We start from the raw sequence: 125,069 nt of genomic DNA, 5'->3' as shown, positions 1-125,069 counted from the left end.
GAAAGAAAGAAAGAAAGAAAGAAAGAAAGAAAGAAAGAAAGAAAGAAGGAAGACTGTCTGAGGATGCACTCTGGAGTGATATATTCCCTCCTGGAGTCTGCTTTGCTTGTTTATAGCAGTTCCAAACTCTCTGGAGGAAGAGGAATTTGGTGCTTTTTAGAGCTTTATGTGGTTTCTGGCTAAGGCCAGTTCTCCCCAGCTTTTGCAAATATTGTCTTCATTACCTATTCTGTGGGTTACAAGTAAACTGACCCAAAGACAGATGTATAGCATTTTAAGGGGGAGTCCCTGAGATGAAGAACTGACTCAAATTTCTTGTCCCCCAGTTTATATTGGGTGATCCAGGCAGAGTTTAGTGATTTCCAGGTTGGGATTTCCAAGCTCTGCCCCCTGAACAGCTAGGCAGAACAAAGTAATTCAAGCCAAAAGGGGAGAAAATCTTGTGCAAGCTTTGCCTATAGTATTTAAAAACAAAACAAAACAACAACTCAGCAACATAACTCTCATGGCCTGTCACCTACTCTTAAATAGGTTCTTAACTTTAAAACCTACAAAAATAAAGAATATCCCCCTTGAAGGCAGGCCCCATTTTTCATCCCATCCCTGGTGCTGAAGATAATCTTTACATATAGTGGGGACTTGGTTAAGGCCTCCTGGATTGGATCTAGTGCTTTCTACAAAAGCACTGACAATCATGAACTATAAAAGAGCAGATTTATTTGGATGTTGAAGAAATCTAGCCAAAGCCTTGGGGATAATGAGCACAGTGAATCAGTATGGTTAACACAAGCCTTTCAGATATTATCTGACTACTGTAGTCAGAGATTCCTCTTTAAGTTAGGAAATCCCAATGAGAGCTTAGTGTTTAGGGCAGTATGCTTTTTATTTAGCTGATTAAAATAGCTCTTGGGGAAGAAATAGTTTGTAGAATGAGGTTAAAAAGTCTAAAATAAACTGTCTGCCTTCTGATTGGGGGGTCTTGAACAAATTACAGCATATTCATGTAATCAAACATTTTTTTTATCCTAAGGAATGACGAATATGGAAAATTAAAAGAAATGTGGGAAAATTCATATGATGTGATGCAGGGTGAAGCAAGCAAAATGAAAAGAAAAATGGATGCAATGACTATAGAAGTGAATAAACAATGGAAAAAAATTCAGTTTTCAAAAATGGATAATGTTGGTTTTGGAAAAGCCTATACCCTTTCTTTCTTTTCACAGAGGCTAAACTAAGTGTAGGGTTGTAAGTACTATTAGTTACAAACCCTTTTATGCAGCTCTGCTTGACTGATGGGGGAATATACATTGCTAGAGATTTCATTGTGAAACACTTTGTATGATGTGTCAAAACAAAAAAAATATATTTTTTAATAAAGGGAGGAAGCTAAAAGAGATCTAAATGCCCCACTGCTAGTGACATCTCCAGCCCATTGAAAAGGGAAATTGTCCTGAAAGGACATTTGTCCCACATAAAATGTCCCTTATTACCTACCCCCAATGTTAGTCTTCTCAAATACCACCCATTATTCAAAATCTAAGTGCCGCCCCTTCATGAAGTTCTCCTAGGTCCAAATCAATAAGTATTTATGAAAATGATAAGCCAAGCATTATATTAGATGTTGAAGGATACTAAGATAGAAATGAAGAGGTCGTTCCTTTAGATGTTTGACAGTACTTTTTTAACCTCTGTGTGGTCTAATATTCTCAATTTTAGCTATAATTGTTTGTCTATACTTTCTTGCCTACTAGATTGAAAGTATCTTAAGGACAGAGATAGCCTTATGTCTTTGGATCAATCACAGCTCTTAGTACAATGCTACACAGTAGAATATTAAAAATTTATTGAATACTAATTTCAGAAAATGATGATACAAGTGACTATTGACTAGGAAATTAAAGTGCACTGTGAGAAATTTTGTCTTTGGCCTGTAGTGAAGGCCATCCCATAGAGCTGATGGGGAGGGATCTCTGCCTGCACTCTATCCCTTTTCAGTGGGCTGTGAATGCTGTGGGCCCTTGCTAAACAACACATGACTTATGGTAGGTGTCAGGGAAACAGTCATGCATGTTCCATAGAAGACTCCCATGGAAGGGTCACACATGGAGATATGATGTTATTTTAATTAGAAGTTAGAGCAAAAGACTTCCTTTAGGAAACATGCACAATTGACCTCACACATCAATTTTAGCTTTTGGAATGCTGGAGTGTGAACAGCTTGAGCTGTATGTTCTCTCTCCAGTTCAACAGAAAACATTTTTTTCCCATGAACTTAAAACACCAAAAAAGGGGAATTTTCATGGATTCTGAGAATTGTATATGAAACTACAAATCTCCATTTTATACATTTTTTAAAAAAAGTTTCGTTCCACATTACTTTCAAAACTGTCTTGTTTGTACTTCCTTTGGAACCCTTCTGTGCATTTAAAAATGTTTCAGTGGATCTTTTTTTGCATCACTATTGCTAAATATGATAATTTGCTCATTGAATTTGATGTATTTCTGTGCCGAATTGCTTAACCTTCCTCTGTTCACAAGAGATTCATCTAGTACCTACTCCATCCCTTACTTTATATATGTGTACTCTTCTCATGTACCCCAATTATGAGAAATAGCAAGCTTCACCCTTTCTTCCTCATTTCTGTTCTAGAACATTCCTTTTTCCTTCCCTTTTCTGCTCTCTTTAAACTACAAGAATAGAACCTATCCACCTATTGGTACTTATTTTTCTTAACTTCTTCAATACCCTATGAAAATGTTAAGATATGGGGCGGGGTATTTCTTTTTCCTCTATTAGAATGTTAGCACTACACCATCATATAGCTCTTTCCAATTGCTCAAATTTACCCAAGTTTCTCTCGACTTGTGTTTATATTTCAAAGTTTCTATTCAGCTCTTGTCTTTTCATTAGGAATGTTTGCTAATTCTCTGTTCTATTATAGGTCTATTTTTCCACCTGTAGGATTATACTCAATCTCACAAGGCAAATTAATCTCAGTTGTAAACCTGTATCTTTTGCCTTCTGGAATATTGTTTCAAAATTTTCTGTTTATAGTAGAAATGACCACGGTTTTGTGTGGTGCTGATTGTGGTTTTATTTGAACTGCAACAAGTTGACAGAAAAGTAGACTCAAAAATCACCTAGTTTGGGTCCTGCCTTTTCACAGACACATTTTGGATGAGTGACCCTGGGCAAATCATCTAACCTTTTAGGGCCCCAGACACTTCTCCAAGCCTGTAAATTTCAGAGCAGGTATCGACTTGCTTTGGCAAAGGAAGTTTCCTCACCTGGAGTCCTTTGTATCAATGAAGTTACAGGTCTGGTCTCACTATTGTTTGGTCCACCAAAGGACTTATTGGCAAGCTAAAGGGAATCCTTCAACATTGACTATACATTTAAATTTATACAACAAATTTCATGTATTTTGTACATGAAGGATTAATGAAAATGTCACAAAGTATTTTGAAAGTCTCCATTATATCAATGGGGTAGAAAAATGTAGGATATTTAATGAGATCTTCTGGAGCACAAATAATCATGCAAGATGGAATCATGGCAACCAGTCTTACCTACAAATGTTTATTAAGCAAATAAAAGGCAAATATCAGGGGTTGGTTTTGCCAATTTTATTGAACCAATAAAATTCCTACTAATAACAATGAAAGAAATTTCAGCAAGTATAAATGTGATACAGTTTAACAAACCCCATTGTTCCGTACCTATAAATAGAATTTCAAAATGTCATAAAAAGTGCAGATTTATGAATTGTTGTTAACATGTTAATACACAATTCCTTTATTTAAAATGTTGTTTGTCTCGACTCTCACTAACAGTTCCTTCTGCATCTGGTCAAATAATATTACCATTCTCCCCCAAAGAAATTCAGACTAAAAGCACTAGAATATTATACTCCAACTGATCTGTTCATGTCAGTTTATAGTCAGTTACAAAAACAGCAACATAAGAAAAAAAAAACAACTAGTAATGCAAAAAGCTCTCATGGTTCCCCTAAGAAAATGTCTTAACCGCTGACTCATGTAGTGGGCACAGGTTTTGTAAAGGCATATCATTAACTACTACATTAGACTTTATATATGTATAGCTGGGCTTGTTTTTAGCAAGGGCAACTTGAAAGTGACTGTTCATCAAGTTTGCTACTTTTGGAATTAAAACTATAAATAAGACTGATGTTTGTCACTGTACGTGTGAATCCTAAATTGCCTCAATGGTCTATCTGTTCAAAGCTTCTTCTAATTTGAAACCTTATGTAGTACACTACGGCAGTCTGCAAGATCACACCATCTGCCTTACATTAGCCCAAAGTCACGTGCTTCATAAAAACAAATTTAAACATTACAGTAACAAAGCACAGGACTACAAAGGCAAAACATCACAGCTTCTGATTACATCGGATAAAAAGTACCAAGGAACACAAAAGATAATTTGTATTAATACTGATGAATTAAAGAATATAAGATAATAGACGTTCACAGCATGCTACATCTATTGCTCACAACTTCTGGATAAAACCATGTCTAAAACCAAAAGTCAAGAAGGTGGCAATCTGATTTGGATTTGCATATCAGCTACAAAGTCTTAATATATACATTCATTACTGTAGCTGGTCCAGCAAAATCAGCAACAAAAGGAATTTCAAGTTCAAATCCTATCATAAGCTACAGGATACATCCAGTTCTACCATGATCAGGAAAAGTATTATCAGGTTTTTAAGAGGTTAATCCAAGTATAGAGGCAACAGCCCAGGTTTACAAGACTTGTTTCTTTGCCTTGTATAGACTGTGTGTGGATTGACTGTCCTATTAGCATAAGGAAAATTCCTAACCACCATGTAGTTTGCTTTCTGTGACTGTCCTATTTTGGGTAGCATAGGGAATAAGGAAATGCGAAACAACAGAAAGCAGAGGGGGGCAGGAGGGAAAATCACATTTTTCTCTTGTGACCACAAAACAAAATGATTTTGTACTGAACAGAAGTCCAGCCTATTTTCATTCGAGAACATCACTAAACATTTAACTTACACAATTGACAGAACCAGTGAAATTCAGCAAAGAAGTTGTTTCTCAACATTACAAAAGAATATTGTTCACTTAGCTGTCCAAATGTCATTCCTTCTCCATCCTACCTCCTACTTCTCCCTGACTGTGGCATCTTAACCAAATGGAGAACATAGCCTAATTAATCTGACATGCAATTATAAGTTTATGAAGAAGCCTTATTCAGGAAAGGATCTCTAGCCAGCTTTGATAGCAAGCTTCCTAACATGTGCAGGAAAGCCTGTCAGGCTTCACATGTAATACTTCCTGTTAGGAATATAGAAAATAGATCTTTCTCTTTAAAAGTAGTGCTTATATATGCTCTGCTGTGCATTCACCTTCAAGAAATCAAGTTGACAAGTACAAGAAACTCCGTTTGAGTAAAATTTCAGAACTAAAACCATCCTCATCAGATTTTTCAAATGCTCAAAGTGTCCTACGAGCTGTAAAATAGTTATTTGTTCTAAAGGCCATTTTATAGTCTGTCCTATTTCCAGGATTTCCACAGGCACTGAAAAGGAATCAAAACCCCAACAATACGGGCTCTTTTTGTTTGTTTTCTTCAATCTGTACTTCATGGTGGGACATCCATAATAGGTTTAAAATATCTTATGACCTGCTTTAATAAAAATAAGCTCCTTAGTCCCTGTTAAAACTTTTTCCCTAAACAGGCCAGCAATTTGTTCCTGGCCTCTTGAAGTCTGCGCTTAGTGTAGTGCTGGGCGCATAATAAATGTCTGATTGACTTATTTGACTTTTGTGGAAGTGAGGTCTTCCTTAATGATAATGAATAACAAATATCCATAGATTACCACAGGATCATGTCTTATCTATACTACAAAAAGTTGGTTGTTGTTCATCTGCAAGTGAGACGTAGTCATATAAGATAAACTCTAAGTTCCTTGAGGGCAGAGACTGTTTTGTTTCACTATATCCCCTCATGCCTATAGCATAACACATCTGGTGCTTGATAAATGCTTGCTTATTAAATGTCCATGCACTCCCCAGATTACCTCATTTAGGAATTTTACACACAAATGTCTAGTCTATACTGCAGCAGGACTCTTTTCAGAAGCCCTAATTGCAAGAATCTTTGTTGATGACACTTCCTGAAGACACCTGAAGCCCTAGCTGGAGAATAAACATTTCACAGAGCACTACGTTCTTGCTACACAACACATTTTCACATAGAAAAATGGTATAATCTTTTTTTGGAGGAGAGGAGAGGAAAGAAGAAAGGAGAGGAGGAGAGAAGGGGAAAGGATGGGAGGGGAGGGAGACTATGAATTCCCAGGATAGCTCAAACAAGTCCATTTAACACAATATGTAGCTGATTTCATGTGTATATTTTACATCATGGGTTAAGCAATCTTTCGTGAAATAGCCTGAGATCTTAAGCACCATAATTCTATGAGAAAAAGTGTTTTCTGTTCCACACAATCAAGTTAATAAATTAATTTTTGGAACAATATACTCTTTTAAGATGGGGATTTCTCGAACCTCCAAAAGATAACATAGTAAACTGGATGAATGGGGGGAAAATTTAACTTCCTATTCTAATGACATGTAAATATCAGTGTTTTTGCCCTACTGTTGACCCCAGGAAGGATGGTGACTTCAAATTCCTTCAAAATTCTGCACTGTTGAAATATTTCAAGTTCTGTGTTATATATGAATAAGATTCCTACTTCAGTAGAAGATAAAAATCTTTTTAAAAAATATACAACCTGAAATTTTGTACTCCTGAATAATTGGTTACCTCTTTAAAAAGTAAATCCACAAAAATGCTGGACACTCATGGTTAATACTCTCTTCAGAGATGAGGTAGAGGAGAAGAGAAATATTGGCAGGTTGGGATCTGTAGGGTCAGGATACATTACTGAAGTGTCCAGAAAAGTTTAGTCTGGTGCTTCCTAAGACAAAGTATGGTGTCTGGGACAAAGTCTGGGTGGTGGGACAAATCTGAAGACAGAAGATATCTGGGTGGCTAAGGGATTTTAAGAAGTTTAATAGAACAAAGTCATTTTCTGGAAGGATGAAGGCAGGAAGGAGCTGATGGCTCTAAGCAGATGGCTGGTGATGGTTTGGGGACTAGATAGGCCGGGGGAAGCAGGTGAAAGGCTGAGGCACTTGGAAGAAGATAAAGCAGGCAGGAAAGTTTAAGATTATATGCATGTAGGAGTTCCCACACTGCAAATTTTATTTCTGTCTTGCATGCACTCTATTGAGAACAGACATACACTAAGAATTATATTCCAAATGTTCCCTGAAACATTTCCAAGTCCAGGCGATTCTGGATAGAATTCTTTTCTCACATGGTTCTACTACAGTGCTTCCATGTCCATAACCTGTTTCATTCTCTGTCTTAGTTTCAACTGAGCACACTCTGCTAAGTAAGCCAAATGAATACTAAAATGAGCTCCACATCTAACAGTCACTCACATTCTGTTGACTGAGATGAATATATTCACATTACAGTACTGTTTAGGGGAGAGACTGCTAAATTTGAATCCCAGATTCCACAAGGGAAAGAGAATAGAGAAGATTCTGACCATAGAAATTACACAATTTAAAACTTAATCTGAAGAGGAACCATGTGTTTTTTTTCTTGATTAGTTTTTGTGGCTTAAACTATATCTATAAAAGTACTCTATATAATTTACATTATTTTCCTGTTGCATACTTTTTACTCTTGCAAGACCATATCATTTGCATAAGAAATTTAAAGGTCCTATTTGATAGAGAGGAGTTTTAAGGTCTTGCTTTTCCAGAGAAATAATGATTTACAATTTTTTTAAACAAAATAAGCTCATTTTACCACCAGAGTGCAAAATCACTTCTATAACATGCACTGAATTTAATCTTTTTTTCCTATTGATTTGTCTTTAAAGCTTTAATAAAAAGTTACTATTTTATGTGCATGCAAACTGCCTCAAAATGGTGACCGACTATATTGTTTTCAATTATGTTCATTAATCCTTTTATTTTACTGAGGCAGATAAAGAGAAGATTTTGTCAGAGAAAAATCACCTATGGTATGAAAGAAAAAGGTGGCTGTGGGACAATGCTAATTGGCTTTTTAATACATTTCAAATGTTAACTCTTGTAGGAAACAATTTTTCAAAATTAAACAAGGGGATATAACTAAGCCTAAGCTACAACCTTATGTTGTTCAATTATGCTTTGGCATTCTAAAGATACAATGAAAGGCAAATGGTTTTCCCCCAAGATTCTACCTTAATTGTCTGTGAAACTTATCAAGTATCACAAGGCGTGGCCGTGATCCTTTTGGGGGTGATCGCTATGATCTTAATTCAAAGAAGTGCAGTTAACAAGTAGTTCTCTCTCAAAGGCATCATCCCTCCCTCTAATTATTTTATGAGTTAATTCAAGGTTTATCTGATTGGAAGATTCTCTTGTATCTGCCTAGTTCCTTCATCTAAGCACTCTGTCTGCTTATCAGCTGAGGGTCTTGACTTCAAGACTTTACTGGGGGCAACTGGGATAGCTCAGCATATGCTTCAAGGGACTATTAAAATGAATTTTCCGAACATAAACAACAAAATTCAAGGATTCACATTCACACAAGTATTTTTTTTTAACTTACATTTGCACATTTAAGTTTGGCACAATGTGAGCCCAAGGTGTAGGTAAGCATATGGTATAATCATAACTTTACACCTATTCTGAACAAATGTCTATTTTAAAAATATTACATTTGAGTATAAAAGCTATACTATAAATCATTATATAGTAAATTCAATACTCTGAAAAAATACCACCCTGGAAAACCGCATCAGAATTTCGAGTTTGCAATAATATTCAGAAAGGTAACAGCAAACTCGTAATATGGCATTCACCACTTGGAATGCTGTGCATGTTGTATTAAAGAAGGTGCTTTGGCACCTTCAGAAATCAATTTCTCTAGGCTGATTCACTTTGAGGTTCACAATGAAATAATTTTATTTTCTATTAACAATTCCATGTCTACTTTCCCCATTACTGACAAGATGAATGCCGAGCTCAAAGGAAACTCTGCCAGATAAGAGATCGAGTAAAGGCACTAATGTTTCCATATTCCAAACTCTGGATACTTCAGTTTCAGGAAAGAAAACTATCATTAGGTGGTTATATTAGTTACCTAAACCTTGTTTCACACCTTATTTTCTAAAAGCTCCTCTGATGATCTGTGAGAACTCCTCCCTTCATGTCTTTGAAGTAAAATTTGTTATACTACAGTACAGTTTATCTGCAACAAAAGTGGGGCTACCAACTGAAGGAACTTCAGTTCAAAAAATATCATGAGTACTAGGTCTCCTCGACTTGAAGCATCTACATCGCTAAGTCAAACTGACATTTGTGTGGCCGCCGTCTGCCTCTTGCCATTCTCCTGAATAACTTAGTTGTTAATTGTGTATGTGTGTATATATTTATATATGTGATAATGAATAAAGTCAAAATATAGCCTATGTAATAAAAAAAACACAGAAGAGATTCTGGTATGCAGTTCTTTGAATAATCTCTTTAAATAAACCACCCTGTCTTCATAAAAATTTATGAATTTTCCTCACAAGGAGGATTTCAAGCAAAAGTCTGCAATCCCCAAATGCAGATTTTCCATTACATTTACAATCATTTTTTCATTTTCTTGTCTGGAACTAAAAAACAAAACAAAACAGTCTAATGTCTTGTCACAGCAAAGGGAGGATGAAATGAAAGGGGGAAAACAGATTTTAGTAAATTACGGATCCATGATTATTGTGTGGAAAAAAAAATGAGTCCTACTTAAAGATGACCAAAATGAAAGTCTCAGATGAAGTCTTCATGGATGATCTGGGTTTTCATATACTTTCCATGAAAAACTGAAAATTCTTTTAGAAAGTTTGTATGTGTAAAAAAAATCAAGTCACCTTTAACCTAAAAACACATAAGCAGTGTGGTTGTGTCCTACTGGATAGGTGTAAGCATCTCTTTAGGCACTTCACTGGTTCATCAACACAACACAAAGTAAAGCTATAAACACAGAAATTTTGTGCTCTCTGAAGATAGTCTAGTCAAGCAAAAAAAAAAACCCAAATGCTAAAAGATGACTTTTTTGGCAGCTAACTTCCCCCCACTTGGATATTCTCCGTTGTCTAAAGAGCTTTTTCTGGGGAAGGGGATGCTTTGGCATTTAAAGAGCAGATTGTTCAACTCCAGTAAGGTAAAACAGAAAAGTTAAGCCTTGTGCAATAAAGAAATTTGACTTGGAATTTCTTTATGGCTATACTTAGAAGGACACTTTTGCAGTGACATAATAGGGGGAAAGTTGGTGGTTTTAATTAAAAAAAAACATATTGCACTTTCTTTTTTTTTTGTTCACTCACATTAATGCATAGAAACACAATTTTTACCTTTGAATAAACTGTTCAACTTATTAAATGAATGAAAATTATGGGAAATAATTCCTAAAGACCTAACAGGAAAAATATATTAGCCTTCCTTTGCTTTTCACAGTAGAGAAAAGCAATATGAGAAAGGAAAAATGTGCAAAGAAAAACTTTTTGGTCAGTCTTGTGTGTATGAAAGTGTCCAGGTGCCCACTAAGTGCACAGAAGACTGAGGGTCACTGTCAGTGAAAGAAAGGATTGTGCATAATTCCACTTTAATATGTACATCTGAAATGGAGAACTAAAACTTCTGTTGCACAAAAGAAAGGAAAATGGCTGAATTTGGCATTTCAGTAGCATGCTAGAGAATTCATCATGATTCATTTCACATTAAACTGTGGACAATGGTTGCATCACATTTCACGATATCATTAATAGCTGTAGAAAAACCAGTGCCTGACAAATACTCTCCTGGAGACAAAGGAGCGCCCAGCGAGCAGCAGCTTGGCTCCCCAGCGCATGCTTTTCCTCTGCCAGCCTTAGGACACAGCATTAGGATCTGAGAATGGCCAGATGGGGACATTCCTAGCTGGATTCATTCCAATAACCTGAACAATGATGGCTTCAACAGAACATAAGCGCTTCTCCTCTACTTGAAGAAAACAAACAAGAACACAACACACACACACACACACACACACACCTCAAAGCACTGAAGTTAAGCTTTAACAAAGCAGGTTCATGATTTGTAACCATTATATAAAAAAAATTCAACTAGAAATGATGTAAAGTAGTGCTCCTCAGTGTTATGTTTGCTATCATTAGTAATGTTAAGCATCAAGAAAAATAAAACACATCATTGCACATGACAGCCGCAAAACAAAAAAACACGGCTAAACTTGGACACTAGAGAATTGAATCATTTTTTGATGCTACATCACAAGCAGCTTCTGGTGCGTATCTTCTGTGAAAAGGTCTTTCACACCTCCATGACGTGGCGCTTTCTCTGCAATGATGATTCAGGTCAAGTGACGAGTTATAGCGCGAAGAGCGTACAGAAGTTCAGCTTGCATGCGGGCTTCCATTAAGAGCAGATTTACATGAACCTGAAGGGGAAAACACATTTTTTGGGTTTTTTTTTTCTGTTAATAGTATGGCAAACAATTCTGCATTTATTTTACATAAATCTGGTTTTTAATTATTAATAGAAAGAGGTTTCCTAAACATATAAAAACAACTATCTGTACATTTTCCAATCTTCAGTGAAACCAGGACATTTGTAGAAAGATAGACTTCTCTCAAGAGTCACATTAGCCTTGTCTAAATAGAGTGAAACATAAAAGGTTCATTCAAAAAAATTCAAATGAATGATTGCTGGATTCCAAAAGGTTATTACTCATAGTAACATGAACCTACAGCCAACTTGAGTTAAGAACAACAAACTAAACAATAAAACTCAATTAAAGGTATCTCTGAGTTACTAGGGGTTTAATTATTTGGTTCTCATTAGTCAGAGAAAGAACAGAATTTATTTTCACTTGAGTAGAGCTTTCTCTATGTTGCTGTTTATCAGCCCCTAAACATTTGAGAATCTGGGTTGGGCCAATTTAAGCAAGAGCTGCTGGTTACAGATAACTTTGTCTACCAGCAAATGGGCCATAATATTTACATACACAATGTGATACTTCTAATTTTACATAATTAATTTACATAAAGTACATTTTTCCACAATTAGCTTTCACACTAAACCATATAATTTCCTATTTTGCTCTTGTACTGAGTTGCAGGAACATGCCTTTTCTTTTCTTTCAGACTGTGCACTTCCATTTGTTCTTAGAAATGCCAGATTTCTTGCTACATGCCACTTCTTTCTCTGAGAAGTCACGTAAGGTATTTATCTAAGCTGCTAAAGAGCATCTAGGACTTTCTTTAGAGATACACAGCTCCCTCTAGTCATGGTACATGCAAGAATTCTTATAGAGGGTTTTACTAAGTGCTTAAGCCTTTTATAGATGTTGTCACATATTACCATGACAGTTATTTTGAAATGTCTTAAAGTGCTAAGCAAATACAAGGTTTCAAGTAACTAAAATTAATCTATTTCTTTTAAAATATTTTTATATTAATGCTTATTTATTCTGACTGGTCTTCTTAATCACTAAAATCAATGAACTGTAATTGTATTCAAATCATTTCTTTCTTAGCTTACAGGATGTTTCTCTAAGAGGTGATGCTCTAATTTAAAAACACATTTAGCCCAGAGAAAAGGCTACTAGGCAAAGGAATAAAGTAGAAAATGTTAGATCAAGCTAGCAGTACCGAGTATGATCACAGAGAAATGCTCATAAGTGGCACTGCTTCTTAATTTTTCTGGCTTATTTCAAGTCTCAGCTCAAAACTCACTTTCTCAAGAAGACCTTTTCTGGTCTTCCTAGCTTTTCCTCTACAGACTGCCTTCCAATTATTCTGTATATTTCTTGTATGTATCTAGTAACTTACATGTTTCTCTCCATTAGAATATAAGTCCTCTGAGGTCAGGAACTGTTTTTCTCTGTAGCCAAAGTACTCAGAATAGAACTTGGAACATAATAAATACTTAACATAAATGTTCAGTGACTAACTGTGCTTGGACAATATTACTGATATTTTGGTATCAATTAAATTGTTCTATTTATAGCCAAATGATCTCTTTCACTAATGTATAATTTAAAAGTATAATGGAAATCAATGATAAAATGATTCCTTTTATCAATTATTTCTTTCAGGACCATATTTAATGCATTTTATCTATGGTGTATGATGAACTTAGCCAAAAGTAACTGTATAATCAAAAGTGATTTACCTCAGATCCATTGTACTTTTTTTAGTGGCAAGAGTTAATGAAACACCTAAAGTGGGACAAAATATCTCACTAGCTTTAATTTTTAGTTAGAAATGTGTTGGTTTCTTTAAATGTATTTAAGTGCATTTCAGGGAAAATTTGCAAAAGCAATTGTTATTCTACCTTTCATGCACCCACATGTGGAAGAAAATGTGACCAAGAAGCTAAATAGTGAATCAGGTGCAAGTGAAATTTAGTGGTCAATAAATAAACTTACAAAACTTTGCCCTGAAAATGTGTAGAGTTTTGTCTATTTGGGGGGTGGGGGTGGGAGAGGAAAAGGCAAGGCAATTGGAGTTAAATGACTTGCCCAAAGTCACGCAGCTAATAAGTGTTAAGTGTCTGAGGCCGCATTGGAACTCAGGTCCTCCTTACTCCAGGGCTGGTGCTCTATTCTACCTAGCTGCCCCTATTTTTTTTCTTTAAAAAAAAAAAAGATAAATCAGAGGCAAGAGAAAGTTGTTAGAATGGAGGGGAAGAACACAGAGGTGAAAGGGAATGAGTCAACCTCATTCTCATTGTATTTGGCTTAAGGAGGGAATAACATACACACTCAATTGGGTATTTTACCCTACAGGAAAGTAGGGGGGAAGGGGAAAAGAGGAAGAATGATAGAAGGGAGGGCACACTGGGGGAGAGGGTAGTTAGAAGCAAACACTTTTGAAAAGGGACAGGGTCAAAGGAGAAAATAGAATTAATGGGGGGTGGGATAAGATGGAGGGAATTATAGTTAGTCTTTCACAATATGACTACTATAGAAATATTTTGCATAACTGCACATGTATAACTTATATTGAATTGCTTGACTTCTCAACGGGGGTAGGTGAGGAGGGAAGAAGGGAGAGAATCTGGAACTTAAAATTTTAAAAACAAATGTTAAAAAATTGTTTTTATATGCAACCAGGAAATAAGATATACAGGTGTATAGAAATCCATCTTGCCCTACAAGAAAGTAAGGGGTAAGGGGGTAAAGAGGAGATGGTGGGGACAAAAGGGAGGGCAGACTGGGGGAAGGGGTAATCAGTATGTTTGCCATCTTGGGGTGGGGGAGTAGAGGAGAGATGGGGAGGAAATTTGGAACTCAAAATCTTGTGGAAATGAATGTTGAAAAGTTAAATAAATAAATAAAAGTTCTATGATTTATAGAAATTTTTTTTAAAAGAGAATTAAATCCACTTCCTTTACTGAAATGGCAACCTCCTACTACCATGTTCACATGCCAGCTTTTGATGTTTTTCCAATCTTGTATGGTACCCAGATAAATTAGTCACTTAATCCTCCTGAGCCTCAGTTTTCTTATTTGTAAAATAGGTTGACTAGATGGCCTTTGAGGTTCCTTCTAACTCTAGACCAAGAATCTTTTTTTTTTTTTTTTTGCTTTTTGGAGGAATTGGGGTTAAGTCACTTGCCCAGGGTCACAAGCTAGTTTTGTGTTAAGTGTATGAGGCCGCATTTGAACTCAGGTCCTCCTGACTCCAGGGCTGGTGCTCTATTCACTGTGCCACCTAGCCACCCCAAGACTGGGAATCTTAAGACCTGGCATGGTAGACTTTCTTACAGAAGGCTTACCTTTTCTGAGTGTTTGAACTGACGCCAATAACTATCATACATGCGCTTGGTAGTCCTCTCAGGATAGCAGGTCACTGTCTTAATGTAAACCTTCAGGCTTCGTTCAAGTAACTGATTAACTTCTCCATAATCATAATCATCATACCTAAGCATTCATAAAGAGTTGGATTAGTTCATCTCTAAGATTCTCTCCAGAGATAACATTACAATTTACTTTTTCTCATTTCTACATTTTACTCTGATTTTTTAGTTAGAAATCTTCTAGAATTTAGAATTTACTTTAGAAATCTGGGATTATTATAGAAAATAGAGTCCAAAAACTTGAATTCTAGTTCCATTCTCAAAAATTTTTGGAAAAGTTAAGAAAAGTTACAGCATGATTTATGGAGTGTCAACATGTTATATCTATCGGTTTCTGATTGGAATGAACTAACTACATTTCTCCATAAACTGCTTCAAAACCCAGCTTAGAAATCATATTGTCCAGAAGTTTCTCTGATCAGTAGTGTCTAACACTCATTGGAACATTGCTTTACAGTCCCTTTAGCATTTGGTACTAAATTAATTTGTCCCTATGGATGGAGTCTATCCATAGTCTATGAACTCTGAAGGTAGGGGATACTTCTACCTCTTCTATAGCCTCCCAAATAGAACATAGTTGACAACATTCAATAAGCATTGTTTGTCCCTAATTCAGTCATTCTTTCAGGAATTTTTTCCAAATTTATCCATTCTCTTCAAACAGAACAAAAATCGCTGATCCATCTTCTCCCCAAGTCATACTTAAGTATCTCCTTTACACATATTCGCATTAAAATACATTTGACATAGAAAACATACTCAACATTTTCAGCATTAAGTTGTTTTTGTCAGGAACCTATAAGCAATATTTTTTGACAGAAATTTACTCTTTATATCCAAGTAGTAAGTCACATGATTGCAAAACTAATTTCAAGTGCATTTACCAGAATTCACCCACCTGATTCCAAACATACAATGAACATAGTTAAATAAAGCTCGTCGTAGCATGGTTGTATCCACATCCTCATGCGTGGCCATAGTGTTGTAAGTGAGATTATAGACCATCCTAAACTTTTCATCAAGAAGATGACCAATATCAGAGTAAAGCCTGTTAACCAGGGAGAATCCATGATTTTCCCAGGTATAGTCCTAAAAGAATTAAAAGTTCAGATTGAAAATTTATGTCATCTTATTTTTTCTGTTTCTCCACAAATAGCAATAATTTACTCAGTTTCTTAAAACAAATAAGCAAGATAACTTGAAATTTTACTAAGAATTGACTTTCACAATTAGAATATTTTCTGATTCATCAAGATCATCCAATAAGTTCCCTGGGTTAGCTTTAGTCCCAAATTGTGTTCTCCAGGATTTCCTTAACTAGATCAGTGGCATTGTAATAGTCTTTTTTCTTTCTCTCCTTCCCACTACCCTAGGATTCAGTTATTTAAAGTGCCTTTCTATTGTACACATGAGCAACATTATTTGTTTTTGATGATCATAAAGACACTGAAGACTTTGTATTTTATTTTTTAGCCTTTTGGAGGGCAATTGGGGTTACGTAACTTGCCCAAGGTTACATGGCTAGTTGTGTGTGTGTGTGTGTGTGTGTGTTAAGTGTCTGAGGCTGGATCCAAACCAAGGTCCTCCTGACTCTGGGGCTGGCGCTTTACTCACTGCGCCACCTAGCTGCCTCCAAGAATTTGCATTTTCAGCTTATTGGCACTATCTCATTTATGCTTTATCTATGAAGGTATAAGCAAGCAAAAGGTCAAAAAGGTTCACATTCCATTAGGCTCCTGGCAAAGGAAATAATGAGTCAAACGCTGTCCTTTGTTAGCAGAAACCAGCCTAATGCCCAAGACTATACTAAAGCAAACAAGGGATGGGCCTTATACTAAATGCTTAATTGTATCTCTTACATAGTTGGTACTTAAAAAATTCTTGTTGAATAGGAATGTTTGTTGAATTTGCTTAATTCCTCTATATTTCAACTTATTTTCCAACATTAATTCAAATAGTTAAAACCACAGTATTATGATTTGCTCTAGAGAAATCACATACCTGAGCTCGGAATGTTGGCAAATGCTCTTCTCCTCGTCTAGCAAAGTCTTTGTACCCAAAACCAGGGTCTTCAATATATCTGGAGACATCAGATGTTGAAACTATGTCATCATCAAAGGCTGAGGACAATAATAACATTGAGTATTAAAAGAACTGTAAGTAGACAAGACCTGGACTCCATTTTCCACACTTCAACCTTTTAATGTCATTTCTGAAATTGAGCTCCTGATCTCATAGGAAACATCTACTGTTAGAGTTTCTGGGTTCAATTTCCCTGATAAATACCAACAATATTTAATAACCATGTATCTAGGTCAAATACTTTAACTCAATTAAAAAATTGAAATAATAAAGGTTACAGGCAAACCTACTGGTTTTTACTGATAGGGAAAAGAAGGGAATCATCTTTTAAGGGAAAATACATTCATTTATAAGGCACACAGGTTTCAGTTATACTTATTCTTCTTGGCCACAGAACAGCCAAAGTTCCACTGAGTCAAGTTTCTAAGAAGCTGGATAGCTACTTTGTCAGGGTATTTGAGAGAGCTCTTATTCTTCAGGTAGAACTTGGATTAGATGACCTCTGAGGATGTTCTAATTTATACATTCTTTGTGCTAGTTTAAGTAATGAAAGACCATCTTTAGAGCAGTAAAAGCAAAGGTTCACTAAAAGTATTCTGCATATGATACAGAAGTGTTCATGTAAAGTAACATTTAATAATTTCTTTTCCAATAAAAAACTCATATGGTATAGATGTTTATGAGATGTGGAGCCCCCATACCCTCCAAAAAACCTCAAAGAGAGCTAGGGAAATACAATAAAAATTTAACACATGATTTTAAAACATTAAGCTGTACCAGCAGACATGATGATGTTTATAAATTGAGTATGTTGAAATGCTTTACATACAGTAATTTTAAGCTAACATAGTTTTTAATCTAGCATCACATTTGCTTAGTTCTCCAAATCATTGTAATTAATTGGTTCCTTACTATAACCATTAAAAGGAAAGGCTTTTAGGATTTTTCCTCACTTCTAAATAGACCAGGAAATGAAAGTAGACTGCTCTAATCAAAAGAAAACTTGGGGGTGGGGTAGGAAGAGGAGAGTCCTTTTGGGAACAAGTAATATTTTTCTTGATTGAACAGATTTATGGCCTATTGTGAATTCCTGGTGAGGAAACTCCCTTTCCCGATGCCTATGATATATTCTTCAGTGTAGAGTTGGACATAGAGATTTAAGAGATTTTCTCAATCACACAATCAGTATGTATCAAATTCAAGACTTGAACCTGAGAACTTCCAAGGATAGCTCTTTAATCTAATGCTTATTTCATAAGTCTGGATCAAAAGGAACTAGTAAAAATACTATTTTTCCTGAAAAGACTTACATGAACTGATGCTGAGTGGAAGTGAGTAGAACCAGGAGAACATGGTACACAGTGACAGCAACACTGTGCAATGCCCAACTTTGACAGACTTAGCTCTTCCCAGCAATACAATGATCTAAGATAATTCCAGAAGACTCATAATGGAACATGCTATTCACATCCATAGAAAGAATTATGGAGTCTGAATGCAGATCAAAGCATACTATTTTCTCTTTTTTTTTTGGTCATTTCTTTTTCACGGTTTTTTCCTTTTGTTCTGATTCTTCTCTCACAATATAACTAACGTGGAAATACATTTAGTATGATTGTACATGTATAGCTTTATCAGATTGCATGCTGTCTTAGGGAGGTGGGAGGGGAAGGAGAGGGAAAAATTTAGCACTCAAAATCTTATAAAAGTGAATGTTGAAAACTAAAAATAAGGTATAAAAAAAGAAAATACTATTCTTAACTAGAAAGTAATAAAGAAACCCCCCAAAATGAAGCACTTAATTCTTTAGAAATGAGAAAAGTGAATTCATTGTAGTAAGTTATTGACTTACATATTTGGAATACCATTCACTTAACATAGCTTGTTAGGTGGGTTATAGTGGAGTTTCCTTTTGGGTATGGTTTGTACTCATGACCACAGAGGTCCCTGCTACCTCTAAAATTCTGCAATTCTGTTATTTCTATATTGTTCCTTAACACAGCATCATTACTTTGATTTTGAGGTTTGAGAGAAGTCCTATTAAATGTATTTTCTTTCCACATCATGTTTTTGTTTTGCTTCCTATTGCTTCTATCAGGTTAAGAGGTGATGTTTGACTTTGTAGACCCACGCCTGCCTAGTAGAAACTAAGTACTCAATAAAAGTTCTTGCAATAAAATATAAAAAACTACAGAACTTTTATCTGGAAGGGACCTCAAAAACCACATTCTACTTGTAGATGAGAAAATTGAGACCAAGAAAGGTAAAAGTAATTTGTCTAAGGTCACATACACAGTAAATGGCAGAGATGGGAATGGTACCATAGAAGCTAGAGCTGGAGGGAACTTGGGAAATGGACTAAGGCCCTATGCATCTTACACATATGGAAACTAAGGCCCCCAGAAGTTGAATGCTTTGTCTCAGATAAACCAGGTGTAATGGAGTCAGGATTTACATGCAGAATCTCTGATCTCAAATCCATTACTTTTTTCCCACTATACCAATATAACTTCCTAGAATCTGGATTTTTATACCTTATGTAATCTAGTCTCTAAACACTAAAAGAATTAAAGGCATTACCAAAAACATACCAAAAAGATAAAAGTTATTATTTAATAAGCTGTTGTTATTGTTCAGTCATGTCTAGTCATTCTTTGTGACACTATTTGGGATTTTCTTGGCAAAGAAACTGCAGTAAATTTTCTTCTAAATGGTAAATGGTGACACTTTAAGATGATTTTAGTTTCCAGAAAGTCTCAGATTCTTCATCAATTGTATACTATTCAAAACTATGAACTTCGGTCTATGTTAGATTTCACTGTGTATTGCTAGATATTTTCATAAATATCTCTTACTAATTTTGTTTACCAATCACTCCTATCCTCCAATAAAGTACAGAAAGATATTCACTCTTTTGACTGATCAAATGTTATTCTTCAGGGTGATGAACTTTGCCTTCTTCAAAATGGGGAAATATTCTGACATTTTGACAGTTTATGTGGAACTCTAAACTCTTATGCATATATAATTTCAAATCAGGCCATGCTTTCACGATCAAAAAATATCACAAGTCACTAATACCACGATCTCTAATTGTTACCACTTTCAAAGAATGATGACATAATGAGGAGGATGATAGAGCACATGATAACTTTAATAACGCTTGTTCTATTAAGGTTATAGGAATAACATTCCAATGCATTCTCTCTCAAAGTCTGCTATTATCCTTTTCTTGACCTATTTTATTATATAATAATAGAAACTAAACCAAAAGTATGAAAAGTAGTTTGTAAAGAATCCTAGGCAGTGCTAGAATGGGGCATAGAACAAAAGCATTTTATTTGTTATTTTGTTCTATCCTGTTAAATAAGGGTTTGCATAAGATTTTATCTCTTTTGTGTTCATCCAATTATGTTTTTATTATTAAAGTTTGTAATTTAAAAAAAATTCATTATAGCCTATAAATAGCAATACTAAGGCTACTAGAACAACTAGGAGTTCTTGAAAGTTACAATTTGATATCATACCAAGGACAGAGTCAAGAACTCTACAATGCACCCAAATATGTTTTTTAGTTCAATTGCCAATTTACATTATTTAATTACCTATACAGGGACAGATTTCTCCATAGCTTTGACTTTGACATTAATTTTTAGCTACCTTCAATAGGTATTTGAAACAAGTTTTATTGATGTGTTTCTGGTTTTGCATTACAAACATTTAGATGACCCCAACCCTTACAGATAACAAAGCAAAACAACTAAGCAAAAGTAAAATAAATTAACCTTATCTGAAAGTGCATGCAATATTCTACATTTGTAGCATCCCCAATCTCTCTATTTTTAAAAAAAAAATTAATAAATAGAAATCTATTTTTTCTTCCTTCTTCCCAAAGGAAAAAAGAGAAAAGAACAACAAATTCCTAGTAAGAAATATACAGTCAAGCAGAACAAACTCCCCCATTGGCTGTAGGTTGTGAACTTAAGGCCAGGGACTGTCTTTTGCTTTTCTTTGTGCCTAAGAGCTTAGAACAATGCCTGGCATATAGGAGGTACTTAATAAATGCTTAATTGACTATACCAAAAAAAAGAAAGAAAGCTATCTCATTTTGTACCATAAGTAGGTCACCTCACTGTCAGGAAGCAATGTTTCATCACTGATCTTTTGAAATCAGGGATGATGAATGTATTGATCTAGAGCTTCCAAAACAATTTATTTTTACAAGGTTGTTTTTATATAAATGATTCTTCATATGTCTATAAAGTCCTCAAAATTGTTCATTTTTATAATAATGATCATTCTGTTCACCTCATTCAGCATCAGTTCATATAAGTCTTTCCATGTCTTTTTGAATCACATTCACATACCACAACTTATTTAACCATCTCTCAAACTGATTGGTATTCTGTTAGTTTCCAATTTTTTTGCCAACAGAAAAAGAGTTGATATAAATACTTTTGGTCACATAAAATCTTTTCCTATTTTTAAAAATCTCTTTTGGGTGTAGGTACAGCAATGGTAGTAAAGATAGGTTGAAGAGCAAGCATTGTTTAGGAACTTTTTGTTTATAATTCCAATTGCTTTCCAGAATGGTAGCACTCATTCAGAGATCCACCAAGAGCATATCAATTTGCAAGTTTTCCCATACACCCTCCAAATTAGAGAATTTTCATTTTTTAAATCATCTTTGTTAACCCCATGGGTATGAGGTATAACCTAAGATTGGTATAATTTGCATTTCTCTACTTAGTAGTAATACAGGAGTATTTTTTTTCTTCCATATGACTATGGCCTAGGCCATTTATCAACTGGGGAATAGCTCTTATTCTTATAAATTTTCATCAGTTCCTTATATACCATGGAGATAAGATCTTTATCAGAAAAACTTATTACAAAGATTTTTCCCAATTGCTTCCCTTTTAATCTTAGCTTTTTTAGGTGTTTATGCAAAAGCCCTTTGAAACATAATGACTGTTATCCATGTAATTTTCTGAGATCATCACTAGCCCTTGTTTGTTCATGAATTTTTCTGTGATTCATAGATCTGATAGGTAATTTTTTGCATCTTGCTTAATTTGTTTATAATGTAACCTTTCATATCAGTGTCATATATCCATTTGGAATTTATCTTAGTATAAAATGTGAGGAATTGGTCTAAATCTAATTTCTTCCATTCTGCTGTTCAACTTTCACAATAATTTTTGTCAGAGTGAGTTTCTATCCCAGTAGCGGGGGTCTATGTTTATCAAATATTAGGGTACCAGATGGTCAGCTAGGCAGAACAGCAGGAGTGCCAGGCCCAAAGTGAGGAAGACATATCTTCCTGAGTTCAAATCTAGCCTCAGACACTTACTAGTCATGTAATCCTGGGCAAGTCACTCAACCCTGTTGGCCTTGGTTCCACATCTGTAAAATGAGCTGGAGAAGGAAATGGTAAACTGCTCCAGCATCTTCTTTAGATGTTTCCTATATTTTTTTTAGAATACTAATTTAAGTTGTCAGTTTTATTTTCTTCATTGTTGATGTCTGATTTAGTTTTATCTTCTTTTTAATCAAATTAGCTAATGATTTATTTTATTACTTTTTTTAAAAAAACTAACTCCTAATTTTTTATAAGTTCATTTTTTTTGACGTCATTAATCTTACCTTTGATTATCAAGATTTCTATTTTGGTGCTTAATTTTTCTTTGTTAATGCAAGTCTTTAAAGATATAAATTTTTCTCTTAAGGAGTGTTTTGGCTGCATCCCCAAAATTTCTCTGTTGTCTCAACTGCTGTTATTATCTTTAATGGAATGATTAGTTGTTTCTATTTGCTCTTTGACCTGCCAGATTCTTTAGGATTAAATTATTTAAGCCTCCAGTTTTTTCTATCATTGAAAAACACCTATTCATCTCTTTACCATTTATCATCTGGGGAATGATTCTTATTCTTATAAATTTTAATAAGTTCCTTATATAACTTGGAAATGAGATCTTTATCAGACAAACTTATTACAAAGACTTTTCCTAATTGTTTCCATTTTAATCTTAGCTTTATTAGGTTTTTTATCTTCTGTTTGTTTGGTCGTGAACTTTTTTTTTAAAGCAATTGGGGTTAAGCAACTTGCTCAAGGTTACACAGCCAGTTATTTCTGGGTGTGGTACTAAGTATCAGAGCCTGGATTCGATCCCAGGTCATCCCGACACTGGGGCCGGTGCTCTTACTGTGCCACCTAGCCGCCCCTACGCAATAGGGGTTAAGTAACTTGCTCAAGGTTACACAGCCAGTTATTTCTGGGTGGGTGCTAAGTGTCTGAGCCCGGATTCGATCCCAGGTCATCCTGATTCTGGGGCCGGTGCTCTTACTCGCTGTGCTACCTGGCCGCCCCCATTACTTTCTTGAGACATAAAAACCTAACAAATGCCATGTAACCTTGAGCAAGTTACTTAACCCCAATTGCTTAGGAATGATTTTTGTACAGGTGCAATGCATAGATGAGAAATAATGTATACTTCTTCTTATTTTGATTCAAGTATTTCCAGAGATCTATCATATTGAATTTCCAATCAAAAGGATAAGAAACTTAGTTAAACGACCAATTTTATCAAGGCATTGAGTTAGTTTTTTAATGTTACTTTTTTGGATTCATAAATTTAGTCATTAGTTTACTGGGGAATGGGAGAGTTTTTTTTTAAAGTATAAGACAAACAAAAAGCTATTTTTTTCTGGAATTTTTACATAAGATATTTTCCTAAAAAATAAACTGTCTTCTACTAGAACTCAAAAAGATCTTTGACTAGGTCCCAGGAATTGCTTATCAAGATTATTTTGGGCATTATTCTCAAACTGAACAAATCCTCAATGGATCACACTACTATTCCCAGAATTAAAAAAAAAACAAACATATTCTACAGAGACTAATGCTTATATGATTTATTATATGTGAAATCACATCACTCTTCTATTCAATAAATCTAGTGGCTTCCTTTACCAGGATCAAATATAAAATCCCCCAACCATGCTACTCCTAGTTCTATTTAATAAACTCCAGTGGTTCCATATTAGCTCCAGGATCAAATATTAAGTCCTCTTTTTAGCTAAAGCCCTTCCTGCCTTTCCAGCCTTCTTAAATTTTATTCTCCCCTCCACACACTGGGCAATCCAGATGAACTGGCCAATTCAGCGGTCTTTACACATGACACTCCATCTCCAGATTCCACGCATTTTGCGCTGACTTTACCCTGTTCCTACACTTACCTTGTCACCTCTGCCTCCTAGCTTTCCTCATTTCCTTAAAGTCTAAACTCAGATTCTATCGTTTGAAGGACATCTCCCTCTTCCTTAAGGGTTCCTTCCATTTATAATGCATAAAAATCTTATATGCTCATGGTTATTTGCATGTTGTCTTCCCACTAGAATATGAGCTCTTTGAAGCCAGGGACTCTATTTTTGCCTTTGTCTCCCCACTGTCTGACACATAGTAAGCAGTTGATAAATACTTATTGACTGACTGACTTCATCATAAAATCAATTTATATAGTTCAATATCCTTGTCAGGGTAGTAGGAAGAAGTCGATATTCCTTCTCCACATTGTGGAACTGCAGCTGCTGAAGCAGAAGGAGATGGAGCTAGACAAAACAAAAGAACCTCATCTCAGACATAAAGAAAAAGAAATTTTAATTCCTGAGATTATGAAGATGGCCAAGGAGAAGTATTCTGATAAAGTGCAACTTCACACCAAATGCTGCAGGCCATCTGGCTTTCTTATGATGGCTAAATGTCATAAAGAAAATTCAACATTAAATGATTTCCTAACTTCCTACTACAAAATCCCAGCTTTTTGTGAAGGATGCAAAATGGAGGACCTAAGAATGACAGAAAGAGAGGAATACAGAAAAATTAAAATTTGAACAAAGAACAAGTTGCAGATGCTTACTACCAACATGTAACAAAATAGTTAATTCTGAATAATTACTTACAATGGCAAGGGCATAAAGAAAGAAAACTAGTACCTTTGGCTTGCCCCTTAAAATCACGGAAATGTTTATCTTAATTGAAACAAAAGTCTTTTGCTTAAAAAAAAAAGAAAAATCAGTACTGAAAAATTTCCTTTTTTCTATTTCAAAATCTCTTACAGCATTAAAAAAAATAATTTCCAAGAGGTGTTTTATAAGGAAAGCCTGCCCTTTTAGTGTGAGAAGTTGATATCCCAAAATGAAAAATTTGACAAAACCCAATACTTTTTTATGGGTCGTTATGTAACTTTAGAAATTACTGTTAAGAACAAACAAAACACAGCAGTGTGAATGAATTGTTACTTGAAATTGACATCATGCCTGTAAAGATCCATATGTACACATATGTCTATACAATATGACTCATAACTCTATTAAAATTTCCTAAATCCACTTAGTTTATTATAATTTTGCTGCATGCAATAATCATATGGGAAAATGAGAGAGGTACAATATTTGGAGAGCATCAAAATAACTGTTTAATGGGTCAACATGGATAAATTATTTTTTTTTTACTTTGTGTCCACCTTTATGATTATGGATTAGCCTACATAATTAACCTTGTCCTTAGCCAATAATATATTTCTAGGTCTCTAAGAGTCAGACTGGAGGAATCTGCACTATAAATATTAGAAAAGATCAGTCGAAATCTGTAAGGTAGGTGTAAGTAGGCTACAACTTGTTATCAATGAAGATTTTTGGAGAAAAAGTAACACAAAAGTCATTGTTAAGACCAGAAAAAGGATTATACCAGTTATATAGTAAGAAAGAGATAACATGCAAGCAGGCTAGTACGATATTTGTAGTTTGGAGATATTAAAAGTATCATGGAAATGTCACAAGCATATTTAATAAAACCTCTAAGGAAGATTTATGCAAAGACATAGCTAAAAATTGTGCTACAGAATGTGATCACCATCAGTTAAAGATGACATCTCCATCCTGAAGAAGTCATGGATGCAAAGTACTAAGATGACCATTAACTAAAATATTTAAGATATTTATGGAAATAAATACAGAAAGTAATGTTAGGAGTTATATATATATATATAATGTAATATATACATACATATATATACACACACATATATATTTGTATGTATATATATAGGCAAATTGAATTCTCAGGAAAATCCATGTCCTAAATTTTTTTTAAATTTTTTTAATTTAAAAAAATTTTTAAAGGACCTATAAGACAAAATGAAGGGAAAATACCTCTAGAAACAACAAAAAGACTTTCTTTCTTCTCTTTCTCAAAACGAGTGGTCATTTCTTCTTGGGAGGCTTCCTCATCTTCCCTGTCTTCTTGAAGCCTCTTCATTCTTTCCATTAGGGCCTCTAACTCACTTAGAGAATCCACAATCTATATTCAGACAGGATAATTTTGAGAATACCATTAAAGAAAACCAATCTAGCATGTCTCATTATGTTCCCAAAGCATTTTATTAATGATAACAGTGATGCCCATTCGATTAGCTTATTGTTATCACATAAGAAAATTATGTGGCTGATTCAAATATTAAAGAGTATATTATTTTTGTTTTACTAATGAGTTCAAAAACAGAAAATACTAACAAATATAGAAGCATTATTCCAAAATGAATGTGTACTACATTCCATTCTATGTAAATACATGGAATGCACAAATTTGCCATTTTCAAATAACAGTTATAAGACCAATATTCGATGTTACAAAGATAAATACCATCCAAAAAGTATTTTAAATTATCCATTTAATTATACTGGTGTCATGTGGATAGGAGTACTCTCCCAGGCTCTGGCTAAAAGTCTCTATTATTCAGGAAATAACTAAACATGTACTAGTATTTAAAAAAAATATGATTAGTAAAAAGATTTATCTATATCTGCTATCAAGACCTGAAAAAGTATAATTTAGACAAAGTGGCACTCAGGTATTAACAATTTATATACAGTCATAAAATTTCAGTAGAAAATGTTTCATATGTAAGGACCTATTTGTAGAAATTATAAATAAAATCCTTTCACATGTTTGACATTAATAATCACAGAAACTGTATGCAAAATAGCATACAATTTTTTTTAATGAGCAATCAGGGCTAAGTAACTTGCTCAAGGTTACATGGCCAGGTGTTTCTGGGTGTGGTGCTAAGTGTCAGAGCCTGGATTCGATCCCCAGGTCATCCTGACACTGGAGCCAGTGTTCTCACTCGCTGTGCTACCTGGCCGCCCCTAGCATACAATTTCTAAAGCAAAAATAGCAAAGAAACTAGAAATGGTTTTGTAACACTGACCCCAAAATTGCCGCTAAGGGATGCATTTTCTATGTTGTTGTCATTGGCAAGATCACAGACACAGAAGTTGTTGACCGATATTAGTCTGAATCCATTGGAAGTATCTGGATCTCTCTCCGGATTAATGCCACTACCAAAAACAAAGCTAGCCAAGGCATGATAATGGGCCAACAGGACCACAGCATGTACTAGTTCAGGCAGGGACCAATTATTCTCTCCAGTTTTGACGAGTTTCTGAAATTAATATGAGAGTAAAAAAGCAAACATCTTAGTTTTACAAGGTCATGTTACAAATCAAGACAAAAATTCTTTAATCCATTTATCCTCTTTTATCCTGAAAATCTTATAACAAAAAAAGTGTGCTCATTGGTACATTAAAGATATTCTTTTTTCCCCCCAAAGAAACACCTTAATAATGTTTTAGGGCTTCTTTTTGTTAATAACTCTAGATAGAACTTTTACCATTGAAGTACCTTTTCATATAATTTCATTTTAAAGTATTTTTTGGTTATTAAAATAGATTAAAAATTATACAATTAAATGGAAAGCAATGCATCAAAAAGTATTATTAAACACCTATTATGTTCCAGGCACTTTGCTAAAGGATTCAAAGTCAAAAAATGAAAGTTCCTGACATCAAGAAAGAGAGAAGAAGAAAGGGAGGGAGGGTGAGAAAAGGAGAGTGTTCGGAAGAAGAGAGAGGAGATAAGGGAGGAGGAAGAGAGAAAGGGAGAAGGGGAGAACAGGGAGAGGGAGAAAGGGAGAGGAGAGGAGAGGAGAGAGAGAGAGAGAGAGAGAGAGAGAGAGAGAGAGAGAGAGAGAGAAGAGCCAGGATACACAGAGCTTCAAATTCCAAACAGAAGAGTTTCTGTTTGATCGTAGAGGTACTGGGGACTACTACAGTTTACTGAGCAAGGAAGTAACATGGTAAGACCTGCACTTTAGGAAAATCACTTTGGTAGCTGTGTGGGAGATTAATTAGAGCAGGGAGAAACCTGAGGCAGGGAAGTCAAAGAAAAGGCTATTGAAATAGCACAGTTGAGAGGCAATGAAGTTTTTAACTAGGTTTCTGGCTATGTGAACAGAGAGAGAAGGGGATATATGAGAAATGCTGTGGAGATAGAAATGGTAGAATGTGTAAACTGGCTGGAATATGAGGGGTGAGGGAAAGTGAGAAGTTTAGTATAACACTGTTTCTTGTGACCTTTGGTGACTACAGAAATGGGGAAGTCTAAAAAAGATAGATGAACTTGGCAGAAAATGACAATGAGTTCTGTTTTGGACATGTTAAGCTTGACATGCTTAAAGGACATCCAGTTTGAAATGCCCAATAAGCAACTGATATTACTGGAATGGGGATCTGGAAAGTAGCATTGGATGCAGATCAACCACATTGAAATAATCATTGAAAGTGTGGGATTTGATGAGATCACTAAGTGAGAGTATATAGAGAAGAAAAAGAGAATATTGTCTAGGACAAAGTCTTGAAATCCATCCCCACTTAGCTGGTTATGACATGGAATAGATTCAGTGAAGGAGAAGGAGTGACTAGACTGGTAGGAGGAAAACCAAGTGAGAACAATGTCAGAGAAAACCCAGAAGGGAGAATTTAGTCAACATTGTCAGGTGTTACCAAGAGGTCAAAAAGGGTAAGGATTGAGAAAAGTCCATTAGATTTGGCAATGAAGAGACTAGTTGTGTGACCCTGTACAAGTCACTGAACCCTGTTTGTCTCAGTTCCTCATTTGTAAAATGAGCTGGAGAAGGAAATGGCAAACCAGTCCAGTATCTTTGCCAAGAAAGCCCCAAATGGGGTCACGAAGAGTTGGACACAACCGAATAACAACTGAACAACAACAGACTATTGGTTAAAAAAAAACAAAAAGGAAAAAGAAAGGGAGAGTAAAGTAACTGAGGCATTTCTAAAAATGTACAGGTCTTGATGGATTCACAGGAAAATTTTTCAAAAATTAGTCAAGTACTCTAACCAAATCCTTTAAATTCTAATACCTAAACCAGGGGAAGATAAAGTACAGAATGAAAACTATAGACAAATATCATTATTGAATACGGGTTTTAAAGCTTTAAATAAAATTTATCAGGCTACAGCAGGTAATGTAAGAAAACAGTCACCATGCCAATAGGATTGTAGAGAAGATTCAACATTAGTAAAACAATCAACATAATTCATCATGTGAAAAACAAAAACATCCAAAACCATATGATTATCTCAGTAGATGCAGAAAAGGCCTTTGAAAAAGTATAACATTCATTTAAGCTATAAAAATAAAACAAAAAAACCTACAAAGTATGGGCAAAGAGGGACCTTTAATATAAAAGGAAGTATGACATGCAATAGAGATATACTAGAATCTTTTTCAATAAATAAAAGAATAAAGCAAAGCTGTGTAGATGTCCACTTTCTACAGTAATATCTGGTATAGTTCTGGAAACGCTAGCAACAGCAATAAGATGAGAATGGTATTAAAAGTTTAATGATAGCAAAGAGAAGATAAATGTGCCTCTTTGCTAATGATATGATGGTTTACTTAAAATATCTTAGTGGACTGGCAAAGATACTAATTGAGACATTAATAGCTTCAAGTAAAATAAGAAGCTACAAGGGGCGGCCAGGTGGCACAGTGAGTAAGAGCGCCGGCCCTGGCGCTGGGAGGACCTGGGATCGGTTCCGGCCTCAGATACTTAACACCCACACAAAAAACTGGCCATGTAACCTTGTGCAAGTTACTTAACCCCAACTGCTTTAAAAAAAACCAGAAGTTACAAAATAAATGCTCAAAAATCAACAGTATTTCCATATAATAACAACAAAAATCCAAAAGACAATAATGGAAAGGTATCTCTTATTCCAAATAACTACAAAATGCACAAAATATCATCTGGGGATCAACTTACCAAAGCACACAAAATACTTGAAAAGATTCAACTAAAAAGCTCTCTCTAAAGAAATAATGAACTTAAATAACTTGCAGAATATTCAGTCTTTATGGATGGGTTATACCAACATAATAAAACTAACACTACCAGAGAGTTAACCTACAGTTTCACTGCTATACCAATTAAATTATCAAATTTCAAAAAACTCAATAAAAATTCATTTGAAAAAAAATACTTAGACTATGCCAACAGAAATTATGAAAAAAGTGGGGATAAAATGAGAATAGTATATCCACACCTCAAACTATATTATTGTAAAGCAGAAGTCATCGAAACTCTCTGGCATTAGTTTTAAAAAAGAGAGGCAAATCAACAGAACAGACAGGACAAGGGAGAATCAGAAACAACAGAACTCAATAATCCGATGTTTGATAAACTACAAAATGTAAATTACTTAGGAAAAAACTATGTGAATAAAAAAAACTTCTGGGAAAGCTAATGTGACAGAAATTAAGCTTTGATTAATATTTTATATCATCTATAAGAAATGAATATATAACCTTAATATTAAAGTTCATACTGTGAAAAAGTTTGAAGAAAAACAGATTACATACCTCTCACAAGCTATGGGTAATAGATGTATTTTAACCAAATAAAAGATAAAGGCAATTATAAAAGAGAGACAACTTTGATTACATGAAACTGAAAAGTTTCTATACAGACAAAATTAATGCATCTAGCATAAGAAGGGAAGGGATTAAATGAGAGGGAAAACATTTTGTATCAAATGTCTCTGTTAAAAGTTTGGTAGCCAAGACATATAAACAACAAACATATGCATGTTTGTTACACACAACTCCATTCATCCATCCGTCTACCCACCTTTCTATCTGACCAAAAAGAAATGCCCCCATATACACCAAAATATTTATAGCAAAACGTTTTGTAATAACAAAGAAATGGGGGGGTACACACCCAGTAATTAGGGAGCAGCATAGTGAATAGAGTACTGGGTCTGAAGTTAGAAAGAGTGTAAATTTGGCCTAACTGTGTAACCGTGGGCAAGTCACTTAACCCTATTTGTCTCAGTTTCTTGATCTGTAAAATAAGTTGGAGAAGGAAATGGCAAACCACTTCAATATCTTTGCCAAAAAAAAGAAAAAGGAAAAAAAAAAAACAAATTGGATCCAACTCTTTGTTGGAAATAACTGAAACACAACAAAAAAGCCAACTGTGCTATGTGAATGCAAAACAATATTATTATAGTGTAAAATATCATGAACCTAGTGAATATAGAGAAGCATGTAAAGATCAGTATGAACCTATGTAGAGTTAAGAAAGCAGAGACAAAAATACAATGTACACAGTGACTACAACAATATAAAATAAAAGAACCCCCCTAAAATGAAGAACAAGCGTGTCTCAGGAAGAGACATTCTTGCTTCCCTCCTCTATTGACTGGAAAAGGTTCTAATGTATTGCCACTTCATATGATACTCATTTGTAGATACTTTTTATTAAAAGTATTAAAAAGATCCTTCTAGACCTATACTTTGTAGATGTGTGTGTGTAAGACTTTTTCTGCATCTAATTTAAATAATCATGTGATTCTGGATGCCTTTGTTTTTTCATATAATTATCCTGATTGTGTTAATAATGTTGAACCACCCTTATATCTCTGTTAACCCTACATTCCCATCCCTTTGCAGAGGAGGTACATAATTATTGAACACTGACCATATTTTTAGACTTTTTCAATATATTAATTAGTCAGTTATGCTAATTTTTTTCTTGTCTTTAAAAATTGCCATTTCTTATTTAGGATGGCTCTCTGGGAAGGCTGGGAGAAAGATACTGAGGGAAATTATGGTAATGTTAAAAAAGATATCAATAAAAACTTATTTTTAAACAAATATACAGAGGAGAACAGAGGGAAGGCCAGAAGGAATAAAAAACAATGAGAACAGCTGTAAAGGTTATATGGCGAATTTGTTATATGCTTAAAAAGAAAAGTAAGCTGTACATAATGGAGATTCATGGTTTAATTCTCATTTTTTGTCTATGTATATGGAAATGCTCATTTTATTTGGTGTTCAGGGTAATGAAACCTGAATTAAAAAAAAATTAAAACGAAAAAGTGATCCCTGGCAACTTTGGACAGAGCACTTTCAGTTGAGTGATGAGGTTGGAAACCAAAATGCCAATGGTTCAGAAGACAGTGAGAGGAGAGGAGTGGAAGCCCTGAGGGCAGAGGACTTCATCAAGGAGTCAAGCCAAGAAGAGAGGGAGACCTAAGGCAAAAGAAAGTGGAAATGGCAGAATCCCGAGAGGAATTTTTAAGGGTGGAAAAGCTTTAGGTGTGTAGATAGTCAGCAGGGAAGGAACCAATAAATATAATGAAAATGAAGATCCATTTGTGATTACCACCTCAATGGAAGAATCAGTGCTTATTCAGGTAAAAGAAAACTTTGAACCTAGATAAGCACTGGACTTCTCCAAGTCCCATATATATTGAGAGTTTCTCAGATCACAGGGTAGGAAATGAACCTGTGATTTCATTGGAATAGAAATCTCTCTGGTGAGGAAACTCTCATTATCAAAGTAGGTTGTCACCTTCTTTGCAACTGAGTCTTACCTCCATGTCACACTGCCCCACTCTCAGAGCACCATTATAGTTAGTTTGCAAGGCTGACAAATAAGCAGTTGACCATAAAATTATTAATAAAAAGTAAAAAATCAGATAAGTAGATTTTGAGGGTAGCAATAATTCTCATAAAAGGAAATACTTGTCTTGAAGACTGACTGAAAAAAAAAGTTTTCTGGTCTGTAAAAAGGGCTTTCTTGGATTAAGGCCCTCAATGGAAATAGTAAAATTACACTTTTTAATTTGAATGCTCCAGCTGATCTTCCTAGAGGGATTTTTATTTATCATTAAGCATTCACATAACAGTTGGTAAATTATCTCATACCTGGGAGACATTTCTACCAGTTAAAAGAAATAGAATGGAATTATAGAATTTCAGAGCTAATAGAATTCTTAGAAACCATTTTGCCAGCTTATTTATTTACTTTGTAGATAAGGTAATGGAGACTCGGGGACAACAGTGATAAAGATGGAACTAGAACCCAGAATTCCTAGATCCTGGTTCACTGCTTCTATTACTACATATATTTCCTCAAACAATCAAAATTCCTCAAAATAAATCACCTAAATATTAGCATAGAATAATTATTTACATTTCAGGTAAAAGAATAGTTTCCAATAAAGATACTTTCCTCAAATCTATCTTCTCAATATATAAATGTTTAATACTGTTGATAGTTTTCAAATTCTAAACAGTTACACAAATATTGAAATTGAAATACTTAAGCATAACACTAAACCGAAGAATAAAATATTGGTCAAAAAGACTGTTTCCTTAATAGTAAGTGCTGTCAGAGAAAAGTGGTACCTGAATGTGGTCTTTTGTGATCAGCCAGGGTCGGTGTGCTAGCAGCTTATTTATTTCATTGAGATTTTTCAGTCTTTGTGGGACATATTCCAAACCATTCAACCACTCTGCAATACCTCCAGTCTTCAGAAACTCATCCACATGCATGTTTATTAGGTAAGAACACTGGTGTCTAGCTGCAGCCTTAAATTAGAAAAAAGGAGAGGAAAAATAGCTCAGGAAAAAAGTATATATTCCCATTTTTACTGTCTTGATGAAGTTAAACACCCTGTGACCATATGTAATCTCAAAAATTGCAATAATTTGGTATTCTCCTACATGCTGATCTTCTAATTCAAACTACAGATATTTCTGTACATATTTTATCTTCCTTACTAGACTACAAATTCCTAGAAGGCAGGGACCATGCCATTTACCTCAATGCCTTACACTGTAAGTGTTCAATAAATTTTAATTGAACCAAGCAGTGTAGAGTAGGGCAAATACTTTCTATACCCTATTAACTTTTTCCCCCCACAAGGCCCTTGTTTCCTAAAATCTTCACTCTATAACAACCCACTCCCACGTAATAGGTGGGTAGAAACACAAAGCTGGTGCAAAAGGCTGCAGCATAAAATCAGTGATTGCCACATTCAAAGTTGACATCAATTTATCTAAACCCATGCCTCCATATATACAAGAGAAAATATATAACAATTTTCCTCATGATAAGTATTAATTTTAAAATGTAAACATAAAATATGTTTAAATATAAACATAAAAACCTCATTAATTTATATTTTACTTATTTAGAAATCATAAGAGAGGATACTTTCCATTTTTTATTTCCTAATCATTTCTTGGGTGCTTCTAGATTTGGGACTGTGCTTAGAACCCTGATTATAGTAGCCACAAGTGTAGTCCATTCACTAGCTGCCTTTCTCTCTCTAAAGCAGATTTGTTATAGATAGCTTGCCAGTTCCTTGTAAAGTAGAACTGAGACCTCTTGTTTCTATATGGTTACTTCTTAAATAATGTAATTTATATGATTTTACTCCTATTGATTTTATTCATTTCCTAATCATTATGACTATGTTATAATTTTTGTTGTGCTAAAAAAAACCAGACAAACCCTGAGCTAGAATTGAGGCCCTACTGAATTAAGATACTGGCTATAACTCAGATCAGTTTTACCCATTGCTGGAGCACTGTTAAGACAATCAGGTTAAATTTGTGATAAACATAAACCCAACCTCCCAGCACCGATTCCCAGGTCTATTACTCTTGCACTCACATAGACAATTCTCTCAATGACTTCTTTAGCATTAGTCAAATTGCAAAAATCTGGATACTCTTCATTATTGCTCAATTTACTATTTCCTGCCAATCTATATTGGCTTAGTTTATAAATCTGTGCTATAACTGGATGATAAAAATTAATTTCTTTATAAATACTATCATTCAGATTTTTTACTGTCAGATATTTCTCTAAATAAATATAAATTACTGACTTTTTTCATGTACATAAGAAAATTGTTTACAGATACCCAAAACAAATAATTTTCTCAAAATGGAACAAGACTTAATAGGAAATAAAATTTGTCATTAAGCACAGGATATTAAATATGCTTTATAAATTAAATGAAAAATATTCATGTTGTTTTAAGTACGGATTTACATGATTCTGATACATCAATTCATAACACTTCCACAAATGTTTTAACTGGTCACACTAAAAATAACTATAGAACACTAATTTGCTCCATATAACAGTATTCTTTTAAGAGAGGAAGGAGAAAGGACAGTGAGGGGGCAATCTGTTAATCATAGTTTTAAAAAAAACAAGCTTCAGGTACAGGTCATGGACACATACCATTATAGCAATATAGTGTCGGTATGGTAAAGGAAGGGGGCCATCCATCCGCAGCATATAAAACTGGCTGCGCAAAAAAGACTCTAGGTATTGAGCATGTAAACTCATGACCTGAGTAATGTTGTCCAGGCGCCCAGATGTAGAATATTCTTCCACAAGGAGGTTAGTACGTTCATCCACTGTATTTGCTTGGACAACCTAAGAGCCAAAAAAACCAACAAAGGGGAAAAAAGGCAGTTATTAATAAACAAATATATTCTTTGTTAAGTCAAACAGGGTACAAATTGATAAATTATGGAAACATTAAAACAAACGAGTTATCTGTTAATAAATCCTAAAAATTCTGGAAGTTGTTTATTCTTCGAACATAAAAATAAAAAAAGGAAAAACCATTCTCATTTTTTGGATGTTATACTACAATGTATTACAAAGACAATGTTTGTTTGATAATTGACATTTGCTGTTTAACTGCAAAATTGGAGAAAAAAACAATTCCATCTGCTTGGTCAGGCCCAGCAAAAGATTTCAAGAGCTTACTTGCCTAGCTGATGGAATTTGTGCCTAACCACAGCATTTGGTCATATGAATTTACAAGTCCATCTCAGCAACCTATGAAATCAAATAGTCACAATGTCTTACGTCACTGCATCTTCAGTCCGACCCCCTCCCCCTTTTACCGAAGGCAATAATGAGTAAACCTAAAAATGCATCTATTTTTAGCGACTAAGAAAAATGCTACAAAGAGTAGGAGGGTGTTTACTGAGGGAAAATGACACATATTTTAAGGGTAATAATGATTGCAACCACTGAATCTAAGCAGTCATTATAGACTTCTTTCAGACCTGGTGATCAAAAGAAACTTCCTAAGGAAAAGATAATAATTTCATGGGGCTTTGGGGGACTCCTGGCTATAGAATTACTATAGAGGAAGGCTCTAAAAACCAATGAGAAACACTAGATCAAGCAATTGTGCTTAAATTCAGAATATTCACTTTAAAATCTAGCTCTGCCTCTTATTAGTCATGTGACCCTTGGCATGTCACAACTCCACTTTAACTTGCATCCTCATCAATAAAATGGGCATTATAATATTTGTACTATCTTCCTCAAAACTGTCATGAACAAAGCACTTTATAAACCACAAAGCTATACAAACTTCCACACTTAAAGAATCTCATTCAGAATGGGGATGATCATTCTAAAATGTAATACACAGCCTTTGAAAAATGCTGTCGTGAACAAACGACATCCCTGTCCAGGCAATCTGAGATCGAAGCTCTCCAAAGGTAGCTAGGTTGTTCTCAGATGATGGCAAGCATACAGACTGATACTGGATATACACACGAAACCTTTCTAACCTGCCTAAAACAGGCCAGCGTTATATGCTACTGGCATGGACCTTCAAAAATCCAGGTTTCACATCGGATTGACAATTTAGTGGAAGAAATCTACATAAAATGTGAGTTATTATAAGTACCTTTGATAAGTGGCTTATAAAGAAATCCCTACCTTTTTTATACAGTTTACCAAACAATAGGTATTTGCTGTTGTTCAGTCATTTCAGTTGTGTCTGACTCTCCATGACTCCATTTGGGATTTTTTTGGCAAAGAAACTGGAGAGATTTGCCATTTCCTTATGCATCTCATTTTGCAGATAAGGACCTGGGGCAAACAGGGTTAAATGACTTGCCCAGGTCATACAGGTTGTAAGTGTCAGAGGTCAAATTTGAACTCAGGTCCTCCTGACTCCAGGCCTGACACTCTATCCACTGTGCCACCTAGCTGTCCTAACAAGCATTTATTAAGTTCCTAATACTCATCAGGCACTTGTGCTCATGATAAAAAGACAAAAGTGAAATAGTTCTTATCCTCAGGGTGCTTACATTCTATCAAAGGAAACATGTACATATATAAATACACAAATATATGCAGAAAAATTCCTAAATATTAGTTAATGGGAAGGTGGGGGTGAGGAAAGATTTCATCTAAGGTAGCACTTGAGTTGATTTTGATCAATGAACACAAATTACAGGGTTTATAATGCAAATTTACAGAAATGATAAATTTGTGAAATTATGCAAAAAAGGTATGAATTGTGAGGAAATGTAAATTGAAATAATGTAAACAAGAATCTTCAATTTTAAAAATTAACAAGCATTGGTCAATTTGGCCATTTTCTCCTAGGTGAATAAAAAGAGCAATAAGAGATCAATGGTAGCATGGAAAACAATTATGCCAACCACAGGTGGCTCTTTTGGAACAAAAAGCTACTGAACTACTTCATGCTTTACCTCCCATCCCCACACATACCTTCCCATAGCTTTCAGCATAAAATATATTCCAAGGGAGGGGCATTATGGATATAGCACATACAAACAACCTCATAGTGATTGGTAAGGTTCTCTTAGGGTTGGCAACATAATATAGTAGAAAGCACTAAACTGCGAATCAAAAGAACAGTGTTTAAGTCTTGACTGTTACTACCTGTACTTACTTGGCCAAGTCACTTAAATTCTCTGAGCCTTACTTTCCTCTAATATAAAAAAAATAAAAACAGTATAGTTCAGTTAGTAGTATCCTCAATTCATAAAATTGCTGCGAGGATTAAATTAGGTGAAAATTAAAATGGATTTATATCTATATACAATCATAGAGGGTGTGTGTGTGTGTGTGTGTGTGTATACACCCATTTATAAGCCAAAGCATTTATCTTAGATTGCTGGGAAATTCCAGAGCACATTATAAGAGGGATATTTTGTGAGTGTCTGGAAAACTGAAGTAGTGATCATAAATAGCCAACATGGTTTCAATTACACTCCATCGCCCTCCTTTCCATTCCTTCCCTCAACAATGGCAGAATAATTTCATTTCCTCAGAACAGACTAGTGATTTCACTGGTGGATTCAGAATTGGTTAGCTAGACCCAAAGAGTCATCAATATTGGTCCGATGTTACCTTGGGAAAGCTCTCCAATAGAGAACTCCCAGAATCTATGCATGGCCCTGTATCATTTGCCACTTCTATGGATAATTTTGACAAAGGTATAGATGGTGTATTTATCAAATGTGCAAATGATGCCATTTGACAGATCTAAGAGGAACAGCTAAAGCACTGGATGACAAAGTCAGAATCCAAAGAAATACTGAAAAACTAGAATGTTGGAAGAAAGTAATGAGATAAATTTAACAGATTCAAATGTAAAATCTTATACTTGGTTTAAAATAAAAAAAAATCAACTTCAGGAATATGGAGTGGGGGTATTATATCTAGGTAAATTCCTTTGAAAAAGCTCAGTGAATAAATATGACTGTCAAAATAAAGCTAATGTAATCACAGATTGTATTAAGAGAAACATTGTGTCCAAGATTATGGAAAATCATGTTCAATCCTAGATGCCACTGTTGAAAAAGGACATCAATAAACTAACTTTCAAGAGGAAGGTGACTAGAACTTCTCTACCTTTGGGTCATATCATATAAGGATAAGTTAAAAGCATTAGAGACTTTTATCCTAAAGAAGAGAAAATTTGGGGTGGTCAGTTTCAAATATCACACTGTCACATATTACAGACATTAGACTTATTTTCCTTTACTCCAGGAGGACAGAACTAGTGGGAATAAGAAGAAGCTACAGAAAGGCTAATTAGTTAGGAATTCAGGGAAATTTCCTAACAATTAGAGCTATGCAAAAGTGGAGTGGGCTAACTTGAGAGTAGAAGATTTTCCCTCATTAGAGATTTTCAGCAGAAAATTGATGAATATAGGTCAAAGATGCTTTTGGAGAGAATTTTATTCAGTTAAGGATTGGAATAGATTACCTCTGATGTTCTTTCCAATCCAGATACTATGCGTCCTTCAGGCTTTATTTGCCTAATTAAGTTTTAATATGTTTATACTGCTTCCCAGAAGGTAAGAGATAAGAAACAACAAAATATAAAGTATGAGTATCTATTTAAAAAGTTGAGGGTGGGAGTGATGTGTAGATTGTAGAAGCAGACCCATGGATATAAGAAATGATTACTCAAAGTTGGAGTGTGAAATAAGAATCAGAAAAACTAAGCCATAAGAATTTTCTAAAAAGTGGTAAACAGGAATGATTTAGCAGAAGAGTTGAAAAATTCACATACATCATTAATAGCATCCAATCACAACACTCTTACAGCAAAGTAAAATGAATCTTAATAAAAATTTATATTCAGTTTAGTGTGTTCTATTTAAAATATCAAGAAACCAAGCAACCTATTTCCCTAAAAATTACTAAAAATTTATTTTTTTTTGTTGCCTAAAGAAGAACCCATGAATCAGGAAAATAAGCTTTAGCAGAACGCTCTATTTTCGAATGATGCCAGATAAATAAGTATATAAAGGGATTTATCACAATGAGACAGTAAGAGTTAGTCTTCCAAAAAGTATATTAGAATCAGGGAAAAATAGATACTTAGGAGAATCTTGTTTATATGCCACAAAAATCTAAATTAAAAATCTTTGGTTTGGGCAACAAAAGACAAAAGTATTTTATAATAATTAAAATTTTGCTCCATATGCAATGGAAATTCAAATGCTGACTAATCAAAATTTATTCATTTAAACTTTAAGAAACCTTATTTGTGAGATACTGAAAAAAAAGACATAAAATTTAAATTAGCAAGTCTCCATGTGGTTTGGACACATTTACTTCTGGTCCCAGTAACATAACTAGAGAAGAGATCAAACATAATTTTATTTTTAAAAACCCTAAGATCACAGATTTGAGAGTTGGAAGGTTATCCCAATCCATATTAGTAAGGAATTTTTACTCTAACATTTTTGACAAGTGGTTATATCTAGTTTCTTCTTGGATAGGAGGAACCCAACACCTCCCAAGGAAACCTAGTTCACTTCTGCCTAGCTTTATGTTAGGAAGTGGTGGTTTTTTCTGTTTTGCTTTTGAGTAAAGTCAAATCAAATTAGCCTCTTTGCATCTTCCACTGAATAGTTCTCTGAGGACAAACAGAACAAGATTAATCTCTCCTTCCATTTGACAGCCCTTCAAATATTTTAACATAGCTATCATATATACCTTTAATCTCATCTTCTCCAGGCTATTCCCAGTTCCTACAAAAGATGCCCACATGACATGTGAATCCCACTGAGGCCCTTTATCATTTTGGTTGCGCTTCTGTGGGGCAACACCCATTTAGTGACTAAGGCTTTAGAAAATGAGGCAAAGAATGACCTCTTTAAAAAAAAAATTGATCTGGGAGAGGAAGAACCTCAGGGTTTCTGGCCAAAAAAGAAACAACCAGTTATTTGCATTCATTCTGAGCCAATCAGGGACCAAAAAGTGACTAAGTAGGGCTTGGTCTAGAATCAGAGTGGGTTTAAGGCTGGTGTTTAAGAGAAGAAACCAAAGGAAAAAATAAAGTTCAGATATTAAAATTTATACTGAATGGGTGCTTCCTCGGTCAAACTGAGACCTATTAAAGACCTTAACTCAAAAAGGCCAAGGTCTCTCACTGTATCTGGAGCCCTCTTCAGTCATCCTGATTTATATCTTGCCACTGGATCCAGATGGCTCCGGAGGAGAAAGTGAGGCTGGTGACTTTGCACAGCCCTCCCTCACTGAAATCCAATTCACTTTTGCCTGTCATGGCATCATCTCCTTGATGCTTCATATAAATATTCTACATTAGACCACATCTTGTCACACAATTTACTACAAGGTCCAGGGAATAGAGGATCCCATTCTCCCTAAAAAGCTGTTCAATTTGGCAGAATAAAATGCGTGCCTTAGAAGATTCCTTATGGAATATGTCTTCCACTTGGGTGATTAAACTGTGATCTGACAGACCTTATTTCCCCTTTTTCTTGCTGCCACTGCCACTGCAGAAACATAAGTTTCAGAAGACCAAGGACTGAAATTCAGTACTTTTCTTTGTTTCATGGATTACTATTGACAATGAATTTATCACCATATCATCACTGGCTAATTGGTGATGTACCTCTCCACACTTAGTGAGTCTGGTCCTTAGTAAGTAGACACTTGGCTGCTAGCCTACACTGGAAGCCCTTCTAGCACTGAAGAACCCACCAGGACTGCTTTCAAGGCAAAGACTTCAACAACTACTAGCTATTAGGCCCTATTCTTCTACCTCCTTTGTCTCTCCTTTCTAAAAACTGATTGATTAGGCTTGACTCTTAACAGTCACCTAGCTTTCCTTTTAGATTTTGACTTGAAAGGGTCTCCTGGACTTCTAGAATCTGTCTCCTTAATATTCAGCTAAGGAAACTGGAACCTAGGAACTCTCAGTCCTGCCTTTCCACAGAATACATAATCCTAGATTCCTGGTTATAGAGATAGAGATAGTCTCTGATGTGGCTTCCTATCAGAAATCTTAAAATTAATAACCCATTGGAAGTCTTTCTTTGGCATCAAATAGTATTTTCTATTCCTGTTTGAAAGAAATACAATAAACTGGATTTTTATACCTAGTTCTGCCCTTACTCTTTCCATCAATGCCCTAAATTGGCATCAGGCTTCAGGACATAGGATTTATAAAAGTTGACTTCCATGGTTCTTTTCTTTAAGCCCAGCAACCCATCTTGCATTTCCAACATGGGCCTCCTTCCTAACGTGATCTGATCCTCCTCTTGTTAAGGTAGCCCTCTTTTTTTAAAATGATATTTTATTTTTTTCCAATTACAAGTAAATACATTTTTTTTATATTTTTAACCAAATAAATCTTGAACTATTTTTTCATTATTAAATTTTATTTTTAATTTATAGAATAAAGCAAGCAATTCCATAAGATAACATAACAATAAAAGATGATTGCACATGAAACTGTAAGTCTACTATGCACAATTTGCTACTGCTTTCAAATATACAACAAAATGATCATGTAAAATGTTTTTCTTTCATCCATCCCCCCTTTCCTAGAGATGTCACCATTACACACAAAAAATTGTGTATATACACAAATACACACATAGATATACATGCAAAATTATTCTAGACATATTTCTATTCATCAGTTCTTTCTCTGGATGCAGACAGCATCTTTCTTCATATGTCCTTTGTAGTTAATTTGGGTATTTATAAACAGTCAAAATATTCACTCAAAGATGTTCTTCAAACAATATTGCTGTTACTTATACAATGCTCTCCTGATTCTGCTCATTTTGCTCTCCATTATTTCATGAAGTATTTCTAGGGTTTTCTAAGCTTAGCCCTCTCTTATGGCAACATTTTTGTTACTGAAAAAAAGGATACCCATAGCCACAGCCTTTAGATCAAGGGTTCTCAACTGAGTGCGTGTGTGTGTGTGTGTGTGTGTGTGTGTGTGTGTAATAGCTACTTTAATTTAGATACATACATATAAATATATATGTAAACATATAATTTTTTAAAAGAGAGTAGAAGTATGTATGTAAAATCTCTGAATGTAACATAGGAAGAAATTGGTGACACAATTGTCCCCTGAAATTAATTACTTCACTCTTCACAATCAATCATAGTAATAATTAGTGAAGCTTAATATAGTACTTTAAAGCTTCCAAAGTACTTTACATATATTATCTTATTTGAGTCTCTCAACAACCTAGTGAGATAGATATTACAGGTATTATTATTATCCACATTTTCAGATGAAAGAATTCAGTTTATTTCTCTGATATATTAATCTTAGGGATAAGCAGGATTTAAATAGATTAAAAGGAGAAAAGGTAATTGCAGAGTAAACATTTCATACCACTGCTCAGTCTAATTTTCTAGATCCAGAAAGATAGCAAATAAAGGATTCTGTGATATGCCATCCAAGTGAAGGCTAAGAACCAATCAGTTGATGAGACATAACAACTGGTGAGGTAACATTCCCTCCTTATTTCATGCTCTTTCAAAAGCTTGATAAGGAAGTGAATAAGTGACTGCTCCATTTAGAAAATATCTCTTCTTCAAATTCAGATGATCTTATAAATACTAGGAAACTGGCCAGTTAAAAAGAAAGCAAAACTATCAACTTATCAATGCATTTTAATACTTCAGAGGTGTCCTTTTCAGAAAAAAATACCTATTAAATAGCTGACATAATAATAACAATAAAAATAATTACAATAATAACTAGCAATTTTAAAGTACATAAAAGGATACAGAGTGCCTTACAAATGTTATTTTTTAAATCCTCAACTTGGGAAGTAGGTGCTTTATTATACTCATTTTACAGATGAGGAAATAGAAGCAGACAAACCCTAAGTGATTTGCCCAGGATCACATAGCTAGTAAGTGTCTAAAGCTGGATCTGAACTCAGGTCTTCATTCCTGTGCTCTATTAACTGCACCCTCTGGCTGCTACAAGTGATATAACACATTTTGTTTTGTTTTTCCCTGCTTTTTGGAGGGGGGAAGGTAAGGCAATTATCCACATTTAAGTAACCTGCCCAAGGTCACACGGCTAGTTTTTGTGTTAAGTGTCTGAGGTCCGGATTTGAACTTAGGTCCTCCTGACTTCAGGGCTGGTGCTCTATTTACTGTGCCACTTAGCCATCCCACATTTTCATATTTTCAAACCTAATTGTACAATATTCTAATAACCAAGGTTATTCAAATTACAGAAATTTTACAATCCCAAGAGTCAGACTGTTAGGATTATGCAGTTTAAGTCAGGTTTCCTACTTACAAATGTATCTCAAACTGTAAAATACTCGTACTTCAACATTTCAAAGAGAGAATTTGGTCTTTGGTCAAGGCAGTAATGTTCCTAATTTCTCACTGTAATTTCACAAGACAGGTTAACTTACCTCCTTCTCTGGTATAAAGGCACTTGGTCCTCTTGTTGAAGGCTGAGATACTCTGATTCTTTTTTCCTGTTTAAAAAAAAAAAGTTACAAACTATTACCGGTGTCTTCCTAGAAAAAGTTTTATTTGTCTTATACAGTCATTGCAGAAAGTTTTAACATACGCATCTATAGAAGTGCAGCCTGCAATACTCTAACAGGTTATCTCCTACATACATACTAAGACAATATAAATTCCTTGACAAATGAAACCTGAGAGGTAAGTTTATTCACTCATCCTCTGACTACCAATAGCACATAAAGTGTTTGTCGGAGGTGTTTGCCAGTGTGCCAGAGGATATCCTGGCGAAAAATTCAAATGGAAAGGAGATTTTCCCTAATTAATGGTGATGGTCTCCAGGTGCTACTGTTTATGGATATTATGTTGATTGCATCCAGCCCTGAAACCTACTGTACAGAGCCTAGTAGGAAAAAGCATAATGGATGAGGAATGGATATTACCCAGACTGTCACATGTAGCAAGATAGTTAAGTATACGAGCATATATTCCTACAAATACCATAGATGGACAGACAGCGAGTGAAGTTCACAATCAAACAGGACAAGAGTTAGGTATGTCATCCCTGAGAAACTATGGTGTACTTTTGGATGATATGAAGCTGTTTCCTCCCACAAAGGTCCATCTTATGAACACAGATGTTCTCCCAGTGATGCTATAACTACTACAAATTATAGACCATCACAATCACAGAAAAGCTAAATTTCAAGTTACAAAAAGGACAATGGAAAAGATGCATTACCAGCTATGATTTCCGTGTCTTTTGAAATCTAAATGACACCCTCTACCCCTCCAGATCTAGATCTCATCTGTTGTCTTTTCTACTTTCATATCTCCCATTTCTCCTCTCTACTTGCATGGCCTAGTACAGACTCTGGACCACTGCAGTAGATTTTTCTAACTGATGTTCATTCCAATTCACCCTTCCTTCAGCTGTCAAGATGATTTTCCTTAAGTGTAGGCTGGCTCATGTTATACAACATCTGCTTTCCCCCATTCTCTTACTCAACACACTTGAGTGGCTCCCCTATTCCCTCCAGGTTCAAATATGAAGCCTTCTATTTGGCAATCCTTGACAACCTGGTCCCTTCCGACCTTTCTAGCCTTCTTAACATTTTCACTCCCTTCTACACACTCTACACTGCTCACGCTGTGCACAGAATCTCCAGATTCCCTGCATTTGTTCTGCCTGTCCCCCAGGAATAGAATATTCTACTCTACTCTCCTCCACCTGAGCTTGTCTGGCTTCTTTCAAGACTCAGTGCAAATCACAAGTGCTGTAGGCAGGTTTTCCTGGACCCCCGCAGACCCCTAACCACTATAGCCTCTGAATATATATTATACATGCCTGGTTATTTACATGTCTCCCTCAACAAAGGTAAATTCCTTGAGTGCAGGAAAAACATTTTTGCCTTTCTTTATATTCCCAGCACCTGGCACAATGTCTGACACTTAAGCAATTAATAAATGCATGTTGACTGACTCTAGCTCCACTCATAGAATCCCTGTGATTCTGAATAGTAGATGGCCCAAACCAGAGGTCCTTTATCAGGCTATCACTCCCTCCACTCCTCATACCTACTCACAGCAAATCCTTCCCTATTATGTCCTTATACCAGTTTAACTTAACTTTGCATTTTGCATTCTAGAAATCCATTCTATAGGTTTAAAAGTGCCCCTATTAGATCAGTGTTCACCCCTCAATACCTTCTTTTTAAATTTAATTTTCTTTGTATACATTATTTACCCCAGTAGAATATAATCTCTCTAAGAGTGAAAAATGTTTAGGTTTCATCTTTTGGCTTATAACCGAAAGCATCTATCACAGTGCTTAAAACATAGTAAAAGCTTAATAAATGCTTGTTAAATTGAACATAAACCAAATTGTAAAAATACCAAAATGAACTACATTTGGAAAATTGTTAAGGTTAATCAATTTACTGGTCATTTCCATCAGAGGATTAAGGCTAGCAATTCCTCAAATTATGAGCTTTAAATAAAAAATGAGAATAAAGTCATTAGTCTCTCAAAAGGTACTCCCAGTGAAAATGTCCTGCTATTTTGTAGGCTATTAAGTACTTGATTATTAAGTTCTTAAATTCCATTTTCTCTCATTCTTTCTTTGGTTTATTTTCAGCTAAAAAGCAAAACCGAAAATATGCAAAATGCTATTCTCTAAGAGTTAACTGTTTACTCATACATAGCTCTCTAATTAGCAAATGAAAATATAAAAGTGGAATTTCACTTTTATTTATAGTTTTATACAAGGGATACTTTTACAGAGTTTTTCTTAAACAATCTGTTCAATATATAGAGAATACTGCCAAAACAGAAATATTTTACAGCACATTTTATGACACAATTCATAACTAATTCCTCCATTAAGAAGATTTGCTTAGTCTCTAAGATATCAACACTCTTTGAACCACAAACTTGTAAATTATGCCAAACAGAAAACACAGACAATCAAAAAGAACTCTCAGTTAACAGTCTGACTTTAAACAACAGGAACACTGTATTGTCCACTTCCTGACCATAACACTGGTCAATAGTGTAGGTTAGCATACTCTCCATAACCTGGCCCCTTCCTACCTTTTCAATCTTCTTACATTTTACTGTCTCAGTTTTGTTTTAATGTGCATTTCCTTCATTATAAGTTATTTAGAATTTATTTCACTTGGCTGATAACTTGCATTTCTTCTTACTGCACTGGAATTATTGGAAAGGTTCTTAATAGTATATATTAGTAATGAATATGGCAGATTAGAGGCAGCAGAGAATTCAGCTGAACCCTCAACATTCCCCTCCAAACAATTTTAACATAAAACTTCAATTAAAATTCTGTTGTGGCAGATGCAATAAAAGGTCAGGGAGAGACATATTTTTGGCCTAAGAAAACTTAGGAGGTCAGCATCGGAGACATCTTTGACATCAGGGTGGGAAGCCTGTCCAGAGTGCACATGGGGGGGGAGGGGGCCAGCAACAGCAGCTGCTGCAGCAGCTTCAGGAGCTCTGCCCAGGGCCATTCTGGGTCACAGTTCCAGGGCAGAGTCAAAAGAATGAAAATTGAAGAAAATGTGAAATATGTCATGAGAAAAACAACTGATCTGGAAAACTGATCGAGGAGAGAGAATTTAAGAATTACTGGACTAAATGAAAGTCATGATCGAAAAAAGAGTTTAGACATTACATTTCAAGGAATTATCAGAAAAAACTGACTCAATATCTTAGATCTAGATGGTAAAATAGAAATGGAAAGAATCCACTGATCACTTCCTGATTTACCTAGATGGTAAAATAGAAATAGAAAGAATCCACTGATTACCTCCAAATGTAAACTCTCAGGAATTTTATAAACAAATTCCAGAACTGAACAGAAAATAAATCAAGCAGCCAAAAAGAAACAATTCAAATATAATGGAGCCAGAGTCAGGATCACACAAGACTTAGTAGCTTTCACATTAAAGAAGCAGAGGGTTTGGAATATGATATTCCAGAGCACAAAGGAGCTAAGATTACAACCAAGAATCACCTATCCAGCAAAACTGAGTATAATCCTTCAGGGGTAAAAATGGAATTTAATAAAATAGAGGACTTTAAGCATTCGTAATGAAAAGATCAGAGCTGAAGAGAAAATTTGACATTCAAACACAAGACTCAAGAGAAGCATAAACAGGTAAACATTAAAGAGTAGCACAAGGGACTCAATAAAATCAAACTATTTACATTCCTATTTGGGAAGATGATACATGTTACTTTTAAGGATTTTACCATTATTAGGGCAGTGAAAAAGAGTTTAAAAAGAAAGAGGGCAATGGTGTGTGTGTTGATTATGTTGGAATGATTTCCAAAAAAATGAAGGGTGAGAAAGAGGGATGCACTGGGAGAATGGGGGAGAGGTGGAATAGAGAAAATTTTCTCACATCAAGGAAGCACACAACTAAGAGCTTTTACAATGGAGGGGAAAATGGAATGGTGGGAGGTAGGCAATGCTTGAAACTCACCTTCATTAGAATTGTTTCAAAGAAGGTTGGTGCCTCATTTTTCTCTCCTCTATTATTTTTACTATGTGACTTTTTACAATTAGGGAGCTTATCCATTTAATAAGAGGCAGCTTAGTGTGGAAGAACCCAAGAAGAACTGGGCTCAAGTCCAAACCTCAATCTAGAACATACTTCATACCCTGGCTTCTTCCTATCTTTGCAGTCTTCTTATACCCTCACTTCCCCCTCCCCATGTACTCTCTGATCCAGTGCTGTTTCTTAACAAGACACTCCAGCTCTCCACTCTGGGCACTTTGACTGCCTGTCTCCCATTCCTGGAATTCTCTCCCTCTTCTCTGTCTCCTGGCTTCTCTGGCTTCCTTCAAGTCTCAGCTAAAGCTCTACCTTCCTCAAGAAGTCCTTCTTAATACCTCTTAATGCTAGTGCCTTCCCTCTGTTCATTATCTCAAATTTATGCTGTATATTTTGTTTGTACATAAATATTTGCAAATCTTTGCCATTACAATGTGAACTCCTTGAGAACAGGGACTGTCTTCTGCCATTCTTGGCATCCCTAGCACTTACTACAGTGCTTAGCACATACTAGGCACTTAATAAACACTAGTATACTGGCTGGTGTTAGTTTATACTGAAACAAAGCTTCTTGCAATGTTCACAAAGTTCCACTACTTTTAAAGTGATGCAACAGTAATAGTATTAAAAACATGATTTTTTTTTACTTTGTTTTAAAGAAACATTCCCTATCTACACACTTTTCTATTCCTTTAGTTATGTCGGACTGTTTTAGTTACTTGTAAAGAAATTAGTTTATCATATCAAAATAAATTGTTTAGTAACAGAATTTTTGTTTTTCTCTATAACTAAAAAACCACAATTCTCCCACAGGTCAGTAGTTCACCTCTGTATTCATAAAATAAACTCATATATCTACATGGAGATAATCCTGAGGGAATTTAATATCATTTTAGTCCTCCCTTTCTCCCTAACATACTTTCATTCAATTGCCTCCTATCATTATAGTAAATGTGTGGTTGGGGAAAAAATTAACAATTTTTAATCTATGTAAATAAAACAAAATCAGGATGATAAATATACTGTACATCATAACCAAGCCAATATGTATGATTTTTAAAAGTATTTTGGATTATCCATTCCACTGACCTCTTGAGATAATGGACATGGTGATCTCATTGGTACTTCCTCTGCTGAGGAAGCTCATATATCTCTGTGCCTTCTCCTCTGAGACTCTTATCTGTGTCTTCATAAATCTTCTCAAGGAGAACCTGCCCTACACATGTGGCACCTTACTCTGATTCTTCTAATATTTTGTAGGAACCATTATAACACTCTGGCTCAGTCCTAGGATCTCTTCCCTCAAAATACCCTTGAGATAATCTCATTAGCCCTCACAAGTTTAATCATTTCTATACAGATAACACCCAAATCTCTGTATGAATCCCTAATACCTGAAGTTTATAGGATCATTGATTTAGGGCTCCCAGGAATTTCAGAAACCATCTGTGCCAGTACTCTCATTTAAAAGAAAACTGATGTTAAGTGACAGTCATAAAGTTAGTGGATGGTACTGCTAGGATTTGAGGACAAGTCTTTCGACTCCAAATTCAGCAAAATCTTTCCATTATACCACACTGCCCTCCACTGTCATCTCCCTACAGGATACACCCACTTGGACATGCTGGCTCTCAAAGTCAACATGTCCAAGACGGAATTCATCATCTTTTCCCCAAAACCACCCTTCCTGCTCATGTCCTTAATCTCTGTGGAAGGTACCACAACCTTCCCAACTGTACTCAGAACCTTGGGAGCCATCTTCTACTCTTCCTTCTTTCCTTTTATTCACGGGGTTGCCAAATTCTGTCACTTCTACCTCTGAATCTGGAAACAGTAAGAACTGGTAGTTTGACAGCTTTAGGATAGAGGCCTTGGGAGGGGCAGGAAATGGTAGCAACATGGTACGGGACAGACCAATACTGAAGCACAGCTCAGAACAAGATAGCCCAGACCCAAGGGATCAGAGGTTCCTATCACTCTGTCCTGTCCTGAGAAACCACAAAAGTTCCTGAGCTAGATATCCAGTATTCTGAACCTCAAAGATCCAAGAGGACCTAATTTGAGGAGGTAGAGGTGCACACAAAAGTACAAGAGGAGGCACAAAATAAAGAAGTACTGAGTTAATCAAAGAAAATACCAGTACAAAAGTTATTACAAACCTAACTCCATGACAACTGTAAGCAGAGAGTATTTTTAAAAATGCATTTCCCACAAGGACTACATAAATTCCTAGAAGAAATGAAGAGATAGCAAATGAAATTAAATTTCCTCTTTGAAGAAAGAACTGGAAGGAGAGTAAGTAGTTTACAGGAGATAGTGGAATACCTTCTGCAAGAAAATGAGTTCCTTGAAAAGTAGATAGATCGGGCAGAGTCAAGATGGCAGAATAGAAGCAGGACCTCCTTGCGGCTCCCACTTCCACCTCCCCCAATCCATGTAAAAAGGGGACTCTAAACAAACTTTGGAGCTGCAGAACCCACAAAATGACACAGAGAAGCTAACCTTCCGCTGAGGACAGCCCGGCAGGCTGGCAGGAATAGCCCAGCCTGGCAGGCTGGCAGGAATAGGCCAGCGCAGTGCTCTGGGAGCTAAGCCCAGCCCCAAGCCTAGGCTTTAGCCCCAGGGCGGGCCTGACCAGCCATTGGCCAGAGGGACTCCTGATCAGCAGCAGCTGTGGCTGTTTCCAGATTCACCAACACATAGATGTGAAGGACAAAGTGAGAGGTCAGTGAAGTCTGGACTTTGGGACCCAGTAAGTGGGAGTGCATGGCTTTTGCCCCCGGGGCAAGAAGCCCCTGAGACCCTGGCACAGCCAGCCAGCACCCCATTGCAGCTTCAGCTCCTGGCCTGTAGAGTGTAGGGGGTCCAAGCAACAGTCTGAGGTGTAATTGCTCTTGCTTTAACCTGCTTGGATCTGGATTGCAGTCTAGGGTGGAGGTCCTGGGGTGTGTGTCCAGCTTGCCAGAGCGTGTGGAGACCTCAGAGAGGGCACCCATCTAATACCTCTGGCAGCTGAGAAAACCCCAGCGTTTGGGATGAAAGCTCCCCTGTCTGGTGGCAGAGTCCTACTGTGGCAAAAAGCCCAGGGGTCAAGTGACTGAGGAGCGATATGACCAGGCAAAGGAAAAAAAAAGCAGACAGAAGATTCCAACATTAGATTACTATTTTGGGGACAAAAAGGAGCAAAAGCATGGAACAGGAGGAAAACAGTGAAGTCAGAACTCCTGCACCAAAAGCTTCAAAGGAAAATACAAGCTGCTTACAGGCCATAGAGGACCTTAAGAAGCAGATAAGAGAAGTGGAGGAAAAATTGGGAAGAGAAATGAGAACAATGCAAGAAAATTATGAAATGAGAGTCAACAGCATGACTGAGGAAAATCATAGCTTAAAAATATACTAACTCAAATGGCAAAAGAGGCTCAAAAAGGCAATGAGGAGAAGAATGCCTTAAAAAGCCAAATTTGCCAGATGGAAAAAGAATCTCAAAAGCTCAATGAGGAGAATCATTGCTTCAGAATTAGATTGGAGCAAATGGAAGCTAATGACTTTATGAGAAATCAAGATGCTGTTAAACAGATCCAAACAAATGAAAGAATAGAAGGCAATGTGAAATATCTCATGGGAAAAACCACTGACCTGGAAAATAGATCCAGGAGAGATAATTTAAAAATTATTGGACTACCTGAAAGCTATGACCAAAGTAAGAACCTAGAAATCATCCTCCAGGAAGTTCTCAAAGAAAACTGCCCTGATGTTGAGCTTGAAAGAATCCACCGATCATCTCCTGAAAAAGATCCCCAAAAGAAAACTCCTAGGAATATTATAGCCAGGTTCCAGAATTCCCAGATTAAGGAGAGAATATTACAAGCAGCCAGGAAGAAACAATTTGAATATTGTGGAAACACAATCAGGATAACACAGGATCTGGCAGCTTCTACACTAAGGGACTGAAGGGCTTGGAATATGATATTCCAGAGGTAAAGGAGCTGGGATTAAAACCAAGAGTCACCTACCCAGCAAAACTGAGTATCATGTTTCAAGGGAAAATATGGTCATTCAGTGGAATAAAGGACTTTCAAGCATTCTTATTGAAAAAGCCAGAGTTGAATAGAAAATTTGACATTCAGATATAAGAAGCAAGAGAAGTATGAGAAGGTAAACAGGGAAAAGAAATCATAAGGAACTTATCAAAGTTGAACTATTAACATTCCTACATGGAAAAACAATAATTGTAACTTATGAATCCTTTCTCAGTAGTTAAAGGGAATTATATATATATGTCTATATATGAGGGTTTATGGGCATATGTTTACAGGTATACATAGATAGAGGGCACAGGACCAATTTAACAGGAAGGGATGATACTTAAAAGGTGAAATTAAGAGGTGAGAGGGGAATATAATAAGAGGAGATGGGGAGAGACAGAATGGGGTAAACTATCTCATAGAGAAGAGGCAAGGGAAAATGGTCACAATGGAGGGGAAGAATAGGAAGGCAAAAGGGAATGGGTCAACCTTATTCCCATTGAATTAGGCTCAGGGAGGGAATGAAATACACACTAAATAGGGTATCTCACCCTACAGGAGAGTAGGGGGGAAGGGGATGAGGGCGGGGATGATGGAAGGGTGAGCAGGCTGGGGGGGGAGGGAAGTTGGAAGCACCCACTTTTGAAAAGGGATGGGATCAAAGTAGAGAATGGAACAAGTGGGAGGTGGGATATGAGGGAGGGAAATATAGTAAGTCTTTTACAATATATCTACCATGTTATTGTTTTGCATTGGCCACACACATACAATCTATACTGAACTGCTTATCTTCCCAGTAAGGGTGGGTGACAAGGGAGGAAGGGAATGAATCTGGAATTCAAAGTTTTAAAACCAAATGTTTAAATATATATATATACATATATATATATATATACTATTATTAATACTATTTTACATGTTATCGGGAAGTGTAAAAATACAGGCACTGGGGCATAGAGATTCACTGGAAAAGTCGAAAGGGGTATGGGAGAAAATATGGGAGAGAGCAGATTGGAGGAGGGGATATCCTCTGGGACTGCTATTTTGGGGGCAGTGGGTAGGGGAAAAACAGAGAGAAAATTTGTAACTCAAAATCTTGCAGAAATGAATGATGTAAATCAGAAGTTAATAAAGCATTAAAAAAAAAGAAAAGTGGATAGATCAAAGACAAGTCAATGACTTTGTGAGAGAGCCAAAAAATATTAGAATGAAATCAAAAGACAATAAATAGAAGAAAATATAAGATATTTGATATTTTAAAAATAGACCTAAAACAGATTAAGGAGAGCTAACTTAAGAATCATTAGACTCTCTAAAAACCATAATTAAAAAAAAATTCTGGAATCTACTGATCACTTCCTGAAAGGAATTAGAAAAAGAAAATCTAAAGGACTGTCAGTCAAAATCAAGGGCTCTCCCATCAAAGAAAAAAAATCTATAAGCACCCATAAAAAGCAGTTCATATACCAAGGAAGTATAGTCAAGATATTACATGGTCTGGCAGCTTCTATGAATGAGAGAAGACCTTGGAATATATTCTAAACGCTAAAAGATATTTGATGCTCATGGACAAGACATACTAGCTATCTAACCTCTCTGTACCTCAGGCACCTCTCTGGCACTGGCAGATGTGCATTAGTATAGTATAACCAAGAGTAACAGTTGGGTATAATGGAACAGGGAGAAAAAATGGACCTATATGAACTTATGCACAGCGAAGTGAAAAGAACATTGTGCATAGTAACAACAATGTTGTAATGATCAATTGTGAAAGATTTGGGTATTCTGATCAATACAGTGATCCAAGACAATTCCAAAGGATTCATGATGAAAAAAAATGCTACTCTCCTTCAGAGAGAGAAATGATAAACTCTGAGTACAAAATGAAGTATAATTATCTTGCTTTTTTTTGCAATATGGCTAATATGGAAATATTATGCATGATATCACATGTATAACTAGAATATTGTTTGCCTTCTCAGTGGGGGGCAGGGAAAAGGAGTGGGGGTGGGGTAGGAGGGATAGGAGGAAGGGAGAGAATATGGAATTCAAAATTTAAAAAGAAAGTTAAAAGTAAATTTTAAAAAATAAAGTGTGCAGAGGGGACAACAAATAAAAGGTCAACTGGGAAAATGTTTTAACCTGAATGTAAACAAGCAAAGAAACAGGTATTTATAGCATCAATCACACTCTGGGAAAATTGTAGACGATATCTTAGATAAAGCTGGAAATGTAAGAATTTTAAAGGTTAACATTTAAAGACTGACAGAAACCAACAAAAAGCCATTGGAAAAATGAGTGAATGGTACTCTTAAGTTCCTATAGCATCTTGTATAAATGATTTAAACAGGAAATACAATTATGGATCTTCTATTAATGAATAGAAAAATGTCCCCGAGGACCTAAAGAAATAGGAAAGCCAGATACCATGTTTTTAAAAGTTCATTTAAAAAAAATCAGTGTAAGTACATAAGCATAATTTAACTCCATATATTTCTATCCATAAAATGTCTTTTTTTTTACACACCAATATTCTCCTGGATATGCTATATTGCTGTAAATCACTGAATTGTGATCTTAGAAGAATCGCAGGTAACCCAAAGAGCAATGAGAACTATGAGAAAGCTGAAGGATACTGCATAACAGAAGTCAAATAATGGCATGAAGCATAAAAGATGAACTCAATGATCTGCAACACAAAGAAACTAAAGACCAAGATTGAGAAGGAAGAAATATTCCAGAGACATAAAATACCAAACGTGAACAGAAAAGAAGTGATGGTGAAAAAGGGGATAGTCACATGTGAACCACAAAGACTTCCAAACACACCATGTAGTTCTTCTATGGAGTATATATAAAAAAAAATACAGTCAAGAATTACATAGGATGGGGGCAACTAGGTGACGCAGTGAATAGAGTACCGACCCTGGAATCAGGAAGACCTGAGTTAAAATCTGACCTCAGACACTTAACATTTACTAGCCATGTGACCTTGGGCAAGTCACTTAACCTCAAGTGCCCTACCTTCCTCCCTCCAAAAAGAAAAAAAAGAATACATAGGATCAGAGGGTATGGAAAAACTGTGATGTGCACTAATGATATAATTTTGAAAACAAAATCACTGTGACATGTGAAGGGTAAAATTAAATTTATATAAAGTCTGAAACTTATGGATTGCAACATTTTACCTTAATATTAAGAAAAGATGATGTAGATAGGAAAATACTTGTTATTGATAGGTTATCTCTTAGTCATCTGTGTGCATATACAGCCTGACTAATAACTAGACAAATTTTTATTAGAAAACACAGATAAGAATGAGAAAAATGTGATGTAACATTAAGAACAATTTAACCTGGACTTATTTAAATAGGGTATTGAAAATAAAAAGTGGGAAATGGACAACAAAAAGGACACTGACACCAACTAAAATAACTTAATCCAGAAGTCAAATTATCACAATAAGTAAATCAACATCTTACTTGAGAAATAGAGAGAGAGCTAATGAAGCCAACCCAAAAGAATATAAACTCATCTGTAAAATCTTAAAATTTAATTTAATTAGTTTAAAATCTTACAGTTAAAATCTTAGAGCAGATAGGTGGCACAGTGGATAGAGTACCAGGCCTAGGGTCAGGAAGACTCATTTTCCCAAGTTCAAAGCTGGCCTCAGACACTTACTAGCTATATGATTCTGGATAAGTCACTTAACCCTGTCTGCCCCAGTTTCCTCATCTGCAAAATGAGCTGAAGAAGGAAATGGCAAATTATTTTAGTATCTTTGCCAAGAAAACCCCAGAGTTATGAAGACTTGGCCATAACCAATAAGCTACTAAACAACAAAAAAAAATTTACAGAAAAGGAGATGAACAGTTACAAGCATTTTTGTCCCATAAATAGAGAGAAGAGCCATCCAAATATTAAGATTATTCAGGATTCTTTGGAAGATTCTTTGGAAGACTCTGTTCCACGAGTCTCTGATAATAAATATCAGTCAAGGAATAAAACTAATATGTATACAAGTATCAGTCACTATGGTGAAGGCTGAGCATCCAGTAATGCATCTGAATTGGGAAGGGGTTTCCCCCAGACCACCCTACAAGATTCTCCTGTTAGTGACAACACTGTGCTAAGTGCATCAAGCTCCAAGGCAATGAAGAGCCTACTGAAAGGGATCTGTAATCATTCAAAGGCTTTTGGCCTGTTCGCCAACACAGGACAGACAAAGCAGATGATAACTATTGCCCAGATTCCAACATGTATTTATATGTACAATACAGAGCTTATCCAAAAGTAAATCTACCTAGAACAGCAAGTACAGTTTGCCGAGCTGTGCCCAGTTTGAAAAAGAAGAGAATGGGCTGGATTGTTTTCAGAAAATTGTAAATTTTCAAAATAACAGTAATAACAATAACAACTAACATTTATATAGTTCCTGCTTATGTGCCTACACTGTGCTTATCTCTTTTGATCCTCACAACAACCCTGGAAGGTAGGTGCTGCTATGATCCTAACTGTACAGATAAAGAAACTGAGGCAAACAGAGATTCAATGTCTTGCCTCAATGTTCATACAGCTAGCAAGTTTTTAAGGTTGGACTTGAACCTAAGACTCTCTCACTCCAGACCTGGTGCTCTCTCCACCACCACTGAATTGCTCAGGATTTCCATGAAAGCCAAGGTCTACCTTTTCAATATTAATATTTTACCAATTTTGCCACATGCCAGTGAGAGGTGGAATATGATTGCCTCTGAAGAATCAATCAATAAACATTTATCAAGTGCCTACTATATGCCAGGCACTATGCTAAGCAATGGGGATATAAGAAGGGGCAAAAGACAACCCCTGCCCTTGAGGAGTTTACAATATAACAGGGAGACAACATGCAAACAAACATATACAAAGCAAGCTAAATACAGGATAAACAGGAAATAATAAACAGAGGGAAGACACTAGAATTTAGAGGACCTGGGTATGGCTGCCTGTAGAAGGTAGGGTTTTAGCTCAACTTAAAGGAAGTCAGTAACTGGAATGAAAGAAGGAAGGCATTTCAGGCATGGAGGACAGCCAGAGAAAATGCTCAGTGTTGAAACCGAGTGTTTTGTTCATGGAACAAACAGGAGATCAATGTGTCACTGGATTGAACAGTATAGGAAAGTAGGAAGAGGCTAGGTTATGAAGGGCTCTGAATGCCAAACAGAGGACTTTGTATTTGTTCCTGGAGGGAACGGGATCCCTGAAGCTTACTGAGTAGTAGGGTGATGTGACTGGACCTGCACTTTTGGAAAATCACTTTAGTGGCTAAATGGAAGATGGATTGGAGTGGGGAGAGCCTTGAGGCAGGTAGACCCACGAGGAGGCTACTGCAATGATCCAGGCATGAGGTGATGAGGGCCTGCCTGTGATAGTAATGGCAATTAAAGATTCCCCTGTATTGGCTTGGTTTTTAAATTGATTGTGTTAAAACCCAGAGTTTGTTAATCCCACCTGTGGGATGGGCTTGTTGATGTGAAAAGAAAGTCCTGAATTGGGAGGAGCTGGTGACGTAGATTTGGAGAGACACGAGAGAGAGGCGGAAGATCTTTTTGGAAGCAGCACCTCGTGGAGAGAGAGAGACTAAGAGAATTGCTGGTGGCCGCTTTGAATTGCCCTGGACTTTTGAGACCTGCCCCCTGAGCTGCCAAGGACTGAGGAGACATGGCTGTTTTGCTGGTACTTTGTCTGTCTGTTTTGATGTTATTTTGCCAGATTTGTCCACTGGTGAAAGACTGTTCTTTTGTTGAAGAAGTCCTGGAACCTGGCTGTTCGCTAAGAAGGCCTGCGACTGTCCTGCAGACAGAGAGTGAATACTGTCCACTGGTGAGGGACAGTACTGTTGTTGCAGGGGTCTGGAGACTGTCCTGCAGACAGAATGAATACTGTCCACTGGTGAGGGACAGTACTGTTGTTGCAGGGGTCTGGGAGCCTTTCTGTTGGTTCAGAAGCCCTGAAGAAGGATTTTCTTGTTGTATGTTTACAGAAATCCTGGGAGAGGGCTTTGCTAATGTGTTCAGGGGTTCTAGGACTGTTCTACAGACAGAGGATAAATTCATGAAGGGACTGGCAATGTATCTTGTGGCTTTGCTAAGCCTTGTCTCCCCAGGAACTAAGATTGCTGAGAACTTGCCTCGTGTCAAGATGAAGAAAAGACCTCCATTTGGGTATTAAGTGCTGTGTTTAAACTTGATGTAACTCTGGGGTAGATTCAATTGTGATCCAGGGGTGGGGAACTTTTGACCTTATGTTTGGAAACTAATCTACATTTGAGAAGAGGGGCTTTGTGGTGGACTTAATTAAGGTATAGCCTAGGGGTGGAGAAGTATTTAGAACAGAGACTTTGTAATTGATTGAATGATTGGAAGATCCTGGGGTGGGGTAGTACTTGGAGATTATTTAATCACACTTAGTAAACGCTGTATTTGGAATGATGTCATGTTTTGATCTTCTCTGTTCTTGGTTTGTCACTAAATAAAATAGAGAGCACCTATGCTGGTATTTTGAACCTGGGAAGTTGCCTTCTTTTGGCATTACATTACACTGCCCTAGAACAGTAGAAGTGTCAAAGGAGAGAAGGGGGTATATAAGAAATGTTGCAAAGTGTGGGAACAGATTGGAGATGGAAGGTGAGAGACAGTGAGGAATCCAGGATGACTCCTAGGTTATGAACCTGAGAAACTGGGAGGAAAGTACTGCCCTCTACAGTAAGTAATAGGGAAGGCAGGAGGGGGAGAGTATTTAGGAGGAAAGGTAATGAATTCTATTTGGGGCATATTGAGTTTGAGATGACTGAAAAGCAGTCAAGAGATGGCAAGACTGGAGTCAGCAGAGTTTGGAGCAGAATCATTAGCACAGAGATGGTAATTAAATCCATGAGAACTGAGATCACCAAGTGATGTAGTATAAAGAGAGAAGAGAAGACAGACCAGGAAAGAAGCCTGAGGGACACCTGCAGTTTGAAGGTCTAAGCCTTCTGGAAAGCAATTTGTAACTGTACTTTAAAAATGTAATTCATACCTTTAGACCTAGAGATCCTACTGCTAGGAATATATGCTTAGGAGGTCAATGAAAAATTAATGGTGTCATAGATGCCAAACTAGCTATAGCAGCATATTTTAGTCATACCAAAGAATTAGAAGCAAATTCAATGATCATCAACTGGAGAAAGCTACATAAACTATGGTAAATGAATGTAATCTCAGTGTGCTATAAGCAATAATGAATGAGAGAAACTTAGGAAGATTCATCTGAAGCAAAGTAAGCAGAACCAGAAAAATTATATATATATATATATATATATAATGAACACAATGTAAATGGAAAGAACAAGAAGAACAAAGCAATCAAACAGAATGCTGCAAAACTTGTCAAACTCTCCCCTGCGTTTTGACAATGCTTGGCCTCAAAGACAGAAGGCATAATTGTCATGAACACCGCATATGATGTCAGCCTTTATCAACATACTACTTAGTTTTGCTGAACTTTTCCCCCTCTTTTTCATTCCTTATTATAATAGAGGATTCACTGGCATAGGAGAAAGTAAAGCTGCACTGGAAAATGAGTACTATAAAAACAAAAGATACAAGTGAAATTTTATTTTTTAATAGAAGAAATAAATCACCATTGGCTATGTTAAAAAAAAATCCATCCTGCTTCATTAGTCAAATATATTCATTGAGCACTTTAAAATCTCAAGTATACTAAAATTATAAACATTTAAAAGATCAAATCCCTTCTTCAAGAAACTTACAGCATAAGAATAAGTTTGGTTCATCAATCACACTTCTAAGGGAAAGGCAACACAACACCCATTTTGAGTTTTAGTTGTGGCTACACATTCATCAGAATATAGCTAGAGCACAATTATCCAGAGGAACCAAAGATAGGAATTTTATTTTTACCACACTGGTGACTTTACTGGTATCAGGAATTTTCACTGAGAAAAATCCTACCCAATGTGTATATCAGCAACTTTTTGGCAAGTTATGGTGTTAAAGAGTCATAGAGAGTACTGAAAGATAAAAGGGCCACTGCAGAGCCAGTATGTATCTGAAGCAGGGCTCCCTTGCAGTAGAAATAGCGAGATTGACTTAAATCCACAGAGGAAACAAAAGTCCAATTTTATCTACTAAAATGGATGATTATCATTACACACGCACACACACACACAAAAAAACCCAACACATGGAGGATAAGGATCATGTAGTATGCATGAGGGAGAAGAAAGGTTGCTCTGAAATGATAAGAGCCTCACCAGCAGATCAAGAAGCAAAATGAGATGATGGAAGCAAGATTTCAAGGTCAGAAGATTAGAAGGCTGAGTATGACCTATTCTATATAGAAAAGAAAAAAAACATTTAAAACGTCTCTAACATCAAACCTCTGAACACAATATGTGTGTATTAATGATCCTCAAGACAACAGTCAAACTTTTCCCTGCATTTTGACAAGTGTTATCCTCCCACCCTTTAAGAATCAGCTCATCTACAAATGGTACTGTTATCAAAGTTGTCAATGAATATGCCTCTAAGAGTTATGGAAGATAGAATAGTCTGAAAAGGCCTCATAGTAAAGGTGGATTTTGTGTAGACTTTTTTGATAAGGGACCTTTTTTGACTGAAAGAAAGGAAAGGACAATTCAGTGGGGAGTTGCACTTGGAAAAGATATTTAAAGTGGTTTGGAAGCAAAAATAGGCAAGTTATAGAACAGGCAGGAAACATTTTAGAATGGAAATCAAAAAGGGTTAAGCTGAAGATAAAAACTTTTAGTTAGTGGTGTGCCAACTGTGGTGGGTCCTTTAATTTCATTGCTTAGGAATTTTAATTTGATATACAAAGCAACAAAAAGAGTCACTGTAGGCCTCTAAAAAGGGAAATGGTGTGAAAAGATCAAAATAACACCTGAAGAATGTTATTTTGCAGTGAACAGAAAGTTCTGAATTGGAGAAAAGATTGGAAAGGTTGGTGAAAGCTTTTTTTGTTTTGTTTTGTTCCAGTAATTGAGGTATATGATGCTGGTTGGTTGGGACTGGATTAGAATTAGAGGAATAGAAAAGGAAAATAACAAGAAATAGTTTAGAATCAAACTTTTAAAAATCACTCTTCTGTACAAGATGTGGAATAAGGTGCCATAACAATACCCAAGGAAGGCACTTCTGGATAACTTGGTTTATACAGCTTCTGCCACACAATGAGCTAAAATAATTTTACTAATGAGGTAAACCACATCGATTTACTTTATTCTCAAAAACATAACTGAAGAAAATGAATTTGAAAAAATCAGTAGTGGATAGGTGGTCCATTAAGAACCTTTGAAAACTATGGTTTAGAGAATTAACTACAGACAACATTGCTCACAGTTCTCACATGCAGGGCTAAAAATGGTATTAAAGGCCATTTTTTTCTAAACCCCTCATTTGGAAGATGAGGAAACTAAAGCCCAGGAAAGTTAAGTGATTTTCTCAAACCTGAGATCTTCCTGCAGGTCCCCCAACTCCTGAGCTAATGTCATTTCACATATATGCATACACACACACACATATGAAATATGGAATTCTGAAGACCAGGAGCAAAGGATGACTGATAAAACATGTAATTAAAAGAGATGTGTGGTAGCAAGATGTCAAAGTGGAAGAAGTCCTGGTTCTGCAGTCAGTAGACCTGGGTTCAAATCCTGCCTTTGATTCATACTACCTCTAGTTTTTGGCAAGTTATTAAATCCCCTCAGATTAATTAGAAAATGAGATTTTGTAAAAAAAAATGCTTGGCACAGTGCCCAAAACACAGTAGGCACTACATAAATGATTATTCCCTTCACCTTGTTTCCCTTCCCCCAGGTCTCAGTTTCTTGATCCTTAAAAGGAAGGGGCTGGATAAAGTAGCTTCCAAGTTCTTTTCCAACTCTAGATTTATGGTCTAAAATCCAGAAAACACTCTCTCTTGTCCTAGAGACATGTCAATGTAAATACTCCTGAACAGGAATAACCATACCTTAAAAACATTTTTTATTAGGCCCTATGCCTAGCAGTGTTCTCAGAGTATGCACTCAAATATCACAACGCTTAGCCTCAAAGAGCAGGAAGTGCCAGGTTCCCAGTTAGCTTACAGAGAATGAAAGGGATGTTTACTCTAAGTGACTTTACTGTGGGAAGTTCACCAACTACATACAGCTTGAATGTATTAAGCTGAGCTGCTGAGGCAATCTTAATTTAAGAGATGACAGGGCTAGATTCTACCTCTGATCACTAATGTGAAGACCACCTACAGGCACGGAGAAAGGAAGTAAAGAAGGGAAGAAGTGCTAAGAACAAATCTGACATCTTGATCTCCAGCCTCCTATTTGTTACCTCTTGAAAGACCTCATATCGAGGGGTGAACTATCTATTCAGGGACATGTTTGTTAAAGAACTACTCAGGGTTTTGTTTTGTTTTGTTTTTTTTGTGGGGAGATGGTGGTAGTAGCGGTAATGGAAATAAGGTAAAATTAGTAGTACATAGTATCTTTTTTCTCAACTAAAGTATTCTACAAATGAAAAGTCTGAGAATCACTATGTTGGGGGAGGAAAGGAGAACTATGGGATCATAAGAATTATATTTCTGCAGTGTGAATTTCCGTAACTTTCCATAAATATCCTCATAAGCATAACATTCAACTTTGCCTTAGTTTTTTTTTTTTTTTTACTTCATAGGAAAGGGATGCAATGTGAGCTCAATGACTTAGGTCTCTAAAGGCCAAAAAATGTACTCCCTCTTTCTCTATTCCAGTTTCCATCCTTAGTCTTCATACCCTTGTTTCTCAGTTTTTCTCTAACATGGTAGACAATATTTGCATCAAATTTATTAAAGGCAAAGAGTATTATGACTTAGCAATTTGAAAATCTTAAAAAAATATTTTATGTAAAAAAAATCATTCATCTTATCAGTTAGGCACCAAGTGATGGGGAAAATACACTAAATGTGAAGCTGATATTTTAGAGCATCAAGATTTTCTTTATATATCTCAAACTCAAAAGCTGAACTGCCCATTGCTATGGAGACAATTCTACTTCAAGTTATAGTCTTCTCCTCATAGCAGAGAACAAATAATAATTATCTGATGAAGGTATTTTGTTGTTCAGTCATTTCACTTGTGACTGATTCTTCATGACCCCACTTGGGATTTTCTTGGTAAAGACACTGGGTGGTTTGTCCTTTCTTTCTCTAGCTCATTTTACAGATAAGGAAACTGAGGCAGACAAGATTAAATGAGTTGCCCAGGGTCACACAGATAGTAAGTATTTGAACTCAGGTTTTCCTGACTCTAGGCCAGGTATTCTATCTGCTTACCACCTAGCTGCCCTGATAAAGATATTAGCATTTATATAGCACTTGAAGGTTTGCAAGGTGCTTTACATTATATTAACTCCTTTGATCTTTACAACAATCCTGTGAAGTAGGTGCTATTATTATCATCCTCATTTTACAGCTGAGGAAAGTGAAGCAAACAGTGACTCAGACACAGTGTCTGAGTCAGGATTTGAACTCAGATCTTCCTGACTTCAAGTTCCAAGCCCTATCCACTGGGCAAGGTAACTACCATGAAAGAAATCTGCCAACAGAAAAACTTTTGATCTCCATACTTTCGTATTAAGTAATCAGGGGTGTTTCTGGCTAAGCTAACACATTCAAGACAGTGAAAGTAAAAGGGTAATGATGAACTTCCCCTAACTGTATTAAAACTAGATCAATACAAGTAGAATACTTAGAAGAAAATAAGGGCCAAACTCATACCATCTCACAACAGTTTAATGAGAATAAGTTTAAGGACAATCAATGTCCTAGATCAAACTAGAAGAAAACAGAATGTGCTTGCCTTGCAGAAAAGCAGTCTTTCAGAGCTTACATTAGTTCACCCTAATCTAACCTTTAAAAAGAAATCATAGGTTTCTTGTATGGAATTTTTTACATAAAATTCACTCCCTGTAACTGAAGAAGCAACAAGTTAAATAGTCAATTTAAAAGAATTTTAAACAACTTGAATAGACTGAATCTCCCCCAAAAGAGTATGAAAAAAATTTGTCAATACTAATCTTGGCTGTGAAATTGATAATATGCTTTCACTTCAGAAATAAGAAAACAGCAACTCTGAGCTGTTATCATATAAATAACATAGCATTTGCTTAAGGGCAAAATACTTTAAGAAGATAGGATGTGTCATAATTAACCAAATGTTAATGCTGATACATTATTCTTCACCCTAAATTTGTAATTATGCAAGCTTTTCTCACCTGATTTTCGATATAAGAACGTAACAATCTCTAATGAATTGAAAATGAGTATCACAAAGGAGAGCAACTGGGATGCTAACAGTAGGTATAAATAAGATACATATGTGTATGTGTGTGTATATATGAAATAACATTCTTATATGCTGTACAGGTATATACGTGCATGTATACATATGCACATACAGGTTACATGCAAATATATGAAATAAGGGATTCTGAAGACCAGGAGCAAAGGATGTCTTTGAGAAAACATATAATTAGAAGAGAAGATGGGCTGGTCACATGACAAGGAATAGCGGGTGGACAGCCTGAGTTGCTCCATTGTTATTCTGGAGATATTAGCAGAAATCAAGAAAGATCTCCAGAATTGTGGGTGGATCCCATGATAAACTTGTAGGTGGTCATAGACAACTCACACAGGATAGGTTGAAATCTGTATCACTAGAGAGAAAATCTAAATTGATGAGATCATAGATCTATTTAAGCATTTTAGTTATAGGCAGCATGCCAAAATTCAGATGTATCTTCTCAATTAGCCTTATTAACAATAAATTGTAAGATCTATGTTCATTTTCCTTAATTTAAAAAATGTTTTTTAAAAAAGCAATGGAAAGCTAGGATTCAGCATGCTTTAAGAGATGCAAAAAGAGACTACCTAAATCTGGGACTGATACAATTAATATTATATCTTTAGAGATTTTCTACCAGGGGTTTGTAAAACCAATTGCCTTTTTTCATCATCTTTTATCCAAATAAATAAATCATGCTATACAGGATATTATAAAAATGGAATTGAAAAATAAATTATCTCTTATAAAAATGCCCATTTGATTACTCTCTAGCCTCTAAACAACTCTGATATAAACAGCTGTCATTCAAAATATCTCTTTTAGTAATATAACTCAATCTTTCACACGATAGAGTAAGTAGTAGTTCAGTCTCTAGGTTCTATTAATTCTTTAAAAATAGAGACTCTCAGTTATGGCAATTTGAAAATAGGAAAATGAATTCAATCAAGATCACCTTAATTCAGAAGACTGCTTCTATTAAGTAGCTACATCAACTATCTCTGGCCATACTAGCTTTCAGGGAAATAAAATGCTGATCCTGGAGTAAATAGCTCTATATTCCATTACCAATCACTGGAAATCACCTCTACCAGAGAACAACAAATATCAACTCTAAAGGAACCAGATATAACCTAGCCCATTCATTGAATTCAAATACTATTTTAAAATAACTATAAACCAGTTCTGCATTATATGTGTTCCACCAAATATGTGTAAATGAAATTTTAATATTTTAAATTATGTTTTCCCAGTGATTTATATGATCATTTTAGAAACCCTTTAACTTTCTTTATTACTTATTTTCAACTTGTATTTTCCTAACATTTTAATTTAAAACTTAAAAATATCTCCTGTCAAAGGGTTTATGATCCAAAAATACTTACAATGATATATATGATAACAGCTTTAATGCAGGGTTCTTACTCTGGGGAACATAAACTTGTTTTTTATTTTAAATTTGATAGCTATTACTATATGATGAGTTTCCTTTGTAATCTTACTCCCCTTATTATGTGCATTTAAAAACATTCTGAGAAGGGATCCAGGTTGCCAAAGGAACCATGACACAGAAAAGATCTGGAATCTCACCTTTAAAAGAAGTATAAAGGAAATGTCTTCACATAATGAAAATAATCACCTCCTCATCTATCAACGTAAGAAATCATGCTTATTAGTCAAATTATAGACAAGTTAGGCCCTTTGGAGAGCAAAGTGATTTTTTTTTTAAATTTCAGAGTCTACGTACTTAAGTTCTGAATCTGTTAAAGGGCCAATTGGCAGAATAAAAGTACTCAATTATATAGCATTTTTAGTTTACAAAGCATATTCCACATAACCTCGAGAAGGAAATAATGCAATTATCCTCACAACTCACCTTTTTATAGGTAAGGAAACTGGGTCTCAGAAAAAGGTTAAGTGATTTAGTTACTGAAAGTTACATAGCTAATACATTAAGTTCCAAATCAGTATTTAAACCAAGATCTTTTGACTCCAACTACCGTGTCCTTTACACCATATCATCTCTCAAGTGTAACTAATACTGAATTAAAACATGTAAGTGACATGAGGCGGGGGGGGGGGGAGATGACATTAAATTTGAATTAGTTTCTTAGCTACTTTTCAAAAATTCACAATGAGTTGACTTACTATCAAAGCAGATAAATTCTTTATGACAAATTCTCCATGACAGCTCACATAAACATCACCAGAACAAGAAACAGATCACAAACACACAGGTCTCAAATAACTAACATTTTTAAAGTTTACCAGTGGTTAGAAGTGCATTATTATCCTTCAGTGATTGCTGAAACACTACATGGATTCATTTACCAAAACATCAGGTAAAGAACTAGTGACCGATCTCACAAGATAAAACAAGACAAAGTAAGAATAAAGACAAACAGCATGGCTAACTATAGAAGAAGGCTAACTTTAGCATAAGGCATTATGGTTTCAATTCCTGCCTCTGACACTTAATATCTGTGTGGGCCTGGGCAAATCACAATCTACCCTGTTATCTTCCCACTCTGTGAACTCTTCAATCTCTTCCCCAAATACTTAAGAAAGCGCTTAGATTATCCAGTCCCATTAGCTATCTGGCAGCCTCAGCTAACTTTGGGTGGCCTTTACTTCCTCTTGTCTCACTCTTTTACAAACTCTCTGCAATGTGACTTTGGACTTCCTCATTAAATTAAAACTCACCCCTCCAAACATCAGCGACTTCTTAAATGTCAGATCTAATGAATGGTATTTTCTCAATCTTCATCCTTCTGGACTTTTTTGTAGTCTTTGAACACTGTTGATTACTATCTCCATTTTGGTTTTTCATGACTATTCTCTATTCGTTTTCCTCTTGTTTGTCTACTCCTAAGGTTCCTTTACTGGATCCCTTTTTTTTTTCCATGCCATGTGCATGTGTGAATTTTCCCCAAGCCCTTACCCTAGAACTTTTTCTCTGTATATACCATCTTACTTGGGGACCTCATCAGCTTCAATGGGCTTAATTATCTTCTCTATGTTATATGATTCTCAGATCTACCATGTTTCCCCGATAATAAGACACTGTCTTATTAATTTTTTGGACAGAAAAACACCAGAGGGCTTATTTTCAGGGGAGGGCTTATTTTAATGAACATTGACAGCAATTTTAATAAACAGGTAAATGTGAACAAAAAAATGTACCTTTATTCAATAATGAATTCAATAAAGAACAGGATGACGCGCTCACTGCTGCAGCTCTGATTGGATGCAGCTCAGAGCGCAGCATGCGTTTCATGGGGGGGGGACGGTGCATACAGAGGGTACCGTAATGTAGCGGAGGGGATCACCTTCACTACAGTAGCAATCTCAATAGGGCTTATTTTCGGGGGAGGGCTTATTTTAGAGGAATCTTACACCGTAAGGGGAGGGCTTATTTTCGGGATAGGTCTTATTATCAGGGAAACACGGTATATATCCAACCCTGGTGTCTCTCCTGGCCTACAATTCCCCCATCATGAAACTGCCTTTTGGACATTTCAAACTGGAGGCCCCATATCCCGTAAGCATCTCATACTCAATTTATCAAAACAGAACTTTTTACTAAGCCCTCTCCTCTTATCAATTTTTTGATAACTGTTGAGGGCACCACTATCCCTCAAAGTCACGCAGGGTCACAACTTCACTGTCATCCTAGACTCCTCACTCCCACTCACCCCCAACATATCCAATATACTGTCAAACCTTGTTTCTACTTTGCCTATGTCTTTATGTTTCTTGTACATATTCACACAACCCATTATGCTGGTACAGATTTTCAACCCCTCTCTCCTGGACTACCACAATAGCCTTCTAGTTGGTCTCTTTCCTTTATGTCTCTTCATATTCCAATCCAGCCTCCACTCAGCTGCCCAACCACTTTCTTAAAGGGCAGGTCTCACTACATCACTCTTGTACTCAGTAAATGCCAGTGGCTCCATATAGGCTTTTGAATCATCTATAATATAAACTCTGCAGTTTGTCAACTTTCTGGCCATCTCTTTATTATATTTTCTCTACTCCAACCACCATCTCTACCTCCTTTCCAGCAGAACCTTGGGCTCTGCCTTAGGTTTCCCCACCCCCCACCTCCCAACCCTGTTCTGAGAAGCTTTTGCCTTGCCTTGACAGGGGCCACACCTTAGTCCTCACCAAGTCTTCATAAGGGCATACTTCCTCTCTTACCAGCACTCTTTGGTTTGTAATCTTCCCCTATTAGAATGTAAACCCCATGAGGGAAAGGAGCTTACATTCTAATGTCTTGCTTGTGTTTGTATCCTCAGCACTTAGCACAATGCCTGGCATACTGTAAGTGCCTAACCAATGTTCTATCTATCATCTAGCTACCTGCCCATTTACCTATCTACCTACCCATCTATCTAACCATTTGCCTTTCTATCTAGCTACCCATATATGTATGTGTGTATATATATATATATATATATATATATATATATATATATCCATCTATGTATCTACCTATACATCCATCTATCTTTCTTTCCATTTACCTATCTCTCATCTCCCTTCACAACCTGGCTCCTTCTTATACTTTACTCTCCTCCATACACAATCAAGAGATACTGGCCCGCTTGCTGATCCTCACACACACCCCATCTCCCTACTCTGTGCCTGTGCACTGTCTGTTCCTTGTGCCTAAAATGCACTCCCTCTTCATCTTTGTTTTTTAGCTTCTCTGACTTCCTTCAAGACTCCACTAAAATCACAACATCCACAGGAGGCTTTCCCAGTTTACCCCACTGCTAGTTCCTCTTATGTGAAAGATCTTGACCTAACCCAGGGAAATTATGAAGAGACAAATTTAGACTTGATGTAAAGAGAAAATTCCTAATGATTACAGCAATCCAACTTCTAGATCTCAAAATATTATATATTATTATAAAGCAGTAATTAAATGATAGATCACAGAGCAGTAACTAAATCTATTTGAAACTTGTTTAAAAACAGGAAAAATGTAACACTAGAACAGACTAGATAAGGAAGAAATCAGATGCAACCTGACTCAAAGACCCAGGGTTTGCTAAACCCAACATAAATTACTTTAGGAAGAGTTTACTATTTGACAAAAACTGCTAGGGGAGCTGGAAAGCAGTTTAACAGGAATTAGGTTTAGATCAACATCATAAACCACGTTAGAAATGCACATATTACCTACATATCAAAGATCCTACAACTTAAAAAAAGTAAAAGACAAAATTAATGTTCACAGTTAAGGGAAGGAAAAAACATTTTAAGCAAGTGAGAGAGGACAGCATGATAGAAAAGACAATACTGATTACATAAAACTGAAAAACTTTTGCAGTAACAAAATCAATGCAACTAGGATAAAAAGAGAAAGCATCCATTGGGAGGAAAATCATTGCATTAAATATCTTCTGATAAGGGTCTGATATCCAAGATACATAGGTAATGTATCTTTGTACACAAATATATAAAACCGAGAGCCATTCTTCAATGTATAAGTATTTAAAGGATATGAATAAATAGCCCTCAAAAGAATCGCAAATTATTAATAACCATATGAACAATTGGTCCAAGTTAGTAATAATAAAAGAAACTAAAATCAAAATAGTTCTTAGAGAGATGACAAAAGATGGGAATAGTTAGAGATGAAGAAGCTACAGAAAGACAGGGTCATTACTACAATGTTGCTAGAGCTATGAATTAAGTCCAACCTTTTTGGAAAGCAATTTAGAATTATGCTAAATAAATGAATAAAATGTTCATATTCTTTGACTCACGAGATAACACTATCAGTCAAATAAACCAAGGAGGTCAAAGTCAAAAATACTAAAATATTTAGAGCAGCACTTACTGTGGTAGCAAAGAATTGGGGATAAAACTGATGTCCTTCAACTTGCAAACAGAAAATCAACTTGTGGTACATGAAGAAACAAGTATGAAGAATTCAGAGAAGCATGGGAAGACTTATGAAGATATATACAAAGTAAACATAATAAGGAAAACAATATTCACATTGACTACACTAAAAATGGAAAGAAAAAACAAAATGGAAACAAAATGTCATGCAGTTATAATGAGAAATTTGGTCTCTAAAAAGAGCTAAGAAAATGTACCCCACCTCCTTCTTTACAGATATGGGGGATAATGGGTTTAGAATATTACATATATTATCAGTTCTTCTCTTTTTAAACGGTCTTTGTTATAAGAAACGGTTTATTGGATGAAGGGGAAGGGAAGTGCTCAGAAATAATGTGATGTAAAAATATGGTATCAATACAAATAAGAAAAATAACTCACCTAGGATTAAACTTGAAAAAAATTAGAGCTATCCAATAGACAAATCAACTGCCTCAAGAGAGTTGGGGCTTCTTTTTCACTAGAAGTATTAAAGATAATATATCTTAAAAAAACTTTTTCTGGTATGGAGGAAATGGAATTATTGTTGAAGGAGGAGCTGGGCTAGATGGTTTCTGAGATACCTTCCAACTCAAAGATTCTGTGAGGTCTAGGTATCATGGAAGAGACTACAAAACAGATAATCCATACCCTGGATAAAAAGCTGACTGTACAATTGTACTTTGGGCTATCAAACTTCCAGGCCATTATAAAAGATCTTTGTTTTCCGGTACTTACCTCAGCATGTCTTCTACCTGACAATATTCCCAAAAAGTTTTAAGCACTATTTTAATACAATTAATTGCAAGAGTATGTGGCTATATACTATGTAAAAACAATTGCTGCAAAAGCTTCCAAAAGTAGTTTAGGCAGGTTATTGTGCACATTACGTGCTGAAGCAATGGAAAATTATGGACTCGAGAAAGTTGTGGGGTTTGCGGTTTTAGGAATTTTCTGTCTTTTGTAGACCCAAGTCTTTCTCATTTCAAAGATAGCCCTCATCACGGCAGCCAAAACACTGGTACCCAGGCTTACATAAACTATTTCCAGATGAAATCCCTTCTCCACTCACCACAAATTTAAATTTTAGCACAACAGCTTAGAAGGCTTTTTGCTCTGTTGACTCAAAGGATAGCTGAAAAAAAAAAAAGAATTATGTTCCAAAGAATCTATAAACACTTTTTAGGTTGTCTTTAAGGAGTAAAACTACCTTCTCACCTTAATCATTTCACTGAAAGCATGCATATTCTAGAAGAAACCAAAAAAAAAAACCAAAATGATTTTTATACTTTTCTGAGAACAAAGCATTGCAAATAGTGGAAAAGTATAATTAGAGGGAAATTAACTAATGAATTAGGGTATAAAGCATTCTATAAGCTTTGAATAAAGTGATTACAGTTTTTCCTAGATTAAACTATAAATAAAGCACAAACTCTCTCTGAAAATATCATTAGAGGTTCTTTATCCACGTTAGCTTGAGAATAAGCTCAAGATGCTCTGAACAATGAGCACTTAAGAAGACTGCCTCTAAGAATGATTAGTTATTCAAGAAGCAGTTTCACCTATAAGATGGCATCACAAAACAAATCTACAGGACAGCATTATATTAAATCTATACCTCCAAATGGTGGTCTACATTTCTATATTGACCCCCAAATCCAAATTTCAGAAAGTCTCTTTACCCTTCATTGGTTACAAAGTAAAAAGAATCTACAAAGGTAGAACTATTTGTACTATATTTACAGCTGTTTTCTTTTTCCAAAGGACACTGAGGAACAGAATTTTCATATACAGTCAGACTTGTGGACCCAGGTATTCTCTCTTAGAACTAATAGAAAGTTACTCTAAAGCAGGGTTCCTAACCTTTTTTTTGGTGTCACAGAAACCTTTGTCATTTTGGTGAAGTCTAATGCTCTTATAGTTTATACCTACATTTAGAAATGGAGAAAATGCTAAATTTCAGTTTGAGGTCGGTAAAAATAAAGATGTAATTTTTTTTCCATCCAAGTTCACAACCATCCTGAAATCTATTCACAAAAACCAAGTCCTTGGGAGAGGGGTGGTCCATGGAACACAGATTAAGAACCCCTGTTCTAACATCAACTCCAGTGGGTTTCAAGATATACTTTGCTAGTTTTCCTTAGTAATTTATCTAAACTCTTCTTGAACTTGTTCCCTTAGGAGGTTATGCAGATGGGAATGATCAAATTCCATAATTTTATTACCCAGGATATATAGGGCTTCCTACATAAAAAAAAAAAAAACCTACCTCTTTCAGCATGGTTTTACGGATGCATACATCTTTTCTCCCCTAATCCAATCCATCCTCCATTTAGCTACTACTGTGATTTTCCTAAAGTACAGGTTCAAACATGGTACCCCCTTTCCCACTCAAGACACTCTAGTAGTTCTCTATCACCTCCAGAATCAAATACAAAAACCTTTTTTTGGCATTCAAATCCTTTCATTGCCCAGCCCACTCCTGCCTTTCTAACATAATACCTCACTGTCCCTCACATATTCTTTGATCTAGTGATACTGGCTTCTTTGCTATTCCACAAACAAGACTCTCCATCTCTTGGTCCTGAGCATTTTCTCTGGATGTGCTCCACACTTGTGATTCTCTCCCATCTTCTAGAGAAAGCCTTTCCCAGTCTCTCTTAACCCTAGTGCCTCCCCTCTGTTAACTATTTCCTACTTGTCCCGACATAGCATTCCTGGATATTTGCTGCTGCTGTTATTTTTCTCACTCATTTGTGGGCAACTTGGGGGCAGAGACTGTCTTTTGTTTCTTTGTGTATCCCCAGCACTTAATATAGTGCCTAATGAATAGTATACACTTGATAAATGTTTGGCTGATTAGCACAATGTCACCTATAGAAGCTACTCAATAAACAGTTATAGAATGAGAAAAAACTGTAGAATTCTTGTGCAGTGTCAACTATACAAACTTTACCAAGGGAATTACTGCAACAGCACCCTATATATCTCTATAGCACTTCCTTAGTTATAGCTCATAGAACCCACAGAATATATCACCAATGTGTGATCTTTAATAGTCAGTCAGACATAATTAGCTCACAGCAAAGATATTCACTAAAGTAGCATACAAAATATTTCCCCCATAAAATCTGTAGCTCTCTCTCTCCCATAAATACAGTCAGTAATAGGCACTCACACAGAGGGTACACATGTAGATATGGCCAAGGTAATTTATACCTCCAGAAATTTAGGGCCCCAATGTTCTATCTCTTTTCAAGGTATCTTCAAGTTGTTTTTTCTGGGCATAGTGACTCTGAAGGACAGGTCATCTGGACTGCCCGTTACTGTTTCTCACCCCAAGAACATTTCTCTCTTGAATCTATAGTCGGTTCTCTTTGCTTCCAGGAATCACAATTTTTAGTCACCTCCTCTGAATATCTCATCTCTTTGATTTCTGGGTGGGTCTGGTGTTGCTTTCTAGGCAAGCTTTATAACTGAGAGAGAAGAGGAACTCTTTTCTCTCCCAAGGGGTGGAGAGCAATGCTCTCTTAGGAGATGAGTTTTTCCTTCACAGATGGTTCTCTTCTCTGCTGCCAGGGTTACACTTCACGTCTGTCTCCTTCCTTGGACTATTTCCAGAGCTGGCCAGCTAGTTTTTTTAGAAGACCATGACATGGTCGATATTTTTGCCAGTCAGTGACAAGCTTCCCTCCCATTCTATAAGGGAAAACTTCACTTTTGTCTAAAAAATATCTGTGTTGTAAGGCCATACTGTGGAGGTAAGAAAATATACCAACTCTGCAAATCACAGCATTTAAAAAAAATTCTCAAGTCCCAGCTGATAATCTGCTTACTTCATGTAATTCTAAATGATGTTACTATGTATCAGAAAAAAATTAACACTCACTAGGTCACTAAAACATAGTTAACTTGTTTGTTGTTAGTGAATTCCCACTTTCCTTCTCCAGTGCCCACTTTCAATCCCTATTTAAATCTAACTAGCAGAGTTAACTAAAATGAATCCTTTTCAAGCAATTTAAGCTAAAATAATACAGGCCCATATATAATTCTAAATGAAATATGAAGTGAAAAGTTTCAATATATAACTAAAGTAGGATTTTACTGATACAATGTCATTAGCCAGTGAATTAAAAAGAATGGTGAATTGAAGTCCAGAGAGCTGGGTGCTAGTCACACATCAGTCACTTTATTTATGAATTTTATTTTTTTGGAGGGAGGAGGGCAGGGCAATTGGGGTTAAGTAACTTGCCCAAGGTCACATGGCTAGTAAGTGTTTAAGTATTAAGCATGTGAGGCAGTATTTGAATTCTGGTCCTCCTGACTTCAGGGCATGTGCTCTATTCACTGTACCACTTAGCCAACCCACACTTTTTTGATAAATTACAACAATCTTGGGTCTTATTTCCTCCAGCTATAAAAGTAAGGGTATTGGACCAAATTATCACTAATATTCCTTCTATTTATAAAATTCTACTATTTTTACCTAGAGAGAAGCCAAAGGTGATCAAGTTATTCATTTATTTCAAATGTAATAATTCTCAGCTAGAATGTTCGGAACACAGTAAAACATTACAAAGGAAAGGCCTCTTATAAGATGAACTAATCTAAACCTCTTGTTATAGATGAGACTAGATAAACGAGGCAAGCTTGGCACCTAACACCTTCTTTCCCCCTACAACTTCTCATTTTAATCTCAGTCCCTATCTAAATATAGGATAAGAATCACATTAGAGCAATTTCCAATAATAATAGCAGAGATTTCTGTAGTGGTTTCTTTATGAAGCATTTTCTTCATAACCCTCTAAGTAATGCAAATAATATCCCCATGTTACAGAAGAGGAAACTCCTGAGTATAAGACAAGTTGCATGACCTGTAGTCATATTACTTAATAAGCTGAGTATTAGGAGTCAAACTCAGGTTCCCTAGTCTAGTAATTTTTCCACTATACGAAGAAAATGAAACAACCAGTAGTAAAAGGTAAACAGGTATTCTGAGCAAACACACTAAATAATAAGTATCAGAAGAAACTTTAGTGATAAAGAAGAAAACTGGTGTTTAGTCCCTTAGTACACATAGTCCTCAATTTACAAAAAGATCAACTGTTTGGAATTTAGGCCTTATTTTTCACAGAAACAATATTATACATGGTTTTTCAGGTCAGGTGACAAAGCTTATTTTACATGTAACAGAATTAATGTAGACTATAAGCAGTGTAACATTTCTTTTTTAATTTTCGTTTTTTGTAGGGGGAAGGCAAGGCAATTGTGGTTAAGTGCCCAAGGTCACACAGCTAGTAAGCGTCAAGTGTCTGAGGCCACATTTGAACTCAGGTACTCCTAATTCCAGGGCCAGTGCTCTATTCACTGCACCACCTAGCTGCCCAGGTAACAATGTTTCAATGAGAAAAATTTATTAAGATATCCCATTTAGAACACCAGAAGATTTCTGCTACTGCAAAAGCCTGGCACTGAGATTTGGATGACTTCTTCCTCTTATTTCCTACCTCACCCCATCCGACACCCTAGAACAAGTGTAGCCAAGGTTTCCTTCTAACTCTTATTTCCTACCTCACCCCATCCAACACCCTAGAACAAGCGTAGCCAAGGTTAGAGGATACATGGGGACAAAGGTGAAGATCTATTAGAACAAGAATAGGCAAAAATGCTAGAGTTATAAAATTAAAATGTGAGTCTTCTACCTTCCCAAAATTTACCTTTCCTTTCTACTGAGGGTCTTAGATTGGCCTTGTCAATTAATTTCCCCTGAGCAGGCTACTATAGACAGAATAATCAAACACCTTTATCCCTAACCCCAAGTCTAAAGAAAGAAAGAGGCTAAAAACCCTTCACAGGTATTTCAGGAGATTTTACTGCTAGGAAAAAAAATAAGGAAATAGTAATGACTGAAGGTACAAAGTTTCCCTCCCAGAAGCCTTCCTTCTTCATTCTTTTCTTCCTTAGACCTTATAGAGAAAGATAAAGGCCTAGGAACTAAAAATGGTGGCTTCTGGGTATGGTGTGCAAAACAAAGAAGTAAGAAAACTTCAGACAGACTAATCTGAGCATCTGGTTGAAAATAACTGTGAGATAGTTGAGATAAGAAGCAAAATGGGGCTACAAGAGATCTTCAAAGATATAAAGCAAGAGTAGGAAGGAAGAGAAACAGTTTAAGACTTTATACCTTAAGCTAAAAGTCAGGTAGAAAGCAAAATTAGAGTCTAGAGTATCAAGAAAAAAAGGCATAATAGGAAAGGAAGGAAAAAGTAACCAATGACAGCTGAAAGGAAAGGAGGTGGTTGAGGGTTCTTGTTAATAGGACACCTAGCTGAGACAGCTATCTGCATGTAAGCAGTGGCTGCCCATGGTATTTTTAGCAATGCCCAAACAAGTAGGCAATAGTAAGAAAAAAGATAATCCCAAACCACAACTCTTAGCTAATTTCTTAGCTCTCAAAACACAATTTAAGATTTAATATTTCACACATTAAATATTAGAATAGAATGTTGGTAGTTTTTTTTTCTTATTTTCGTCTATAACTTTATTTTCACTCCTCCCAAAATAATCAAGTTGCTTTTTCAGGTCCCTAACAATCTCAAATCCCCCTACTTTTGGGAAAGAATCACTTAATTACTTTTATCAAAAGACCCAATCAACACTGGAACACAATTTTAAGGTTCAAATTTCCACACTTGGTCAGTTATCTTGGGAATTCTAGCAACAAAGATATTTTGTAAGCTCAGGCCTCTCACTAAATAAAGAAGCCATTTGGTATAAGGAATCTTCCCAATAAATACAATTTTTAGTTTCTCTTTTGTGTCACTATATTATCATCATTTTAGGTCAGAAATGTACAAGTAAAAGCCTATTTCACCTCGGGTTTGTTTAGAATGAATAAAAATAAATAGCTTTAGGGGGCCACCAGCCAATAGAGAAACTGGAGCTTATTACAAAGAAAGGCAACAGAAGCAAAAGTTAGTCAAAAGAAAATGTACTACAGAAACAAATATAAATGCGGTCAAGTCTTTGTTTAGCACACTGATATAGTGGAAAAAAAACTCTGGACTTGAGTCAGGAGAAATACAGAGTCTGAATCCACACTATGATCCTTATTACTTTTGTGGTCCTATGCAAGTCACATTATTTTACTTTTTTCATCTAAATTAAGAAAATAGGAATAAGAATACTTGTACTACCTACCTCAGAGGGCTGTCAAGTATAAATATACATAGCGTTTTTCCCAGATCTTCATGTGTTTTATAAATGAGTGATTTTTTAATTCATAATGGCAGTGTCACTGTAGATTATTTAAAGCAAAATAATCCAAGAATAAATTATCTTTTTCTGTGGAATATAGTATATTATTTCCTGGCAGCTTATTTGTGTATTAATATTTTGGTTCAGCTAAGATTAAAATTACCTTGTATTTCCTGAAAACACGCTGACCAGACAGTAGGGGAAGATGTCCCAAGACCATCCTGTGCCATTGGAAGGATACAACATACTATTAAAAACTGGCCACAGAATCTACAAACAGATAATTCACAGAGAGATGACCATATAATAAATGTGTTCAATAAAATTTTAGATTGAACCTCAAAAATATTTTATGTAGGGAGAAATTGCAAAATGGAAAATATATTTGAAAAACTGGGAAGCCATATTTTATATGAGAGTGCTGGCACACACAACCTGAACAAGACAGTTTCCATGCAATGACTCCTTTACTATTTTTTAATCAATTACTGGGAATTTTAAAAGTCAAAATTAAAAAAAATATTTATTGACTATTTGCTAATATGCCCAGCACTATTACTATGCACTGAATGAGATACGAAGAAAAGTAAGAATGGAAAACATTTAATCGTAGAAATTTACATATTAATTCCTTGAGTAATTAAGTCATATTTATTTTTATCAAGCCAACACATTATAAGACTTCTCGATACAGAAATGTCTACCACAAAGCTGGAGGTGAACTATATATGCGTGCATAATTCACTTAGCACAGAAGTCTTCAATAAGCAAATTAAACTTTAATTGTGTATGTGTGGTAAATTTGACCTAAATTTTTTGGTTGTATTTTTAATAACATGCAATTATAATTTTACTTTCCTCAGTCTTTTTTTCAACCATGCAGAGTGAAAAACAAATCCTATGTTTGTAAAGAACTTACCACCCAACAAATTATATGTGGCCAAAAGTCTCAAAAACATTTTTTTTTACCTGAGTAATTTTAGGAAGCTGTAGTGTAATGTAAGATGACCAAAAAGTAAGACTCTTTTTACTTAGTCATAATTGTTTGTATACAAAATTATAATAAAAATTTTAATACCATGCATAAATTGAAATGTCTATTACAACCCATCAGAAAATTAAGAGTGATAAAATGTAAGATGTTAGTCTAAGTAGCAAATGGGTATGTGACATGTTATAATTCCCCAGGTAAGCACCTAATTTTCTAATACATTGTCTTGTCTGCTGCATGCTGGAAGATGGAATTCTTTGTAGACCAGAAGGAATCAGAAATAAGCGGGGCAGTTTTGAAAGTTATATGTTGAATTACAAAAGTAAGCTCTGTATAATAGACATTTGTAGTTTTGTGTACAATCCTCTCCTATTTTATACTGTATATGAACATACTCATTTTATTTGATGTTTGCTACATTAAGAATAAAATAATAAAATTTTAAAAATTAAAATGGTTTCTTGCAATCAAAGTACCTAAGGTCAGTCAGTATATCAAGTTTTATTAAAACACACTATTTTAAGTACATGAATACAGAGACAAAAACAATCACTGCCTTCAAAGTGTTTATATACTAACCGAGGAAGATGCGTCTAAATAGGTACGTTGAAGATACATAAGAGATAGAAGGTAACCTTAGAAGGGAAATTGCTGGCTTCTAAGGGGACTGGGGAAAGCTCCTGCAGGTGATATTTGAGCATAATCTTAAAGGAAACAAAGGATTCTAAAGAGGCAAAGGTAAAGAACATGCCTAGCAGAAGGGACAGTCATGCAAAGACATGGAAAAGGGAGATGATAGGTCTGTGTTCAAAGAACCACAGACATTTCACTTTTTGCTAGGTCAGAAACCTTGTATGGCCAACAGTTAAGGGAAGCCTATTCCTCACTGTGGTTGATATTATAAAGACAGGTTTGGTCTAGGAGTCTCCCAGCCAAGGAGACAACCTATCTCTGTAGTTCCTCGTGGAAATTTTGGGAAATTTACTATGGGGACTCGGAAGTCTCCTCATTTTTGCCTCAAAAATCCCTGGTTTTCTTCAAGGCTCTGCTCAAGTGTCTCCTATGACAGTAAGCCTTTCCTAAAGCTTTCATTAATTCTCTCCCTCCTCAATTAATCTCTCTCCCCCCTCCCCCCCCCCCTCCCACCCCTCCCCCCTCTCCCTTCCCCCCTTTCCCCCCCCCCCCCCCCTCCCCCCCCCCCCCTCTCTCTCTGTCACACACACACAAACACACACACACACACACACACACACATTTTACATGCTGTATCTCCCAACAGAATGTAAGCTCCAAAGACCAGGAACTACTTTTTGTCTTTGTATGCCCAACATTTTTACAGTGCCACACGGAGGTTGCTTAATAAGACCCTGAACCAGATTCCCACTTAGGAAGGGTAGGAGGTACAAATCCTGAGGCAGGCTGGAATTCAGCAGTCCAAACTACAAATAGAAATGATCCATCGGCCAATGCAATTGCCCAGAGTCTCTGTGCCAACACAGACCATCTGGGAATCCCAAGAGGAATACTTCCTGTTACAATCTAATTTTGAGGGGATTCTGAATGAGGTGGTACCAGAAATCATCTGAAATACTCTGATGACTACCCAAAGAAGTGATAAAATGGGTAACAAAGGGAACCCATTGAAGTCCTTATATAATCATTATCTCTACATATCTCTAAATTGAAGCCTTACCATACAGCTAATTTGATCTTTCATTAGATAAGAATAAGTAGGGAAGTAATAAAGACACAAAACCAGTAACTCTCTCACCCTTATTAACACTTACCAATTTTCCCAGTCTTTTGTTTGTTTGTTTGCTAATTTTAAATATGCTTTCAAAACAAGTTATTGTTTTAGCCTGGTACAGGTAGGTGGCACAGTGGATAAAGTTCTGGGCCTGTAGTCAAGAAGACTCATCTTCCTTAGTTCAAATAGGGCCTCAGACACCTGTGTGACCCTGGGAAGTCACTTATCCTTGTTTGCCTTACTTTTCTCATCTGTAAAATGAGCTGGAGAAGGAAATAGCAAATCACTTCAATATGTTTGCCCAAGAAAACCCTAAGTAGGGTCACAAAGAGGCAAACAGAACTGACGTAACCAAACAACATTGTAACTTTATCAGGCATATATTCTGTGGTATGTATCTATTGTCAAGAGAGTACCACATTAACAAAAATATAGTACTTTGCCTCAAGTAGCCCTTTAAAAAAATTTCAAATCTGAAGTGAAACCATTTTTTTCTACAGTAAAACCTCTCTTAACCAGAACCCAAGTAACAGGAATACAGAAATCTTCAATTAGTATTTTACCAGTTCCTAATTCCACTTTTAAGAGAAAAAAATTGTTTAAAAAATTATACTAGGAATTTTGAAATAATAAAATTTTGCCAACTATGTGTTGGAGTCAATAAATATTCAATCTAATTTATTATACTTTCTATAAAGGAGATCCCAAACCAACCCCTCCATTCTATTAAATTACAACCACTACTTTGAGTCAGGAAGACTTGAGTTCAAATACAGCCTTGGATGCTTACTAGCTATGTGGCCCTAGGCAAGTCACTTCAACTCCATTTGCCTAAATGCACTGGAGAAGGAGATGGTGAACCATTCCAGTATCTTTGCCAAGAAAACCCCATGGACAATATGGTCCATGGGGTCATGAAGAGTCTGACATTACTGAATAACAACATAAAACTGCATATTTATGGGTGGATGGAGTGAAACTGAAAGACTGCCAGATCTGGAATCAAATGACCTGAGTTCAAATCCCAATTGTGCCACTTACTGTGTGACAAGTCAGTTTACCTCTACAGAACTGTTTTCTCATCTATAAAATAAGGGAGTGGACTGCATCACTTCTAAGACCTCCTCTAGCTCTGAATCTCTGATTTAATGGAAAGACCAATATTTCTTTTTAAATCACTAAGGATTACAATAAAAGAGATTTCTGTTTAGTCTTCAGTTAATCAAAATGTGTTTTCCCTGCCTTTCAGTGCAGTTTTACTAGGAAACATCACTTTTACCTGATTTTTAAAAGAAATCATATACAGTAAAATCCCAAATAATTCAGAATCCTCAGAGAATGATTAAGCTATAATCAACATCAAAAACAGTTTTCTAGAAAGCTAAGGGTTAAACTTTTAAATTCTAGCCTTTTTAGTTCTTTTATAGAAACTTTTATAAAACTTCTAACTACTCTACCTTTTTAAACAAAATATGTTAAACATAACTTAAACTCTACTTACTGACATAGGCCACCATTATTTATTATACTGTGCTACAGTGGTAAATGCACATGGATGCATGAGACATTAAGTCTTACCTTGTTTTTCTAATATCGCATACAGCAACCGTCCTTTTTCTTCTGTTCAAACACTCGATTCCCCTGATGGCTAACCTGTACTGGCTGTTCAATCTTTGCTACTGGTCATAGGGGCTAATGAGATACAAATACGATGCACAGAAAACTATCCCCGAATTTCAGAACACATCCATCTTACCTCTTTAAAAGCTCTAACAAAAATTCTTAACCTTTTTTGTGCTAAGGAGCCTCTTGGCAGCCTGGTAAAACCTGTGGGTTTTTCTTGGAATGTTTTTAAATGTACAAAATATACTGGATTACATAGGAAACCAATTATATTGAAAGAGATATCCAAATATTTTTAAAAAAACAAGTTAATGGACTCCAGGTTTTATATATATATATATATATATATATATATATATCAGTATTGATGAATGTTTGCTCCTCTAGACCACATAATTGTCCAACAGAACAAAGAAGGGATAACAATCTGTCACTTGTTGCTAATTTTCTTCACAGCTAGAGTACCCCAGGATTTGCTGCCCCTGTTACAACTTTAATTACTAACACTAGTCTCTTCATCTTGCCACTTTCTTGTCTCCTGTGTTTCTTTTTGCTCTCCAATGAAAAGGCTGACTTGTTTATAGTCTACCAATCACAATTCTGCACCATAATTCAACCAGAATACTAAAGGTATAATCTTCCAGTCTTCTATTCAACTCTTTTTGGCTGTGTCTATTTGTTGCTAGGTACTCAGGAACTACTTCTCTGCCTCAAGAAGTTTTCTTCCACCAACTATTTCTAAGATCCAGAGTTGTTCTACAGGACTGGTCTCTGGACAGCTGGTGCTCTTCTGTGTTAAAATAAAAGTTGAATCGAATTGCAGAAAAGTTTTGAACACATTATATAATGTAGTAACTCTATCAAGTTTGGTAAAAACCTCAATGCCATTTTCTTCCATGGATTTACCAAGCACTACAAAATGAATTTAAATATAAATAAGCTGAAACATATTCAGCAGCAAAAAGCTTGTGTGTTCCAGTGATACCTCTGTAATGTCAAAGTTCTACAGGAAGTCACTAGCATTCGGTGTGAAACTCAGTGGAGGATCCATGGATGGACATTGACAAACATCACATAGGGCATAATGAAGTGAAGATTTGAACCAATGGAGGGAGCTCTCTCCAACTATCCTAAGTTAATAGATTGACGGTATCCAAAAAATTAATATAAATGACAGGCTGAAATAAGGGGAATTTATTCCACTCCTGGTCTTATTGCTGGTTTCCAAACTTCAGGTTCATGTCTCTGCTGCTGCCTCATACTCTGACTTTGCTCAGTCCCTGGGGCCTTCGTGCCCTGAAACATTCAACTTTCTCTGTGGCCTTTTCAACCCGAATATCCCTCTGTGAAGCTTGCCCCAGGTCCCACTTGCTAAGTTTCTCCTGAAGCCTCCATTTTGTGGAGGGACCTAGGTCAACTTTCATTACCCTCTCAGTTTCCTGACTTCCAGACTTCAAAACCTTGCATTGCTTTCTCCAAGAATCTTCACCCTCCATTCTCCTTTTCAGCTTCTTTCTGTGTGCTCTCTTTGTCCACTAGAAGGTAAGTTCCTTGAGGGGAGGGACTGTCTTTTTTTTTCTTGTATCTACTGTGTCTAGCACGGTGCCTGGCACACAGTAAACAATAAATACTTGTCTTATTCCTTCTTTTCTTCTTAACTTTTCTCTTTCACCTCTTTCCTCAAAAAGAATATCATATGAAGACTGATTGAAGGAACTAGAGAAGATAAAACATAGAATGGATATAAAAAGTGCCTTCACATATCTGAAGGCATTTTGAAGATAGATTATACTTGTCCAATGTGACAAAAAAAGAGTAGAACTAGACCAATGGTTCAAAGTCAGAAGAAGGCATTTTTCAGTTCAATGAATGAATAAGGACTCTCCAAAAACAAAAGCTACTGAAAAATGTAACGAACTACGTCCTTCTGGAACTATGCATATACTGGATGGTTGTCAGGAACACTGTATTCCATAGTGGATACACATCTAATTGGACTGGATAAAGTGCTAAATAAATGTAAATCACTCTTAAGGCTTGGAAAGGACAACACACACATACATATGTATACACATGTATACACACATATTATTGAGTTACAGATATACATGCATATATATAAATCATATATAATCTTACTTGAGCCTAACACTACAGTTGACTATGTTGCTTCTCCAAAATGGGATGTATTCAGAACAATCCAACCAGGATGGCATCGAGATTCAAAGTGTCATGGTATCAAAGGGAGGGCTACAGAATTAAAGGTGTTTGGCCAAGAAAAGAATAGGCTTATGCCTAGAAGAGCTATCTTTAGTTATCTGAAGGGCTATCACATAGAAGGAAAATTGAACTAACTCAATTCATGGATTGTTAATCTATTTTTCAGTAAGGCAAAATGAGGCTCAGAAAGGTTAAATGATTTTTCTATCACACAGCTAATAAGTGTCATGGGAAGGTTTTATGCCCAGATCTTTCCTGATTTCAAGTTCAATGAAATCTCCACTGCCTTGAAAGACATCTGGATGACTATGAAGTTATGATTCTATAATTGATCTCATGATTTCTAACCAAGACCCCATGCCTTCTGAACTGTCCAATGTAACTACAGTACTAGAAACATAAAAATATGACTATCAACAAATTAAAAATCTCTTTCTACCTTAAAACAATAAGTTAAAGCATCATTGGTTCATTAAGCCACAGATGAAATTATGACTTCATACTAAATATCAAAATATGGGGAAAACAAAGTAAAATCTCCAACTCTGTAACCTCCTTCTGAGTACCATTTTCCGGTATAAATCACAAAATCTAATACCCTATGTATGGTGATTAACTTGATGCTCCACTTAATGATACCTACTGTAAAGGGTTGTTTGTGATGGCCAATGAAACAATGTATAAAAAATCATTTGCAAAATTTAAAACCATTATATAAATGTCAGTTGCTGTTATAAATTTCTCTCTTAATGATGGGGCACCTGGAGTTTAACATAAACTCTAGGAAGGGTCTGACTAGCACAGCATACAATAAGACCATAACCTCCTTTTTCTGGATAATGTATTTATATTGAAGCAGAATGAGATTGTATTACTTTCTTGAGCAGTCATACCATAGTTAAAATTCATATTCAACTTATGATTTGTTAAAATCCTTAAGTTTTTTCCACATAAGCTTCTATTAAGTTAGGTCACTTCCATGCTATAACTGATCAAATTGTTTCTTGAAAGTGCAAAGTTATATATTTATTGCTATCCAATTTCATCTTGATTGTTTTTCATGTTTCAATTCACCTATCAAGATATTTAAATCTTGATGCTGTTGTTACACAACAAATTATTCTTCTAAGCTTTATGTCATCCAGAAATATTAATATAGTATTTATATAACTTTTATATCCAGAAATTGTTTATTAAGAATATCATCATTAGATATACAGGCAATGGGTACAGAAATACATCTTGCCCTACAAGAAAGTAAGGGAGAGGAATGGGGGAGGGCATAGGAGAGGGTAGATTGGGGGAAAGGGTATTCAGTATTTTTGCCATCTTGGGGTGGGGGTAGGAGAAAGATGGGAAGAAAATCTGTAACTCAAAAATCTTTGGGAAATGAATGTTGAAAACCAAAAATGAATTTTAAAAAACATATTATCAAACAGGGCATTGCTGAGGTTTGAGGCCTATGGGTTCTTGGCTATATACACTTCCCTCCAGGCTGAAAATCTACACTTTGTTCAATAAGCTCTAGATCTAGCAAACTATCCAGTCTATAATTGTTATATACATAAGAGGGTCTGTACTTTATTGAAATATAAGCTTTGTCTATAACATTCCTTTGATCCACTATGCTAGTAAAGCCTCTCTCCCCATTCCATGCCCAATTACCTCCTATACAAAATAATATTATTATGTTTTGACATGGTTTAGGAAGTTAGTACTGACACATGGAACTATGGAAAGAGCCCTGGACTTAGTCAGAGGATCCAGGTTTGAATTCTGGGCTTGTCATTTACTATATGTGTGACGTTGAGCAAATTGTTTAAACTCTCTGGGCCTTACTTTTCTCATTTGTAAAATAAGGCAGTTGAAATCAATGACCTCTAAGGTCCCTTCCAACTATAATTCTATGGTCTTCCTTTTCTAAGATACATGCATCTAATAATCCATTCTGGAAATTCACTGGGGTTAACATTAGGCAAAGAAATTAAAGAGTTTCCAGAATCCCCCTTTTCTGGCTTTAAAAAACTTGAGGTCACATATGTCTGCTTCCAGTCATTTAGTCATTTAAAGTAGATACTCTGTTATTGTCTTTTCATCTATCTGGGATGAAAATATATGACCCATGAGAGAGGGGAAAGACTCTTAAGACCAGGTTCCCTCTCATTTATGAGCTTGTATTTAGTTTATCAAATTAATTCATTATCATTTTAGAATGTGCAGAAGGCCTGGCTTGAGGTACAGAAGGCACAAAATAGGTGAAACAGGTATCCTCTGCAGATCACGGGATCTTTATCAACAAAAATCTTTAAGCAAAGGTTGGATGCCACTTGTCAGGGTGGCACAGAGAGGCATTCCTGTTTGATCTCCAAGGTCCCTTTCCATGCAAGTGATTCTGTGACATAGGACAACTAAATTTCAACGACATGAAAGGCTGGAAAAGTATGGGATTCTGTTCAAGATAAGGTATTCTGTGGATCCTCCCAGTGGGTAACTCAAAGGCTACATAAAGTTGGATCAGATCAGAGGCGTCAAACTTGCACACCTTCCAAACATTTAATAAAATATAGCATAGATAACATGGTTTTCTAAATCCATGTACAGACCACAGGGATCAGTTTCTATTTGAATTTGACACCACTGGATTAGAGCACAGAGGGCAGATACTTGGTATATGGAGGAGAGGGGATAAATTTGGAGTAATATTTAAGTGTCAGGAGTCAATCCTTGAACAAGCTTTTTAAATCACACAATCCCCTTAGTTATACAGTCCTATTCCATAGTACCTATTCAATTATCAGGAACCTATGAATATTCTATAGATGGCACATTAATATAGCAAGATTTCCTAAGCATAGCAGGGGCAACTGACTATATTAGTTAGCTGGGGTAAAAAGAAGCTAAGTGACTTACCTGCCTGTGGCCCAAGGTCTTCCTCCACTCAAGTTCATCATGCTATTCATTAAACCATACTGCCTCTTTTTATACATCTATAAATATTAACTGAATAAAATATCAGAAAGTCTAAGGAGAGCCACCTGGCCAATCCTGTTTCAGTGAACTTAAAAAGACCTAATAGTCACTTGTAGCCTTGGTGACCTGGTGAACATTAGTATAATGTCTGTGATTTTACTCCTTAACCTGGCACATAATAAGTGCTTTTAAAATGCGTGATTGCTTGTTTTTAGAAAAAGGGCAAATAAAAAAACATACATCTAAAGAGAAACAGGGAGGGAAGAAAACTCCCTATCCTTCCCTTAAAACTTAAAGAGATTCTTGGGAATTACTTTCTATTCTCTGATGTATCTGTTTCAAAACTAAATAATCTCCCATCAACCACTGGTTTCATTCTTTATCTCTTGCTAGTAGATTTCCCCCCTTCTGTTAAAGTTTTGAAATTTTGTTTCAATAAATTTAAAGTTGAAATAATTAAAGTATCTAACAAAAGGTTGGTTTTTTTTAAGTAGGTAGAACACCAATAAAGAAATGCAAATTCAAAATCAATGTATAAATAGTTCTAGCTGAGAACATAATAGCTTTGTCTCTACTGAACAGCATAATTACACACATTAGAAAAGCTACAATTACTAAAAGATCCAAGTCTAAAAAGCCATAGTCACACTATGGAGAACTTTTTAGCCAAAAAAAGTTTTTACTCTTGCCTCTACCATTATTAAGAGAAAATTCTGCATTTCACCAAGTTTGAACATTTCTTCAAAGGAAAAGTACACTGAGCATAAAAAACTGCTTTGGCAAAATTAAATAAGTTAACAAGAAGTTTAACTAAATAAGGCAAGCTATAACTGTTAATTCATACTCTTGAATGAGGATATAATCCAAAATAATTCTATTTGGAGATTTAAGGTGGTCACCACAGTAATTTTTAAATCTTCTTTTACAATTAAAGTTGTGAAAACATCTGATTTTTGTGTCAAAGTGCAGTAGTCACTTCAAAGCTGTATTAATAAAGGTATAGAGGGACAAATTATTAATGTTCAATTTTCATAGGTTAATCGGTGATCTCATTCATTTTACCAGGGGCACTCCTTAAAGGTGAGTGCACTATGCTATTTGTTGTTGTTGAGTTCTGTGTCCAACTCTTCATAACCCCACTCTTGTTTGTTTTTTGTTTTGTTTTTAGCAAAAAATACTGGAGAGGTTTGCTACCTCCTTCTCCAGTTCATTTTACAGATGAGGAAACTGAAGCCAACAGGGTTAAGGGACAGCTAGTAAGAGTTGAGGCTGGCTTTGAACTCAGGTCTTCCTGATTCCAGGCTCAGGCTCTATCCATTGTGCCCCCTAGCTGTTACTGCTTACTGGTAGGAAGAGATGCCACATGGACTGATCTTTGGTTATCCTTTAATCGTTTGGCCCACCACTTTGGAATTAAACAGAAGGGTCAAAATCAGATGGCTCTGGCCAGGCTAGATTCTACTCCAAAACAGTATTTCAAACCTCAAAAAAGTAATATCAACACCACAACAATGTTTAGAACCAGTGCAATTGTATGTGAAGAACAAGAGACAGGATTATAGTTTTATAGGTTAGTGATTTTGGTTTGGTGATGTGTTTTGTTATTGTTGTTTTTTACTCAAGTCTATTATATACATCTATTTTTGTTGACCTACTGACTAAAGAATTGTTCATATTAAAAAACAGAAGCAATCTAAATTTATTCTGTACTTCTGAGAAACACATTCTGAATAAGTACAAAATTCTGGTTTTACCATATGTCCCTGAGGCAAAAGCCAATTATTTAGTTGAAGATGAATTCTGAATTCTTTGAAGTTACAAAATATAAACTATGTAACCACCACACCCACAAGGGCAACATCCAGAATGAAAAGTCGGATCCATTCTCCCACCTGTAGTGATAATTTGAAAAAAAAAAAATCAGAAGGCATAATTGACATCCCTTCCACAGCCCTTAACTAACCACATTAAATTAAAAAATATTTAGGGAGCCACTTGCATATCACTGAACCAAAGAAGGAAAAACATAATCGCAAATTATTGATAAAAATGGAAAAACTATTTTCCAAGAAAACACTGAGAAATTGAATTTTACTTAAGTTTATTCTCACTAGCAAAAGTAATCTTAACTGTTAGAAAACATCAATCTGCAAAAGTCAATATTTAGACAAAGCTGGCAATCTTACTTTCAGAGCAATCAAGAATGGCAACTCCCCCAAAGCTACAGATGTTGCAATGTCATGCCACAACTGGCTCAAACAATTTCATTTCCACCTAAAGTTAGTTTAAGCTACTGCATATACCAACATTATATACCTGAAGTTACCAAAAATAGCAACAATGGCACATCTGTAAGGAGGTAATATAATTAATTACCTGAAAATGCATAACATTCACTTTTGCTTTAAAAATGCCTTAGTCAGCAACTAGGAAAGAAATTATGTTAAAAAAATATGAGTACTATTTTAAAAGCTTAGTAATGTTAGATTCTTCCCAAACATGGTTGCTTCAAAAGAAAAATCAAGTGGACATATTATAATTTATCTACAGAAAAGCCATTCAGACAAATTACAATTCTTTCCTTAAATCAATACAGCACTCATTATTGATACTTTTATAATGCACATCTTGAGTTTAAGCAATCATCTCAAATTAACTTTTATTTTATTAACTCGACTTACTTTGATAGGAAATAAAAATCCGCTAAAGCTAACAGTGGGATGACATCTGGCCCTGCAGTGAAACAGTTAACATTCAACTGCGCTGATCTGCACTTCTGATCCATTACATTTCTCACAAGCTGCGCTACAATGAGCTGAGCAAGTATCAACTGTAATATGATCCCAGAGTTTATGGAAAAAATAACTGCACATACCAAGCATGCACATTTAATAAAATCTTTTTTTTAATAGAAACGTAACCGATAAACACAATTTAAAGCATATTTCACTTTTGGTTTAACTTTAAATCTGCAATTCCTTTGCTTCCCTCACCCTTTCAAATAAAACAAGACCAAAAAAAAAAAAAAAAAGCCAGCAGCTCTACTGCAGGGAAAAGAGGCTTGAAAAACAACTTTGATTGGCACTTGGCCTGACCCACAGAGGAAGAAAAACAGTTTTTGGACAAAGAGCGCAAATATTTGAGCTTGCTTACTTACATGGTTTTTTAATATTTACAAGAACAATCTCAGTGCAAAATGCATTTAGAGAAATTGACTAAAAACGGTCCTGCATTCCTCCTACTTGGTCTTTCGGTCCTGATGCATTTGCACAGCTCAGCAATTTTAATTCATTTACACTGGACAAACAGAAGCAGCTCAACTAATGTTTCTACTTAATCAAATGTAGAAATTGGTTGGGAGGAAAAAGTATAAACTGATTATAATATTACCCAGTGGGGTTTTTCAAAGCTGAAGTCTGATTAAAAGCCCTTTCATTCCAAAGGAGTACTTCCCCCTCCCCACCAAGGTTTTTTTTTTTTCTTTCCTTCTTTCAACTAGAAAATAAATTAAGTCAGATATACTAAACAATACTGGAGCAAACTTTCTATCACTCAAGGAGGGTACAGGCTGATTAATCCAAGAAAACCAGGAAAATACTTTTGAAAGAAGTGGGGTTTGATAAAATGGGGGAGGGTAAGGCAGCCCTACCTCAAGTCTCCCAAGGGAAATATTGATTAGCATTTTCCCATAGGCATAAAGTTCGAGGTGCTTTTTTCAGTTATTTCAGTCGGCCAGGGACAGAAGCACAAAAACGAAAGGATTCAAAAAGGGGGTTCGGGGGGGGGAGATGGATGGTGGCAGTGTGCAAAAGATGGAACCAACCCAAAGAGAGAAGCTCACCAGATTCTTTAGGAAAAACGGACGGGCTTTTTGAGATTTTATACAGACCGATATGCATATCAACAGAAAACTACAGAGGGAGGTGGATATTAAGTTGCAATGACCAACAGAAACAGGTTCCCCCCCTTCATTATCCCACCGCCACACACACACAAAAAGAATGGGAATGGGGACAGTAGGAAAGAAAGCAAAATCAGCCAAATACACACACACATACACACACACACACACACACACACACAGTGCGGAAAAAAAAAGCACCCCCCCCCCCCCAGTTCCCTAAGAAGTCCCTGGAACAGACGGGCGCCCCCGGAACCTGGGGACTCTACAAGCTCTGGTCCCTCCAACCATGTTACAAGGTGGCCTTTTTCCCGGGAGAGTGGGGGTACGATGACGGGGGTACGGGGGTCCCGTACCTTCCGCAGCACTTTCCGGCAGTTGGTGCAAAGCAGGTAGTCGGCGGTGGCGGTGGCAGGGGTGCTGCTGCTGCTCCGGTTCATCCTGGCCGAGGGGCACCGGGAAGGAGAGGGCGGGGGCCGGGACCGGAATATGGGGGGGGGCGCGGAGGGGAAGAGCCCCGCAAAACGCTGTCACCACCACCGCAGGACCCTCCACCGCAAGCCGCCACCCCCGGCCTCCGACTCCTACACCACCCGGGGGTGGGGGGGGGGAAGGGGGAGGGATCGTCGGGCACTGGACGGGACGGGGATGGGACTACAGGGGACCCGTAGCAGGGAAAGGAGGCAGCGGCTGCAGCCGGTGACCGAGGAGGAGGAGACGACAGCGGCAGCGGCAGCAGCAGCGGCAGCAACGACGGACAACTACGGCGGCTGCTGCTCCTCACCGGTCCGAGGTTCCACCCGCCCCCATCCTCCTTCAGCCCCCCGCCCCCTCCCCCCTACCAGGCTAAAGACGAACCGCCGCCGCCGCCGCCGCCGCCGCTGCTGCCGCTGCCGCCGCCGCCGCAGCAGCAACTCCAAACGGCCCCGCCCCCTTCCCCCACCACCTTCGCCACCTCCACTCTCTCCCGGAACCGCCCCCTCCGGCCAATCCGAGGGCCTCGGCCACGCCCTCTCGGCTCTCGCCTTCAACCAATGACCGCCGCCCGTGGCTGGGAGAAGCACGGACCAATCGCCGGGGCCGAAGTCGCCTTGAATCTCCGGGCAAGTTGAGTTTATCTCTGAGGCCCGAGCGGTAGGGAGATGGCGGGTAAGTGGAAGGGAATGAGCGCAGCGTGCGCTTCTCAGCCAATAGGAGAGGGAGGTGTCGTGTATGCAAATTATATTCCAGGTAGCCCTGCCCCCTTCTTAGAGGCCAGCTCCGCCCCCTTTTCTCTTCCCCCTGCAGACAAGGAGAGGAGAGTGAGATAAATAGCTGGAGGCGAGAGAATTGGAGCGGGTCTGAGATTGAGCTAAATGTTTTCTGTGCTCTTGGGGGGGCGGGGTTAAGCCTTTGCTGCCAACGGTTCAGTGGTTAGGGTTTATCTTAGCTGAGCCAAGAAAAAGCAAAGCTTTATACAGAAGACTTTGCAGCCCCATCACACCTTGTATGTGAGGATCCCAAAGAACTTTATGCATCATTTATCATTAACATTGTTTTACAAAGGACCAAATGAGGCTTGGGGTATAAGGGGGAACATTTTCTGTGAACGGTGACTAGTCCAAGCAAAAACCAACACTCAGTTTAGCGGCTTCCTCGTCGTTCTTAGAACATTCATTCTTCCATTCTCATCAATGAGAAAGAAGAGGAGAGTGCATTTATTTGGGGGACTGGAAGGGCCACAAGAGACACATCTGTCTTCTTACTAGAACTCTTCTTTGAGACAAGTTGATAGCACTCTTGCAGAGACCAGAACAGTCTAAGAAGGCGCTTTCTAAATTGTCTGTGGAGCATTTTAGAGTAGTTGAGCTGTTAATGCCCTCTTCCCCAGGGCTTTTAACAAATGGTGAGTCAGGGTTTTTCGCGTCCATGCTAATGCAAAGAAGAGACAATATATAATTAGGACGGAGGAGTCCAGTGGAAAGTGTTCTAAGCTCAGGATGGGTGGAACCGGGTCTCTTTAGTGTTGCCAGCAAACCCCCACGCCCCGGTTCAACTGGGTGGGTATAATACTCCTACACTCCGTGACCTGAGAAATTTGAAATCCAGTGAGAACAAAGACAGTTGTTATGAACTAATGCTAATGAATTCCTCCACACGAGTATAAGGAGATCTGGAGATGATGACTTCGAAACCTATGGCTTGGGGGTTCTGGAGAGATCTGCCTTTATTTGAATTATAGCTACCTGCCCTTTCTGGGCTATGAGCACATATGGCAGTACCTTATGAATGACATCACCTGTTTTCTGCCTCTAGGACAGGAACTGTATTCTCAGCTTCTTCCGCTTTAAAGGTTTCTAGCATATCCAGAATTGGTGAGATACTGCAGTTGACAGAATCCACAGGGGTGATTTAAATCTACTGTTGCAGTTTGCCTGCATTTTTAATGGAGCTACTCGGGTTGCTTTCCCCAGTGTAGTGTTTTGTTGTGATGCAAAATCAGAAAGGTACACTTGGAGGAGCTAGCAAGTTTGCATATTAAAGCTATTATACGAAAATTTGTGGGCTTTATAACCATCTCTGTCTCCTTTTCAGTGCAGCTGCCTCCACGGTGTCCCTTTGTGAAAGCTTTACACGCATAGGCAGCTCTACATACCGGACAAAGGGAATGGAAACCTGGCAATTTTTAAAAAATTAATTTCGTCAAATGGATGAGGCAGACCCAAAGGTTTGTTTTATTTGGTTTGGCTTACTGGCTTAATGAGATTAACTAAATAACTGCTAAGTGCCAACTTACATGGTACTGTGTAGACAACCTGTAATGGGATTTGGAAAAGAGAAAAAAAAAATATTCAACTAGATCAAAGTGTAAAAGCAAGGAAATTCCATAAAGGAAGAAATAGAACATATGTCCTTCAGTGCAGAGAAACAAGGGACACAGTAAGAAAGTCAGCAAGGCAATTTTCCTAGGAACTGGAGCACATATGTTTCCTCCTTTAGTTCTAAATTTCTTGGGCTGTATCCTGGTTGGCTCCTTCTTCTAATTCAGTTTTTGTGTGAATTAGTTTTTTAAAGGAGAGGAGCTCTGAAGATTAAATAAATTTGGTATATAGGACTGATTATCCTCAAATGGTATTTTAATTTTTCAATTTTGTTTACTATTATACTGGAGTCTCCTTATGTCACTGTTTTTGGCTTTATAGGTGAAACCATTTTCTTAATGAGGTCCTTTAGGTAGTACACTAACTAAAGCCCCCTGGCTTGAGTCCAAGATGATCTAGCCTCACAATGAATTTCTCTGTAGCAAATAGTGTTGTAGCAGTATTGTGTGGTATTTTAGTGAGAAATCCAGCCTTCCCCTAGTCTTCTCCTACTGTACACACACAGAGGGCTAAGCATAGGTCTGAGATTCTAAAGTTCTATCCCCAGAAATAAAAAATTAGATCAAGAGCCCATGGAATCGTTCTTGTATAAACCCAGGACAAACTCAGACTGCTCTTATAGCCTCTGTTTGGGGGAGAGGAAAAGAGTCCAAAGGATGGTCTTATCCTTTAATTTAAGAGTTATGGACTGTGGTGCTGGAAAAACTCTCAGAGGCCATCAGTGTGGTTTAGTGGAAAGAGTACTGAGTATGGAGCCAGAGACCTGGGTTTCAGTCCCAGTCCTATCACTTACTACCTGGGTATGTGACGTTGGCGAAGACACTTGCCTTCTCTAGGATTTATTTTCCTCATCTGAGAGATAAAGAGGTTGGATGGACTATGTGACTTCTAAGGTCCCTTCTATCTTTAAATCTGTGACCATAGTCCAGTCTCCTCTTTTTATAGGTGAAGGTTCATAGAAGTTAAATCACTCGAACAAAGTTATGTAACTAGTGGCAGAGCCTGGACTAAAACCCAGGTCTCCTAACTCCCAATCCAATATTCCTCGCTGTATCCCATAGTTTATATGCTCACTTTTTCCAGACTCTAAATAAGCCTACTTGATCTGGCAAAGGATATTCCTATTGCAAAGCCTAGTAAAAAGTAAACTATATTTTCTTGAAATTGGAACTGTCCTTCCTCCCTCCCCCGCCCCCCAATTCTAGGACATATGGTCACCATACCCATGGCTTCCTTAGACTAAGCCATGCTCCATGTCTGGCAAGCAAACATATGCTAATAAAAAAAATAGTCCCAACCCCAAGAATAAGTGTGTCTTTCACTGCTAGGTCCTTGGTATTATGTATTGAAGCACAGCAATGTGCCCGTATTTAAAATCATGGAATTTTTGAGTTTAAAGATCTTTGGAGATAATCTAGCCCTAGTCTAATGGCAACATATTATAAATAAATAAAAAGAGACCCAAAAGAATTAAGTGATTCGCCCAATAGTTAGTGGCAGAATACTAGAACTCAGGTCTCCTGACTTCCCATTATACCACATTTCTTCCCTAAAGGCAATGTGAATGTTCATGCAAGAATATGAGGATTTCAATGTACAGAGCAGACACATTCTTGGACAGCTGGTGGGATTGGTAAAAACAGATAGGAATCTTCATTAATGATGATGATTGTCTGTATTAGTAAAGCTTGAAATTTACATAGCTATCTGTATTTTTTATATGTGCTAATTTAAAAGTCCAGGGTCAAGGTTGGCAGGTTCGAACAATTCCTCCTCATTCTGCTGATGAACAAAAGTGTCTAATTTCAGGGAGGAGCCAAACTCCACTTCATCTGCAGTCTCCTGGTGTGTGACTTTAATTCAAGGTTTTAGCTATTGGCTGTGGAAATCATTCCAAATGCTATTCTTTCCCTTTTATTCCTGGGGTCACCTTCCCCCTCCACCTACTTTTAGATCTGAGAGGGTAAAATATAGACAACTCCCTGTCTACTTTTATCCAGATGATATGGAAATAATTCAAAAGCTTGTACATACAAGAAGGTACTGCACGAGTGTTTGTTGAATGAATGAATGAATAAATGAATAACTTCAAGATCTTTGTCACTCCTTCCTAAGGAAATGAAAAGCATTTAAATTCTAAATAATCAATTTTAATGTGTAGGATCATAGATTTAGAAGGGGAGAAGAAGGGAAGAAGTAGATCGGACCTTAGAGGTTATCTTGTCCAGTCTCTTTATTTTATAGAGAAGGAAACAAAAGTCTGGCAAAGTTATGTGACTTGTCCAAGATAGCAAAAGTAGTATGTGCCAGACCTGAAATTCTGACCCTGGGCCTTGGATCCCAGTAGCCATTCTGGTAAAAGACTTTGGTGGAAGAATAAAGTTGAATTTCTTGGATAAAATGAGGTTTCATATTGTTTGTAGATCTTAGTTACCCATGACACATAATGTAAAAGTTCTCCTAGTTCCTATTCATGTTCCTACTCATAGTTAACATTCTACTAGATTTGTTGAGCCCTAGAAAAGCCTTCTTAGTTAAATCCAAGAGATATCTAGCCAGTCAGACTGGAAAACCAAAGTACATGAATATTATATCATGAAAATGGATGGGTAACACATTGAATTAGTCTACCTATAATTATATTTAAATCTATGCTTATATGTATGTGCACATGATAATTGCTTTAGCTAGATACTGAGATGGGCTCAGAATTGAGGAGGGAGATCTTGGGTTGAATGTATTTGGGGAAATCATGTAGCGGTTTCAATGGCCCTAAATTACTTGCTGTTGCAAAAGCCTATCACTTTGAGACTGATATTCTGTCTGCTGATGCTACATGATTAAACATCATGGAACACTCAGAAGAATCATAAATATGTGTAAGCCCAAGGTCAATGCAAGATACACAGAGGGTTGCAGCATATGCCAAAGAATGACTTGCAATGGAGAAATGTTTTCAAAAACATCATTAAGAACATGAGACACATAGCCGTTGTACAATGGTAAGCAAAATGGGTTTGAATCTAGAGGATTTGGATCTGATTCCACCGACCCTATGAATGAGAGAGACAGGGGTGGATCTGTCTTATATTTAAGCTTAGGAATAATCGATTGATTTGACTATGTATTGTTATATCCAAACAATATCAAAAGAAACAGAGAGAGTCCTTGGTATGTAGATGGATCCTCTTTGTAGGAATTATAGAAAGTCATGACCAACAATGGCAAATGATTAAAAAGGTTGTATTCTGAACTAGTGTGGTTATGAGTTCGTGGATTCATTCAGTAGAATCTAGGCCCCTTGAGGGATGGTCTGTTTTTGTTTCTCTGGCCTCAGTACAGAGGCCTGGCATATAGTAAACATTTAATAAATGCTTGGAGAATTGAATTGCCTCTAAATATCTGTCAGTCCTACATAGTAACTAAGTCAGAAATACTTCTGAAATTATGTTTACTTATCTTGGCAAATGCAAAGCAAAAGATAAATAGTGCTTAAATTTAGTACCACAGAGAAAATATATTAGGCTTTTACCTTTTCTATCATGGACTGTAGGTCTTTTTTTAAAAATAGAAGTCAGCTAAAGGTGAATATAATTCTATCCTAGAAGCATTATTGAATAGAACAAGCCATTTAAAAAGAAAAATCATGCATTTCCCCCATCTGGAATGCCCACCTGCTCTTCTCTGCCTATCAAAATCCTATCCATCCTTCATTCTTACCCAGCCAACCTCCTCACAAAGACTTCCCAGACTACACACACCTATAATGATCCCTCCTTCCTCTGAACTAAAATATGAATCTTATAGGACCCAACAATAGACCCCTTTGTGACATTTCTTATGTCACATTGCATTATTATTCTGTTATTTAGCTTTTCACATCATTTAGGTTTTATCTCCTCAACTAGAGTATAAGCTCTTTAAAGGCAAGGATGCTGGATGTAATGGCAAAAAGCATACTGGCAGTGTAGTCCCAGATCTGAGCCTTGCTATTTGTGTGATCTTAGGCCCTGTTTGATCTCTGTGGGCCTCAGTTTCCTCACCTGCTACCTGGGAGGATTGCATTAATGATCCCTCAGATTTAGCCATTTCATTTTAATAATCATTTTAAAGCACCAGGAATCTTTTGTTTCCTTCGACAATTCAACTGCCAGCTTCTTCTTTTCCTTATCTTCCTCCCAAATTGTTGGTGCCCTCTCTTCTCATCTCCCCATATCTATTTAGTATATACTTCTATCTGTATATGTTGTCTCACTGATAGAATGTAAGCTTCTTGAGGGACCTTCATATCCCATGGCCCAGCACAGTGCCTGATACATGTAAGTACTTAATAAATTCTTGTTGATTGATATCTCGACTGATTGATTGTGAGGTACTATGCCTTAGGGAATGAGGGCACAAAAACAGTCAATCAACATTCATTTAATTAAACATCTTATAGTTATCAGGCACAGAGATGAGAGATGGAATGTTGTATGAGAGAGAAGGCCAGTTTGGCAGGATCCCAAAGTGCTGGAAGGGAAATTATATCCAATGAGGCTGGAAAGATAGGTTTGGGCCAGGTTTTGTATAACTTTAAAAGCTAAACGAAGGAGTGTGTATTTTATTCCACAGGCAATAGAAAACCACTAGAGATTATTGAGTGGGGAGTCATATGATCACATCTGAGCATAAGTAAAATTACTTTGGCATCCACATGTAGGGTAAAAAAGAGAAGTGAGAGATTTGAGGAAGAGAGACCAATTTTGAGCCTACTGCAATAATCTAGGTGGGTGTTAATAAGGGTCTACACTAAATCAGTAGCCCTGTTAGTAGGATTGATGAACAGATATTTATTAAGCACCTATGAAGTTTGTGGCACTGTTCTAGGTACTGGAAGTTCAAATACAAAGAATGAAGGGCCTCGAACAGAATCTTGGAGAACATCCATAATTAGGAGGTATGATATGGATGATGAGCCAAGCAAAGGAGACAGAGAAGGGATGTTCAGAATAGGTTGGAGGAAAACCAGGAGAGAGTATTCAGAATGCGAAAGTAGTCAACAGTGTCAAACAAAGCAGCTAAGTCAAGAAGGATTAGAACTGAGAAGATAATATCAGATTTGGTGATTAAGAGATCACTGGTAATTTTGGAGAGAAAAGCTTCAAAGTTAAGAATGGAAGCTAGATTATAAAAGGGTTGAGAAGCTAGTGAGAGATGAGGAAATGGAACTTTATCAAGGAGGAGAAGATATATGATGATAATTTAAGGGAATGATTGGGTCTAGTGAAGGTTTTTTAAAGATGGGGACTCTTGTGCATGTTTAAAAATAATAGAAAGAAACCAGTAGATAGGGAGAAATTGAAGATTTGAAAGAGAGCAGGGATGATTGAAGCTTCAGCCTCTTGCAGAAGACAAGAAGGGATGGGATAAAGTACAAATGTAGAAAGTTGGCCTTGCTGGAGAGAAGGGTCACTAGGTGGGAGAAGAGAGAACTCTCATAAATGAGCTCAACTTTCTCAGTAAAGTAAAGGACTATTAAGAGAGGGGGAGAAGTATGTGAGAAGTTTGAGGTCTGGAATAACTTCTGTGAGAAGTGAGGTAGGGAATCATTTATTGTTGCAGTGAACCCACTTCAGACTGTATGACACAAATGTGTAATGTACCAGTATAGTTGTGAGACTTCCTCTAGCTTTGTTTAACAGTAGTACAGCAGTAGGAGCAAAGTTGGCAGATGGTAGAAGTAATCCGGGAGTAAGCTTTAACAAGAGAAAGGCAAGCATGGGACCAAGGGGCAAGGAGCAAGCAAAGGACAGTGCAGAGTTGAAATGGCTAATTCTTGGGTTGATATTGGAGAATAAAGTGAAGTCAGAGTGGGAATTAGTATTAAGAAAATACCAGGAGTAAAGGGAATGGAATTCTGAATGAGGCTGAAGAATAGGTTTAGGAAAAGTGAAGGCATAGGGAAAAGTAGTAAGATGGGATAATGTCAGTTTCTAATTAAGAAGGTTGTGAGTAATTGTGAGATTTGGTGTGTGACCTCATCCTTATTCCCCCTGAGGTGGAGTGAAAGAGTGAAGGTCACCTTATTTAAGGAGACAGAGGAATTGGGAGGTTAGGGAGTTCAAGGAAGAATCTAAGTGGATATGGTTGAGAAGTTGGGAGAGAAAAATGCTGAACCAGGTGCTCAATTTCTTAAGAAAGGAGAATGAATTGGAAAGGTCATTATGGTATAGCCACCCCTAATTTGGTTAGGGTAGAAAAGTTGGATCGAGTAGATTTGATTTTTGATTGTGTAGGATGAAAGTTTGCTGAGTGACTTGGGAAAGGGAAAGTGTAAGTGACAGTGAGAAGAAAGAAATATTCTGACTTCTCTTTAAGGATCAGAGGGAAAGAATGCAGAACACTGTAAGAATGCTTCCATGGTAGGAGGGAGATACAACACATGCACAGTCACAGAAAGATAAATTACTTATCTTAAAGCTATTTAGTTATATAGATCCTGTGTGATATGTCCTTATAGTCCCATGAATATAGAATCTAGAAAAACTCTTTGCCTATGGTAGATATAATGTTTGTTGATTGAAAATTGATTTATTAAACAAGGAATTAGCTGGGAGTCAGAAGACTTAGGTTTCATTCTTGTCTAGCACTGAGTCAGTCTCTGTCTCTGTCTCTCTCTTTCTCTTTCTCTCTCTCCCCCTCTTTTCCTCTCTCCCTCTCTCTCCCTCTTTCTTCTCTCTCCCTCCATCTCTGTCTTTCCCTCTCTCCCCCTCTTTCTTCTTCTCTCTCCCTTTCTCACTGTCTCCCTCTCTCTGTGCCTCTGTGTCTATCTCTATCTCTCTCTTTCCCTCTCTGAGCAAGCTCTAATTCTGTCTCTCTCTCTCTCTCTCTCTCTCTCTCTCTCTCTCTCTCTCTCTCTTTTTTTTTCTTTTCTCCCCCCCCCCCAAATACTTTACCTCTAGTGGTTTATTTATTGCTTTTGTTCATACTTGTCACAAAGCAAGGATGTGGAGAGAATTAATAGGGATAAAGTTACACATAACACTCTTGAAAGATAGAGCTACGTAAATAAGGCATATTTTTTAACTTTGAGACTGGTGATTCTTAGTTTCTCTAAAGAGAATACCCTCATTCTTGTCAAAAATAATTCAGCAAACATTTATTCAGGATCTATCTACTCTCTGCAAGGCCTCATTCTTGGTGCTCTGGATATTTACCTAAGAACCCAGGTCCTCTTGCGTGTTACTAAATGTGCATTCCATTAAACAATATAAAGACTTTTTTTTTAATTCCCTTTTTCGCCAGGAGAATACATCATTTTTCAGTCTCTTATTCCAGCAGAGCTTCACCTCTCCCTCCTCCCTCTAGGATCCTAAAGAAATTGTTGTATTATTTACCAGTTTGCAAATGCAGTAATTTGTCTCTTACACAAAGGAATTTCCACTTCACACAGTTGCAAATTGATTACTCCCTTTGAGCTGCTAATTGGGTTCTTGGTATTTTTTTCCCTAGCCACTTCTTTTTCCTTCCTTATACACATCTCACTGGGAGAGAGTATATAATCAAAGAAGGACCAAAGTTCTACTTGTATTTTTTTAATGCTGTCAAAAGATTATAAATTTTAATCATTGTTATTAGTTGAATTTTTCCCTGAAAAATATTCCACGAAGATCTCATTTTTTAAAAAGCAAGGTGAATCTATGGCAGTGAAAGTGAGAGTGAGGGATTACAGTTGAACACAAATTAGAAGATGTGTGACCTTTGATGAGAAACATAAATTACATCTTCATTTTGTTATGACTGGTTTCCTTTATAATCCTATATGTTTTGTTTCATGCATTTAAAAGCATTATTCGAGGGCGGTTAGGTGGCACAGTGAAAAGAGCACAGGCCCTGGAGTCAGGAGGACCTGAGTTCAAATCTGGCCTCAGACACTTAACACTTACTAGCTGTGTGACCTTGGGCAAGTGGCTTAACCCCAATTGCCCTCCAAAAAAGCAAAACAAAACAAAAACAAAACAAAACAAAAAACTTAAACCCCAAACAAAAAACAAACAAGCCTCCCCCCCATTATTCTGAAGATTCTATAGGCTTCACCAGATTGCCAGAGGGTGGGGATGTGGGGTTCATTACACACAAAAAGGTTAAGAACCCCAAATCTAGAAGAAAGCCTTCAATAGGCACCATGAAGGATCTGGGGGAAACACAGGTGACACTCCCATAGGGAGAGAAGGCATGTTGTGAGGAGGATACCCACATGATCTGTTGATGACGGAAGGTTGAAGGAAAGTGAATTCATTGAGGAGGCAGCAGGTTATTAGGGTCTAAGAGCACTGGAATTCAAGTAAGATGGCCCTGGGTTCCAGTCTAGTCTCCAAGACTTACAACCCATGTAAGTGTTGATAACCCACTTAACCTCTAAAGAGTTCCAATTTCTTCATCTGTAAAAGCAATCAGTCAATTTTTTATTAAACTCCTGTTAAGGGCCAGGATACAAATACAAAGAATGAAAGGATCCCTATTTGCAAGGAGTTAACATTTCAACAGGAGAGTTAACAAATACCTATAACTATAGAGAGCATAAATACAAAGTTAATAAAAAGTGCTATAGAAATGTGAGCCACTAACATTACTCATATTGACACCATTCTCATTAACTACTCATCTTTACTTCCCTTGCAACCTTCTAAGTTTTATCTACAATGCCAGAAATGTCTTTTTTTTCCCCTTCCAGGTATAGAATAACATATTTCCTTCACCACAAAAGAAATAAATTCATGTTGGCCAATACTTAATGTGTGCTATGGTTAACTCCTTAAGGTGAGTGTCCTCTTCAAGAGGAAGACATTTACTTAGGGCTGCAGTCTTCTGCAATGCCTTTCCATCCCTGTCCTTGTGAAGCTTATTCCAACACTGAAGCTACTGATTCATTCCTTGGCTGACATTGAGCTCATTTTGGGCATAGCAGAATGATTTAGAAGCTAGCTTTTTATCTGTTGGGAAGGGTGGCCAAAAAGCAAGAATCTACTACCACATAGGTCTTACTATTAAAACCTGGACAAATACAAATATTCTCTACAGCATGGGGGAAATGGGGGAATCATCTTCCCCTGTCCCTGTTAACCAAGCATGAGGTATGGAAAAAAGAGGGACTAGGCCTCTCTACCTGTAACTCCAAATTGCTATGATTTTAGGAATGCCTTGTTTTTCTACTAACTCCCAGACCATCTGCTACTTTAGGTTGGGGGAGAAGTAGAAAAGAGCACTAAAAGGGGTGGAGGGGTGGGGGTGGGGGTGATAAAAAAGCAACCTAGAAGTGACAGACAAAGGAGACACTGGGATTGAAAGACAGGAGGAATGGATACATTGAGGATTTGGGTTGTGGGTTTGGTTTTTTTTATCCCATTTCCCAAACCACAAATCCTTCATCTACCCAACACTTCAAGCACTGGCAATGTATGATAATAAAATAATTCATCCAATGTAGAAAATACTGACTTGATACAATATATGAATTTTTCCAGGGCTTTTAAGCAACAAAGATCCTCTCTGGAATCTTGCTTTTTAAATCTTATAACCCCATGTAGGATGGAAAGCTTAAAACATTCATGTTGAGTTTTAATTTGTTTTATTGTAATATTGCTTTATTCTCAGGATAGTACACTTACTTTTCTGACTTAAAAGGAATATCTATTTAAAAAAATGTGTTCTACCATTGCTGCCACAGATCCCACAAACTCCAATTTTATCTTACTGATGCAAAAAACACATCCAAGCTAACACTCCCCTAGTGGCAATTTTCATAAATGTCGCAGATAAGACTGTTATTCCCTGTAAGATGTCATTTGTTAAAAAAAAAAAAATTTTAATCAGCCTTAATTTCCTCAAAATAATGAATTATCTCCCACCTTTATTGGGTTATTATAAGTAGAAAATTATGGGAAAGTATTTATTTCTCCCTAACTTCCATTTCTAAAGAGCATATATTTTATAATGTTTTCCCCCAGATTTTTCAGAGGTAATCATTAGATTTCATTCTCCCTTTCCCTTTTATGCTAATGTTCTGGGTACACAGAAGGAAGACTACCTGTGGATCTTTTTTCCCCCCTGAGGCAATCAGGGTTAAGTGGCTTGCCCAGAGTCACATAAGTGTCTGAGACCAGATTTGAAACTGACTCCTGACTCCAGAGTTGGTGCTTTATCCACTGGACCACCTAGTTCCCCCCACCTTCCAATGTTCCAAATTATATAATTCTATTCCAAAATATTCCAATTCTATAAAAGTAAGTGGTACTTTTGTTTTGAGATTTTCCCTTTTCTGAGGAATTTTGAACATTTGAGAGCTAATGATTTTCACACCTCTTCTCCTTTGGGTTCAAACTTGCTTCTAAAACCCATTTCCCCAAATTATATGCAATCATATTTAAAGAGAGGGGCATGCAATTGAGTAGGTATTTTTTCCCAAGCTTATAATTATGCATAACCATCCTGTTTTGGGTTTTTGTTTGTCCAGACCTATGATATCATTGCTTTAAGTGAGAAGAGAGAGCCCAGGATTCTAAACCCAAGAGCATTTGGAATAGCAGTGTTTGTTTCCCGCCCTTCCCAGCCCTTCCTCACCCACCTCTACCTCCAAGCATCATCTGGAGAAGCAATCTCTGGGGGAAACTGGTGGTATAGCTGCAGCTATGGAACACGGAGAAGAACATCCTCGACAATATCAATTAGTTCAACATCGACAATGGATATAATTCTGTGAGTGGAAAGGAAGAGGCATTACTATTTCCTTTGCTACTCTGCCCTAAGGACCATGGAATTCTTTCATGTGACATGTAGTTGGAAACTTCCATATGTGTTGTCTTCCCCAATAGAATGTGAGCTCCTTGAGAGCAGGGATTGGCTTATGTTTCTCCTAGAATGTCTCTCTAGAGCTCAGCAGAAAACTGTGAACATAGTAATTGATTAATAAATTCTCATTCATTCATTCAATCCTTCGTACAGGTACATATCTGCAGCTTTTCTGCACTATATAACCTTAGAGAGTTGCCTGGGATCGTCAAGAGGTTAAATAATTTGCCCAGATTAAATGACAGTCAGTTTATGTCTAAGGAAGGACTTATACTTGGGAGTCAGAAAAATCTGGGTTCAATTCCAAGGTACTTCTTTTAAAAATTTAAAATTGCCAAGGCCAGAAATGGGTAATTTTGTTTCTGTTTCCTAGGGCTGTTGGTCTGAAGGTTTTGGAATCTTTAGGTAGCTCTTTTAGAATCAAAAGTGATATATGATGATAAATTGTCAAACTGTCCAGGACTCAGACATATGTTGAAGAGTACTCCAAGTATAATTTTGCAACAGCCTTCAACCTATACATAAAATGAACCTATGGAATATAGTATTTTCTAAATATTTTTTCTACTACCTTTTGGGGGAGATGGGTGACATTTTATTCTAATGGCATGGAGGAGGAAAAAAGTATCCAAAAATAAAACTGTCATTGTAAGTTGGTTTAAAATGGAATTGTTTAACTACATTGATCATGTAGCTTTTTTCTGTTTTCTTCTTGGTCTTAGCTTGATATCCTGTGATTTGTTTTAGACTTTGATTTGAATTTAAATATCAACCAAATGAGACACTGACAGACCCATGAATTTATAAAGAATATCAATCCAAGGAAATTATAACCAAAATAGCATCTAATTATGAAAGCCATTGTGTTACTTCTTACAGATAGGAGTCCTTCCTGTCTAAGGGAATAGGAGCTAGATCTGAGAGCAATATTATAGTTGGTTGACTTGCTCCATTCCCCCCCCCCACTCTGAAAATAAAATTATACCCTCCATCTTCCAAATAACTATATCTTGGAAACATAGAATTTCAGAGTTAGAAAAGACTTCAGAAACCATCTCATCCAACTGATACCCTAAAAGAAATCACCACTATAATATACCTAACAAGTCTTCCTCACCTCCTTTTAAGGAAGTTCATTCTACTTTTGGGTAACTCTGATTGTCAGGCAGCTTTTGCTAACATCAAACTTAAATCTGACTCTTTGAAACTTCTACCCACTGTTCCTAACTGCCCCTTGGGGCCAAATAGAACAAATCTATATAATTTCTCTCCCACATTTTAGAAAAGTTCATTTCATGAGTTAGGTGGGATATTATTATTAAATATTGTTATTAATAATAATGATTATTATTATTACCATTTTTATAGATAAAGAAACTGAGGATCTGAGATTTTTGAGTGACTTTCCCACCACTAATAAGTGTTAAAGGAAGGACTTCAACCTAGTTCTCCTAAATGCAGCCAAGTTAGTGGAGAGCCCTCAGGATTTACCTAGGCAGGCTCTCAAAGGAAAGATTCCACTCCTAGCCCTGTAATTGAAGACTTTCTGACTTGGTAGAACCTGTCAAAGCTTTTGGTCCATCGGTATAACCTTTGTGAATCCAGGGTCACTTTATTCTTTGATAAGACGTCAGTGTAAAATCCCTATACTTCAGATTTTCAATTCTGTGACTGAACTAAAGAATCTTTACTACTTTATACCCACCAAATGGTCATCTAGTTTTTGCTGGAAGACATTTAATGAGAGGAAACTCCAATTTCTGAAGTAACCTTATTCTATTTCTGAAAACTTTAATTACTGGGAAATTGAAACTTCTTATTGTTCCTGGTTCTGCTCCCTGAGACCAAATAGAAGAAGTCTAACCTTCTTCTATATGATGGCTCTTCAAATACTTGACCACAGCGAGCATGTTGCCCTAAGTCTTCTCTTCCTTTGAACAAACATCACTTCTTTCAACTGGTCTGTATGTGAGATGAACTCTAGACCCTGCACCAATCTAATTGCTCTCTTCTGGATTTTTGCTATTTTATCACTGTGTTTCTTAAATCTATGCACAGAACTAAAAATAATCCACATGTACTCTAGGTACCATGGCAGAGAATAGCAGATCAATCTTTAACTTGTTTCTGAAAACTATGACTCCCTAACATAGTCCAAGGTAGCATTAGTGGTTCTGGCTGTCATATAATATTTGACTCATTGAGCTTACAGTTCTCTGAAACCCTCTGCACTTTTTCAGGCAAACTGCTGTTTTAGTCATATTTCCTATATCATGTACCTGTGAAGATGATTTTTTTAACCTAAGCATAGGACTTTCTGTTTATGCCCTTTGGATTTCGTTTCTAACAGATTTGACATTCTAACTTATCAAGATCTTTTTTTGAATCCTGAACTGTCATCCAGTGTGTTGCCTATCACTATTACCTTTGTGTCATTTGAAAACTGGATGAGGACAATCTCTATGTCATTAGCCAAATCATTCCTTAAAATATTAAAATAGCACTAGGCCAAACAGAATCTCTGGGGTACTTCAGTAGAAACTTCCTTCCAACTTTTCAGTGAGCCGTTATCAAATACTCTTTTATCTATCATCTTTTACTATCATTTGACCCACATTGTTCCATCTTTTCTTAAGAATATCTTGAGATATGGGGCGGCCAGGTAGCACAGAGAGTAAGAGCACCAGCTCCAGTGTTGAGAAGACCTGGAGATCGAATCCCGGGCTCTGACACTTAGCACCCACCCAGAAACACCTGGCCGTGTAACCTTGAGCAAGTTACTTAACCCCAATTGCTTAGGGGTGGCCAGGTGGCTCAGCGAGTAAGAACACCAGCTCCAGTGTTGAGAAGACCTGGAGATTGAATCCCAGGCTCAGATACTCAGCACCACACCCAGAAATAACTGGCCGTGTAACCTTGAGCAAGTTACTTAACCCTGATTGCTTTAAAAAAAAAAAAAAGAATATCTTGAGATAGTTTATTATGAACTTTTCTAAAATCTAGGAAAACTGTATCTACAGTATTCCCCTTAATAACCTTATCAAAAAAACGAAATAAGATTAAAAGTAGAATTATTTCTGGGGAGTTTGAAAGGAAGAAGTATCTGGAATAGGGGTGAATCTAAAGGGAGCCCTGGGAAAAGATTTCGAGGCACACTATTGTGCCTATTGTGCCTTCTGACTATAAAATTAGGAAGAATACCAACAAAATTCTTCTCTCTAACTAGGGCCTCCCCAGGGTAACAATAAAACAACTGGTTTCACGGAGAGTTTAAATGAGTAAGCAAGTAGAAACTTTGAAACTTAATGTGACAACAATTTCAGAAATAAGATTTTATCTAAATGTTGAATTCTTAAATGTATTCCATAATGGCTGAAAGAATAGAACTACCATGTCAACCCGTGAGATGTTGGATTCCAGCAAATTAGAAATGCATGCTCTTCCTAACTCATCCCTTCATTTGGATGGGTTTTGGTTAAAACATACTTTACCTAAACAGAAGCATCTAGTATTCACCTTCCTAAAGAATAGAATCAAACAGTAGAAGAACAAAGAATAAGATCAAAAGCCAAAGAAGCATTTTGGGGGATGTTCTTAGCGTGTGCCCAGTTTTGCTTTGTGATTTCCCCTTTGCAGAGAATACCAAATAAATAATGACATGATCTTTACCCACTTATGAAACTTACAATGGAAAGACAAAACCTGGACATGAAAAATTAGAAAACAATCTATAATTAAAAATTAAATTGTTGGTATGTACTATAAGAGTTCTAAGTGTGTGGGTTTTCAGTCACCCAGAATTCGTGATAGAGTTAATCAGAGGTATGAATTGGGTGTAAACAAGGCCTCAATTTGTTTAATTACTCTATCAATCAATCAAAGGCATTAAACCAATACACTCTTGTCTAGTCCTATGGTTTTTGTTAAATAGCCATCTGTTTTGGAACCCAAAATTGTTATCCAGTGATGAACCAGGATTAGTAGGTCAATAATTCCAACTTATCCCTTAATAGTAACTATTGGAAAGTAGTGGGGAGAGAGGGAGAAGAAAGATCTTTCTGGAACTTGTGAATATTGAAGGGATAGAAGATTTAGGCTTCCCATCCTAGCAACTTCCTCAATATAGCAGAGTGGCGCCAGTAGCCACCTTAGAAACCAAGGACAATCTAGGCACAATGAGGAAAGACAGCTTCAGGACCCTACAGGAATCCCACCATAAAGCTATACCATATTTATGGGAAACTCCATGAGTCCCCACAGAGAGGGCACTTTCAGCACCTTGGAGCTAAAGTTGCCCCTTTGGCACATATGCTCTCTCAACTTGAATCCGCTTTCCCTTAGACTCTGTATGTACTGGTTGGAGATCATGTCACAGGGAGGGAGGATGTTTTGTACTAATCATTCTTATTATATCCTTTAGTAAATATCCTTTTCTAAAAGATTCTTAGGTCTGGATGATTGATATCAATTGATAATCATGGTGAAGAAGTAGGGGCATGTGATCTATAGGATTAGAATATCACAATGTTCCCAGGCCCTCAGGGACCCCCAGAACACAGATGGGAGAAATTGTATTTGCCCTTGGAGGATTTTCCTTCCCCTCCAAAGTAAGAGGTGGCATATTGGCCTCTAATCCTGTGCTACACAAGCATTCCCTCTGAAGGAAGTCTGGCACAATATGAAAGCTATAGACTGGAAATGGCTTCTGTCTTCAATTCTCTGGCATTTTCCATTCTGAGCACTCACCTTACTGCTTTAATTCCCCAGTTGTTCCTATTTGGTTGTTCTATTCCAGTCACATAGTGAACTCTGTTAGTGGAGTCAGATGAGTGCCTGGCACAGATTTTTTTTTCTGATTCAATCTATTATATCAAAACCTTACTTCCATTTCCTAACAAAAAAAAATCTCCTAGTATCATTCTCTTACACTTGACTGATAATACTATACTTATAATGATGAATATTGTAAGTGTGGAATCTTAGAATCATAGCATTGAAGAATCATAGGACCATGGGTTCAAACCTGGAAGGAACCTGAAAGACCATCTAGTCTAATCCCCTCATTTCACAGATAAGGAGATTTAAGCCCAGAGAAGTTAAGTGATTTGCCAAAGGTCACACAGGGAGTAAGAGGCAGAACTGGGTTTTGAGCCCAGGTCCATGACCCAAATCTGTCCTTCTTTCCATTCTACCACACTTCTCCTTAGAGTGGAAAGAGACTTCAGAGATCATGTAGTCCAAACATTTCATATCATAGATTAGGAAGATAAATTATAGAGAGGTAGCTTGCCCATGGTCCCATAGAAAGTTAGTGACCCTGGATTCAAACCCACACCTCCTTTAAATTCAACATTTATTACATTCAGGTTATATAGAATCAACAAACCTTAGCTTTGGAAAGGACCTTAAAGGTCATCTAGTCCAAGCCTCCTGGAATCCCTTTTACAGTGACCTTCACATTGTCATCCAGTCTCTGCTTGCCTACTTTAATGACAGAGAGCCTCAGAAACAGCCTTTGGGTGGTGGGATGAACACTTAAGTATCTGGATTTTAGTCCTGGCTCTGCCAGTAACTACCTATGGAACTTTGGACAAATTACCTAACCGTTCTGCATCTCAGTTTCCCTACCTGTAAAATGAATAAATATGATGAAATGGTCTAACTCTAAAATCTCTGAATTTTTCTACAAGTCTGACAGAATTCACTCCTCCCAATAAATATCAGAAAGTTCTTGCTGTAGTTCTGTTTTCTAGAGCCACAGAGAGTATATAGGACTTCAAATACTTGAAGATATCTGCTCTAAGCCATCTCTTCTGCATAGCCTTCAGCTGTACCTCACTGTCATTGTCTCCAGATTTTTCATCATCCTGAACTCCCTACCCTGCATGCAGAATACTTTATCTACATCCCTCTTAAAATTTGGCATCTAAGTTGTCCAGACATTGGGGAGTAGCTAAACAAATTGTGGTATACAAATGTAAAGGGATACTACTATGATGTAAGAAATGACAAATATGAAGAATATGAAGAAACATGGGAAGACCTATGTTATGACTACAGTAAATGGAATTCTGTAAATGGAGTGCAATCTATGATGCAAAATGAAGTAATAAGTGAAAGGAGAAAGTATACATGTATATTAATATATACATGTATATAAAAGTATACATTACTACCCTGATATAAATGGAAAGAATAATAAAGCTAAACTGAACAATGTGTTAATTATAATGATTAAACTTGACTCTGGAAAAGAGCTGAGAAAATGTAGCTCCTACCCTTCACTATTGATGTGGAAGACTGTGGATGTGGAATATTAATTACATATACCATCAAAAGTAATTGATGTGCATAAGCAAATCAGAGGAGAAGGAATTGTCTCTCTGATCTTTGGATAGAGGGATAGTTCATGTTCAAACAAGGGATAAAGAAGATCATAGAAAGTCAAGTGGATAATTTTGATTATGTGAAATTTATTTTTTAAAGCAATTGGGGTTAAGTAACTTGCCCAATATTACACGGCCAGTTATTTTGTGTGGGTGTTAAGTATCTGAGGCCGGAACTGATCCAGGGTCCTCCCAACTCCAGGGCTGGCGCTCTTACTCAATATGCCACCTAGCCACCCCTAAAAGCTTCCTTTTTTTTCTTTTTGAAGGGCAATTGAGTTTAAGTGACTTGCCCAAGGTCACACAGCTAGTTTTTGTGTTGTGTCTGAGGCTGGATTTGAACTCAGGTCCTTCTGACTCCAGGGCCAGTGCTCTATTGACTGCGCCATCTAGCCACCCTGATTATGTGAAATTTTTAAACTTTTTGAACAAATAAAATGAACATCGTTAAAATTAAGGAATCGGGGGGAAATCTTTTCAGCAAGCTTCTCTGATCAAAGTCTCATAACCAAGACATATACCAAACTGATTCAAATATATAAGAATGAGAGCCATTCCCCAGTAGATGAATAAGTCAAAGATCCTTAAAAGGCAGTTTATAAAAGAAGAAATCTAAGTTGTCAACAATCGTATATAAAAAGCTTCAAACAACTAATAATTAGAATAATTCAAATTAAAACAACTCCAAAATTCCACCTCATACTCTTTGGATTGGCAAAGGTGACAAGAGAAGAAAATAATAAATGTTGGAGGGGTCCTAGGGAAAATAGATTCAATTAATGCTCTGCTGATGAAGCTGTGAATTAGTATAGCTATTCTAAAAAGTCACTTGGAATTATACCCCAAATCTCACTAAACAGTGTATACAATTTGACCCATCAATACCATTCCTCAGGTTGTACCTCAGATGTGAAAAAGAGAAAAGGGGTCACATGCTGAAATATTTTTGTAGTAGCAAACAAAACAAAACAAAAACAAACTGAGGGACTGCCTACTTGTTAGGGAAGAGCTAAAATTGGCAGCATATTAATGTAATGGAATATCATTACACCATAAGAAGTGATGAAATGTACAATTTCAGAGGAAACTGGCAAGCAGAGGTGAAACAGAGTAAAGTGAGTAGGAGAACAATTTATGCAATCGAAATATATTGTTAGTTTTTGAAAAACTTTAGGTCTCTGATCAATGCAGTTTTTTTGGAAAGTCTTTAGATTTCTGATTAATGCTGTGAAAAACTATAAATTCAAAGGGCCAAAGATGAAGCACACCAGAGAGATGATAGACTTAAAATGTAAAATAAGACATTCATTTTTGGACAAAGCTAATGTGGGAATTTGTTTTGCTTTACTCTTTACATCTGTTTTTTATTTTAATTCTAATTTTATTTTTTTCTTTAATTGTTCAATGTTAGGGAGGGAAAAATAAATGCTAAACATTATTGATGTTTTGATTGGTTTTGCTAAATTGTTTTTTCCCCTTAATCTCAAAACAAGGCCCAGTGAGTGGAGAAGGGGGAATATATTCAGAAATGAGTGTGATGTAAAAACAAAAGGCAGAATGAAAAATGAAAGAAAAAATTGTGACCTAGAAATGACCACAACAGTCCACATGTGGCCAGAGCCATGAGTATAGGGAACTCTTCCTTTTTCTGGACACTACACTCTCTTTAATGCAACCTCCAAATAAGCTCCAAATAAGCTTTTGTGGCAGCCACATCATACAATGCTGACTCATACTGAGTTCATAGTCAACTAAAACCCTAAGGTTTTTTTCACTGTGAATCGTTGTCCAACCGCATTTCTCCAATCCTATACTTGTGCTGTTGATTTTTTTCTTAAATGGGGTTTAATAAACTTTACAACAAAATATAAAAGTAAACATACAAGCCTGTATTGATGTTTTAAAAAACCTAAGTGCAGGACTTTATTCTCATTAAATTTTATCTTTTTTGATTTGGCTCATCTTTTGGGATACTAATGTTTTCTTGCAACAAGTTAGCTATCCATCACAACTCTGTGTGATCCCCAGATCTGATAGATGTGCTTTCCCTATCCTCATTCATCTTGTTGATAAAAATGTTGAACAGGACAAGGTCAAGGACTTCAGTGGTCAAATGAATCAAGATTCACCTGAACTTTTGTTCAGGCCCCGAAACACCACTATAGGCCTCCCTTCAAGTTGACATTGATTCATTAATCAATATCCTTTGGGTATGGTTGTTAAATAAATTAGAAAGTTTCTGGGCTGTATTATTATCCAGTAAACATTTATCCATCTTGTCTTGAGGATATCATGAGAAAATGAGGGACAACTCTGAAAGATACATATAGTATACCTACAGTAACCCTGTGGAAAAAGGAAATGAAACTGTAGTTATTCCTTCCACATCATGACCTTTCCTGTTGGGTTTTTGATCTATTGTGCATCAGCATAAGAAACTAAATGGGAATTTTGGGGGAGTTTTGAGGAAGTTGAAGACAGTACGTGAAGGCCAGTAGATGAGACAGAAAAAGTTTAGAAACTAAAAAATGCATAAAATAAATTAATAGTATTGTATAATATCAACATATTTTATCTTTTAACACCATAATAATTCAGATTTCTTCTCTGGTACAAAGTGAGGGCCAAAAAATTTTACATGGATTTTCCAGATTGCAGGGGGGCCCTGTCCCTAGCCCCCATGCAAGGGAACCCCATGTGGAAGGGATAATTGTTGTTGTTTTATCCTTATTGAACTCAGTCTGGTTTCTAGTGGTCACAGGTTTCTTTTCTAAGTGCTCACATACCACCTGCTTAATAACCATTGTAGAGTTTTGAAAGGGACAGACATCATGTGTTGTGTTTAATGCATATAATTCCTTTCAAAGGCTGTGTGTATCTTTTCTCCTTGACTATAAGATTCTTCAGGGTAAGTGCCCACACCTAATTTATACTCTATATTCCCATAGCTTCAGTTACATAACACAACATATGCTATAAGTGTCAACTATTGTAATAGTCATAAAATTAACTCTTTGTATGAGGTTATAAAACCATGTGGTTCATTGCAAAGTACATTTATCTGGCTTAGAAGTCAGATTACTTTGACAAGCATTTATTGAAAATACACTAAATCAAATGGGTAGCTATAGGGAATATGAAAGAAATATTCTTTGTTCCATACCCATGAGATAGTGGATAGAATCCTAAACTGGGAGTCAGAAGATTTAGGTTCTAGTCTTTGCTCAGTCACTTTTTCATATGACCTTAACCATGCTACTTAACCTTTCTGAGACTCAGTTTCATCATCTGTAAATGGGAAAAACAATAAGCAGTCTACCAATTTCCACAGGGTTATTGTGAGAATAAATGAAATAATTGAAACGAAAACTCCAAACTTTTATACAGATGTAAGCTTATTATGCTTATGATACAGAAGCAGTATTGGATAATGTATAGATAGAAAGCTGGTCTTGAAGCCAGGATGACCTGAGTTTAACTACATCCTCTGAAATATATTGGCTGTATTAATCTAGACAAGTTACTTAACCTAGAAATACCCTAGTCCAGAGGTTCTCAAGCTTTACCCCTTTACACTCTGAAAAATTGAGGACCCCAAAGAACTTTTACTTATCTGGATTATATCTATCAATAGTTACTGTGCTAGGAATTAAACCTGATGAAATTTTAAAATATTTACTAATTCATTTTAAGTACAAATAACAAAACATGTTAACATAGACAATATATTTTTATGTAAAATAATTGTTTTCCCAAACAAAAACCTTTATTGAGAAGAGCGATATTGTTTTACATATTTTTGTAAAACTTTTAATAGAAAACAGTTGGATTCTTCTATCTGCTTCTGCATTCAGTTTATTGCAATATATTGTTTTGTTTGAAATATATGAAGAAATCTGGTCCTATACAAATGTGTAGTGGGAAATGGGAAGAATATTTTAATAGGAAAATAGCACATTAGTATTATTACGAAAATAGTTTTGCTCTCAAGGACCTCCTGAAAGGGTCTTGGGGACTCTCAGGGGTCAACTGGCCACACTTTGAGAACCTTTGCTCTAGTCAACCCTTTAGGGCTAAAAACTGCAGAGAAGATGACAAACTATGTGGATAGGCTTATCTCACCTGGGAGTTCCCTGTACTAATGAAAGTTCCAATCTCTATCATCATCATCATAATATTGTATAACACTTTACAAGTGACAAATCTCTTTCACTTTTTAAAAATTATTTCATCCTTTCAAACATCCTGTAGGAGGTAAAGCTGAGGAGGAAATTAAGTCACTAAAGGATTAGGTGACTTATCTAAGGTCACAGGACTGGTAAGTGACCCTGGTGGGGCTCTGATTCAGGTCTTCTGATTTCTGGTCTAGACCCATTCCACTATGCCACCCTGGTCTTCTAACTATGATAATCCTTACTTTCTAGTTGGAAGCCTCAGTGTTTACTAATTTCTAATAAATGTACTATTCTGAAAAAAAAATCAAAGGAAAACAACTGACTGCTTTGGAAGAATAAAAGAAAGCTTTCAATGTTATTTTCCATCCAAATGTTTAATCAGGATTCATTCATGCAGATATTTTGGGGGGGGGTAAGTTAAATTTCAAGAAATTTTGCAGTGTAAATCTAAGAACTGCATGCAAGAGAGAGTGCTCTTCATACTCCCCCAGGATGCACCACAAAGGGAAGTACTTGCCGTGACTAAATGCAGCTGCTGAGAGGAAAGGAACAGCAGGATTTCCACATAACCTGTAAACTAAACTCTCTCTATATAAATTATTTTCCTTTTGGAGAATAAGGCACCTTCTTTATGTCTAGTTAGAATCAGGAAGCAAGATTCTCAATTACTATTAGTGAATAAGTTTGAAAAGTGAGTCTCACTGAGAACCTCTACATCTCAGTGTCTTCATCTGCAAAATATCAGAACTGGCTGGAATAGGTCATCCTTATCTAAAGACCCTTCCCATTTTTACTTTCTAGGAAATGGAATTCACTGACGTGACAGACCAAGTTTGACTTAGGCTGGTCTAGTGTTTGGGTTCAGGATTGTAATGAAACGAGATACTTGTAGATCACCATCCTAACATTTAATAAAAGAAGAGTTACTTGATCATAGCATGAAAAGGATGTTCTGTAGGGAACAGCACTGATTGTTTGGGATGCGGTGCTTCTACCTCCCTATTTGCCACAGTAGTGCAACAGTTAGCAGGATTTTCCAGCCTGAGGAACTCCTGACCTGAGGGACTTTTATATTTAGGGAACCAGAAAGTACATCAATGCTTAGAGCCTAAATTCCCTGAACCAATTAAGTTATCAAGGACAGGGAGGGAAAATGTCTATTTCCTTTTAGGGGGAAAAAGTCTCTCCTACATGGAGTGGTTATTCCTATCACAACTGGAATGGAAAGGCCCACTTAGTTGGTTTTATGTAGGGAGTCATGCATTTTGGAACTAGAATCAGAAACCATCTGGTTTAACACATTCATTTTATAGATGAAGAAATTGAGGTCCAGTGAGATGAAAATGTATACCCAAGGACTCACACTTAGTTCATGGGAGAGCTGCAAGCCAGGTTTTCTGATCTGTGCCCAGGGGTTGTTTTACCACACCAGGATACTTCAATAAGGAAGATCCTCCTTTGTTCAATCTCCCTCATGTGAGGCCTTCATAGGATCAAATTTTATTGACACTTTCCCTCAAACATTTCACCTGAGTTACTTCTTCCCATCAGATTGAATTACAAAATGACTATAGCATGCACAGGACCTTGATCTTTGTGAGGTGACAACTCCACACTAGAAAAGTTTTTTTTTTCCAACTATCCCTTTTGACTTCGATATTTTCCATAGTTTATAGACCATCAGGATAAAGACAAAAGCCATCCAAAGGCAGGGTTAAATTTCTCCCAAAGTCTCAAGAACTGAGATAGAGAGCAGATAATTTAAGCTTATCATCATGTCAGGATACAGGTTAAAGATAAGTCTCAGTTATCTTTATTGTATTAGGGTTGTATTAGGAGGCCAGTAAGACTTTTGATTAGAGTACTGTTTAAAAATTCTATATAGTCCATAATATATCTATGTGTATTTATAATATGTATATATAACACACATGTATTTTAATATGTGTATATGTCTTTTTGTTACATATACATACATGTTTATGTGTCAGGACCACAAACTAGGCGTATACACATATAGGTGTATATATGCACATCTACATGGCTAGACATGTACACAAACATGTATATATGTACATATATGCATGCTTGCATGCATGCAAATATTTGTGTGTGTTCATGATTTGATCAGTGTGGAGAAAACTCTTTTTGAGGAAATTTCTCCATCATTGCAGATCAGTAGTAACTCATGTGTAATTTGGAGTTTTGTCCAGTTGCTCATGAGATTGTGGCTTGTCTCTGATCGCACAGCCAGTTTGTTTCAGAGACTCAAAATCAGATTTTGATTCCAAGGCCTGACCTCTATCCACTATGCCTCACGCTCGTGTGTGTATGTGTGTAAATTGGCTAATCTTACCAGAAGTGGACAGCGTGTAAACAATCGCTCTATCTTCCCCAGAGCCTGTATTACCCTCATATTTCCATCCCCTCCATGTACCTCTTTTGTGGAGTCAGGCACTGCCTATCCCAGTATACAAAATAAAGAAAAGAGGGTGGAGGAGAAGCCATCTGGTACTTTAATAGAAAAAAAAAAAGCTGCTGCCACAATAGCTCCTTCCTCTTCCTTCCAAGAACCGACAACAGCCAGCTCCTCCTCTGTGTGCGGGTTTATGGTCACTTAAACATATGGCTGGACATTAAGTTTTTAATCCTAAGACCTTCCAAGTAGGGCTGCTGTCAGTTCCCCCATAGGTCTGCTCCTTGGGGAGTTCTCCTTCAGGCTTATCTAACCACTTGGAGAACAAAATGACCTTGCCAAATGGGGCTGTCAGGTTTGACTTGGCTCACCTTTAGAAATCTTGTTTGCTAGAAAAGAGGAGAAATTCTGCCTCAGAAAAAACTCTAGTGCTTCTCCCTGAATAGAGATAACAGATAGGTTGTGACTATAGCAGGCTAGTTCTCGATGAGGTGAGGCTGTTGCTATTTCTGCCCATAGAAGACGGGGCTGTCATTTTGCATTTCTTATCACTCAGCTAAGGTTTGAAAGCCTGAAGATTCATGTGACTTTGGAGACACAGAATACACGGGGGGAGAAGTGAATGGAAACGCTCTTACATCATTCCAGTGTAATGATATCTGTGACCTGAAATGTATTATATAATACCCTTGTATTCCAAGAGTCAGCTCACATCCGAAGCATTTTGCTTTTATTTTCTAACCTGGCAAGGCATGATTTGATACATCATGTTGTGGTTCCATTCTGGCTAGAGGTGAGTAGCTCTGGACACTTGACTTTCTTTGAGATAAGGTACATATAAATCACTAAAAATGATAACTTTTCTTCAACTGAAGGTAAAGATTCATCTGTATTTTAATGCTGTTTGTCTCCATGGAATCATTTGCAAAGATGTTATTCTTTGATTTTAAAAGGGTCCCACACACAGCCTGTTAGCCAGGAAAGTTTCTTATCATGCATCATTTTCACATTTATTTTGTAACATAGTAAAAGAAGATAGGTTTTCAGAGTGGGGCCTCCAGGGCTTTGTCCCAGGGTGACAACAGAGTGGTGGTAGTTGAGGGGAGTGGAGTAGGAAGGAGGTAGATGATGGGATTGTGGTTGTACTTCCTTTCTGCAGTAATCCTCTGCTTTAGGAAAAGGAAGGGAGGGAGACTCCAGTTTCCTGGTGGGTCAGTCCCAGGATAAGGAGAAAGGAGGAAGAGTGTTTGCTGGGAAACTACTGTTCCTTTAGAGCAGATACATCTAGAGGCAAAGGGACAATGAAACTCCCAAGAAGCCCAGGAATAAAGGGTGGGCAGATGTATAGTTTCTTGGACACCTATCCATGTAAGGAGAAAGGGCCTTTCATGGAGCTCACTTCTTCAGGAAGGAGATATAATTCTCTGGATCTCACTCCCCTCCATTCCAAGAGAGGGTACTTCAGAGGCCTTCCAGAAGTTTCAGGGAAGGCTGAAGATAAGTGATGGGTTGAGGAGTGGTCTCACAAATATGGAGATGAGACCCTTCCAGTACCAAGCACGTCCAGTGTAGACATACTACTATGGATCCTCAGTCCATGGGAAATGGTAGGCAACTAGTAAGTGGCTTCAAGAGAAGCTAGGGCTGATGAGGGGTCTCCCAAGACTAGGAGTCTCTCTTTGCCCCCGTTGCCCACATTTGCACCTGGTATGAAAATTCCTAATGCCATCTTGATTGTCTTCTATGAATTATGCTGCCAAACTATGAAGGAAATAAGTGAGTCTTATAACCCTCTCCCTAGTACACTAAGAATTATTCACTTAAGTGATATTGGAGGCTGAGAATGAGAGTGGCCAGTGAAGGAATACAATGGTGCCACCTGCTCATCTAAGCCTTCTCAGGCATAACCTTTCCATTAGGCCCCAGATTTCTGCCTAACAAGGATGTAAACTATGCTTGACAAATATAATCCTGCTTGGTTGTTCCTGAGAACACAAAAGGACTTTTTCTGAACTTGTCCCCAGTCTCTAGCAATCTCTTCATCTTGTCCTGCCTCCATCATTTCTATGTTGTGTTTGCTTGACATGACTCCAGGGGAAGTTTGTCACAGAGGAGACAACTATTCAAGTACAGGCTGGACTAGACGACCCCTGGGAGACTCCTTCCAATTCTGTAATTCTGTGCAATTCCCACCTGAGGAGCTAGAGAAATTTAAAAAAATCCCTTTAGTTTAAGGGTAAGGGTTCAGAAATGCTGTTATAAATTTCTCTTCTTCCTAGATGTCTACCTTTTATGCAATTCCTGGTGACTATGCCCAATGTGGCTACAACTTTGGCACATCTCTGTTAAGCATGGATATACAATTGGGGGCGCTCACCGTCTGTTCCTCCAATCCCTCCTCATACGGGGATTACTCAACTATGAAAAGGAGACAAATAAGGTTGTAAAGGGCTACTCATGGAACCTTATTGCTCCGTATTGTTGTAGGTACCCCTTCTCAGTTCCCTTTACTGACGTTCTGACTCCTGAGGATGAGTGCTGCCTAATGGTCTGTCCTAGTTCCTCTTCTCATCCCATTTCCCTCTTTACTTATCCTTTCCTCTTATTCCTCCTCTCCTTTCCTAATCGCTTCTCCCTTTCTACTCTCAGTTCATTTCACATGGTAAGTGCTTAACAAAAGCTTGTTGAATGAAGATTGAAACTCACCAATGTCCATGGGTTCCATGATTACCTCTATACAAATGATTCCCAAATCTATATAGCCAGTATCAATTTTTCTCTGAGTTCTGCATTTCATATCACCTGCCTATTAGTTATCTCCAACTGAATATCTCATAGACACTGAAACCCAACATTTCCAAGACATTTCATTATCTTTACCACCACCCCCAACCATCCCACTATCAAACTTTACTGTCTCTGTTGAGTGAAACATCATCCTTTCAGTTACACAGGTTTGAAACCTCAGAACCACCCTTACTTTCTTCTCTCCCATCCCATATATACTCTCAGCTGCCAAGTCTACCTCCATGAGACCTCATCCCTCATGGCCACCAACATTGTTTGGTCCCCTACTTTCTTTGACTTAGACTATGGCAAAGATCTTCTAACTGGGTTCTAGGTTTCCAGTCTCTGTTCTTTAATACATCCTTCACATGTTAGCCAAAATAATCTTAAAACATGGAGATCATTTTCCCCCTCCTCACCAAGGTTCTTCAGTGACTTCCTATTGCCTCCAGGCTAAAAGAGAAACTCCTCAGTTAGGCAGGAAGAACCTTGACAGTTTGACTCCGGTTTACCTATATTCAGGATTATTTCTCATTACCCAATTTTATGTGTTCTAAGTTCCAGCCAAAGTGGCTTATTTGCAGTTCCCTGAACTGTACAGTCTATCTCCCACTTGCATGTGCTTTTGAATAGGGATGTTCCCTATGCCTGGAATGTACAACCTCCTCACCTCTACCTCCTAAAATCTCCAGTTTCCTTCAAGTGTCACCTCATATACCATCCCATCCTCCCAATAAGAAGCCTTTCTTGATACTCCTCCTCTTCCCTAAGTTGTTAATGTTCTCTCCCTCCTCCTACAATCATGTCTATCCTTATCTATTTACACGTCATATTCTTCTAGAAGGATATAAGCTCCTTGAGGGGATGTACTGGCTTTTGTTTTATGAGTCCTCCATGCCTAGTACAGTGTCTGGCTAGAAGTATTTGCAATAGATGTTTAAGAAATGCTTCTCAAATTTTGTTGGAGAATGGGGAATAAAGTGCTTACCATTTTCTTCCTCAGTTAAGATTAATCCTAGCTATAATAGATTAATGCTTTTTGAATACACCGATTCTAAATTCCAGTAGAAGAAAGTCTAAAGTGAACTTTTAAGTCTGGTGCCTTCCTTCCTCCCTTTTCTGTTTATAGAAGCTTATTTGTGTCCACGTTGGTCATCAACTAAAACTGCATGTTTATTTCCCAGTGGGTTTATGAAAACCAGGTTGCCCTACTGCAGGATATTTATATTTTCTACAGGCAAAGCCCTCCCTGAGAGATGAGACAAGCAATTCATCTGCCAAAAATATTGAGTATCGTCAGCACATGCAAAAAAGAGACCTTTTCAGGACTTGGAGATATTGTTGTTTTGAGCTGATAAGTTACTTCATTTAAGTCTAGTTTCCCTTCCCAGTTCACTGTGAAAACAACTTCTGCTTACCATGGTCCCTGACACTATGCACCTCTTCCATCAGGTTCAACAACAACTGTTTATTAAGGGTCTACTGTTCTATATTAAGGCAAAGTACTATATTGGGCCCTGGATGAAATACAGAGTTTAAATAAGACAGTATCTACCCTCAAGGAATAGTAGTTTATTAGGCTTAAGAAATTTAGTGGAAAAATAAAACCCAAAATAGAAGGAAAGAAAGAAACAAGTATTTATTAAGGGCTTACTATGTGCCAGGCACTGAGTTAAATACTTTGTAAATATTATCTCATTTGATTCTTACAAACATCACTGGGAGGTAGGTGCTATTATTATCCCTATTTTATGGTCAGGAAAACTGGAGGCAAAAAGATGTTAAGTGACTTGTCCAGGGTCATACAGCTAGTAAGTGTCTGAGACCATATTTGAACTCAGATCTTCCTAACTTGACCCACTATGCAACCTACCTGCCTTTAAAGAGCCATCATGTCCAAGATCACATAAAGGAGCACATCAGGGATTTAGAAAACAAAGTTTCCGATAAAGTTTGAGTAGGAAGGTCGTTTGAGTAGGAAGGTCGTTTGAGTAGGAAGGTCGTTATAAGAAAGGGGGGCCGAAGAAGACTTCTTGGACGGAATGGCATTTGAGTTAGGTTTTAAAGAATAGGTAGTATTTCAAAATTTAAAGATAGGGAGGGAGAGCTTTCCAGACAGCTGAGAACTCAGGGGTTTAAAGCTTATGGTGAATTCAAAGAGTAGAGTTGTCAGATTTGATTGGAGCACTGAATGCATGGAAGAAAGTGTTATGAGATAAGACTAGATATCTGGTGGGAGGCCTCCAATGGCAGATAAAGGCATCTGAATTTGATTCAGGAGGTAATATGGAGGTACTATTTTTTGAAGAGTATCATGGCATCAAAGAAATGATGACAGGACTTGCCATTGACTTTGATTTGAGTGAGGGAAAGCTGTGCAAGGTCACCAGCCTCACTTTCTCTTCCCGAGCCATCTGGATCCAGTGACCAGATATTCATCAGGATGCCTGGAGATGACCCAGGAGGCAATGGGAGAGCCTGGCCCTTTTAGACTAAAGCCTTTTCAAGTAGTCACTTAGAATAAGATAAAGCCCATTCAGTGAATAGGCCTTTTAAGAAGTGAGTCAAGGGATGGTCCATTTAATTAGAAAAAAAATCAAGCTGGAGGAGAAGAAACTCAGGGTTGCTGTTCTACAGATAAACAGTTACCATTAACATTTACTCTAAGCCAGGAGGGCCCAAAATAGAGCCATTAAGTGGAGCTTGGGCAGGGACTTCTTGTGGTCCAATCTATGAGCTTCAGAGTGAACTGGGTTTTAGGAAGGAAGGAAGGAAGGAAGGAAGGAAGGAAGGAAGGAAGGAAGGAAGGAAGGAAGGAAGAGAGGTAGGATTAACAGGATCTTGTAAATGATTGAATATGAAAGAGAGGGAAGATTCAACAGTAATCCCTAAACTGTAAATGGGAATAGTCACAGGCAGAAAGAGTTAAGTTGGTGTAGCAGCAACCACACTGGCACCCCCAGGATGGCTGCTAGCACAGGTTCTTAGATCTGCTTTACTAGGAAAGATAGCTGTTTAAGGGGTCAACAATCTTTTATTAAATTACAACCACTAGTTCAGGGGAAAAGTCAGCACCACTTCAGAGAAAATACAAGCAGAGAAATAAAGACCAACAGACAGGGCTCTGAATGACTGAATCAAAGCAATATTGCTATACCCTTTATATACATCCCTGGATTGAGAGAACATTTATATCTGAACTGTCAGGGAGCTCTAAACATACGGCCACTCAGAATCTCGACTAGGGAATCACTAGATCCTTCTCATAAGCAAGCCTCCAAAGTAAAATAGCAACTCAGAGTGTGTGTGTGTGTGTGTGTGTGTGTGTGTGTGTGTGTGTACTTCTCAGAGCCAGAAGGCTTTACATCCCTCTTGACTCAGTGCCTAATTAGAAATTAGCAAAAAGAGTGAAAGCCTTCCTACCAGCAAGCCTCCCCTAAGGAAGCTTCCCTTAATGGACTCCACCTGAGGCCTATTAATGGGCAGGAAAGACCTTTTATTTCATTAACATTACAGCCAGAGAAGGAGAAGCAGAAGTAGGGTCATAGAATGTCATATTTCAAGCAACAACAGAGGCCCTCTTATCCAACTAGTACCTGAAGAAATCCTCTTTATAACATCCCAATGAAGAGTCATTCCTCCTTCACTTGAAGACCTTTAAGCGAATGGGAGCTCTCTATTTACCAAGGCAGTACATTTCATGTTGGGGTGCTCTAATGGTTAGAAAGTCACTTAAAGCCTAAATTGGCCTCTCTGTAACTTCCATCCATGGAAAGAACTGCCCTCTGGAATCAGGCAGAACAGGTTCAATCCCTCTTTCACAAGACCACTAGCCTGTCCCTTGCTAAGTCTTCACTTCTGCAGGCTAAACATTCTCCCTTTTTGGTACTGACCTTTATCCTGTGGTATGGTCTATGGTGCTATTAATATTTTGTTTGCCTTTGAAAGGGCTCCATCTTGTTAAAATTCTTCCTAAAATGTGAGGCCCACAATTTAACACAATACTTCAGATGTAGGACAATCAAGGTAGAGTGCAGTGAGACTATCACTGCTTTAATTAAGGGTTGCAATGACTTCTGTAGCTACCAGTTTTGTTGACTTGAAATCATAGTGCAGGAAAACACACAGATCTTTCTCAGATGAACTGGTAACTAGTCATCATCATCATCATCATCATAGCTAATATTTACATAGTGC

The 125,069-nt window shown here is 36.8% G+C and overlaps 1 protein-coding gene, 1 long non-coding RNA gene and 1 pseudogene across 4 annotated transcripts; 2 read left to right on the top strand and 1 right to left on the bottom strand.

The window, feature by feature from the left end:
• Positions 1-3,605: 3,605 nt before the first annotated feature.
• On the bottom strand, positions 3,606-93,886 carry SESN3 (sestrin 3). 2 transcript variants are annotated; one of them, XM_069079810.1, is made up of 10 exons: positions 93,163-93,886; positions 44,285-44,350; positions 35,511-35,708; positions 33,659-33,841; positions 27,309-27,542; positions 26,251-26,398; positions 16,957-17,075; positions 15,854-16,044; positions 14,875-15,019; positions 3,606-11,530 (listed from the first exon to the last, which is right to left on the bottom strand). In XM_069079810.1, exons 1-10 carry the CDS (start codon positions 93,325-93,327, stop codon positions 11,444-11,446), a joined length of 1,536 nt encoding a protein of 511 aa, XP_068935911.1. In that variant the 5' UTR covers positions 93,328-93,886; the 3' UTR covers positions 3,606-11,443. The 2 variants fall into 2 exon arrangements, with proteins under 2 accessions (XP_068935911.1, XP_068935910.1); XM_069079809.1 differs by lacking the exon at positions 93,163-93,886 and adding an exon at positions 91,774-92,205.
• Positions 17,482-25,818, top strand: LOC138154818 (COX assembly mitochondrial protein homolog pseudogene; annotated as a pseudogene).
• LOC138154819 (uncharacterized) lies at positions 92,393-105,772 on the top strand. Of its 2 annotated transcripts, none has more exons than XR_011166684.1 (3): positions 92,393-92,566; positions 93,997-94,124; positions 104,774-105,772. It is a non-coding gene; the product is annotated as an uncharacterized lncRNA (long non-coding RNA). The 2 variants fall into 2 exon arrangements; XR_011166683.1 differs by having other exon boundaries at positions 93,992-94,124.
• Positions 105,773-125,069: the final 19,297 nt, after the last annotated feature.

Source organism: Petaurus breviceps, unplaced genomic scaffold (assembly GCF_028583685.1).
Source record: "Petaurus breviceps papuanus isolate PSGF00001 unplaced genomic scaffold, PetGlider_PUasm1.0 91133, whole genome shotgun sequence".
In the NCBI taxonomy this organism is placed as follows: Eukaryota; Metazoa; Chordata; class Mammalia; order Diprotodontia; family Petauridae; genus Petaurus; species Petaurus breviceps.
The sequence above is the reverse complement of the archived record's forward strand: the minus strand, read 5'-3'. Positions and strand labels throughout refer to the sequence as shown.

What these genes read in the sequence shown, in the direction of transcription:
- SESN3 (XM_069079810.1), bottom strand. Translation starts at nt 93,327, where the DNA reads ATGGACGCGAAAAACCCTGACTCACCATTTGTTAAAAGCCCTGGGGAA. An exon ending in TGTCTCAAAGAAGAGTTCTA is followed by an intron (nt 44,351 to 93,162) that starts GTAAGAAGACAG and finishes TTTTTTAAACAG; the next exon opens with GAAAAAAGAATCAGAGTATC. An exon ending in TCTTTTTGTTGTTTCTAGAG is followed by an intron (nt 17,076 to 26,250) that starts GTATTTTCCCTT and finishes TATTGTCCTCAG; the next exon opens with CCTTTGATGATGACATAGTT.